This window comes from Onychostruthus taczanowskii, unplaced genomic scaffold (assembly GCF_017590055.1).
Source record: "Onychostruthus taczanowskii isolate IOZ18803 unplaced genomic scaffold, ASM1759005v1 scaffold20, whole genome shotgun sequence".
NCBI lineage: Eukaryota > Metazoa > Chordata > Aves > Passeriformes > Passeridae > Onychostruthus > Onychostruthus taczanowskii.
The window spans coordinates 2824833-2936434 of record NW_024499240.1 but is presented as its reverse complement, the minus strand read 5'-3'; the positions used below and the strand labels follow the sequence as shown (position 1 = coordinate 2936434).

The 111602-nt window shown below is 36.1% G+C and overlaps 1 protein-coding gene across 11 annotated transcripts; it reads left to right on the top strand.

Annotated features, from left to right (window-relative positions):
* The first annotated feature begins 63207 nt into the window (after positions 1–63207).
* LOC121335294 (sodium channel protein type 2 subunit alpha-like) lies at positions 63208–106265 on the top strand. 11 transcript variants are annotated; one of them, XM_041403252.1, is made up of 26 exons: positions 63208–63531; positions 65210–65328; positions 66528–66617; positions 67484–67612; positions 68069–68160; positions 69209–69445; positions 72934–72997; positions 74131–74272; positions 75073–75279; positions 76065–76355; positions 76993–77373; positions 78840–78972; positions 79801–80039; positions 81703–81876; positions 82713–83069; positions 84854–85300; positions 91733–91850; positions 93651–93805; positions 94961–95134; positions 98068–98190; positions 98448–98729; positions 99865–99918; positions 100704–100841; positions 103462–103566; positions 103969–104239; positions 104599–106265. In XM_041403252.1, exons 1-26 carry the CDS (start codon positions 63259–63261, stop codon positions 105780–105782), a joined length of 5979 nt encoding a protein of 1992 aa, XP_041259186.1. In that variant the 5' UTR covers positions 63208–63258; the 3' UTR covers positions 105783–106265. The 11 variants fall into 11 exon arrangements, with proteins under 11 accessions (XP_041259186.1, XP_041259197.1, XP_041259196.1 ...); XM_041403263.1 differs by lacking the exon at positions 68069–68160 and adding an exon at positions 68260–68351 and having other exon boundaries at positions 63253–63531; positions 76993–77340; XM_041403262.1 differs by lacking the exon at positions 68069–68160 and adding an exon at positions 68260–68351 and having other exon boundaries at positions 63259–63531; positions 76993–77201; positions 78842–78972; positions 99865–99922; positions 100708–100841.
* The last annotated feature ends 5337 nt before the right edge of the window (positions 106266–111602 follow it).

Below are 111602 nucleotides of genomic sequence, written 5' to 3'. Positions count from 1 at the left end.
CACACAGCAAAAAGTAATGTCATGTCAAGGTCATTGGAGTGTATATGTGAGAAATAAGTATTTCTGATTTATCTCTTATAACTCTGAGGTCTTAATGTATCATTAATTCAGATTTCCACATGTAAGATCTCTAAGTTTTAATAAAGAGTGGGAAAGGGCTAGAAGATGACATTAAGTTTCATGAAGGGCTTAGGGCAGCCATAAATGTGTGTATGGAATTAAGAATAGAAGAAACTAATTTTATCTTTCCTTATTAAGCATTTCTAATGGATTTTTCAGTCTAGTATGAATCAGTGTGATTAGATAGTATTAATAATATCTTATAGGGTCTTTTTTCTTTTCTTGCTGTTCTTTGATATCAGTTCATCTGCATACCAAGAATACTGTGTGAGTAGGTATTTCAAATATTGTCTCTTTTGTACCCTTTATCCTTTCTAATTGTCTTTCATGTTAGCAAAAAAAGTATTCTGAAAAGCTGATTTTGTTTATATTAGCCCTATTTAATGTAACCCTCTTGTAAGAGTTTCAGGATGAGATCTTGGACTTTGGCTTTTCCATCTGTTGCTTGGAATAAAACACCTTTCCAAACAGAGTAAAAATGATGATATAATAGTAAGTCTTTCATTGAAATCTTTCAAGGTGCACAATATGGCAATATGCACACATGATATGGTATTTCTATAATTTTATTAGTGTGTCTATCAATTACTGTCCAACGATTTGTTAGGTAATTACCCCATGGGTTCTGCCCCACTGGAGCCCTCCCCAGTCTTTTAGCCCTAGACTTCACTGTGCCTGTGATGTGTGATGCAAAGCATAATGTCTTGCTAGATTAAATGCAAGACTACACAGAATTTCAAGAATGTAATACTAAGGGTTTGTTAAACTATGGGAAGGGCAGGAAAAGTTATAACTATGTATTAACAGTCTACAAAGCTACAAATACTTGATAAATACATAAAAAGCTAAAAACCCTTAGATATCACAGCCACTACTTTTTTCTGGATAATAACTATCTACGTAGGTTTTTCAAACCCTGGCTCCTATAGATTTAAGATTTTTATTAAAAAGACAGGTTTTTGAGGCTTATTCCAGAGACAGGAAGCCAGAATCACATGGTGGTGGTAGCCCAGATCTTGCTGTGCCTCATACTTGGATTTTCAGCTGTTGTAGGAGCTGCATTTTCTCTCAATGGTAGCATTGCCCTCAGCATGGTAGCGGTGTTTTGTTCTGTGCACGTCGGCAGCATGTGTTACAGTGGCCAGGCTCTTCTCTACAGAAAAGAAGTTCTATTGTATGGTCAGCAGAAGGGGAGATGCATTTCTTTAAGCAGATAATCCCACTGTTAGATCATCGAGGGTAGATCCAGAGCAGTTGTATTTTCCTGGAAAGGACCCAGCCTAATCACTGCAGAAGTGTGGGGTGATTTGGGCTGTGCCTGACCCTGCCGTCATCTCACCCTGTGCTGGAGTTGCTGCTGCCCTTCCTAGCTCCCACTGGTGCAGTGGCTGGTGCCAGCCTTGCTGCTGGGCTTCTTGCAGCTCACCTCCCCTTGCAGAGCAGCCACCCCTCGGTTAACCAGCTAATATTTCTGCAATCCTCTGATACTGAGGGGGAAAATGTTTGTGCATAATGTTGCTGGCTGATAGGTGTGATTCCAATCCATGACTAATGGCAAAGCACAGTTGTTATTCCCACATTGCCATTAGGGATGAATATATTATTTTAACATGTTCTCCACCCACAGAAGTTTCTCAGTCTCTTCTAATTTGCATGGCATTTTACAAACAGCTTTTTAGGAAAATTGAGAGCATTGAGGAAAAAGAAGCTTGGTGCAAAAGGCTCATATTGTGTTGCCAGCCACACACAACAAAAATTGCAAGTTAGAAAGCGGTCTAGCTGTTAAGGAATTAAAAGTAAAGGTAAGCATCTATTTGAGGGACGCAGTGCATCCCATAATCATTATACATAACTGCCACTCTGTGAGCCAAGCAGTGTTCCAGCAGAAGGAAAGGGAAGTTCAGTATGTAGAGACAGAAACTGAGAAAATATTTAGAGGTTATTAAAACTAGCTAAAGAAAGTATTCTTTAAGTCTGCCTGGTGCGTTTGAGATTAAAGCCCAAATGTCATGATTTAGAGGGGCACCTAATCTCTTTTCCTTATTAATATTTTTCCTTTGAATTAAGATAACTTGAGAATTCACAGTAATTAAGACCTCCTTTATTAATGCCATTGTCAAATTTTCATATTCAAAGGGCTTGGAAGGTCTTGGACATTGCAACAGGAAGAGAGATTGAGTGAGCAAGAAGTAGAATACCTGGTAACTACTGGGTAAAAAACTGAGGAAAAAAATTGGAGTATTTGAGTTTTGCAGTCCCATTTGATTCCCAGACTAGATTTATGCCAACTCAATGTAGTTTGGAGCAGTCTTGGAGATAATCTAAAGTCTTTCAACTGTCCTCTAAATAGCAGCCTGCCAACAGAGAAGACAGAAAGTCCAGCAGTGCCCCTTGTGCTTCTGTTCTGAGGCTGGAAGCTGGAATAGAAGTGCCAGCTTTGTGTCTGCCAGAGGGACTTTGTATGAGTTCTGCAACCACAGGGAAGTTCTTGGCTGGGGAAACTGAGTTTGTTCCTGATCTCTATATGGCTAGAGCAACACAAAGGGATTCTGACACACTTGAGGGACTGAGATTTTCAGTCTCTTATGTATATTTGATGCATTTTGTGCTCTCTTATTTGGAAATAAATCCAGGCATGTACAGAAAGGAGCTGTTCAATGCTACTTTATTGCCAGAGCTCCAGCAGCTTTCTTAATACTGTGCAATATTTTATGAGTTACTGACAAATTCATGGGTGGGGTTGTCAGGCTGACCATATGGTTGGCTTTAGAGAAACCTCCCAGTTTATTTGCTGGGTCAGGTTTTGATTGATTAAGGCAGTATCAGTTAGTTGACCTTCAAGTTCAGTTATCTCAAAAACCACTATTTTCTGGAGCAGCCTCCAGGCTGGCAGTGACAAACACCCGAATTCAGCAATTCACCTGAAAAGTGTCACATGAACAGCTGTTCTAGGCCACTGTGGAGATTTCACTGCTCTCCCTAGTGAATATGGTAAGTGGGAAAATGTTGTGTTATACTCCAGAGAAATAAGACTTGGCTTCAGGTTTAGCTTGTTTTTCTTTATCCTGTTTCTGTGGTAGTACATAAGAGGACATAATTTATGCAGTGTGTCAAAACATAGTGGATTTATTTTGACTGTCTGATGTGATGCCTCTGTAGTTGCTCCAGCTTTAGCAGCATTAGTGCTCTGACTATCAATTTAGATTCCTAGTAGGAAAAGAGGATCAAAGACTTCTACACCACAGCTTTTCTTCTTGGTCCCTACCCTTTCTGGCACTCAGACTATAAGTGAAAATGGGAGTGGTGGAGAGCTTGAACTTGTTGTGTGGCTTGACTTCTATGCTCCCTCTTCTCTCCCCTCTGTTTTGTGAACACTTGAAGTCTACTGCAAGTTGTATTACTTTTCCCTATCCTATTGGACCCCAAAGAAGGGAGGACACCATTTGTATGGTAGCTATGAAGAATAATTTTTACATTATTTGAGGCCCCTGTGCTATCTGATATAAGTGGCCTGAGTGAAACTGTTCTCCAGCTGTCTGGGAAAAGCTTTATATTTCATTTTATGATTTTATGAGCAGCAACAGGTTTCCATCAGTTATGATGCTCTTCATGTCATCTGAGAAAATCTGCACATAGCCTAGGATTCTGTATAAGAATATTTTGAGCTCCATTGCTGATTTATTATAGGCAGGTACTTACTTGAATATCAAAAGGATGATAATGAAAATTAAAGGTATTATTACAAGATTAGGTGGAAATGGTCTTGGACAGCTGAGTCATATTTGAGATGGAAGGTGACTTGAGTTGGCTACAGTAGAGGCACTCTTGGAACCTACTAAAGCAGAAAACACTATTAATATGAGTGAACTATCACTTCCCTTTGGCAATTCAAAAACATCAGTAATGTGTATTGTGAAGTTAGATACTATGTGACTTGCCAAGTGTCACTTAGCACTCTTGGAAATACTGCTGATTTATTAATATATTGTCTGCTGCTGTTTGTATGATCAGTCATCTGCTCTCCTTGAATGTCTAACATCCCTCTGGGAATTAATGCTGTATTTCTACTCATGCTAATCAAAAGTTGCATCCCAAATACAAACTATTTCTGCTGTCAGGGGAACTATAGTGAACAAGAAACACTGAACATGATCTGTCTGTGAATCAGCTCCTACATGTCATCTCCTTTTTTTGCTTTTTCATCTTTATTTTCTCCCTCTTTAACAGTAATCATCACAAAGTAGTTCTTCAATCAATTATTATTTTAAAGGAAACAGGAAATAAATGTACATTTTTAAAGCAAGGACAAGAGGCACTTGTCTCTAATTCATCAGAAATTTTGACACTTTCTGGTTGGAACACTTCTATAAGCACACAGCACACTGCAATGATTTTGTCTATGGAGAATTCACTCCTAATGCCGTGCTTCTTCATGGTGCTACTTATTAAGTCCCAAGTACTGCCTTTTAGGCATTTCTTGCATAAGTTAGCATGTGCATTCTAAAATAGTGATCATTTCTCTACTGTTAATGTTCTTGCCTACAGTGCATTATAGATACCCTTACACAAACAATTTCAGTCACCCTCAGTTAGTTACTATTCAAAATACTGGTTTGGTTTCTACTGTGGTGTTGTCTTAGTGATAGTAACTTTTCTCTGCAAGGATTCATTAAGTTCTTTCAATATGTTCTATTTTATTCTGATCAAATATATAGTAGTAAAAATATAATTACTTTTAATATAAAAATAGTAAAATAATTAAATTACTGTGAAGTTTTTAAATGTCAGTTGTGCAGAAGCAGGTTCAGCATAACATGGATTATGTCTGTGGTTTCTCTTGCATTTTAAGATCAGTTCTTAAAGCATTATGGGCTCTTAAAGTAGACAGTACTTTTCTTTTAGCACTATCCAGTGTTTGGCATTAGCTCAGTAATAAATCTATCACTTATGTACCTTTAGAAGCACTTCTCTATTACAACACAGTCCTACCAGGTGTTTTGATGTTTGGAGTTATTTAGCCATACCAGTGGAATATTAGTTCCCTACATGAAGATGAAATTAAAAAACCAGTTAACAAAATTTACTATTTTTCCACCCTTATCACATATTTTTTTAGCTGTTGCTGGTAACTGCACAAAGCAAAAGTTCTATCTAAAGCTTCAGGGTAAATTGTCACACTGGCTAGAGACTGTCTTCAGATTCCAGTGTAAAATTTTGACCCACATATGACTCAGAAAATGATTTCAAACTGTAGCTAAGCAGTTGAATACATTTTTTAATTAAATGGATTCAATTCTTGTCAAGATTATTTTTAAGTACTTTTAAAGACTATTTTATTCTTTCTCTCCAATCTTCCTTAGTTGTCTTTTGGCCACCATGTGGGGCAAAAAAGTAAACTTGACAGACTTTTCGTTTATCCAGGACAGTTCTAGGATTTGCCTGTGCTCTGGATCTTTCCTGCTTTCCTTGACAAATGGTAGGTTTTGCACCTTTCTCAGTATTATTTTAGTCATTGGATATTGGGACTGCCTGTAAAGCATGTTGTGCATGAGGTGAGGAGGTGTCCAATGATCATCTTGTCCAACATTTTTAATACCACTTTCTATTTCAAGGGCTGATCTTAAAATAGTTCCAGCTTGTTCTGGAGATCCTCACAAGTCACAAGTAAGCAGCAAGTAATTGGCCTTTGAAGGTACAGTTGGTTTTGTATTTATGCCATACAGTCAGTATTTTCAGTTCAGTAGCAATGCAGTCAACTTTCTATCAGTGAATAAAGGTATAAGAGCTTCTCCTTTGTGAAACAAAACCTGTAATTTCCTTTGTAAGTTAGGAGCCTCCTGGATTCTGTATAGGGGTGTCATTAACTTTGAAAGATACAGAATTAGACCTTGTGTTATTTTTTTGTATTTTTTGGTCAGTAATACATTTGCAAAATAAATCTGAAAATGGTTTATGAATTTTGTGGAATAGGCTAAGAGAGTGAGGGGACTTCAGTGTCTTGCATCAGGACAGAGCTTGCTAAAATGATGAAATAGATTTGGTTTAGGAGAGAAAGGCTCATAAAGCTGAAAATCAAACCACACGTCTAGATCTCACAATAATTAGTAGTAAATTTAATAATGTGGTATGTATGTGATAGAGCTTTCTGGCTTGTACTTGATTTTGAATACATGGCTCATTCACCTATAAAACTACTTTTACATTTAAAAAGCAAGTGCATGATTATTTTATGTTGTCTCTCTGCCTTAGGGGAAGAGCCCTGAGCACTGCACAGAACCATGTTTGTACTGGAGCATGTGCAGCTGAGCTGGTTTTAGAAGTGTTTGACCAATGTTGCCCAAGGTTGGCTTGAATGTTAGCCATCAGGCCACTTGACAGACACTTGCAATGATTCATACTAAATACTTGCAAAACGATTGTTTGAAAAAGGCATACTGAAGGAAATGGCCGCTTGGTAAGTCCAAAACAATTGAGTTCAGAGAAAAAAGTTATCAGCTTTAACAAGAATCAGAAAGTAGAAACATTGCACTGTAGTGATAGAGATAATTATAAATGTTTAAACTGAATCATTATAAAGCAATGGAACATTGTTAACATTATGAAGCAAAAATAGTTCTGTGCGTAAGGCATTTTACAGCAGGGACCTTTGTAACAGAAGTCCTCCACTAACAGCGTACTGATTGAAACAATAGCTGTTACATAAAGAAATGGCATAAAATTATACCAAAAAAAGGTTTATGCCCCAAATAAATAAAATTCAGTTACAATATGTTTTAGACCATATACAACATATAAGCTTATGGAAAAAAACCAGTTAATTTATCTGATCTACGCAGCAGACGTAAAATAGAATGCATCAAAACATCATGCAGTTTTCTCATCTGGTTAATTTAGAAATCAGAGAGACATTCAAACTAAATTTTCAAGGGACCATGAGATCCTGACAAGAAGAGAAAGTAGTGGTTGTAATTGTTGCTTCTGTTGAATTTCTAAAAATAACTCATATCTTCTTGAGGTGCACTTTTTTAGATACAAGGCAAATTTCAGAAAAATTGGTGTATCAGAATATGTGTATTATACCCAAAAATGTACATGCTATATTGGAAATTTTCTGTCCTCCAATTTCTTTCTTGTTGAATAAATTCCTGTTCTTTTGTACTTAAACAATATTATATTAGAAGCTGAGTTTCATTTCTATGTAATTTTTATTCATAACAAAGAAAGCGTTCAAGGTTCTCTTACTGAACGCAAGAGAACTATAATTTTCTTTTTAAGTTTTTCATTTTCTTCTTTTTTTTCAGAGAGAGTCAAGATATAAAAATAGAAATGCATTTAATGGTGCAAAGTGCCCAGGGGCTTACAGCCTGCAATTTAATGTTTTATTCATAATTTTCCAAAATAATTGTAGTTATTTGTTGATCTTCATACAATTCTTTTCAATATTGCTTTGAATTTAAAATTAATGACGTGAGTTTTTTTTTTTTTTTTCTGGAGTTTCAAGATCAGTTTTCCAGTCACAAAACCAGATATCCATATGCAATTCACAGTGAGCACTTTTTTTAAAGTGCTCAACTACATGAATTATTTAATACTTTACTTCATGTGTTTTGTTTGCGAGGACTGCTTCTTTTCTGTAGACAGCAATAACCTTGATTTCCTTTTCATATGTATTAAGTCTAACGTAGTACTGGTTTTGTGAGCTACCTTAGGTGGAATGACAAAATAATTGTGAAGGTCATAAAGCAGAATCACACTTTGCAACTTAACCTGCTCTGCAGTACTTATAGTGTTCTTGGGGTTAACATTGAGTGATAACTTGTCAAGTACACTAAAACTAGGAATCCATTCCTTTATTATGGGAAAGATTGCATATGTACAATTTAAGACTATCCAGAATTAGTCTCCTTCTAGAGCTACAAGTGAATAAGGATTCAGAAAAAGACCTTCTGAATGATGATGCAAAAAATCATTCACACCACAGAAAGACTGGGATAAAAAGAACTTATGTAGCTCTAGTTAAAACATGTTATGCTTGGATGGGATCAGGTGATTGGGATATCAACTCTCCCTTTCCCTGCCTTTAAGTGTTTGGATAAACAGAATACATTGTTAGCAGTTAGCCCTGATTGACTTCAGAAATTCTAGCTGGTTTTTATTCATCTTCAGTGAACTATTCTTAATGTTGGAGGTGTTAAGAAGAGACCAGACCATGATGGTAATTTTCTGTGATGTCTTGTTTAAGACAAGGCATATTTTCTCCATGAGCACCACTCAACTGTAGTCAAAATAGCTTTGCAATTACTTTGAACAATCCTGTGTATCTTAATATTGACATGAAATTGGCTTATTTCCATCCCTATGAACTAATGTATCAATTTTTAACAACTATACAGACAACTTGTCAGAAATGTGCATGGGCACAATTTATCTGAAGGGCTAAAATTATCTGTATCAGTTTGGAGGTAAACTGCAATGGTAGAAAGAACTGTCGAGAGATAAGAAATTGATAGAATATTGTATATGAGATCTTACATTAAGTTAAAATGGGATTATTACTATTTATTATTATATAGGTGTTTAATTTTTTTCTCTTTCTCCTTTTCCCCTCTCCCACCTGTCCTTTTCCAAATGTGATAAATTTTGCATTGAGATGCTGAGGATGCTAAAGCTGATATGGCTCAGTGATTAACATTTCAGTGAATAAAGTGTGACTTTTTAAATTATTGTGTTTATTTTAGCTCTGTGCTAAGTGTATAATTCTCATATTTCCTCCATTCCTGAATGGAGAGAATTAAGACAGAAGAATAACCTTTTTTCTGTCTCAAGCAGTGAAGTGCATCCTGTGTTCTGGGGTTTCAGGTAAATATGTGGGTGTTAATCTTGTTTTGTCATACCCAGTTCCTGGCTCATAACTGGAAGTCAGAAGGTGATGTTAAAGATCTCCCCTAGCAGGAAAACAGATTATTAATTTAATAAACCTTCTGCATACAAATACTTAGTGCAAAACCAGTTATGAAGTCTAAGGTTAAGCTGAGCCATATAATTTACATTCAGTGTGGAAAGCAATCTAATCAATGACCTATTCTTTCCCTGAGACAGTGATCAGGGAACATATGAACACATAACTCTTTCCTGAATTAGATGCTAAGTCATAGAATGCATTTCAAAATACATTTAACAGATGAGTAATAGTGAACATATGGTAAAAAGAAAATACTCATAGCAAGAGTAAGTACTGAGAACAGAGATTGGCAGATAATTTGGAAATGGCACTCAAAACCAGCGTATATCTTAAAGCATCAGCAAGAGAACTAAATTGCATGTAAAATTAAAATTTTCTCAATTTTCCATGGAGAATCATAAAAAATATTGAAATCAGTGACACATTTTATTAAAGTGCAGCAAATGCCTCTTAAATTAAATTTTAGCATAGGAAAAATGTCATTGTGAGCTTTATATGTGAAATCTTACTCTTAACTAATTTCTGTCAGTGCTATAAAACATTCTAATAACAGATTCTTTGTGTTATCAGTGCAGCTTTCAAAATGGACAAAACACAGAATACCACATAATTTTTAAATTAATGCAAGATCTTTGTGTTGTCTTCTGCACAAATACTTCCCGAAAATTAAGCAATTATGTAAAATAAGATGGTTTGGGAGGATCTTGTAGGTGATGTATGTTTACATGATAGAGCAATGTCAGTTTCTGCTCTGCATTACCTTATTTTTTATAAAGTCCCAAATGTTGAGACAGATGTGTGAGGGCTGTTTCCTGTCCTGTGTTAAATTTGTACCATGACTATACTGAATACGTGTGCAATGGTTTTTTGCCACCTGATTTATAGGGGAGGGACAGAGCAGTAACTAGAAAATGTAAGAGAGAATTTGGTTGTCTTTCTACTCCGAAGAGAAACTTCTGCCCATATGAAATCATAGGTGCCAATGCAGCTTCTGTTTATATTCCTGGCAAAATCCTTAAATTCTTACATCTACAGCAGAGGTGCTTTTGATAACCAGAGGAGGTGCTTGAACTTTCTGGGTCTGCTCAGATTCCTAAAGCTTAGGGGTTTTTTACAGTTTTTTTCCAGACTTGCAAAGATTAACATTTTGGATGTTCAGGAATGAATTCAGAGTTTGTAGCCTAGCTGAAGATTAAAAAAGTTATCATTGGCTCATTTTTTGGCTTTTTCTCTCAGAGCCTGCTATTAGTGAAAACATAGTAACTCCATTGTCCCTGTAGTGTGAAATAAATGGAACGCTCCAAAAAGCATTAAAATAACACAATGACCTTAAGGATGTGTGCAGAAAGAAGGCTAACAGAGCACATTTATGTTTTGGGGGGTTTTGTTTGTTCTGGTTGGTTGGTTGGTGTGTGTTTGTTTGTTTTTTGGTTTTTTTTTTGGAGGGGTTTGTTTTGTTTGGTTTTAGGGTGGGTTTTTTTTGTTGGTTTTTTGTTGTTGTTTTTGTTTTCTTTTTTCTTTTTGCATTGAAAATATTTTAAAGAATTATTTTCTAGAGCCAGAACTAGAGATCATAAATTTTCATTGAAATTATTGTTTTCTAAAAGCAATTGAGCTGCAAGGGTAGAATGTCTACAAGATTTAATATTGAGGTAAAAGGATGATATTGTTCAGACTGTAATCCTTTATGTTCCTATAAGCACGGGTAGAAATTTGACATTATGTTGCCTTTGGGCTTCCCTATATTCTTTGACCTTCAAGCTTCTATTCTTTCTTTCTGGTGATAATTATATGTATGCAAGAGAAACTGATGTATTGATGAGAACAAACAGCCAACTTATATTTTTTGGTTGTTTTACCAGTAGTAAGGAAAAGAATTTTTAAAAGATCTATTCCTGTTATTAATTAATTGCTAAAAATGCTAATGGCAAAATGGCTTTAGGAAATGTTAAATACACATATCTTTAGTGGTTTACTGGAATACTTTCTTGCAGCCACAAGCTGCAACATCATCAGGTCCGGTGGGCATTTCCTCCTTCAACTTAGTGGGTAGAAGTCAAATTATCATGTACAATGGTCTGTAATAATCATAAAAATATGAAAGGAATAATAAACTCTGACTTAGCTGACCACTAGAATTTGAATTAGGCACTTTGGCAGAAGAGCTGAGATGGCTCTTGTGACCCTTCATTGCTGTAACACATCTGATCTGATATCATATTCAAATACATCATACATCCTTAGTCTATGCTGCTTTTCTTAAGATTTGTATTTTGTATTTGTCCTGAGAATGGGGAAAGAGGAAAAAATCCATGTGTTTTTTCTTGTAGTAAGAAAATTGCTTTGATATATCTTGTTAGATAGAAGCTATCAAATGGAATTATTGAGCAATGCGTACACACTCATTTGGCTGAAATCTCTATTGGAAATTAAAAGCAAAAGATCGGAAATTAACAGTGAAAAATATAGTATTCAAAGTAAAAAAAGCTATCAAGTTCTTTATTTGGTATTTAGTTAATCATTTTATGAATTAAAAATCATTATTATTACTTTTGAAATGCTGCCACCATAGCTATTAAAAATCAATGACTTCCTTGAGTTTTTGCAAGTTATCCTATATTAGCAGGATTTTATAAATTACTTGGTTAAAAAATGTATATACTTAATAAGAATTGTTTACTATACAGCAAAGTAGCAGTTATTTGCAAGATATTTAATATTTGTGTGTGCAGATTTGAGATGACTGATGCTGACATGAAAATGCTCGAGTCATCTTTCCAATCTGGCAAAAAGAGAATAGGTGTCAGGCAATGAATTGTCAGGGTCCTTCTCTTCATGGAGACTGTAATACAGAGGACACAATGAATACAGTTTGTAATTATCCATGCAGACAGACACAGATGGAGAAATTATACTTATTTTTAGTTGAATGGTAGGAAATAGACTTTGAGCAAAATGCTTGGAGTCCTTAAGCCTTCCCACACAGTATAGAGACGTATAGTACAAAGGCATTTTCCTTTCTATTAATTAGGGAGAGAGAAAGAAAGAGAAACAACAAAGGGAATAGAGGGGAAAAAATACAATCACAATGTATAAAATGCACATCACCAAATATAAGGGACTTGCTGATTGATATAACTGATGCAGAAGGGTTAGTCAGTCCTTTGTGGCTTTTGTGGGTGCTTCTGGCAAAGGGAAGAAATTACTACATCTATTATACAAATCCTATGATATCTATTCCAACTTAATTGTCGACAACATGTCAGTGCAAGTCTAATAATTCATTCAATACATACTATTGTATAGGTAGCTGTAAGCAGAGCTAAAGATAGGACAGGATTGCTGTTTTTGTAGCAAATCAGGATTATTTAAGGTGTTTTATCACAGGATATAGTATATTAAGAGAACAACAGTTGATTTAGGAAGAAGCAGGTGGTTGCTGACTCTCATTTTTAATTGCAGCTGAGGAGTGCTAGAACAAGGTGCATAAAATAGATGCTGTTACCCTTCCACTTTCATCGTTTTGGGTTCAGGCTGTGTCATCATCCATGCCACAGCATAAATTGAGTTATTGTAAGGCAGATAAATTACATGATCAGTGACCTGCACAAGATCAAAGTCGTGGTAGAGACTGATCAGGCCTAAAATCCTACCCAGGTCTCCTGTAAACTGTTCAGCAGTTAGTTGGCACTGACATAAACAGACTTTGTAGTTACTGAGGATTATCATTGGAATGGTGATCTTTTCATGCTAGACAACATATTTTTCTTTTTCCCTCAATGGAACATAACATCTGTAATATATCTGCAAATTTGTCACATTTTTGTTGGCGCTTTTTTTTGTTCTTCTTTAATTTCTTGGGTAATATAGCTATTTGTTGAAGCTTGTTGTGTCAGTGGGAACTTAGATGATTTATTAATAATTTTTATGGTACTTATATATTTTTCATAAATTATGAAATAATAAACCCATAAAATACAATTTCAGGAAAGGTTATTTTTAAAGAAAATATTATTTTCATTAGATTTTACCCAAAATGCTGAAAAATAAACCATTTTTGAAATCCTAAAAGATTTCAGACTAAATTAAAACAGTGTATAGAATAAACCTCTATATGTACTTTGGGTTTAATTTATCAAAAAACACCATAACTTTAAATGGAAATAGAGATCTCATTTATTTTTCTGGCAGATAACACACAAACTACTTATAATCTTAAGTAATGCATTACTGTATATAATGAATACAGACATGTGACTCTTGGGGATGGTCCCCTGCAGGGCTGGGAATTGGACTTGGGAATTGGGGGGTCTCTTCCAACTCAGCTTATTCTGTGATTCTGTGATATATGTGACACTGAGGTAACACATAGCTACTTACAGTCTGTGTCCCAACAGTTACTAAAACGTCAGTGGGCTAAACTGGAAAGGAAAGCACAGAGAAAGCCTGGTTAATAGTATTTAAAATGGCATCTTCCTGCACAGTGTAAGCAGTAGTTTTCATAGGCTTTAGGAGGTTGAATTTAACAGTAGAACTAGACCCTCATGTATGGAAAGGACAAAATAATCCTTTGGAGGATGTTAATATAATATGCAGAAGTAGTTCAACAGGTCTATTTGTCTTTTAAGTTCAGTAAATAGTCATAAAACTGTGGAATTTTGTTAACATACATTTTTTTCAGGGACACGTGTATAGATAATGTACAGTGATGTAGTTTCAGTGCAGTATAATGAAAGTTTGACAAGGTCAGGGGGTCTTAGGAATCCAGGCATGGGTGTGGTTTGAAGCCTGCTGAGTATGAGGCATCACATTGTCAGAATACCTACAGCTTTCACAGCAATCAAATCTAACCATTCTTTTTGTCCCTATTTCTCAAAAGAATTGACCCAAAATTTAAAAGCTCAGTTGTAAGTATTATCTTCTAGTTTTTTCTGTGAAAATATGAGGGTGGATTACTCTTCTCTTTAAAACCTAATTTAGCATCAATGCATTCCCCTGGCCACATGCTCTCTGTTCTTGCTCTGGTAAGCTTGCCTAGAAGCTGATCTGCATTGTAGCTAATCAAGATGCTTCACTTCACCTCGCCTTTGTCAGCATACAAAAGCTCATGTCAGGAAAGCTTTCAGAGGCAATCAATCCAGAAAAATAGATCAGCAAAAGGAAAACATGGTGAATAAATATTTCATTGCACTATGTAAACCTGTTGTTTTAAATAGCAAAACAAACAGCTTAGGCTGTTTTCTTTATATATTTTAATTATTCATTTATTTTGTATAGGCAATACTGATGTGTTCATATGCAAGTATAATTCCAGCAATTGGGATGATTTGTGCAGTATTCAAAAGCATTTAAGTTCCTTGACCCCTGTTATATTTTGGTAACTGCTTCCCAGAATGGAGTGATATGTCATCTCAAGGTACTAATGTACTCTCACTAGAGCATCCTTTTTTGTTAATGATTATTATGGCCATTGCAATTTGTCCCATCTTACTACATTTAGATGGGCCATGGGCTTGGCACCAGAGGTGATAGAATCTTGGCATCCTACATACTATGGATTTATGCTTGAAACAGTATTTCCCTGCCTTAGTCTATCAGGAATATAATCCTCAAATTGGGAATCAGTGGTGGACATGTACACATGCCCAATGGTGGGCAAACACATGTCTGATGTTTAGTGTAGAAGTTTGTATGGCCTATCATGGAAGATTATTGTGTGGGTCTGCAGCTAACAGGAACATATATTTTCCAAGAACTTTTCAGCGGTGCCCGGCAGAACAACGAGGAGCAATACCCGTAAACTAAAACACAAGAAATTCCACCTCAACATGTGGAAGAACTTTTTCACTTTGTGGGTGGCAAAGCACTGGAACAGGCTGCCCAGGGAGGACGTGGAGCCTCCCTCTCTGGAGACATTCAAAACCACCTGGACATCTTCCTGTATAACCTGTTTTAGGTGACCCTGCCTTGGCAGCAGGGGGTTGGAATGGATAATGTCCAGAGTTCCCTTCCAGCCTTGATGTTTCTGTGATTCTTGGAAAGCACCCAGTACATAAGAATGTATTTGTCCACTGGATTTAGTCATCCTGATTTTACCATATGAACAGTTGTAGTTTTTATCTTCTGCTGTTCTCATACTCTTCTCTATACTTCCAGTTGTAGCCCAGTGCATTGGCAATATAGAAAGTCTTGAATTAAAGGAGCTCAGACATCCCATCCAAGCTGTCATTCTTGTCCTGAAGGTTACCTTATTACATTATTCCCTGTTAAAGAAAAAAAAAATCTCTGGGAATTACTCCCTCTTCTGGACCTTCTAGGGCTTTACAGATTTTAGGTTAGAGTTCTATCTACTCTGCCATGCAGATTAATTTTAAATCACTTCATGAGGGGTTAAGGAACGTAAAGGAGTCTTATTGTCAGTGGATTTCAGTGATTTGGGCTTTAGTGATTTGCACTAATTAGAATCTATCTGAGTAAGCAGTAAAATGAAAATGTTTGTGAACTCCTAATTATTTACACATTTTCTCTGAGAACATGTCTAGCTTCGACATGACAAATTATTCTGCTGAAAATTTTCTTATGACACTGTCTGATCCAGTTAGAACCTCTTCAGAGGACATTAAAACATTTATCAATACTAGCAATACTGAGGGCAAAAAAAAAAAAAATGTAGAAACCTCAACCAGAAACTCATATCTGTGGTTAAATTATGGCATTTATGCTGGTCACCAAAGGGTTATCCATTCAAAATTTTCTACTTAGTGACCATGGGATAGCTAATCACCCTAAATCACAGGAATTTAAATTCTGTCAGGTGCGGAAAGTGTGCTGTCCCCAGCAGTGGGGAGTTATTGACTTAACTCTTAGATTCAGTTGCTGAGGTGTGGCAATCAATTTGAGACTTAGATGAAGTCCTTAGATAAAGAGGACTCTATGCTCTTTATCATTTGTCTACAGGCCACATTTCAGGTTGAGTCTCCAAATTTCAGAGGATATAATTGCCAAGAGTAGTTAAGAGTTTTCAAAACCCTTGCAGACACCTTTGTGCATCTTAAAATATCTAAACAGCTTTGCAGTGTTGTCTAAAGAAGCTCATGTGGCTGTAGATGAAGTTGAGGGCAGAACTGGGAATGGATCCAATATCATTCAAGGCCAAGTCCAGCACATCAGCACAAATCATCTTCCTCCTGAAATTTGCTTCAACTGTGCCACAATTCTGTGCTCAGTTCATTAATTTTGAAAAGCAGGTACTATATACTTTAGAGTGAGCTTAAGATTTAATATACTATTATTTATTGATGACATTGAAATCTTCATTAAAACCACTATATGGCCCTCAGTGTGCCCTTAAACTTACTTGAAACTAACATATTTTAATGATTTGGCATTGTTGTTCCCATTTTCTCCAGTGAGAGAGCAATTTCATGTTCAGTATGTCCACAGTATTAGTCAAGCATTCCACTGACAACACTTCGCAAACAGCACTGGTAAACAAAATAGTACAGGAGCAAGCACTTTTTCAGACAAGACAGTCTAGTGAAACCAGTAATAATTTTCAACAAGTGCACATTCTAAGGCAGACATACATAGAGGACATCCATGCTTTTTTAAAAAAAAAATCTGATCACATCCTGTTTTTACAAATGGTGCCAAGTGCTTTGCCTCCCATTTTCATGCTTTTAGAATTAATTAAAATGCCCCTGATAGTCCTTTCAGTATTTTAAACCTTCTAAAAAATCTTAAGTGTATGAAAGAGTATGGTTTACATTACTATAGTTTTCTCAGGAAAGCCTTCTGTTTAGAGAAAATTGATATGAGATACTGACTGTATACAGTCCATGTGTGATGAGTGTTGCTGAAACTGCATTTCATTTATTGTGGTAGTAGCAATCTCAGAGCTAGGTACAAAATGAAGAACTTCTGCTGTCAAGGTCAGGTGATAGCCCAGATTCTATTTTTATTAATTAGTCGTCTGAATGCCTAAAGACATTGTGTCCCTGCAGAATTAAAAATTCTGGACTGAGTTCTCCAGGGCAATGATTCAGTTCTGTTGCTCCAGGGAGAGAGAAAGTTTTACACTTGGGATCTTTCTCATTCTCAAAAGAAAACATGGTAATTCCACAGTATTGGAATTACCTTCTTAGAAAGCATTAATGAATACTTTAATTGGACTAATGAAATTGTGGAAGGAATCATATAACGTTTTGCAGAATAAGGCATTACAATATACCTGAGATTGGGAGAAAACTCTCATTTAGAAAAAGACATACATTGCAAAGGTATCAAATATGAGAAATTTGAGTAGGTTTGTAATGATCACCACAGCTTAATAGAGAGGACACATTCAAGTAGTGATGGCTTTATTTGATGTCACATCCTTTTGATACATAAATATTTTAATATATTTTACTAAGTCTATATAAGTTATGTGTTATGCTAGGTTATATATTTGGAAGTCTGAAGGAGTAGTACTGTAAAATTTTACATATATACCAGTTGAGGAGAGCTTAATAGCCTAAGTTGTGTGTGGAAGATTTTCTTCAGCATTAAAAGAAATTGTGATTTCATTGTTAATCTCAGATGGAATTCGATTAAGATTTATCATAAATGGGTATTCCCTGCTCTCATGTTCCTCAAGGTGTCTGTGTCACAGGAGATATTGCCTATTACCTGACAACTGCAGAGTTTTTTTTCTCCTCAGCTTCTGGCCTGATTAAGAGGGTGGTTTTATCACATATGATTTTGTAGTTAGGTAGAATTGGAAAGTTCCCTTGTGGAGAATGTGAACATTTGATTCTTCTTTCCTTCAAAACTCTCCCTTAAATTCCTTTTATTGCTTTTGTGGTATGGCTGAACAATAACATTGGTATGAAAGTGTGTGGGTTTCTTTAAACTAATATTTCTTTTCTCACCCTTCCTGTTTTCAGATATATTCAAAACCTGAGACCAAGACAAACCAGGATGTTTTTAGAGTAAAGTTTTAAATCAAAAGTAGGATGTTCTGGAATTTCAGTGCACTTCAAGGAATTGCAGAAGCATAGACTGGATAGTGCTGAATTAAAGTGTCAGCCCTATTGTCTTCTGATCAATAAGATCCCTTAAAGAAGGCAGAGACACTGACAAAAGAAGAAAAGTGAGTCACTTAGAGAGCAACATTGTAAATGCAGCAGTCATGATGGTTTGAGTGCAAAGCTGTGAGTAGAGCTGCAGTAAAAGAAATGGAGGCAAACACAGCCCCAAAATAAATAAAATGTCCAGAAGATGGTGGAGTTTCTTTTATTGACTGTGCTATATACTACACAAAATAGCAATAAATTATTTTTTCTGGGTGTACTAATTATGATATGAAACAGGAAGTAACTCTGAATGGTTTGATAGGTGTGAAACAAATGTTTAGTGAGCCAAAGGATAGTAATGATAGTAAATTACACTGCTGTTTTAATAGCCTGTCACCAATGGGATATACTAAGGCCAAAGGAAGTATTTGTGGGTGAATGCTTCATCTTTTTCTTTTTTAGGGAAGAGAATGTAGTTGGATGACTCCTGACTAAACTTGTCACTACTTAACTGTAAGCCCTTTCTATGTATCAATAACAAAACTCTTTGTCATTGACCTTTCTGTATATTTTTCATTTCATGATTTTGCAGGAGAAAGGGGTGGGAGGGAGTGACTGGAGAGAACAGAAATGCAAGGGGAGGATAACAGGAAAGGAGATGGTGTATTTAACAGATACTGAGAGAACAGATATATTTCCTGTTTTGCCACTAAATTCAAGTATGACTGGACTAGTAAGATAGTGTTGTGGGCTCTAATGTGCTGGAGTCTGTGTCTTGAGGATTATTTGTCTCTAGATGAAGAACATAACAGATGTAAATATATTAAATTTCTCATTTGTAAGTGGCTTAGACTAGCCACCTTTTTAATGGCTGCTCTTGTAAATTGAAATGAACCTCTTTTGGGTTCTGATCCAGCAAGGTTCTGAATTTCATTGTTCTCTTCAAGCAAGAGTCGGGTTCGACAGGTCCATGTTCAAAATCAGGGGTATGCTCAAATGAGTGATTGAATGACAGCCTCATTAGCAGTATTTCAAAGTGCATAAGAGCTTGAGTATTTAATGAGTCACATTTTGAATAGCTATATTTTTTAGAATTAAAGAATTTTATTCCATCTTGCATGTAAAAAAGAAAATAGACTCCTAATACTATGCAAATACACTTTATGATTCATATCTGCAACAATACCAGCAAGGAAAAAAAAACCTGTATAAAATGAAAGACACAATAATATATGTCAGATAAGATTTTAAAAGCTTTGCCAGTGAGGAAGAACTGAAAATCCTACACTTGAAACCTAATGATAGAATATTGCTCAAGCGTTGTAATTACTTTTGCAGCATATTTGTCAAGTTTTTACTAGAAAAACAAGGCTGCTATTCTTCCTAGAATCTGCATTACCTTGGTGGTTTTCACTGTTCTGCATATAGGATGTGCTGAATTTTAAGAGATCTGAATTTGGCTGAGGATGAGCAAGCAGCTGTAGCCTTCAAACATTCTTCTCGAGAATTCTACAGGAAGTCTGAGCAAAAGAGAATATCTGATTAATCACCCTGTCCCAAACCAGCCACAGGAAGTCATTGCCTCTGGTATGTCTGGGCTTGACAGATGTCTGTTGGATCATTGTGCATTACTGTTCGAACATCTCTGAAATTTCCAAGATACGGACGTAAGAAGCAGCATAAAATGTCAAAGTCACACTTCAAGATACAGAATAACTGAGAAAGTGACACGAGACAAGAGCCCTCAATACGTTAAAAATTTTCTTGAATATTTGACTTTTCCACATGTTAATATTTCAACCTGTGACAAACCAACAGCATGAGACACTGCTTGATGTTGGCTACACGGAACAGACTTGGAAAGCAAAGCACAACAGCAAAGATCCTTATCTGACTTTATGGGACACAAAACTCATTTTTAAAGAACTGGCTCTCTAGGCTATCTACATCTTGACAAATGATTAAAATGAACTAGCTGCTGGTTTCAGATACTCCTTCCCATGCTTTAATAAATTGCACAGTTGCTGTTCACAGCCTTTATGCAACCAAATATATTTTTCAAAGTGTAGAAAGAAGACTGGTCTTGATGTGCAGGATGGGTCTGACTTTTGTGATAATGAAGAGATAAGAGCAGTGGTGCCCGTAGCAGCTGAGCCAAGAGGGAGCCGGGCTGAGCCCAGCTGCACACAAGGGAGTGGTAGGAAAATGGCAACCCCAGCGCTTTTGTTCCCAGTGGTAAACACCTTTTGGGGGTGAAACACCCCTTTTTGTAAGGTTTTGCTGTTAATGTTGCTGTTGTTATTGTGCATGTCTTGTCCTTGCTTTGTGCTTTCAGTAAATTGTGACCCTGACCCATATTCTCTGCTTTACCAGAAGGGGTGAGAGAAGGGAAGTGGATTATTTGGAGTTTAATTTCTGTCTGATGCTAAAATCAGCATGAAATGTCAAGCACTACTAATAATTCACATGTTTAGTAGTCTTTCTGTCACATTGACCAGCAGGCTTAAAGTACGAGTTTGTTAAAAGGCCTAGTGAGCATGGATAATTTTTTCCTTAATGCATGTCCTTAGAGACATTTGATCCATTCTTTCCCACTCTCCCTTCTTAGACACTACATGGAATGGGTTAAGGCCAGATTAAGAATATGAATGAATTCTTTGCTTTTACTAAAAGCCCTACAGATTTTGCCATTATTTTTCTTTCCCTGCATCCCTTTTCTACTTGCACTGAATGTTGGTTTGGAAAGAAATTTTGTACTATGCTTGATCTATTTTGTGTAATGCATGAATTTATCAGATAGGATATAATTTTAAGTAAGAGAGTCCTGAGCAATGTTTATTCGGTGAGATTCCTAGAGGGATATTCTTGGGGCAAGAATAGGGCCAGAACTGTTCAAAGAGGGTATCAAAGGAAACAGTAAGAACTCAGACCCAGCACACTTTGCTGTTTGAACTTAGATAAATACTGAAACAGCTACAAGAAACAGACAGAAAGACTGCTGTTTTTCCTGGCTGAGTAGCAAATCTTCCCAGCAGAGGCAAAATATGACTAATGTAGCGGTGGCTTCTGACAAAAATGGTTGCAGCAGATCTGAAGTTCTGGCGATCCCTTTATTAACAAGGTGTTTGATGCCTTTGTTTAAAATTGGACATGCCAGAGAACCTACATAGCTCTAGCTGTGTGGTTTTTATTCTGAAAAAAATGTATGCACTGCCATACCATGGCAATGAAAGTCTTTATTTCCTGATGCTCACACATGTGTTTTTCCAAATCATATTCAAGTACCTGCATAGTAGAACTGAATGATTATAATAGAGAAGAGTAATTTAAATTCAGAGACTGAGATTGTATTGTAATGGCAAAAATCCCTTTGAAAGGATACCACTACTCCCCGGCCCTGTCAGGGGAACAATTTCTGAGAGAGGACAACTTGGTGGCTGAGTAAATGCCCATGCCAGTAAAAAGTTTATGTAGCTGCTGCTTTGTAATAAAAGTAACGAGCCCTATGTTGCTATTCTCTGTAAATATCAGATTACAGTCTGGTAAAGTCAATTTATAATTAAAATATAAATTATCAATACGTAATTTGCTGGTTTGTATTTAGTGTTTTTTTTCCTAAAGCTTTCTTATTAGCATTTTGCACTTAAAATAATTATCATAAAATTTAAAGTCTTTTTTGCAAGCTCAGGATTAATTCCTGTTCAAGCAAGGACTTACAAGAATAGTTTTGATGTTGTTCAGCTTTTTCAGTAAACATTATATATTTTTATCCAAACATCCTTTGTTTGTATTTTGTGTGCTTTTTTTTGTCAGTTCAACACAGAAATACCTATGTTTAAAGTGGTCAGCATTGAAGTGGTGGCTCTTGTTTTGAGAATCCTTTGGACTGACCCTCTGGTAAGATCATGGCTTGTTCATTATGGGCAAGTACTGTTTTATGAAAAAGACATTGAGTTGAGCATTTAAGATCTTAGTTAGCAATGTACACAAAGTCTTTTTTGTGGCAATCCTTCACCCAGGCACGTGATATTTCAAGCCTATAATTCAGAAAGATCATGGCTTGTTCATTATGGGCAAGTACTGTTTTATGAAAAAGACATTGAGTTGAGCATTTAAGATCTTAGCAATGTACACAAAGTCTTTTTAGTGGCAATCCTTCACCCAGGCATGTGATATTTCAAGCCTATAATTCAGTACTGAATCTTGATTAGCCCTGGATTCACATCTGGCTTTGTAGATGGGTCTGAGGCACCTATAATATTTAACTATATTTTTATGTCAGTCTGTATTAGGAATCAAAACAAGTTCAAGCAGAAGATCTCAAAAGAATGAGATAAGGTAATCCTCTGATCAGTTTTAATCATATTTTGACTTTAAAAAATCACTGGCATAATTTGTGATGCAGATACATACTCCCCATGTCCTAACAAACAAAAAAAAAAAAAAAAAAAAAAAAAAAACGGCCGAAGGGGGGGAATCAAAAAAAAAAAAAAAAAAAAAAAAAAAAAAAAAAAAAAAAAAAAAGCTGAAGGGGGAGAATCTTCATGTGAATACAGAAATGTAGGAAAAGAATGCTTCTGAGGTCTTGAGGATTTCCAGAAACAATTTGTAACAGAAAACCAAAATTTAGGGGACAAATATTGTAAATGTGTTCTTTTGAGAATTGGATCATGGCAAGAATGTTTGCTGGGAGGCTCTAAATCCCAGTGTTACTCATCAGTTTATGAATAATTACAGTATTTTAAAAGCCCAGCTGCTTTTTAAAGATATCTAAGGCCAGAAAATCAATTAGTGAATCAAGATAAGTAAGCATCATCAGCCTGGCACTTTGTTTGAACTTCAGTTTTTCTTTACCTATGTTTAGAGCAGAGACAGTAATCTCAAGTTCATACTCTTGATTTAGAAGTAGACATCACGTGTCTGTAAAACACAGAAAGAGCACTTCTGTCCAGGTTGTTTGACTGGAGGAAATGAATCCAAACAAACAGATTAGCATTACACTCCCATGGCAGTGAATGTAGTTAATGAATATGACAATAAGCTGAAGCACATCTAATCAAATTGAAATGAAATCATTATAACCAAATGATAGTGTATAACTCCAGATTTTAAATGGAATTACATCAAATATTAATTTAACATGAAACACAAAGGTAATTTCTCTTGGACCATGGTCAAAGATGAAAGTTTTCTGTTTTATTATTCACTTTCACAAGAAGAGTGTCAAAATTCAATCACCCTTTTGTTTTATTGATAGCCAGAATTCCATTAGACCTGGCCAGAGTAGAGGGAGGATGAAACATGCCAGCTTTTTATCTCTACGTTCATACTTCTTGCAAGCAAAAGCATAAAATGGGATTCTGCAAACCTCCTTGCTGTCAGGATTCTAGTATGCCTTTCTACAGTTTTAGCTGCTAATCTGTCTGTGTGATAGCTACAGTTACAAATTATTGTTTGCATGTTTTCCTGTCCTAGGTCAACTGCAGCGGTACATACAGAAATTTTTGCCCATCATTTGGCACGATTCTCTCGTGACAAATTCAGCATTTCATTGGGAAGAACAAGAATTAAAATCCTGATATAATCAGGTTCTTCAGGTAAAAATCTCCTTTGCAGCTCTGGTGCCTTTCTTCTGATGGCAGCACTGAAACAGTAATTTCTGATGTACCAGGAACAAGAATAGATATGTTAGTAATGCTGCTGAGGGTCAGTGTAGTCAAAGAATTTAGTGCCCTGATGCCATACATAGCACTATATACATTTACACTATAGCATAGTTTAGGATCAGCCAGTCTTCTCTGTGACATCAAGGCTTTACCTGATTGCTTGCATTGTCTTTAGATGGTTAAAATGTAACCAAAACAATTTTGCAGTTTGGACTCTGTAGAATGTTATACAGATTTATCAATATTATCTTTGCCTAAAATATGGAGATAGCAAGTCTCACCAAATGCCTTTATAAAATTTCCGTGTAAATGCCAGTTTTATATATATAAAGGTACATGAGGTCACAGGGCTGATCTTCATCATAAACCCCATCCCTTGATATCATAGAGGTTTTCTTTTCTCTCTCTTTTTTTTTTTTTGGTATGCTTCACAGTCTTCTTTGTAATTAGACGTTTCAGTTAGTAGGACAGTGCCACATGAAGTGGAACCTTCTGAAATACAGTACAGTTAATGGAGGCAAATATAAGGATCCAGTGGCCCAGAAGCACCTGCAGACAAAGTGTTTTAATGGATATATATCACATAGTAACATTGGATCAAGTTGAGATTCTTTTTTTTTTTTTTTTTTTCGGTAGTTTGTGTATTTGGTGGCCGTGTTGTGATAGAGAGTGAGCAGTAGAGCCATGCTGACATGCAAGAGGGGAATACTGGACCTGTGTTGGTACAGTCCTGCTCTGGCTCTGCAGCACTGACATCACACAATGGGCCAAAGGAAAGCCTTTTTTGTCTGCTCTACATCTCTTACCCCTTACTTAGTGTTAGATTTATTTTTACTTACACATTCATATTTACTAGATGCAGAAGAGTGATTGAATGATGATTTATTTAAGAACTGAAAATATTTTCTATATGTGATTTCTAGAAGAGCGTTTAAAGAATTTTCAGGCTTAAAACAAATTTAAATTTCTAATCTTCACATCACTGCACAATCAAATATATGAATACATAATTACTGAAACTTGGATATGCTTTTCTGTGTGTATCTATACAGTGTTACAAGAGAAGCATTAACTCAGTGGGTTGCTTCCACATGATTTGGACAGAGATACTTGAAAGTCAGATTTCTTTGTGTCTAGCAAGAACATTTATGTATGTTAAATACACAACATCTGTATAGAGCTTATCTAAAAGATTATGAATAGATAAAAACTGATATTTTTCATCTCTCATATAATCTCCAAATGAATAATCAAGAACAATGTGAAGCAAAGGGTAGTGGGTGAAATTCTTAAACATCTTAAGTCACTGGGAATTGTATTATTGATTTGAATGGAACCAATAATTTAACTTATACATTTAAGTTCCAACCTGTATGAAAGTGCCACAGGCAGGTCATTAATCATAACCATGTAGGGTTACACTAGTACAAAACTGTACATTGACTTCTGATATGAAAAATTATTGCTTTATTTGTACCTGTGGGAGGGTGTGGTAACTCACAAAAAAGCTAAATTAAAATGGGGCTTCTTATTCAGGATGGAAAACACATGGTGATTGCAGCAAGAAGTACTTCTTTTTTTGCCTTTTTTTGAGAAATACAGTTATGAGCCACAGCCTAAGCCTGACCGTAAAAACATTAGCTTATTTCTTCATGTGTCCTACAGCTCTTCTATCAGCAGCCATTACTTTAAGGTTAAGACACATACAATGCTAGATATGAAATTAATATGGATTATTTGAAACAAAAAGGTTATTTTAAATTGCCACTGTTCACAAATATGTTAAATCTTTAAAACTGAAAGTAATTCCTGCTGATAGCCAAAATAACACAAGGGAATATTAAATAACTTCTGAATCACAGGGTTCATCCTTCATTTTCCATTGCAAATTTCTGAGGTAAAAAATAGATGATTTTCAGTTTTATGGAAGAACTTTAAAATCTTTTATTGGATGCTAATAGTAATTAAACTATTTATTTAACTGCCAAGCTATAAAACTAGGACAATAATAATTACAAAAATAAATGCATAGAAAAGTAAGAGAGTATTCAGTTTTTCGAACTGAGTTTTCACTATGCTATTTTTCTAACGAGTTATCTATTACTGCTTTTAATATTAAACAGATTCTTAGAAAGTATGATGATCAGAATGATATAATTATCCAGGATAACAGACTGAACTTTGACAGATAAGGATACTTACATAGTATTGTAGATAGTATTTGTTTCCAAACTTGAAACAAGAAAAAATCTTGAATGCTTTGCAGGCTAAAAAATAAAAATATATCCTAGGGAAAATATTTCTCTCATTAAACAGTGATGGAGTAAGCGTGCTAGGATATAAAAAGAATTTATTCTCCACCAAATTGTGAGTATTTACAGCATTCTAAATTTCATTTATAACATTCAAATAAAATAATCTTCTTCACTGCAAAAGTACTCAAATATGCAAAATTTTGTCATATATCTTGGAAATTTTAGGTCAGTTTTGAGCTGTTGCCAAAAACATGGGGAGACTGTGTCAACTTATTGTAGGAAGGCAGAAAAAAAATAGTCTAGTGGAGCTATATGAAACCCTTTGAGGGGATATAAAGTAAAATATAGCCAAATAATACTGGTGACTTAGTCAGGAAAAATGCATTTATCTTATTCTGTCTGCAGATTCATCTACAATTTTCTTCACTCAACCTCTTCACATAGACACAGTTGTAAAAATAGCTTTCCGTCTGAAACACTGAAAAAGCTGACACAGCCAGAAGAACGAAACTTTCTCAGTGATTCTATGATTTTAGAAGGATATTATGTAAAATTTCCAATAGCAGTGGAAGAGAAGCAATCTTCATTCTGCCCCACTCCCTTCAGGCAGTAATAAGTGTTGTAATTGATTTTGTCCTTAGTTTACTAATGATCATTTGTGCTATGAAAAAAAAGAAGAAAATGGTGACAGAGATATTATACCCTTGTGCTTTCATTCATGAGTATAGATGCAGGACTCTGCTATTACTCAAGTACAAAATGCTGTAGCCATGAGCCAATAGAGGAAGATGCCTGAAGATAATTTCAGCCTGTGGCAGCAGGGTTTCACTGTGGCTAGACAGGTAATGAAATGTCACCAAGTAGGAATAGAAGAAGCAAAAAAGATATATTCAAGTACCCAAAACAACTATGACACAAAAGTTCTTTTCTGTGTATGTAATGTTGCTTCTCTCCAAAATGTTACTCCTCTTAAAAAATGGCCACAGGGGAAAAAATCGGGGAGAAAGCACCATTTTAATTTTGGTGCAGGTGACACAAAGATGTGTTTCTGCTCCAGTTGAGCTCCCTCTTTGGAATGCTGCTCAGGCAGCTGGTGTATCATGCCACTGCAGCCATGCTCATCCATCAAACTCAAGAAAAAGGCCTCTGAGATTTCAAAGTCTGGTTGCTTAGGTGCAGACCCGGCTTCATGGATTTGATACAGTTCTTAGGTAATGTTAGCTCCTACTCTGACACATCAGCACAATTACTTCAAAATAGACTTTATTTGAATGTTTTTATGGTTGGCCATAGAAGTTAAGCAAAGATACTGCAGTGTTATCATTCTGAACCATGGCATTGCCCTTCTAGGAGAATTAGGGTAATTCATATAACAGAGCATATAGAGGTTGCTTCAATCTTCATGCAGGAATTACATGATAGTTACACCATAAAAACGTTGCTTTTGTAGTTTTTCAATATTGTGTTACAAAATAGTCTCTTGTGAAATTGTCTTTCTGTGCTGTTACTTACTTGATGGTTTTCTGATTGCTATGTTCAACAAAAAAATAGGCATCAGCAAGATATGCAATTAAAATGACCACATAAAAGGGGATTACTTTAAAGGAGGATTAAGAGAGGGGGATTCTAAATCTAGCTAAATAAATAAGGACTACAAATGTAACCCCATGCATTCATTTATCTCATTGGCAGAAATAATGTAGCAGCCAGCTGAGTAATGCTGAAATGTTTTCTTATATTGTGCACTTTATTAGATGTATGCTAAAGAATTCAAGCTCTATCCAGTGTCTCCTTGTGCACTATGTTGGTGCAACTAGCCTGAAGAAAGGGTATTTGGGAAGTGAATCTATAAGATTTATTTTTAAAAAATCTGAGCATCTTTCTACCCTTCATTTACACGGATATACTGATTGAAATAGGACAGACTGTGAGTAATTTTGGTTACTAATTCAGATAATGCTCTACTAGCTTTAGACTTCTTTCTGTTCTGTCACATTATTTCACATCTGTGTATGGCCATGCCATCTCCTCTGCAATTCTGGACATACAGGTGGCCTCCCTACCACTCTACCTTGCCTGACTTATCTCCCCAAGGTTGTGGCAATATTAAAGGCAAGAATTCAAAAAGATACAATTACTTCTAACACAGAAAGAGACATAGAATAAATCAATCTGTGTAACGGTTTTTGATAGTGTGCTGCTATGTGGTAAATGGCTCAGTATTATCTCTTTAAGGTAACACTGGAAAAAGTGTAGCTACATTCTTACTGCCGTCTAAACCCTCATCTCTGTGTATCTGAATTCCCTCTCCTGCTGTTCAGAATTTCTGTCTATGTAAAACATGAAAGAGAAGTCACAGTGATTTGAGAGGTTTATTTGAATAGAACTGACCACCCATATCCAATCTGGAAACCGGGCTAGCCACAAAGATTGATTTCTTCCAAGCATGCTTCTGTCAGTAGAAGGCAGCCTGAAAAACACTACCCTGCTATTTGTGACGAGCTTGCAGAGCCTCATGCTCAGCTGAAGAAGCTTTGAAAAGCAAACTAGCTGTGCTATGTGTCAGAGGGAAGCACCTTTGAAAATTTTGACCCTAGTAGGGCAACTTTAATAGCAGAACTCAGAAGCCAAGTACTTAATGAAGTATTTTGATTCTCCTTTTGCTTCGTACTTTGATTCCTATAATATAAATTATAAGACAAAAGGATGAACTAAATTATATAACCAGCCCATCAATAAATGAGATACAGAAATCCAGCTACTGATATTGCTACCTGTGTTTTGCCTCTACTCTGGCAAACAGATTGACAAGGTCTTTAGTTAGCATTAAATTCAACTGGATAGTTTAAAAGACTCCATGACAGTTAATTAGCTCAGGATCCATTCCAAATTTATGCAAGCATGAAACAGTTGCACAGTGTCTAAGAATGAAGATTCCTGAAACAATAAAAGCAATTTAATCCTGACATTCAAAAAACATGGAATGGGTTTATTTCCAAAGACAATTTCCTTAATAGCCCAGTAGCTGAAAACCACTGTAGTCTGTGGAAATCCAATTTTCTTCCTTTTAATTGTACACAGCTGTAGCAACAGGTCTTATGGTCTTTCTTCTCTTTCCTTCCACGGCCAATAAACCAGAATATATTTAAAGTGATTAAGTGCCTTAAGTAATAACCAAGTCACTTGGCTGAAACCAGAACTGAAAGAAGATGGAACTGAAAATAGCACTTCTAGTTGTCTTTCTTTTTGTAAAGTTTCCTTTCCGAAGAGGGATCTCAGGCTGTTTCTTCTTGCACTCTATGTGTACAAATCTGAGTTATCTGAAAATTATCATATGCCTATTTTATGTGAATACTTAGATACCTATTGTCATGTAAACCCATGCTCAATATGTAAAAGAAGCTAGATAACATCACAAGGGCATTTCCAGTGGGTATTTTTAATACTGGAAATAACAGCATTTAACCATTATGGCTTTCTATATTATTTTCCCCTTTGAATTACATACAAACTTCAGGTATTTCCTACAGTTCTGTCCCATCTGGATGTTCTGGTGACTAATAACTCCTGCACTCAGACTCTGATCTTTCCATCTCTGAGGGCACTAATAACATCTAGACCCTCTGCACTTAGTTGCATGGAACTTTTAGATTCTTCATAGCTGACATTTACTTTTACCAAATCTGGCCAAGATTAGTCTTTCTGCTTAAAAAATCACTGTGAGGAGGGCAGGGAAGCAAAACCAGTAGTGAATAATTTTTCTTGATATCCTTAAGAAATAAGCCTTAAAACTATGGTGCTAGCACTATATGTTCATATTTCCATCTTTACATATGGTGATTGATTTGTGGACCTTGTTCTTTGTTCTTGGTGTCTTTGAAAACCTTTCACATTTTCATATTCTGGTGACAACAGGGATCTTTTGTCTTGACTTGCTCACAAGAAGCTGTGCATCCAACACTTAGGAAACACAAGCTGGAGAATTTCTTCCCCTTCCTTACTCTTCCTGTACCTTACAGCTTCTTCTGGGAAACCCTTGCTGCAGAGATCCTTCCTGTCTGATTACATCAGCATAAACTTCTTGGAAAGGTCAGAAGGGAGCAATCTTTCAGTTTAGTGGTGATTCATGAGGAGATACATATTTCCTCGGTGTATGGGGGCTGTGACCTAAATTTTGACATTTTAATTTTTTACTATTCATCTTTTTTACATGTAAAGCTCATCTAGTCAAGTAATTTCTAAACAATGTGGGTTCTGATGTTGGAATGAAAGGTGGGTTTTTTGTTCATTAAGTATTGTTTCTGCTCACATAGCAGTTATCAATAGTTTTTGTGATAAGTTCTTTCCAAAATTCTACCGGAGATTGACATTCTTCCATGATGCTCCTAAACATGGTTAACATGTCCTTCTTGTTTGGAAAGTCACCAGCATGAATATAATTTCTAATTTGGATGTGTGATGTGCTGAAGTAGTGGAAAGCTGTGTGTGTTTTGCAACACTCAAAAGTCTTAAAATAAGCCTTTAATATAGCCCTTTAAAATAACTCTTTAAGTATCAATTCAAACTAAAACCATATGCTAGTCTATATTTGTAACTGTTTTTCAAAATACCATATGCAGAGAGATAGTCTACTAAAAAATGTAACAACAAATATATCTGTGTTCTTAGTTACTGGGGTATTAGAAACAGTATTTTTGGTTTATGTCAGTTTAGCATTTATTCTTGCAATTACTTTTCTGTTTACATGTATTTTTTCCACAAAAGATACCAGTAAAGACAGTGAACTTTTTTTTTTTTTTTTTTTTTTTTTTTTTTTTTTTAATATTTTTTACCCTGTAAGTAGCCCATGAAGCTTTGGTGAGACAGCCAAATCTTGTACAGAATTTTTGTGAGCCCCTGGTTCAGAAGGTCAGTGTTGAAATTCTACTCCATTTTGCAAATGTATGGCTGTATGCTGCCATCTGTCTGTTCTGTGGCTGGGAGTTGATAGTGCACCATTAATGTTATGTACAAAATTGCAGCTATTTCTTGTGTTTCTGAAAAGCTGTTAAGACTTCTGGTTTATTATTTTATCCCATTTTAAACTAGTTATTTGGTCTGCTTTGGCTCTTCGTGGGAAAGCAAATTGCAAGGCTGAAAGGTTTGACATCTCTAAACAGGTCATTTTTTCTCTCCAAAAGGGTGTCATTTTTATAATTTTTATAGAAGGAAAGAAGAACTGAATTAGTGTTGTCTGTGATATCTGTCATACGTGTAGATATTCTTGTGTCACCAAATTCAACAAATTTGATAGCAAATTTGTGTACTGCCAAATTCAACATACTATGAAATGTTAATTCAAGCCAAAGCCAGTGAAGTACTTGTTATTAACTCATTTATTGTAAAAGTCTTGAGACTAAATTGGGACTGACTAGCAACCTACCAATTCTGTACATTAAAGACTATTAAAGATTGTAAAGCAAGAAAGAAATTGCATGTTGTAGTTTAAACCCAGCTGGAAACTAAGTACCATGCAGATGACTGCTCACTCCCCTCTGTGCCTGCCCCCCTTATGGGGAGGAGAATTGGGGGAAAAAAGCAAAATTTATGGGTTAGACAAGAACAGTTTACTAATGGGAAAAAATAATAACATGAATTATAATAATAACAACAATGAGAACAACAATAATATTACTTAATTGATATGAATTGATAATTATTAGTAATAGTTGTCATGAAAATGAGAGAGAGAGAAAGAAAATCAAAAAGAAAGAGGACATAGAAAGAGGACATCACCACCCACTGCCGGATGCCCAGCCCATCCCCGAGCAGCGATGGGCCCCTCCCAGCCAACTCCCCCGGTTTCTGTACTGAGTGAGCCCTCCCATGCTGTGGAATATCCCTTTGGCCTGCCCAGCTCAGCTGTCCTGGCCGTGCTCCCCCCAGCTGCTTGTGCAGCTTCTCACTGACAGAGCATGGGAAACTGAAAAGTCCTTGACTAAAGGTAAGCACCACTTAGCAACAACCAAAACAAATGTGTTCTGTGTTGTCAAAATTGCTTTCAGATTACATTGGAAGCACAGCATTGAACCAGCTACTATGAATAAAATTAAATCTATCCCAGCCAAAACCCAGACATGGCACAATATAGATAACTCCTTCAGATTAAAAGCGAAGTTATTTGTTATTGCAATAATCATAAAGAATAATAGTTTCATTTTCTAAAATAGGAAGGCAAACTTGGCAAACTGTGCATGTAGTTCTGTGTAGTCAGCCATTTCATGACAGTAAAACAAATCAAGAGAATGTACCTTTTGTAAAATGCTGTTTCGTAATTCTTTAAACTATAATTTTCCCAGATAAACAGCATTGTGCAGTTTACCCATATGCAAGAACACTTGTAAAATGGAGCAATTAATGGAGGGTCATCACTGACATCAAAGTGTAGGGAAATTAATTCTGTATCATTGTGTTCCTGTGAGGAATATGAAGGTAATAAAATCAACATTTGTTCTGAGTTGTTCTTTTTTTTTTTAGGGACATATGCTCTTAATAGTATTGCTAAACTTAATACACAAGCTGGTTTTTAATTAGAAAATTAAACGGAGTTTGTTTTTTTTTTTTTTAAATGAGAATTATCATTTAACATGAATGCTTTTCAGTGATGACTGGTTTTGTTTCAAAATAGTTCTATTTCCTGCAAATAACACAGCCAAGTTGTCAAAGCACCTTGATCATTACTGGCTTAGAAGAAGGTAATTTATTGAATATAGGACTAAATATAGTACGTTTGTTTTTGTTGTTGTTTAATATCCATTTTTTCTTTCCAATTAAATCATGTTCCTTATATTTCCAATATAGGCATTATGAAAAATTCACAACAGAAACCTGTAAACCCTGGGGAAATGTTATTCAAAACAGACTTAAATGGTGTAATTTCAAGTAATTTTTTTACAAACCGTATCTGTAGTGGTACTTACCCAGTAACTGTGTCTCAGTGTATTTTTTCATGAAAATCATGTGAAAGGTATTTCTTTCCTAGTTAGAGCTTGATTCAGAATGCAGTACCCCTAGCAATAATAGCTTAAGCAGTCGCTTGAGTGCCTTCAGTGTTTAAACAGCTGCACAGTCAATTTCACTCGGTATAAAAGTATCCATCATCAGCTAGTCCATTTTGGTTAAACAGACAGTGGATGTTACACAGCTAAATAGCTGGGAGGGTAAATCACATTATCAAAACATGACTCTAAATAATATGGCTCATCTGAAACTGTTTAATCCTATCTTTTGAGGCCATTGTAACAAAAATGATGATTATATTGTATTTGTCAAAGCCACTGAGAGTTGTACTACTTTCTGTGAAGATTGCATGCTTTTCCTTTGTTCAAGGTCGTATTTGGTAAATCCATAGGTAAAATTGCATTCTTTCTGCTCAGTAGATTCTGCATGTAGTACTGCTTAAAGTTACTGTAAAAGCTCAAGAACATGTGTAGCATAGGAGTCTGAATGAGAGCTTCTAGTGCTTGAAGGATTCCTGCTGCCATGATCTCAGTGAAGATTCTTACATCCTTTGCCTTGTCTTTATCTGTTCTTCATTTCTAGGTTGCCTTCTTCACAACTGCTGTCTAAGCACTCTTGCTCATGATGTGGTGGTAGTTGTCAATGCAGTGTTCTGCAGTTTAGGGATCACAGCCATACTAAGAGACCAATAGTGGACTTTTTTGGGTTTTTTCCTAGGATCAGAAACTCTGCTAGTAGATTTTCATCAGTGCTAGGAATTAAATCAGTAGGAGTTAAAAAGATGGAATGGAATGGAACAGAACGGAATGAGACAGACTTAATTTCATACCCATTTGGAGCTTCACATTTTCTGGGTTTTCTTTTTGATTACAAGTGAAAACCTTCCCAGCAGAATGAAATTTGAAAAATCTGATCCGATCTATTTTAAAGTCATCTTGAACTGTGTTCTCTAAAAGGCTCCCAATTACATGTTAGGGTTTTTTTCTTCTCATATCATCTGTTTCCTACCAAAAAAAAGTGTGTATTATTCTTTAATTTTCCTTCCAGTCTTTCTTCTAGTTTGTCCCTTCAAACTTGCTCTACAGAATTTTCCTTCTGCTTAAGTACTGCAACTTGTTCTTTCTTTCATGATGCAGTGAACTACTTATGCTCTATTGAAAGCATGATGAGTAAATGATACTGTTTAAGGTTCTTATAAATGTGTATAATTTTATCTGTGAAAATAATGCAATTTCACTGATCAGTACCAGGAACTCTCTAATTTGTGTGTGACAGAAGTCCACAGAAAATATCAAAGTGCTGTTTTGTTCAGAATGCTTGAATGCATCTTTCTGCAAAAGAAAAAAAAAAATAGAAAAAAGATCTGTTTTCAGCTAACTGTATTTCAGCAATCATAATCCTTTGATATTAATCTGGATGCTCAGGCTCTCCAGTAACAGAGAAATCCCCTCTGAGGATCTAACTGTCCTCATAACACAAATGCTCCATTTATTTTTGTCTGCAGCCCTTGCTAGAAAGAAAATTCCTGCTGGAGAGGGACAGCTAGGAAATAGTGTCTCATTAAGCTTCCACAAGACTTTCATCTTGCAGTTACTAGTGGAAAATGCAAACCAGCTCACAACTCTCCTCCACGCAAGCCTTTAAAAGTGTAATCCATTTATAAAACAGACTTGGTTGCTCCTGTTTTCTTTAATGTGAGAACTCTCTTTGTCTCATGACCTGTGAGTCTGCTTTCGGTCTATTTGTATGCTTCTCTCTGAAAGTGTGAGACCAGTTTAATCATAAATGAGTGTTCTTGTCAGGCTTTCTAGTTGCTGAGCACTCCTAAAAGCAAGGCAAGATGCTGTACAGATGAAAGTTTAGGTCTGTTATAGGAAGTACTGTTATGTGTTATATGTAGTACTTTGACCTGATAATATTGGATGGGCTGGAATAATTAGTGCAACAAACAAACAAAAATATCTCAGTTGTACTTTAACCTCACTGGAACCAGAATGGTTGTACCATTGATGTGAGTTATCTAGTGGTGTGATAAAAATGAAAGGTCATGTCAATATGGAATATGGTATAGCTGACAGGCTCTTAAAAGAAGATGAAGCTCACATTTGGTAGATGCTATTAGTAAAGCCTCACAGGCACCATTTAGCCAATCCCCTAATATATGGCTTCCTGTGCTACTGCCTGAACTGAGTGAAACTAAGTGAGAATTTTGAGTGTTCAGTGCTGGAGAGAGGAAAGGCATAAGCCAAGACAGGGGCTATCTCTTCCCTGCTTCATTCTCTCACATTCCCCCAAATTCAAATTTTATAGCAGTCCTTTCAGCTCACCTGACAAATTTCTGTTATTTTTATCTTTCATGTTTATATAGATAAGGCATGTAATCCACCTCTGCTGCTTGAAAATAGGATGCTACTCATCTCAGGGTAAGTAGGTCAAATTCATCTTTTTATGATCACTGACAGTGTCTTTATGGTTGTACTCCTGTCAGCTGTAATGCACACGTGGAAGCACTCAAGGTATCATTAAAGATAGATGGGATAATCACTGCAGCCTGCTGCTGCACTGACATGTGGTGCTCAGGTTTTAGCTTTTGTATTTTTCAGATTCTATGCTGCTTTAGTGTGTGGTTTTGGGCTTCATATTAGGGGTTAGTAAGCTCTCTTCACAGAATAGACAGACAAAACAATTCCTTCTCTAGCTGGGGACCCAAGGACAGCCGATCCAGATCTTGGGCCCAAGAGCATAAACACTGGTGGAGCAAAGAGAGAAAAACAAGAAGGATGGGACTTCATGGGCTGGAATTGGACAATTACCTCCAATATGCTAATGGAGCAGAACTTATAAAAGTGTGAGATCCCATGGCAGGTTGACCATTTTGGTTCATCTTGGGTGTAGCCCTGGCTGGGCTCTTGTGCTGCCCAAGGTGTATCCATTGAGGCCTCCTAATAAATACTTATTTTATTCTTTAACTTCATCTAGCCTCTGTTCTAGATCAGCCTTCACAAGGCATCAGTGCCACTGCCTTTTTAGTGCAGGTCAGTTTCCAGTGGGCACACAAAGCATCGTCACCATTTCTGTCTTTGCTCTCAAGTTTGAATGAGTAAGTATTGAGACTGAACTATCTGTCTGCCCCCTTATCCTGGAGACAAGGAAAGCTTGCTTTGCTCTAAATCCGAGTTTTCCATCTGCAGGAAAGTCAGTCCAATGCCTTGCAGGACAAAGAAGAGCTCTGTGGAAGTACATGAAGTAAATGTACTTCATAAAAGGACAGGAAGTAAATGAAGTACATTATAACTTGCTGGTTTTTTTGCCTCATATGTAACCTAAGTGTTTTGCACATTCTTCTTGAGGAAAAGGGAGAAAAATCCAACACCATGTGACAAATAATTTGTTTCATATTTATAGTAATAATAGTTGTAAGTTTCTTAGGCTACCAGTATTTTTGTCCTTTTTATGTAAATACTGTTTTACATATGTGGTTGTCTACCAGGTTTTAATAGTCATATTTTTTAACAAAGGTGTAACGAGGATAATGATGGAAACAAAATACACAGAAGGAAACAAAATATTGAGTGTCATCTATTACAAATTTTTGAGTCTCAGGTGTCAATTGCTGCTGGTCTCATCATAGATATATTTTCCTATTTTAAATACTCCTAAAGTACTCAGGGTTCTTTAAAACTTACTTATTTTTGGTGCTGAAAAAAGAGCCACAGCTAGATTTTTTTTTCCTATAGCAAGAGGAAAATTTATCAAGGAGTCTGGAAAAGGTGATGGTCTTTGTATTATAAATATTAGTATAGTAAATATTATTAGTAAATAAATAACATTTTTCTCTACCAAATATGTTTGTAAATAGTTCTAATTTTCACTGCTATTTGATTTGGGCCATTTAAATAACTGTATGCACCTTGATCTAATGAGAGTGGAATGTGGAAAAGAAATCAGGCTAAATAAATATTGAAACACAGAAAAGTAATTAACAGCACTCTGCTTTAAAAAAAAAGTGAGAAAAGGTAAAACAAGCATCTGAAAAAACTGTTACCCAGCTTAACACATCAGGACATTAATTTCCTTTCATTTGAAACATTTTTTAGCAGCAAGTGGCAGCTATTGAGATTAATAATCCTTAATCGAGTATTAGCTTGGATGAAAATAATTTTCCATTAAAAATTGGTAATTATATTCCTAAAATTCATCAGAGACAACCTGCATCTTTTGGAGATAATACAAAACAATCTCTGACACTAAATGTTATGATTAAAAATTAATGAACAGTTCAAGATCAAGTCATTGAACTTCATTCTTATGTAAAAAGATTTTAAAATACATTTACTATTCTATCCACATGTTTAAAGCTTTCTGTCCTGTTTATTATATCTGTGACTTAAGGCATGGAAATTAATGTAAATTTTTCATTTTCTTCTTAAATCAGTGATGTTTTTCTTTGAACTACTGCTCAGGAAATAGTCACAGAATTGTAGAATGGTTTGCATTGGAAGGGACCTTTAGGATCATACGGTTCAAATCCCCCCTGCCATGGGCAGGGACACTTCTCGCTAGACCAGGTGAGAGCCCCATCCAAGCTGGCCTTGAACACTGCCAGGGATGGGGCATTTTGTAACTTTTTCTCTCACTATAGTCTCCAGAGGGTTTTCTTCCTGCATAAAGCTTTTAGACAGGTCTTTGTTAAAATACGTTCTGCTGTTAGGTCAGGGTGCCCTCTGATGGAGACTGTGGGCACACAGTCCTGGTGATTCCAAGATGATTTAGTGGGTTTAGTAGACTTGGTTTATTTTGCAAAACAGCACAGTGGGCACCATAACTGCAGCAGGTAGACAAGTAACAAAATATTTAGAAAATAGAGACTTTCACTGAAGTAAACATTTTGTTTCTTCATAGTATGGTCCTTTGAAATTTTTTCTCTTTATGGAAGTTTTGCTTTTGATTTCAACAACAAATTTCTCTTTCATTTTCAAGTATAAATTGTGCAAGTACAATTACAACTGATGGAGACAAAAATTAGTCAACATATAGGGGAAAAGACAGTAAATATGAATAGCTAGTGTAAGACTTGGTTTAAACAAATGAATTTTGAAAAGCACCTAATCTGTGCCCACATTAATTTTCAATATTAATTTATTAGTATTTATTTAGGTTTTAAGTCAGAATACATATATGCATTTCATATATGTAAAGTATATCCAACTTCATCTGCATTACTGTGTGTGTTTTCGTGTTGGAAAATGAGATAAATGCTTACATTGATGTGGCTGTGAAATGGAGATTTCTACAAACCCATTTTATGAGTAGAAGTATTTTCTTAATTTCCTAGTAAAACTTATTTATTATTAAAAACATATTTATTTATTTTCTTTTTACTCTAAAAGTGATTATAAAATGGCAATTAAAATGTTAATAATATTTTTCATCTATCCACACTTTTCTGGTCTTTTATATTCCATCGTCTAAAATGTAACAGACGTCACAGGCATACACAGCAATGCAGAAGATTTTTCTAAATGCTTAATTTGTTCTTTCTGCAGTATTGAAAACAAACACCAAGCAATACAAAAGATGTTCTAAAATACCAATTTTCTTTAAAACTTCTTATAGTCAACAAGAAGTCATGAAGTTGAATTCAGCCTCCTCTAAACAAGGTGCATTTGTGGATGGAAATTCCATTAAAATAAGATAAACCCATGTGCAACTCTTGAGCAGGAAGTTGGAGCCCACTGTTGGTGGGCAGGTGAAAGAGTGAAAACAGTACATATTTTCCTTAATTCAAACCATTGTCTTGACGGAGTGTTTTCTGTGCATCCTCTGAGGCCACTGACACTGCAGCCGGTGAGACCTTTCAGATGCTGCTTCTACATTGCTTTGGAGTGGGTGTACTGTAAGAAATTTTGTAATTGGGAGTTTTGACTGCTGCTTATTTTTTCAATTTTTTGGTTTTTATAGTTAGATAATTTCATAGCCACACTTTAATTCATTACCAGATCTTAAAAGATCTTAAGACATCACTGATAATAGTCCTCTATTTCTTTAGTTCAAGCCAGTGGTAGATATACTATGGAAGGGCAGAGGAATCACACACAGCATCACATTACTTTCTGCAATTAATAAGCAGGTTGGTGAAACAGCAATTCAGAACACTGTGATTTTGGCTTCATGGCTAATTATTTACATACTGTGTATTTTGGGACATATATTGTCTGTGATAATATTGACTCATTTCATCGAGAAAAATCTTGCAAATGGCCTATCTTAAAATACAGAATACATGGGAAAGGAAAGTCAGGGGAAAATAGACAATATAATGCCAGAAAGAAACACCTAACTGGACAATGTTAGTAGTGAAGTACGATTGTACAATTTTTGTAGAAAAATGTAAAACTACTAATTAAGAGGAAGGAAAGATTAAAATAAATACATGTTAAAATTCCCAATGAAATTTTTTTTGCAGACTGTTGAGGAAGTTGCTGATCTTGGCGCACTGCAGAGACATCAGTGAAGCAGCCCTGAGACAGCAATATTTCATTACTGACAGAAAAAAGGATTGCTAGAGAAGAAAATAGGATAATTTTAATTTCCCATATATCCCATCCTTGTGAGGAGACCATGACATTAATACAAGCATTGTGACTTAAACATGGCTGAATGCCAAGCCAAGACTTTCTGAAACCAATTATTGACCATCTCCTTTTGCTGATCATGTTCATGAATAAAAGGTTAGCAATTATGTGGTATAATATTCTTCAGTGTGAAGTGTGGGCACTGGGTAAGTCTATTCTGTTCTTCTAGAGGAAAATCTATTCTAAGTAGCAAAGTAGAAAAGGAACTGAAGGACTAAACATGCCAAAAACTGGAGAAAAGATGGTAAGAAACGGCAGTGGTTTCCATCCTGTAAATACTTCCATATGGGTCATTTATATCAAGATAAGTATGAAACATTTTTCTTCTAATATCTTTATATTCAGCATGTTTGTATCCATGCTTTACTTCTCTCATGTAAAAGATTAATGAGATTATAAATAGTGTTATCACTGTTTTTCATCAGGTGGCAGTGCAGCTGTTAAGAAAAGTACTTGATTACAAAGCCATATCCACTTTGAACACTGAGTGGTGCTAGCATATTAAATATTGCAATTCACTCTTCTCCCTTGGAAACAGGTTGTACCAGCTGATAAACCCCATCACTTTTCAGTTATTAGATTGCAATTACAGTTATGGTCCTAGTAATAATGGTGGCATCAATTTTATTGTCATCATTATAGAATTGTGCATCACTAAAACTTTGTGAAACCAGAGACCAGATAAGTAAAGCAGCTGTAGTGTACTTATTGTCTGTGCAACTCTAGCATTGAGTAAGTGCAGCCAAGTAATGAATTGCAGTAGATGTTTTTATATAAACAGATGAAAACCAAGAGTGCTGTGTAGGGATGGTTTTGAATGACCTATTTCAATTTACATATTTAGTATTAATTTAGCATTCTGTGTTGTAAGAAAAACTCTTGGTTGTATAATGCATATTAGTTTTAAAAGCACTGTCATTATTTGCTGACTACATAATATTCATTCTACAGAATATCACAGGGCTGTCCCTAAGACAGATATGACTATTCCAGTAATATATACAGAAATATTACAAATTTCAACATAGACAAGGCATTCAGAAAGTAATTGTGCATCATCACTAAAATGTGAAGAAAAGAAAAAAAATTGGGAATAACTTAAAATAACATTGAAAAAGGAGAAAATTCCCCAGAAAGTAATTGTGCATCATCACTAAAATGTGAAGAAAAGAAAAAAAAAATTGGAATAACTTAACATTGAAAAAGGAGGAAATTCCGTTTATTTGGGTTGAGTTTTGAGATATGAGGAAAAATAAATTTTTCCTCTGCATGTTGTCTCTTTCAGATTAACATTAAATTTTAAATATATGCAGAAATCCAAAGGGTTTTATTTAGGTAGTCACCCAAATCAGGTGTCTCCTGTACTAAGTTACAGCTTCTTTAGGATATATGTTATCAAATAGTGTTACCATAACAATACTGCAGGGATTGAGTGCTGTTTTAATTTAATCCATTTAATTTAAACAGATGTAGTCAAGAAGCTGGTTTCTTGCAGCCAATCATGAATAATATGAATACTGTTTCAAGCAGGTTCCATGTGGCTGGATGCTGCTACCAAATCAGGTAACAGGGAAATGTCTTAAGTGCGCTATAGAAACTTGTGACCTGCTGCCTCTGCTAAAATAAAAGAAGAGGAGAATGCCTTCTTAGCATCTCCTCCTCCCTGTCATGGTATGCTAGTGCTGCATCAAGACAAGTGAGATTTGGGCAAGAAAACATGAGCACAGAAATCAGATCACATAAGAATATTTTCAAATATGCTTGTGAGTTTTGATAATTTATTCTTCTAATGGAGGTGAAGATTTATTTCTAAAGATTGGAAGAACAATTGGTGTTACAGAATTGGCATTCTGTTTTGACAGATATGGTATATATTGAATTTTCCTACTCTGTTGTCAAAACTATCTTTTGTTACCCTTCCCTGCTCTGTAAGCAGAGGGGAATTCAAGGTATTTCCAGTGACTTTAACGATTTTACCATGTGACCACAGACAAAACCTACAGCTGTGACCTATTTATACAGTCCTCAAGATGCACCAAAGCTTTATGAACATTGGGTCAAGGGAATCGATGCAGACGATGTGCCCAGGCCACAGCAGGAGGCCTTCAGGAATCGGAAGCACTGATTGTGAAAAGTGCTGGAAAGCAGTGGTAGGCTAGCATTTTAGCTGAGGGACTAAGCACTTTAACTTAGGTTTAGCTGTGGCTTCAGTTGCAGCTGCTGATATGTAAGGGGTTTAAATACACATTGTGAAAACGATGCTTTGTGGCTCTCATGCTTAGTGCTCTTCAGGTGCTGATTTCCCCCTAAAATCTGCACAGAATTATTGTCTGTTGTCCACATCCAGAAGCAAGGGGGACGTATTCTCTGAGACACTTCATTGAGTAATGTATCATATATAACACCCCTTCTCTCACTGAGCTGCAAACTAGCTTGCTTTTCATTGTGTGTTTCCAAGAGCGGTATTAGAGTTAGTCATCAGTAAAAAAACACACATAAATGTTGTAAAAGCTCGTAAGGCAAATTGTATTATGTTACTACTTTGAATTACAGCCAAGGACAACATGACTTCCTCTCGGAAACCCGTTTAGCATTGGACGTGAATGGATAGCGGAGGGAAGTGTGGCTGTGCGCTGACTGGAACCGACCCGCGCGCGCCACGGGCAGGGTGCCGGCAGAGGGAGCGGGCGGGAGGCGCGCGGGCAGGAACGGGGACGCGCCCGCCCCTCGCTCTGCATCGTCCCTGCCCTACCGCGCCCCGGCTCCCGGGGCTGCCGCCTCCGCCTGTCCCCGGTAGTGGTAGGACCCCCCTCTGACTCCCCCCTGAGCCTGGAGGTCGGGCCGGGCGGCCGCGAGATGGGCTCCCGGAGGAAAGGCGCTGTCCAGCCCTCACGGTTCTGCGTGGCCGGCAGCAGCATCCCGCCCGCGGCAGCTTCGCGGCGGCGCGCTCCCTGCGCGCTCCCGGCGCTGCCCGCGGGCTCCGCGAGGGGGCGCTGCGGCGGCGGCGGGGCCGGGCGGGGCCGGGCGGGGCTGCCCGCAGGCAGCGCGGAGCGGAGCGGGAGCGGAGCCCGGAGCGCACCTACCTGTGGCATGGGAGAGGTGAGTGCGGCCCTTCCGCCCCCGCCTTGGCGGGGTCTTGCCCGGACTTGGGTCTAAGCTGCCTGGGCTCTCCCTGGAGGTCGGCTGCATCACTTGACTAAAAGTAGGTAGGGTGTTCGGTCTAGTCTCTTGTCTTCGCTTTTCTCTTTGCCATCCCCGCTCGGAGCGAGCTTTCTCTCTTTTTCTTCTTTTTTTTTTTTTTTTTTTCCTTTCCTTTTCTTTTCTTATATTTAGTTATGTGTTTATTAACCTGGTGTTAGCATTTGGGGAGCTTTTTTACCGACAAGTTTCAGGTTCTCCTTTAGCTTGTTAAGTTCTCTCCTGTGCATCCACCAAGGCAAGAAAATTCGTCTCACATGAAGCTTGATATGAGGTCCCATTTGGTACCTCTGCGGTAACAAAGAAAACATATTTATCCTAATTTGCTCTGAAAGGTAGTTTGCTGCTTTGTAGGTGGAGCAGGGTGAGCTTTAGATAGAGGATTTTCCTCTGTCATCGTGTTCCCTTGGTTGCTAAGCAGTGGTGACCACATCTGTAAAAAGATGGAAGAAGCACAGAGGAGAGAGCAACAGGGAAGGCCAGGAAGAACAGCAGAATCTCCTCTCGGGCAGCCTCATCTGCTGGGTGTTCTTGTAGAGAATTAACACCAATGCATTAATCCTTCTTATGCACCTGTTTCCTTAACTCTAAACTTCTGTCATTTCAGCTTATGGTTCACATGCAGCAAATTTTGTTCAACCAAATTGGTTTGTCATGACTTTTATACAAAGAGAAGTAATTTATAAAAGTGCACTTTGTGCTTCTCATAAGTGGCACTGCTTCAGCCTCAAAAAAAAAAAAAAGTTGATAGGAAAACAAATGATGGGAACAATCCTTACACAAAACTGTAAGGAGATTTATGAAAAGGAAGCTTTTAGTCACAACAGTTAATTTCAGTACCCTTTCCCCCTCCTTTTGTAAAATCAGATTTTGCTGTTAAACCTGAGGACTCCAATGTATTTAATGTTTCTTTGCTCACCAAAATATCTCATAGTTTCTGGATTATAATAAAAAAAAACTTCTAATCTGAGTGGGATGCAAAAAGAAAAACTAAGTAGTGGAAGGGTAGATTTAATGTTATTTTTCCCAGTTGAACTTGCTGAGCTTGAGCAAATATGTGCATATGAGTTATTAACAACAAAATGAACTCCTACAAAGAACAAAAAAAAAACCAAAAAACCCAGCAATCGCTGAAAACCCCAAACCAAAACAAAACCACCCACAAACCCCCCCAAATTTGTGTAACTGTATGACATGTTTACGATTTATTGCATAGCACCGCAGCACCATTTAAGGTGAGAATTTTCATATGGAATGAAAGACAGTTCTGACACTGCCATTTTCATGTCAGTTGTATGTTTGTTTAAATGTTTTTCAGCTTTTAAGTGGACTGAAAATTTACTTTTATTAGAATCGGACCAGTTGCTGCGTTGTTGTCGTTGTCTGCCAAGCACTGCTGTTGTAGGCAAACAGGAGGAGTCCATCCTGGCTCTGATCTCCCTGGGAGAGACACAACGGCTGCTTGGCTGCTCCTGATGGAAAGGGTGTGTCAGGGTGGGGAGCCGAGCTCTGGGTGTGCATCACACACAGAGGTTCAGGATGGTCAGAGCTGTGTACAGGATGCTGCAAGATTTGCTAAGGGCCGTGTTGGCCATTAGCCAGTCCAAGGCTTTGATGTCACCCCCACTTCACCCCGGCTCCATCCCTGCCCTTTTTCTGTGTTGGGGATTTAAGAGGATAGTTTCATGTAGGCTCTTGGATATTTTTTTTCTTCTTTCTTATCTATATTTAAAAATACTGTGGCTTTTAACTGACCCTCTAAAGGTTTATTTAGCTACAGTTTATACGAGTGCAGACTTGATGAAAATACAATTTCTGTGTAAATCTTAGGCATTGATAATTTTATGTTATTCCTAAGAGACACAAAAGCAAACATTGCTCTTTCCATATTTAAAACATTATTTGGTGTTTGCAGATGAAATTCAACAGAGAGAAATGGAAGTGGGTAAAACAGGTTGTTGATTTTAAAACTGCATATATTAAAAGAAATACTAAGTGCATACAAATAGTATGAGACGTGAACAGTTTTCTGGGCTTTTAAACAGATGTTGTTAGCCTAAGGTTTTATTACCAGCAGTGCAATACTGATATTGACAGCTTTTACTTTCAATATTTTACGGTAAAACTTGTTTCTCTTATTTGAGGCAAGCATGAAACTTTGAGGTAATGTTGGAAAACACTTTGTTTTTCTTCATATAAATAAATTTAATTTATTGTTAATTCATACTCACTACTAATAAGTGGTGATAGCATGTAGAAGACATTCCATCTTATGCCAGTCCAAAGAAAAATACTGTACCTGGATCTAATCCTTCGAGAATGTGTCCTCATTTAACTATTTTATAGGGACGCTAAGTTAGGAGCCTTCTGCAACATATGCTTTGGGACTGCACAAGTGCATATAATCCAGAACACATGGAGACAGAACTGGTATAATTTAATCTTCAAAAATATTTTCCCTTCCTGTTGAAATAAATTGTAAACTCAGCCCAGGACAAGGATGTATTTATCAATAATAATCACAGATGTCATGCTCCATAGAGAGGGTTGAGTCATCCTCAGTAATGAGTGATTGCACTGGTTGAAGCAATTGTGTTCAAAGCACACTGTCTGCTACCAGGGAAGATTTTCCATTAATTGTCTTGTTCCTCTTGTGAAGGCTTCTGTCACCATTAACTAGTTGATGTCTAGACAGGAAACTAACTCTTTCTCAAATTTTTAAGTACAGGTTGCATTTTCCCCTGTGATGTAATAAGTTCAGTATATTTTTTTTGCTTAAAGTTGTGGAAGAAATCCATTCTAGAAGTTTAGTATCCAAGCAAAAGTTTAAAAGAAAAATTAAATGATCATGGATGCAGTTGTTGTGTGCTAAACAAAGCCCCTTCCCCCAACAGAAATTTGAATATATTTCCATATATGAAAAGATATATTTAATACAGTTATTTCCATAGAAGAAATTCTGTCATGTTTTCTGTGAGGACTGGGGTCTCTTTGAAAATCTCACCATGAAATTCAATTCAACAAGTTAAGTAAGGAAATTCAGTAGTAATGCTCCAGCAAGGCTCTTTTGTGCCCTTTTGTGATATATTTGTGATATATATTAAATTGGAGTCCCTTCTGTATCTAAAGTTTTAATTTATTCTTGGGTTCTTATTGTATTGATGAAACCAGTGATTTATAGATCTAGGCTGGGGCTTCTTTAGCTAGGAACTACAGCTTTCTCAGATGATGCATTGTCCAGTGCTGTCCTGTATGTTTGGACTTAAAATTCTTGTTTGAAGTTGCCATATCTGAGTGGGGCCTGAGTGGCCAGGAGATCTAGAGTGTCCCTCTGTGCCCTTGCTGTGTTACCTGGTGCTGCAGAGGTGCTGGAGCAATGTCCTCTGGCAGCTGTCCCCTGTGTGCATGCAGGGGTGGGCAGTGCTGGGGTCCCTCAGGTGCTGTGCCCAGGTGCTGCCAGCAGGCAGAGAGATGATGCCATTTATGCTGCACCCAAAGCACGACCTGGCAGGTCATCTCTAGTTTTTTTCTGTCTTGGGTGCTCCCAAGACCCCACCATGTTCTGGGATGAACAGACAACCCCTTTGCATTTCTCTCCCTGTTTGGCTGTTTGTCTGGACAGCTATGATTCACTGAAAACATTATCTTGGTATGAAAATGAGTAGATAATATGTGATGATATACTACAGTGGAAAAATAACCAAATACAAGCACAATCTTGACATTCACTTTGATTTAATCTTAAAGTGCATGTAACTTTATAATGTTTTTATAGATACTGCTTTACCTCGCAACAGTATCATTGATAAGGGGTTTCTTTGTGCCTTAAGTGTGAAATATGAAATCATACTGTGTTATTACATCTTCAGGATGCCTGAATATATATGTCTTGGAATGTTTACAACATCCCTGGGAAGTATTTTGCCCGACTATTTTTACTGTGTATAAAAAACTTATATACCAGGGGTTAGGCTGTTACAGATTGTATAAAGGCTGCATCTTTCCCTTCCTCCTGCCTTTGCTGTATTTCTTTTCTTTCCACAATTTCTTTAGTGACTCTTGACTGTTTCATGCCTGACCTCCCTTACTATAGCCGCTCTTTCCTTCTGATGTACCCCCCAGCTGCCTCCCCCCACTGCACTGATTTCCCTCCCAGATGAGACACAGTTCTTTTGTTCTCATGCTGCATGCTTAGAGGAAATGTTTGATATTTGATCAGACAGCATCCAGGAAGGACTTTTTGTTTCTAGTATCCAAATAATTAATGTGAATATGCTTCTTAACCATCTGGCTTGCTCAGCTAGCATGCAAATTCTTTATAATAATGAGAAATGTGCCTTCTGAGCAGCTGGCCAGCCAGTGAGATGTTTATTTTGAAGGTGTGCCACCTAGAAGGGACCTGTGCTTCTTTGCCCTTAATCCATCAGTGGCTGCCCATTGCTCAGCATTTGGATTGTTCTACAAGGGGTGTGTTTTTATGTGCTGGCTCAGCTTTTGTATCTCCACCCTGATTCTGTCTAGGCGCCCTTCTCTTAACAGCAAGGTTTACATTGAAGAGAAAACATCAAAGGAAATTAAATAAATCAATTATTTGAAAATATGCAGTACCTTCAGTGTTTTTAGGATGTGTAGCCAGGTTAACTGGTACAATAAGAGACAGAAGAAAGCATTTAGAATGTGTTTATGTACAATTTGTTTATAAAGTCTTTACTGGATTTATTCATCTAGTGCACAGGGTGTTTTAAGGTTTTGAGGTTTTCTCCTGCCTAGATGATGGAGGAAAGAGGGGGTCATTATCTGAGAGCTGAATTACTGGACAGTGTATTTCTAGTATTGGTTGTCTTTGATTACATACAGGCCAACCAGGACAGGTGGAAGGAGCAGGGGTCAAACAACTGGCACAGTGAGGTGTTACTTAATGAGGAAGATAATGTGTGAAGGCACTACTTAGGCAAACATGTCTATAGAAAGACCAGTGGAGACAAAGGAGCTTCATATTTGGAATCACCTCATATTAAGGGTAACATGAAGGTGACTGCTTTTCATATAAATCCATCAAGATCTGAGAAGTCTTAATGACAATTGAGACCTCAGGTTCAGCAGTCAGAGGGATCTCACCCAGGAATAGAGCCCCTTACTGGCTAGTACGTACCAATTTTCATGGTGTAGTTGGTTTTTTTCCTTCAATCTCAATCAAAAGACAGTTTCTTTTCTGTTACAGTATTTCTGCTTTGGGACTTGGACTCCAGCTTTTGTGTGGAACAGTGGTGGTACTGAGTTGTGTTGAGCTTATGTTGATCTCCTGGTCTGTCCTAGAGGATATAAGAGAGCAGCTTGCTGGACCTTTCCCTGCAGGCAGTCCTGTTAGGTAAAATAGCCTTGATCAACACAGCCTGGATCTCTTCCAGAGCCTCCACAAGAGATTTCCAGGCATGTAAATACATGACATAGTGGACTACTGTGTTAGATAATATTGAGTTCTGTGTTGCATACCACTTCTGTTAAGAAAAATATATTAATTAATTTACATTTGGATTCAGATCCTATTTTTTGGAAGCTTATTTTTCTGTTTGCAGGTTAATTGATGTATTTTTAAGGAGTTACTACATTTTTCCCATGTTAAAAAGATTATACAGGTCTTTTTATACACAGAGCTCTTGACTTACTTAATAATATGAACCTCAGTTTTGGTGGGAAAATGTACTTCAAAATTGTAGTGCCTTGCAGGGCTTTTAAAGATTTTATAATGAAGTAAAACCAGTAAGAATTTCAATTATAATTTTCTTTTACGATCTTAAGGATTTAAATCTTATGTCTTTCAAGTGATGTATCAATTATCAGTTCTTTTTGTTAGACAAAGACTGTCATAGGCAAGAAGAGGTTTAAAATGTTTTAGAGATAATATTTGATAATATTATGTAGAGGTTTCTGTGGTGTAATAAAGATTATCTTTTTAATTAGATTAAATAAATTGAATGAAAGAAGAGTCCATTTGTCTCAAGCACCTAATAGCCATGATCACCTAATTTGTCTGTCTTTCCTTCATTCTCCTTCCATCTGATCACTGGAGGCATATTTTATTTTCTTATCTTTGTCTTTTCACTGAATTCAATCAGAGTTCTCTCCTTTGTAGTGAAGATACTGCTTCATGAATGATGAAAAAGAATAAAATTACAGCCTTGAGAAAATAATAAATAAGGATGATCAAGTTTTTCTGTTAAAAAACTGTTCTCAGATTGAGGAAAATGTTCCTCCCATCTTTGGACAAATGTGTCAAGTGACAGTAGATTAGTACTTTGCAAGTAATTTAAGAGATGCAGATATGTTTATCAGCAAATCAACTAGCCACAAAATCCTTTTTCATGATTTTTGCATCATGGTGATTTGTGCTCACTGGTATCTTTTAGATGGAGATGGGTGTTTAATTGAAGTCTCTAGTAACTGTTTTTCCCAAAATGGTGTTTTAGTGCCGTTCTTCAGTTTCTTTCGCATTGTGAATTCTCTGGCTCTTTTTCTAAAAGTTGTGACATTATGTTTATGATGGGTATGTATTAACTTCTCATTTTAGAAAGTTGTGCATGAATTTGCAGATAGTCTTTTTTCAAAACTCATAGAGCTTTGTTTTTGGCTAAGCTAAAAAGAATTACTCTTCTGGAAATCTTAAGTGATGCAAAGAAATGAGGGGGAAGGAATGCAGGCAGTGACTAATAGGATATTCCCCTCTCCTGATGAATACTTGATTAAATTATTGATTCCTACTCTGTGACTGGGAAGGAAGAAGCACAGAAGGTTTTGAAGCTGAATGTCATTCCACAGTGCTGACGAAGTACAGTGGCTCTGGTGGTCTGGACTGAAACAGCTGTTTTCCTTTTGTCTGAAATAGAAAATGGCAGCATGATACGTAAAAAAAAAAAAAAAAAAAAAAAAAAAAAAAAAAAAAAAAATTGGTTTTTTGAAACCAACTGCTGCACTTTATATCCTGCACTTTTAATGACTGTTTTCTGTGAATGCCTTGCAGTTCTGTTTTATGTTGCACAACCACAACATAATTATTCGCTGCAGTTCAGGCAAAGACTCCCTTGTTATAGGGGACTGTGTACTATGGCACATGTATTAAGAAGTTGTGTGTCTACAGCGAGGAACAAGATTAGAGTTTGTTTTTGTTGGGTTTTATGGGTTTTTGGGGCAGGTGGGGGGACAGAGAATTTTTTCACTCTGTGACTCCTGTATGCTCATGAGTACTTCTAGTCGCTGTAGGTATATTTTCAAACATCTGCCTGGAGGTTGCCCATACTCATCTGGTGCTTTTTTTGTGCAAAGTAAATGATTCTCAAGTGTCATTTCTGAAGGGATTCCTAATGGCTCTAGATTTTATGAGGAACAAACGGATAACTATCAAGCCATCTTTGGATGTTTCCTCGGCTGATCTCGCAGTAGTAATTCAAGTGAGACTCTTACACGTGCTTTCCTGAGTTGGGAGGTGGAGGCTTTGCTGGCCAGAAGGGTGTTTAACTCTCTGTGCTGGGGACAGGGACAGGCCTGTCGTCAGGGGCACGCAGGGATATCTCACCCCCTCGGGTTGCTCAAAGCCCTGTCCAGCCTGATGTGCTGAACCACACCAAGGGTCCAGGTGGGTTTGTTCAGAAGGGTTATGGATCACCGGGTTCAAGGCAGGTGGTTCCAAGCCAGTAGATGGTTCTGTGACTTCAGAATAAATATTATTGGCAGACACATTTCTGTGCAGTTCTTTTTCTTCCACCAAGTGGCACGCCCTGATACGGCAGTGTGAACTTGGCAGCTGCTAATAAAATGATTGCAAGCAATTTGAATATTTCCCAATTACAAAACCTAGGTCAATAAAACTATCAACTTTGTCTCCTTATTCTTAATCACTGAATTTTTAAGCATGCTTCAGGAAAATATGGATATCTGGCATTCTAACCTGAGGTGAAAAAGAAATTTTTTTCAATTCTTTTTATGTTGTCAGTGACTAGAAGACTAGATTGAACCAGAACACTACATTTATCTTTGTCTAAAGATTATAATTAAAAAGGTTGTAGAAGTCTATCCTTTTCTTTCTGATCTTCAAGAATCTTTTATACTTAATTACTGAACATTACTTCTCATTGTACAAGCAGTGAAATCCTTTAAAATGGATTTCCAGTCAGGTAAATTGGTTGTAAAATGTATTTCCATGGCTAGATTTTAGTACTATTAATGGTAATACTTCATTAATAATTGTCAATATTTCAGTGTTTTTCAATAATCCAATGTAATACAATGTTTTACTGCTGCCTCTTATTCATTTTTCAGCTGGCAATTGGTATCAGCCAGTGCAGTCTTGATTGTGAAACTCTAAATTTAAATGCAGAGGGTAGAACATGTTCAGTGGGGGGAAAAAAGGGTAAAACATGTTCAGTGGGGAAAAACAATTACGAAATTAGATTAATATTTCAGAATTGTCTTTCCTTTTTCATTCAGCAGGTTTTGTTTTCTTTTGGAGGATACTGTAATATCTGTTTATTTGTTTATCATTTCCTCTGTGGGCACAAGAGTAGCAATAACTTGGGAGTTTTGTTTTATAATAGCTTAATCTAATCCAGTTCATTTTTCTTGTCTATAATTTTTGTTTACACAATCTAGAACAGGAATAATTTTCAAAAGCAAGTAAATATGGAAAGTAAATGAACGCATGAGATGTGTTTCCAGCTGTCCTTTAGTCTCCAGTGGGGAGGGTTTTGTATGAGAAAGTCTCCTGCTGTATTCTAGCCAGCTGGATGTAATGTCAGATACATTTGAATGCAAACCTGTCTCACAATATAAAGCCAAGAATGAAAGGGAATGAAGGAGGACAAATACTTCAGAAAATGTTAAGAGTTTTGGATTCAAGCCCCAGAAAAAACTACTGCCAAATTTGCCTTGAAATGCCTTTGTTCTGGCTTATGATCACATGAATGTCTGAAAATGACTGATAAAGACAGAGAATTACCACTGTTTATAGGAAAGACTCAGTGCTCTTAAGAAAAAATTTCCTTTTAAAAATAATTACACCCCTGAACAGAGCAGACAGTGTAGTAAATCCAGGGCTTACTTGTTTGTGAAAGAGGCCTGTGCTTATCAAACTAGTTTCACCCTGACACTTTCTGACACTTTAAATTCAAGTAACCTGTTTTCCGAGTTTCTTTCACAATCTTTTCCATTTGTTTTTCACTTGTGATAGGAAGCAATTCTGTATTAAACTAGTTCTGATTGTTAGAACACGGAGAAAAACCCAAGGAAATGCTCTCTAGCTATTTACTTCAGCCCCTGGCATAGTTGTGGATTTAGTTTGATTAACATTTGGCTTAAAATTATGATGATGAGGGTGCCTGGTTTGTGTGGGTTTTTTTGGGATGAACTTGGAACGAGGAAAAAGGCTATCAGTGCTTCCCCAAATTCTGTTATGTCCACTCTAAGTGCTGTACTCCTTGTATTACTATGTTCTGCAAGTTCCTACATTGCTGTTAACATGTACATATTTAGTGTATATATTTTCTGCTTCAGCTAGAGGAGTTTCTTTGACTCTCCAAAACTTTTTGATTTGTCTATACCCTCCTGACACCTTTGCTTGATGGGTATTCCTGTGGCTATTCCATAGCTACTGTCAAAGAGAAGATCTGCTCTTACATTATTTTTCATATTTTTAAAAAACAGTGTTTTTTGTAAACTCACGAAAATGCACAGTAAGTGAAATTTTAATATTAAGTGAATTTTCAATAATGTGAGTTTTTAATATTGATGTGCCATATAAATTGAATTGGTTAGGACAGAATATGTAGATGACAACTAACAAGGCACAAACTTGTAACATACTATGGGACACAAGTCACAGGAGGTAAGGACCAAAGCAGGCTTGTATGAGAAAATTCCTCTGTGACAAAGCCTTGACGTTGGACTTGCATTTAAAAGTTCTGGCCACAGGAATGAATATTTTGTAGTGGTGCTAGTGCCAGTGTTTATACTGCACCCAGTCACAGAATCACAGAATAGGTCAGGTTAGAAAGGACCACAGTGATCATCTGGTCCACCCTCCCTGCTCAAGCAGGGTCATCCCCTAGCACATGGCAATCTGTACAAAAACTTTGTAAATAATTGAATCTCCACTAAAACAAAAAAACAACCAACCAAAAAATGAACAAATGCAGTATTAAATGCCATCATGGTGTCAAGTGTTCTAGCGTATTCTTACTTTCCTTCTCATGCTCTCATGTTCATTGGGAAACAGATGGTGAACTTTGTCAATGAGGCTGATAGCCTGAAATTCTCTTGTGCCAGCACAGCATTGTGTTTCAGGCTGTTGAACTAAACAGAATAATTGGTATTGAACTCTCAGTTTTACAGGCTTATTCTGCTTCTGTGGCTTTTTAATGGATGTCATTAGTAAACAGTTTTTTTCTGATACATACAAAAATTCAGTAATATAGTGAAAGGAGCACAATCCTTTTTGAACCTAACAGGTGGACCTTTACAAGAACATCCTACCATACATCCCTGTGTTGATGTATGGTGATGCCATTTTCCACTTCTGGTGTGTTTGCAGGAAACCCTAGAATGGATGTGGGAATTTTGCCCCCACATTGCTATAAACTGAGCCAGGTTTTACCAATCATCCCAGCCTGTATCCATTTGCAGAACAGTAGCCGAGTCTTTCTAGGAAATCAGACCAGCACAGAAAGTAGACTCAGATTACACTAATGAGGCCATTAAATGAGATATAGGGAGCCTGTCTGGCCGGAAGGAGGAATGGAATGAGGTCTGGCTGTACTCCTTGCTTTATATCTTTTACATTCTGCTGCCCGTTTTCACATTCTGTGTGTTTACTTTGGTGGGAGAGCTGCTTTCTTCTTCCCCCTGCCCCCCCCATCCCGTTCTTTTTTCCTGTGTTCTCTTTATTTGCCAAAAGGACAAAAAAAGAAGACCTGACATAAGTGGTGTTTGCAGGCTAAATAGCTCATGACAAAGCACTAACAAAGCACATTGGCTTTCCAAAGTCTTCCAAATTGTATGTCTGCTCAGTTATGCTCTCTGACCATTTTTTAGAGGTCTTCATTTTCTTAGTGAAAAATCCAAGTGCAATGAAATGGCTGTTTTAAAATAGTTGTTAGAAACATTTAATAAAATTCCATCATGTTTATTAGGTCATAATATCAGTGTTACCTATAAGCAAATAAAGATTACTTCAGAATTTTAGCAGTTTTCAGTCAATGAAAAAAAAAATTATTTTATAGATAGATGTGTTCTTTTCTGCTGTGCTCTAAATTATAATGTTTTGAGCTTCCTGGTAGGTAAAAACCAGACCATGTACGTTTTAAAGATTCAAGAACATATTTTACTGTTTCAAATCTAGTCAAACAGGTTTCTCTTCTATAGTATGTTACTAATTATTGTCTTTTTAGCTTATTAATATTCAAGAGGACTTTTCTAATATAAAAAAAAATCTTCAGCTTATGAAGTTTTGATTTGGGGAAGCTTAAAAAGCTCATTCAGTGTAAGTTCCTGATTCACTTGTCTTGTTTGGGGGGAAATTTTCAGCAGCATTTTTTTGGGAGCTGTACCGGTTTTACATCAGTTATCACTGTTGCTTTGCAGTGGTGGCTTGTGTTAGTGGTGGCCCAGTACTGAAGCAGAACACAAAAAGCAGAACGAAGTTTTGATAACAGGCAAGCAATAACCTACAGCAATTATTGCAGAGCTCCACCTACAAGAATATGAGGTGGAAGGGGCTGGAGGCTGCAGATGGTGCTGAAGGCTGATAGACAAAAGTAAAAGGAGGCCTGGGCTCCTCCACGAGGAGCAGGTTGGAAGACCCACTGCAAGAATATGGGGTAGCAACCTCAAACACATCCCTTGAACATACTTGCACTTATTGTATATTATATCAGGTAACCTTCACCTCCTTTTAAGCTGGGTTTGGAGCTATCTTCCTTGAAAAGGTGCCTACCAAGCTATATTTTCCTCTGATATCTGCAGTCTTATTTTATGTAAGTTATTATGAATTTAACACCAAAACTTCTAGTAGAATTTTGCTTTTTTCCCCCCCTCTAGATGCAGTTGATACAAATTATTCATTTCTACTTCAGACACAACATACACATTCCTTCTGTGGAAAAACCAAACAGAATGTTTTCTTCTAACTTTCATGAAATTGGTCATAAATCAGACTAATGCTGCATTAGTCATCAAGTTTTTTCTGTTGGTACAGCCACAGGGATCTCAATACATTAACTTTAATCTGATAGAAGTAAGGCATCCAAGGTAATTTTAATTTTAAATAAATTTTACAGGGATGTTATCAGAATGATAACAAAACTCAACCATTTCGCCATCTGGTGTAAAACATTTATAACAAGGGGTTCACCTGCATAAGCTGGAATAAATCACTTGGTATCATGTACAAACTTGGAGTGATTGTCTTGGAGCATTCTGATAAATGTGGCTTGACAGATGACACTTGTAAGAGTCAGAGTAATGAAAAATCCCATTTACGTGGATGCATGCAGTTTCTTTACTGTGCAGAATGTTTATGTGCAATATAATTGCATTTAATTGATTTAGTACTCTATTAATAATTCATTAATACAAACTTATGAGACGTGAACAAGTTGTGCAGCACTTCTGATTTGCTGCTGAGGCAGTCTCTCTGGGGAGTAAATGAACTTTCAGGAGATAGATTTAATGGTTAAGCACTGGATTCCCTGGGAAAATTCTAGCACCTAGCTATAAAAGAATGAAAGCACTCTCAATTTCTTTCCTTGTTTCCAGAACTACAATTTTGGGACTCTGGTTGTTACATCCTAAGGAGTTCAAATAGCTAAAACAAGTTTAAGTGGTATACTCTGTTTTATAACTAACAGTTATTAGGTAATAAAGACTCTGTATGAAGAAAATAAACATCCTTTGTGGTAGTTGCCCTTCCTTCATGCTCTCTTTCAGCTGAGGAATGCAAGGAAAATAAACACTGCAGAAGTACCGTGATTGTTTGAAAATTTCTGTAGAGCGTATTGTTTCATAGCTCAGTCTCTAAGCAGCTACATCGTTATTATGTAGTATCTTTGAGATATTTTTTTTTCTGTTTATATTTTAAGAATCAAAACAAGGAGTTACATACACGCTTGTTTCAGTCCCCAGATAGAAGTAATACTTTTATGGTTGTATTTGCTCTGAATTTATACAGAAAAATTATCCAAACTTATAAATATGAAGTTAATACATTATGAAGTTAATAGTGCTATTAATCATAATGTAATTAACTTGATATTATCTTCTTTGGTCTCATGAAAAATTGTTTTGGTGCAAAGGCACTAAGCACACATTATCAGGGCTTTGTGATGAAAACTATGTAAAGCCTTACCTTGTTATAAATTTGTTAAATGATGTATAAATAACAGCAGAAAATTGAAGAAGGAATCTGGAGAAATGAGGAGGAAAAACCCCTGCACATTGATAATGGAATTGTTGCAAGACTGAACACCAGGATTTACAACAGCAAATCTGCCTCACAATATAACGTAACAACAAAAAATGCAAAAATAAGTTTCAGTGACTAGTATCATTAATGTGACTCACAGAAAAGGTTCACTGAACTCATTTCACCAGATGAAAATTCTGAGAGAAGAATTTTTACTATAAATACAGGAACGTAAGAAGCACTGATGGGCTACTGAAGTGAGTAACAGCCTTAGTGTAGGAGCAAATCTGATATGAACTTGTCGTATTAGGCAGAGAATTGGCTACATGACTTTTTTGGACCTAACTAGAAGCAGGGTCTTGGTGTTTTGAGCAGTGTTTCTTTGGTCTGGAAAAATGTTGCAGTAGTCATGCAGATAACAGAAATATCATTATAGGTGCATATCACCTCTGTGGCAATGTGTCATGTTTTTCACAGTTCTACCATGCCTTGCCAGTAGTAAAATCTCTTAGAGTTTTTTGTTTGCTGTGTATTGGCTCTCTTCCAAGGTGGCTGCTTGATACATGGGGATTGAATTGCTTGTTTGTGAGGACTGAATTTCCTAGATCTGCACCCAATTAATGCATTTTCTGTTATAAAGGAAAGGCAAACTGATCTGCCTCTAAGTGGTTCCAGAGTCTAAAAATGGGCTTATATTAGAGAATTCTTATTTTTTAGATCAGCTGTAGCATCCTGTATCTTTTAAGCATTTTTCATTCCTGCAATATGATTATTTTTGATGTCTTCTGTGTATTATCATAAGTTCATAAATTGAAGTCAGACACTAATTGAAAAGATATCGTTTAGAATACCTTTGGAAGTAGTACAGGCCATGTAAGGCAATTTTCATATAATGGGTAGAATCCATTAAACTGAACAGAAATTCATTGTGTCTTCCATAAGCATTTATTTGGGGTTTTAAATTTTTTTTCATGGACAAGCTATAGAGAATGAAATGACTTGTAGACAAAACAATGACATAGTAAAATATTTTCTTTAAAAATCGGCTGTCCTACTTAGTGCTATTGCATTAGCACAATCCTTTGTTGAGAAGTATCAGGGGTGAAATATAGCATAGGTTTAATCTATTCAGTCTCAAAGCAATAAATAATTCACAAACCTTTTAGTTGTTATTAATGTTTTGGAGCAGATGCTTTCTAGATTAAGCCACTGTCCTAAGAATTTTCTGGATTTGTCTTATAGCCTCCTGCTTATTTTCACAGAATTGTGAAATTGACATAGCAGTAATAAACCCAGCTTATTTTCTGTAGAAATTGAGGGCTGCATCACTGCTTAATGACAATATCTTAGTTAATAGAGTAAGTCTTAATTTATATAGTAGCATTAACTGTCCATGGAAAAAACACCTTATTTTTTTATATACAGAAATGCACAAAAAAAGAGCATAGAAAGAAAAAAACCTGTAAATCTGTTTATGACTCATCAGATTTGATCATTTGCCAAAATGAAATTAACATCTTCACTGAACATCTTTACCTGTCTTATTTTTTTAATGAAATTTCATACATGTGAGGCTTAGATGTTTTTTGAGGTATAGTAATTTCAGTAGTATGGGTTCTTTAGTACACTGAAAGCTTTATTCAAGTTACTCAAGTAACACTATGAAATGTACCATAGCAGAGAGAACAGTGGGAACAATATAAAAACAACTTAACTTTAAAAACAACTTCAAGTGGGAACAACTTAAAAAATTCATCATTATGTTGCAGGATATATAGTAGGAAGAGCAGATGTGTTATTTCTGCCTTTGAAAAATGTTAAGATAAAAATATTGTGTTTGGGAAGAACATTTTGTAATTAATGAGGCTTTGTTGCTGACTGGTTTGATTTTTGCTTGACCGTTATTTTTGCAAATATTAAAAGTAGTATACAGAAACAAATACATATATTTTTTATTTATTTATAGATATATGGAAACAATAAAAACTATACATTCATGCTTTTTTCATAGCTCAGTGGACTTCAGCTTCAAACCTCAAACTTAATATAAATGACCCTGATGCTTTTCTTTGTATATGTATTAAGAATATTTTCTAAAAGATCATTTAAAAGTTATTCTTGTTCACTCAACCATGCTCCATAAGAATATATTTATGTTAACATTCGTATCAGGTTGTTAACTGGCTCATTCCTGCCCAGGAGTTTCCTCCTAGTACTGTGCTGCTACAGAGTCTGTGGTATGTAGCAGTTTTCTGTAATCTTTCATTTTTCTGTCCTGCTTGATGGACAGAGTCTCCAGTCAGGCTTACATGCACAACGTTGCCATGAAAGAAGTCTGTTTATTAACAGTAAGCTCAGAAAATGGGGATTTATGTGTTTGGTTTTGTTTTTTACTGGTGGTGGGTTTTTAATGTTGAGCTTTGACAAGGACCTTTGTGGGATTTTTTGGATGGAATGGTAACAGTTTCTTCAGGATTCACGTTAAATATGGTTTTCTGGTTTGATTGTTATTACCTTAGTTTGTAATACAAATGCTGTCAAAATTGCAGGAAAGAGACACATTTAAGTCATTAAACCAATCCATCCTGCTTTATCTTTTTTTCCTTTTTTAAAATTAAATTTCTTTCTTGGATAAAATGATTTTCATGAGATGACAGTATAAGCAGCATCACTTTCTTCCACAATATTGCAACATTTATATATTTGCAGTACTTTAAAAAAGTCATGAAAAGGAAACAGTCACTGAACTGAAACTCAATAAGTATTTAATAGGTGTGGGGTTTTTTTCCAAGCATGGGCTGTGATTAGGCTGCTAGAATACGGCATTCACAGAAGAGATTTGTCATGTAGTAGAAAATAACTTTTTTTGTTTTGTGTTAACACTGAGAACTGTGCTGCAGACATTGGCTGAGGTGTCTCTAGAGAGAAATGCTGGAGTTCATGTCATCCCTACGGGCCCCACTTGAGCCTTGCTGAATAAACCAGCGGAATATGAACATGCAAGCGGAAAGATTGGCTTTTGTTCTGATAACAACTGCAGTAACTCAGAAAAACTGCCACAAGGCTGTAGTGGTATTTGGTAAAATGAACAGTCATGAACTTTTAGTTTTATGCATTGTAAACCTTTAAAGAGTAAATTTAGACAAAATGCATATATGGACATGACAGTCAGGGACATTTTCAAGTACATTTGGAAACAAGTAGTTTCTCTGGGCATCACATTCGTCACTTTCCAAGTTTGTATGCATAATGTTGGCTACAAAACTATTTTTGAAGTTTTGTTGAGTCTTTTTCAAGTAATGAGAACATCCCCTAAAAGACTAGTTGAATGTTATGGTATATTTTTGCATTCTCATCCAGTATCTCCCTTTTGTTTTGTTTGGTTGGTTTTTGTTGCTGACATGCTTGTTTCTGAAGATAATAATTGAAACACAAAGTTGCCTAAGTATTTTTTAGACTGCCAGGTGTACTTGTTCATACGCATGGTGGACTCATCAGTGGTGTGTAGCTGTGCTGAAAAGCTTGTCTTTTATTCAGCCTGTAAAGAGCTATAAAGAGCAACATTCCTGTGACAGGGCAGAACCATATGTACAGCTCCTGTTCTGTTTGGATATATAGAAGTTGGTCTAATAGTTGTAAATCTTGCTTTTTTGTCTCTTCAGATTCTAAAAGACTTTTTGCAACCATCTAACCATTTTAGATAATAACTGAGTGTGTGTGGACTACTTAAAATGGCATTAACTGTCTGCATCATTCATGAAATACAAATTTTATTACAAGTGCTGTCCTCAGAATCTGTTACAATATATGTAGTGCTGGTATATAAAAAGTCATTCCTATATGTTACAGACCTTTTTTTTTAGGAAAACGTACTTCTTAAGTTAATACTGCTACCACCTTGTTGTTGGAGAAAGAAAGCCCCTACTAGTATAAACTTTGCTTGACTTAAAAAAAAAAAAAAATACAGACTCAGCTGCTTGCACTAAGGAAATTATTTTTCTGAATTTTCAGCTTACAAAATAAGAAGCAGATAATACCTACCCCTCCATTTTATTAAAAAAAAACCCCAAACCCAGAGTTGTAAGCTAAATAAATGACCTAAAGGTACCAAGTAATATTTGTGTTACCTTACCTCTTAGGTGAAAATGAAGCTGAAGGAAAGAGATCCTGGTGTTCTTTGGAAGACCGATCTCACTCTCTTTTTGCTGGTGGAGGTTTCCTGGCTATTTAGAGCCATGTATATCATTCAGCTTCTGAAGGAAAAGTACCTCTTGAGACACAGCTGGTTCTCAGTCCGAGTGGTCCAACCTTCAGGTTCACTGGTGCTAAGGATTTGAGAATGATTTGCCCCAAAAGGCTGAACAACAATTAAATCCTGCACTTGAAAATGGTGGATTGCTTTAAGATGGAGCAGATGAGATTAGGCATTTTTAAATAAGGAAAGACTTGGCATTCTCAGGCTTTCTTTTCCAGAGGAAAAAAGTCTTTGTGTTTTCTTAAAGTGCTTAGCAGGTGACATGAAAAATTTCTGATTTCTATAATTATTTATTAGGAAATTTCTCACCTCTTTAGTAGTCAGTGTAAAGAGCCTCTCCTCTTTTTGTGCCTATTGTGGTCTGTGCCAAAGACATGGAACCTGTTGTGGCTCAGCTGAAAAAGCAGGGATTTGAAGCCTGTCCAACCTCAACTGACTAATTTTGAAGAGGTGGCTTGCATGATGGGTTGGTTGTCTGTTCATGGCAATGTAGTTCCTGCTGTAAAATTGTTAAAATAGAAAATTTCCTCAACTAGCATTAAGTTGACCTAAAAGTTGACATAGAAGAGGCAGCTACCTGGGGTTTACTGTGTGTTTGACTTTGGAGCTGTTGCACTTCATGAAAAAGTCTGCCATCAGTATTTTTCCTTCCCAGGGCATCCTCCCTGCACACACTGGGGTCAGGAGAACTGGCTCACTCTGTGGTTTTTGTGGTGGCAGGAGCCTTTAGCATTTGCCATCACCTAAATCTGCTTTAAGTTTTTTCCTGTTGGCAGCGAGGCCTGTGGTGACTCTGGGCAGTGGTGACAGTGTTTGGGGGCCGGGGGCCTGCCAGGCCAGCTCTGTGTGGAGAGCCCAGGGCAGCCTGGGCCCAGCTCAGGCGGGATGGCAATGCCTCGGGGAAAACGCGCCTGGAAAAGAGCAAAACGCCACAGGTCAGTGTGGGGAGCGCTCTGTGAGAGGCTGTGAGAAACAGCTCCAGGGTCAGGAGAACAGGAGTGGAAGGAGGGCTGCAGGTGCTGGAGCAGAAATTCCCTGGAAGCCTGTGGGACAGGCCGTGTTGAAGCAGGTGTTTCCCTGCAGTCCATGGAGGAGAGTGCCAGAGCAGATACCCAACCTGCACCCCCTGGAGAAAGGGAATATTCCTTGAGGGAGAGGCACTGCAAAGCCCACACTTGGAGCAATCTTATCCTGAGGCTTTACAGCCTGCCTGAGGGATGCATGCTGGAGCAAGGGAGGAACAGGTGGAAGGAGTGGCCAAGAACTGCAATGATTTCATGCCAGCCCCATTCCCCGCCTTCCCCATGTCTCTTGTCGGTGGAGGAGGTGTAGGACTTGAGGGTGAAACATTGAAGTTGAGACTGGAACAAAGAGGCAGAGGGAAAATTCTTCTAGGATTTATGTTTTTTACCTTCCAATTCTTTTTTAATTGGCAGTAAGTTATTTTTCCCAAAGTGAGTCTGTTTTGCGCATGACAGTAATTTGTAAATGATGTGCTTGTCTTTATTTTAATACCTGGGCTCTTTCACTTGATTCTCCCCTGTGCAGTTTCCTTTGTGGAACGTGAGTGGGAGAGCAGCCAGCCAAGGTCAACTCACCACAATGTTGTGTTCACAAGGGCTGCAACACTTGATGACTGTCAGCAAGTGGGACTGGATTCCATCTTGTGTCTGTTCAAAAAAATTGGTGTATTCTGAAGATACTGCACCCTTAGGTGTTAACTCACTGTAGAAAATATAACCTAGAAATAAATGATCAATTAATGAATTTAATGAATGTATTATTTTTAAGAATTTTGAAAATATCCTTGGTCTCAAAGAGAGTACTGTAATTTTGATGGTTCCGTGCTTTTTGTATAAATCTAAAACACTTCATCCATCATAGCTTCCTTAATTACCAGGACAGCACCATCAAAGTTACAATTGAAAATCAGGTAGATATGAATCAGAAAGCCTAAAAGGGAAAGACTGAACTTCAGGCTGGTTGCTTTCTGCCTGAGAATATGGCTTTATAGATACAATGTGTTTGTTTAGTACTTAATAGTATAATATAAACATTAGCTTGGCAGTCATAGTATAAGCCACCAGATGGAGCAATGTTGCTGTATTAATTGAGAGTAATAAAAATAGCATGTTTTTTCTTTCTGCTTTTGTAATATAAATACAAGGTTTTTTAAGGTGGTGTGTCAAAAATGTACAGATCTATATGGTAGAGGTTGTGACCATTGACTGCCATACTTAGCTGTGCTGAAACATTTTTTACTGTTTCACAATAAGGTAACTTAATGTTAGGCTAGGGAAAGTTAGAATATTTTTTATTTTTTTGTTGTGAGGTATTAATCTGAGTTGACAAAATGTAAAAAAATTTGATCTCTTTTGTCTTTTATAATTTTTTGTGTACTTCTTAACTTCTACCTCTTTGCCATGAGTAGCTAATTTTCTATTAAATATCTGACTGTTAATTGAAATATTTCTTGCTACAGGGCTTTATAAAAAGAAAAGAGGCAGATTCTGACTATGCCAAAAGCTTATATTTGAGGATTTTATTGGTGGTGTGACCTTCTTTCTTTTTCTTCTTTCTTTTTCTTCTTTCTTTTTCCTACATGCTCTCCTAGGATCTTCTTACACAAGAGCCCAAAAGCATTTAAAATTTGCAGAATGAAAAGATGGCACAGGCAATGCTGGTACCACCAGGACCTGACAGCTTCTTCTATTTCACTGAGGAATCTCTTGCAGCTATTGAGAAACGTATTGCTGATGAAAAATTTCATTGTCACCAAGACGAGCCTACGGATGATGCTGGTCATGAAGCAAATCACCCAGAGCCAAATAATGACTTAGAGGCAGGAAAGACACTGCCATTTGTTTATGGTGATATTCCTCCAGGAATGGTGTCTGAACCCCTGGAGGACCTGGACCCATATTACATCAATAAAAAAGTAAGTTTTTTGTATTAAGAATGTCATTAGAGCACTCCTGTTTTACTATAACCTGATAAATGCTCTGCTGGGAAGTTGGTCAGAAGCACTAGTTGAAAGTATTATGCAGTAGGTGCTATCATGTTAGTTATTTTGATTTCACTGTAAAGACAACTGTAACTCTTGCTGAAGTTGCCTTTTTTAAAAAAAAAAAAAGGGGAAAAAAAACCCCACTTGTCTTTTAATGTCTCATGTTATGATATCTTAGTTAATGGATTTTGCATTGAATGTCCTGTAATCTCTTCAGATCTGATTTAATGCTGAGCCATTTGAAAGCTTTCCATCTCTCTGGCTGCTCTCTGAGTTTTTGTAAAAAACATGATACCTGAGATATAGTTCATTTTAGACGTCTTTAGACAAAATGGTCGCTCAGTCATATGACAGAGCAATCACTGTCAAATATTCCTGAAAATATAATAAAAATATTTGTTTTACACAACTAAAAAAATGTAAAGAATAAACCAGTATTTGTGTTCTGGTATTGGGTAAATGTTATAGGCCCAATATAGACCTGAAGACAAAATCTAAATTGATATATACTGATTCAGTTTACTTTATAGATATACTGATAAAAAAAGGAAGAGAAGAGCAAGGTGTTTATTTTGGCAAGTACAGAGGAAGGAAAGTTATTTTTATAGATGCATGTGAAGTGAAATGATGTGAAGAAGGGAAACAAAACTGTTTACAGTAAAAAGGCAGTACAAAATAAGCAGCAAGTGGTTATTTTATTGTGTAATCAATAAAAGGCTTGTTGAATTAAAACCGTAGAACAGGTTTTTGAAATTAAGTACTGAATAATCAACAAAATAGTGTCTTGCAAGATAAGAATTTAACCAAAGAGCTGTATTATATCAGTAATAAGCAACCTAATTAAAGCAGGTTTTTTTCTAGTATAAAATGTTGAAGACTAATAATCATGCAGATTTTTTAGTTGTTTCAGTTTTTATTCTCTTAACTTCACAAACACTATTTGCAAATGACCTATTTCTTTTATAGTAAAATGTCATTGGAAAACAGAAATAGTCAGTGTTGTAGCCTGCTTTTTTTCCACATATGAGATTTTGGGAGAATAATCTTTAAATGTAGATTGAATTAAGATTTCATTAGATGATATTTTCATTGTGTCTCCTATTTTTAATTAAAAATGGTTACATTGATGGTGCTAGTGACAGCTGCACAAGCAATAAAGGCAGTAAAGCCAAGGATTTTAAAAGTCAAGGATGTCTAACCCCATAAGCAGTTTTAATGTGCTGAAATGGTTAAATAGTTCCTTGTGACGTCCCAAAAATGGTTACTTAGGTGCTTTGTTTTGCATTGCCAACTTTGTTCTGAAATGCAAGTAAAAGAGCTGCATTAAATGTAAATGTAAAAAGTTATGTTTTAATTATAGTTTTAATGTAATTACTTAATCCTAGAAAATCTGAAATGCAGATTTTTAAGAGGCAAAGAATGTGTGGTGTAGCATTTTCTTTGCTCATATGAAAATTTAGAATCTGTTATTTTCTTCCACAATTCTACTGAAAATAAATTTGGCTACTTAGATGTGTGTAAGCAGCCTGTATTATGTCAAGCTTGCCAAAATGTATCCTTCATTTCCTAACCCCGCTACCCCCATGCCCTTTTTGTGTGTTTTTTAAAGACATTTATAGTACTGGATAAAGCGAAGACAATCCACAGGTTCAGTGCCACACCTGCGTTGTACCTTTTATCTCCTTTCAATATCACTAGAAGACTAGCTATTAAAATTTTGGTTCATTCATATCCTTTTCAAGTGGTTTGTTAAAAATGGTTACTGATTAATATTACTAATGTTAACACTAGGAGTTGTGATTTAGTGTTTGAATGTATTCCTGCCTTTAATTCTTTCAACGACATTCTGAGCTAAGATTAGTCACTTAACCTGCTGAGTAAATTCAGAAGAAGAGAAGTCATTAGTAGGGTTCCCTAAGGTGCAGTATTGAACCCAACCCTGTCTAAAATCTTTATGGATCTGGATGAAGGGAGTGAGCATACCCTTGGTAAGTTTGTGGGTATCACCAAGTTGTGTGGGAGTGTCAATCTGCTGGAGGGCAGGAAGGTCCTGTGGAGGGACCTGGACAGGCTGGAGCCATGGGCCAGACCAAGAGCATGAGGTTCAACATGACCAAGTGCAGGGTCCTACAGATTGGCCACAACAGCCCCATGCAGTGCTGCAGGCTGGGGGCAGAGTGGCTGGAAAATGGCCCAGTGGGAAAGGGCTGGGGGGTGCTGGTAGACAGCAGCTGAACATGAGCCATTGCATGCCCAGGTGGCCAAGAAAGCTGGGGCAATCCTGGACTGTATTGGGAATAGTGTGGCCAACAAGGCCAGGACAATGGCTGTCCCCCTGTACTGGGCACTGGTGAGGTCACACCTTGGGTGCTGTGTCCAGTTCTGGGCATCTCAGTTCAGAAAGGACATTGAGGTGCTGGAACAGGTCCAGAGAGGGCCAGCAAAGCTGGTGAAAGGTCTAGAGAGTGAGTCCTGTGAGGAGCAGCTGAGGGAAGGAGGGTGTAGCCAGGTTGGGGGCAGCCTCTTCTCCCAGGTAACCAGTGAAAGGGCAAGAGGAAATGTCCTCAAACTGCACCTGGGGAAGTTCAGTTTGGACATCAGGAGGAATTTCTTCACAAAAATGTTGTCAGGCATTGGAATGGACTTCCCAGGGAAGTGGTAGAGTCAATATCCCTGGAGGAAATGGCTGGATGTGGCACATAGTGCCATGGTCTAGTTGACAAGTAAAGTGTCAAGAGTTGGATTTGGTGACCTCAGCAGTCTTTTCCAACCTAAATTATTCTTTGCATTATTTATGACATTGCTAGTGATAGTAAACTGATTTGTATTGTGTATGTTGTCAGTACTCTATGTCCTGGTCAATTCCTCATATTTTGTGTTATGCAAATTTGGCTTATAAAGGGGTATGTTCCTTAACCACAGTCCACATTGTTCAACAAGATCATTATGCTCACTATTTTGGCAAATTGTGTGTTTATGACATGGAGGAATCTTCCAGAATGGGCAAAGGATGTAGAGTAAGTATACTTAAATAGGCTAATAATTTTTAAAATGCTTTACAAATGAAAAGCAAATTAAGAGCTAGACCATGCAGTTTTACTTACTTGTGTAACGCCAGTATTCTCCTTTTTCCTGCTTGGGGTTTGATTGTAGCTGCAACCCAAAGCAGCACAGTCCTGCAAGCTCTGTGAAGGAAAGCTGTGACATTGTTAACCTTTTTCTCTGAACAAAATGCTGATAAATACATTTCCTCCAAATGTTCATACAAACAGTGTTTTCGTGTGTTTTCCTTCCTGAGCTGTTCTTTATCATTTAAAAAAAAAAAGAAAAAAAAAAAATAGGTCATTCCACGCAAAACTACTGGTTTTCAGTGTGGAAGATGCTTTCTATAGCCCCTTTGAAACACCTTTGTTTTGTGAAGCAAAAATCTAATTATGGGACACACCCACTCTTTAGAGAAAATACATCTGCTGAGGATTATTGTTTGTCATTCTTAAGTCTACCTGGTCAACCGTCAAGTACCTTCCATAAATACTAGGTTTTACCTAACCCATGGAATTGATTCCTGATGTGGCAACCATGTTCAAATGTTATTTGAACAAAAATTTATTTTCCCTGTTATTCAAGATTATCATTATTAGTTCTGAAATTTAAAAATCTTATGTGCTAGAAACTGCAAAAATATTTTTCAGACAAAATGAAAAAGTATAATCCTATTATCTCACAAAAGAATGGTGGAAAACCAGCCATACTTGATGTGAGTTTATAATTGCTGTTCAGTGCATGTACTAATTACTGGGTTTGAGTTATTTTCCTGTATTCTCATGATGTATCACTGAACAACACAGCAATCTTTAACTTTGGTTTGAATGTCTTCTCATAGGTACACTTTCACTGGAATTTATACTTTTGAATTTCTAGTAAAAGTCTTTGCAAGAGGCTTCTGTATAAATGCTTTTACGTGCCTTCGTGACCCCTGGAACTGGCTTGATTTTGTTGTCATTTCCTTTGCGTAAGTGTATAATATTTTTTAAAGTAAGATGAGAAATGTTTGAACCTGTAATAGTTTGTTTGGCTTATATTAGTTCATATGAAATTAATTGTAGCTGAATTGTGCTTGTGTTTTTCCATTAGAATATTTTACACTAATGTAGCACATAGCAAAATTAGTGTACTGTTCTACAATACAGACGATACCACTAACAATCAGTTTGAAATAGGATTTTAAAAACAAAATTTTTAAAATTCATTTTAAATTTGCAGTTAATGGTAAATCTTAAGGGTGAATTTCTTAGGGAAAACTTAATTGAGACAGGAAAATATGAATGCAAGTCTTTAAATTTAACTTACTCCTTAAAAAAAGCCAAAAAAAACCAAACCCCAAAACAAACAGGATTTCTGGATGCAGGTTCAGGTAAGTAGTATAAGCTCTGCCTCAATTCTGAATAACTGTGATTTAATCCTACAGGTATGTAACAGAATTTGTAAACCTAGGCAATGTTTCAGCTCTTCGAACTTTCAGAGTATTGAGAGCTTTGAAAACTATTTCTGTAATTCCAGGTAAGAAGTAACTGTGTAAAATAGTAGACACTCTACATCACCCCTGTTTAATTTTGTGTGTGCTGTCGTTGTGTTTGTGTGTGGAATCCCTCACTACAGATATGTGACAGAGTTTGTGGACCTGGGCAATGTCTCAGCGTTGAGAACATTCAGAGTTCTCCGAGCTTTGAAAACAATATCAGTCATTCCAGGTGAGAGCGAGGTTAAACACTGAGGCTGGCTGAAACTGCACAGAAGTTGAACTCATGTTTTTAACAGAAACATCCAGGTTTTTGTCTTAATTTCAATTTCATTTTCTTTTCTAATTCTGTAGAACAGTCAGCCTCAGAGTTTAATAGTCAATTGCATGAAGAACTCATTTGCATAGCTTGTATATTCCTTCATTTAATGGTGTCAAATTTTCTCTCCCACATTAAGAATCAAAATTAAGTCTTTCTAATGTGAATGTTACATATGCATATTTATGAAAGACATTTGGGATTGAAAATTTTAGAGTTTTGTAAAGGTTGAATTTCTGACAGATGAATGAGATAATGATGAGTAGCATGGGAATTGCATGATGTAGTTATTAGCTTATGATGCCTATCTTCACCAAACCCCACCTCTAACACGAGATGATGCATTAGAATGCAGACATTAAAATTACTACTGAAATAAAAATTGTGGTCACTCTTTGTTTGCTGTTATAGAACAAAATGTTGTGTATTGTAATATAATACTGGCAAAGGTTTGGAGCAAGAGGCATCAAAAAGAAAATAAAATAAACTATTTTCTTTAGATGTTGTGTACCTGTATAGAGAGCATGAATTGAAAGCTCTTGATTTGAAGAGCAGGTGCTTTGGAATGTATGGCATCCATTCCCTTTCATATTTTCAAATTATTTTTCAGGAATGATGAAAATTATTGGTAGCTTTTCCTTTGGAAAATGCTTTAAGACTGTTCTTTTGAAGCTGTGCATGGTATTTAGTAGTGTGTTGGAGACGTTTAGATTGCATCTTAGCTTAGTTAAATATTTAATATTATAATAAAAATCTGCCTCTCTTTGCAGGCTTGAAGACTATTGTAGGAGCCCTGATTCAGTCTGTGAAGAAGCTCTCAGACGTGATGATCCTGACTGTGTTTTGCCTGAGTGTATTTGCACTGATAGGACTGCAGCTGTTCATGGGCAACCTGAAGAATAAATGCCTGTTCTGGCCATCAAAAAATTCAACAGCCTTTGAAAAGCATATAGTTCCATACTTTAATGGTACAGAATTTGACTGGGCAGCATACATTAAGGAAGAAAGTAAGAAATACTGTTGTAACTTGCTAAAATTTTATTTGTATGTAAACCAACACACAATCACAAGATAACTGTTTTATACTGCAGACTAAAGATTAAAAAAAACAGTTAAATTGGATGGCAAAGAATAGGAATTTGTGTATATTGCATCCCAAACTCATGCTGACATGATTGCTCTTTCCATTAACTGCACTTAGAAATCTATGTAGAGGCTTAGGTTAGTTTTAGAATCATGGAATCATGTGGGTTGGACAGGATCTCCGCAGTCCAGGCCAACTGCTGCTCAGCTGCAGGTCCAGTTAGAACAGACTGCTCAATCCCTTGTTCCAGTCAAGTTTTTAGTATCTCTAAGGATTGAGATGCCACAGCTTCTTCTGGGCAGTGTGTGCCAGCATTTGACCAGTCTCACAGAAACTTTCTTGAATATCATTTCAGAATTTTCCATGCTCTAACTTTTATTAGTGGCCTCTTATCTTTTTGGAGTGTGCTTCTGAGATGAGTCAGGCTCCATCTTCATTACAGTCTTTCATACTGTGCTTGTAGGTAGAGTGAAGACCTTTGTGCATCCCTTCCCCCCTACCTGCTCTCTCCCTGGTCTTCTCAAGGCCTCACAAAACCAATTATTTTATTCTCTTCTTGTATCTTTAGGGTATGAAAAAAGATAGACAAGCACTAGATAAATACGAGAGCCTACTTAAGAGTTGCTTTTATTATTTGGTAGAGGTAACAAACCAGTTGCTTTCACTGATACATAACTCTCCGGACAGGCTGAGATTCTAGTAGTAGAAGATGGTATTCAGCTTTAGGATTTGTTGTTTGGGACTGAAAAGACATTTTTATCCAGATGTTTTCCAGCATCTGTTTTCCAAGTCTGTAGACTGAAGAGATAAAATTGTTGTTTGGGACTGAAAAGACATTTTTATCCAGATGTTTTCCAGCAGGCTTAAAGTCTGTAGACTGAAGAGATAAAGTCCAGGCTGGTTGAGAAACATGTAGATGCTTATGCTTTGTATTTCTGTCCTTTTAAGTGATAGCATCAATAACGTTATAGTACACAGTGAACTATGTAGTATAATAACTTCTCTAATTATCAAAAAATAGTTTTCCTGTGTGGGTTTATACTACAAATGGATTTACAGGTCATTGCTTAGTGATAAATTGTAAAAATAGTGTATGTAAGTAAAAACAAATTTATAGGATAATGGATGCTAGCTTTCTTCCTCAGTGACGCTCAGAAAAAGTAAAGGAAAATAGAATTGTTATAGGCTGAGTTTTGAGGAACCAGATTTTCTCCCATTTTTAACATTGGTCATTAAAGGTGTCTGCTTTTTTCTGCATTTTGGGGTTATCTTTCTGTAGTTCTGTATTGTTTAAGTTCTATGGCTATGTTTATATTTTATGTTTTCTGTGAAATCTCTCATTTTAGCTAGTTTATTTACCTGAGAAGGGATGGAGGGGAAATTGAGTGGTGATATTGCTTTTTGGGCAATTTCGGCTGTTTGAAGACGCTGCAAAACATTTGTGAATTCTCACTTCAGATACAGGTTATACACTACGTAGATTCTCTATTTCCAGTTTGCACTAGATGGCAATCTAAAAGAAAAAAAAAATTCCAGAATGTCAGTTGCTTTCTGTTTTCTCCTTGCTGGGCGTCTACAGAGTGCTGATGCAGGCAAGGCTGTTTGGTCTGGTTGGGTTTGTATTCCTCCTTTCTCATATATCTATTCTTAACCATTTGTATAATGCAGTGTCAGCTGTGCTTTATAAGTATTGGTTTTGAATGGTAGGTTCAAAACCATATTCATCACGATATTTAAATGTTTCCTCCTATATTCAAATATTATTAATCGTCCTATATTCATATATTATGGGCTGTTTCTGACTATTTAAATACCGTAGGTTTTTTACCCTATGAAAACCAAGACCTTTGTCAGCTTGAAAGGTGCATTGAGATCATCAGCTGAGAATGACAGCAGGTTGATTTAGTTGAGTGGTTTTCCACATTTCTGTCTCTTTTCCAGATCTCAGTGCCTGGCTATCGTCATGGTAAAAAGTATCTCCTTATACCTAGTCAGAACCTCTCTTGTTTGTAATTGTGCCCATTATCAATCATTCTTCTGCCATGCACAATTGAGAAGAACCTGTCTCTGTCCCCTTGATAACTTCCTTGTTGTTACTGGGTGCTTTCTACCAACTCCCCCCAAAGGCTTCCCTTTGCTGGGCTGAACACGCACAGGTTCCTCTCGGCGCATGGTGGATACTCCAGCCTCCTCATGACCTTGGTGACCCTGTGCTCCATTTTTTCCATGTCTGCTTGCACTGAGCTGCCAAACCTGGACACAATACTCTGGCTATGGTCTGATGAGTGCAGAGCTGAGTGGGGCTGTCATTTCCCTTGCCCTCTGAGCTGGCCTCGTGTTCCTGCAGCCCTGGAGGCTGTTAGCCTTCTTGGGTGTCAGAGCACACTGCTGACTCAGCCTCTCCTGGCTCTCTGTCCTGCAAAACCCCCAGTGCATTTTCTGCACAGCTGTTGTCAGCCAGTCACTTCCCAGCCTGTATCACTGCAAGGGGTTCTTACCTCCCAGTTACACAGCTGCATTTGTCTTTGCTGAATTTTGTGTCTTCTGTCAGCCTGTTTCTCCAGTTTGCCTCGGTCCCACTAAATGGGTCCACCTTCTATATCCTTCCCTAATTCATTATCAGCTTTCTAACTGTATTATTCTTCTTTTTTTCTTTTATTTTAAGGACAGCACAATTGTTAATCATTAATAACAATATGTATTACTCTTTTTCTGAAGGCTACCACCTTATAATTAAAAGGAAAATTCTGTAAAGTTGTTTATAGTACAGCAGCTGTTAGAACATTGTAATTGGAGCACCTGTCTTCTTTTTAATGCTGCCTTCATATTTTCCTGGGATGTGCTAGTTAATGTTGTTCTGACTGCAAAACTGCCAGAAAGCCTTTATAAATGTTCCATTTTAAAGGAGACAGACTTTGTCTGATTGCAATCTAATTACTGAATAAGAGGAGTTTTAAGTTTTGTATTTTATATCTCTTACCTATCCTGGAAGGCTATTCAGTGGGCAGTGACTCAAGAAAAGAATATGCAATTTATGTTCTAATCGTTGTCCTAGGATTTTATTTTTGCAATGTGTTTTTATTTTGTTGCCCAGAGAAGCTGTGGATGCCCCATCGCTGGGAGTGTTCAAGGCTGAGTTGCATGGGGCCCTGATCTGTTAAGTGGCATTCCTGCCTGTGACAGGTGTTTTGGAAAGAGATCTTTGAGGTCACTTCCAATCCGAGCAATTCTGTGATTCTGCCAGTATTTGAACCCACTGTTGGGAAAACATTAATGGGAGATTATGAACATTCAAAACCTGATGACTTGAACATAGGTTCATCCTCACAAAAAACCCCCCAAAAAACTCCTTTCATTTGTAAACATGTTACTTCTTTTTTTTTTTTTTTTTTTTTTTTTTTTTTTTTTAAGGTCATTTCTATCGCCCAGAAGGAGCAAAGGATTTTCTGCTTTGTGGCAATAGCTCAGATGCAGGGTAAGGTACACTGAAAATTACACACTATCTGTCTAAACAACATGTAAAAAATATCAATCTAAACTTTAAAAAGATAATTTAGTTACCTAATGTCACAGGTAATAATAATATGGTCACAGTTCCTAGTAGCTAGACACTTCAGTGAGTGAAAATGTTAAATGACAAAATACTTTGCTGGAAATTTGTTTTAAAAGCTCATACGTAACTAGAAAATTCCACTTAGCAGGTCGACCTTGTGATATCAGTGACTTAAGAACATTGTTTGCCATGGGTTTCCTGCCATTTCTCAACCCTAAAATAGCAATTATATAATAACCATATAATATAATTCTATATGCTTATGAATTATCAGTCCATCCCTTGGTTTTGGTTGGTAATAGCTTTAAAACACACAAACTATTTTTGTAAACACTTAACTTATATATGTAACTATGAGATAATTTTGTGTACGTGTATAAATGCACATCAAACAGGCAGACATACCTGAGGAGAAATCTTCATAGTGTTTGTTATAGAAGTTTTGGGGACAAGAGCCTCTTCTGTCCTAATTGAAACAGTGTGCTTACATTTGATATCAAGATTGCATCACCTACTCTCAAAACCAATATGGAAAAATTCATGAGATGGAAGTATCCCTGTGCTGGTTATTTGGTCTTGACAAATTGGTAGAATTTTTCAATTAGGCTCACAAACATGAAGAAGCCAAGAAATCTGGTATGCCAACCTCACTGACAGACAAAGTTCAGCATAAAATATGTGTGCTGACTATCTTTCACCTGCATGGAAGTATCCACCTATTGAAATCTCTGTGTTAAGTACATGTATTATTTTCATTGAAGAGATATTTGCAGAGGTAATATCAAACTGTTGATAATATACTTTATTTTGTTTAAAATTGTGAAAGGCGATAGAAGGAAACGCTGTCATTCCTTATTTGCTCGCTCTGGATTATTCTTTAAAGAGCAGACTTTTAATTTCCCCACTAGTCTTTGAATTGTTTTAAGCCATAAATAGCAGCACCCTCCACAGATGAAGCTTCATAAGAAGCTAAAGAAACAGTACTTTAAAAAGTTGTATGAAATTTGTGTATGGATTGTTTTGCCTCTTTTTATTTTTTTTTCCCCCTCTTCTAGTAAATGCCCAGAAGAGTTTATCTGTGTGAAAGCTGGGAAAAACCCCAACTATGGATATACTAGCTTTGACACATTCAGTTGGGCTTTCTTGTCACTGTTTCGACTGATGACACAGGACTATTGGGAAAATCTTTATCAGTTGGTGAGTATATTCTAAAAGCTGGTTAGTGTATTACTGGCCCCAAATCAATCATGGAAGGGCCATTCTTAGTTATATTACATACCATTGCTATTATTAGCCATTACAATTTATCAAAGGAAGCAAATTCACTTGCAAAACTAAGCAGACATGGACACTTGATACAGAATCTCATGATTTCTGAGGAGTCACATGAGGGGTTTTTTGGTCCTTAATTTAAGTTTTACAGTGTACGTTTCATTTGGTGCCTCATGATATTTTCAAAAATGTCAATATTGAGTTTAAATTGTAAAAAGAATTCATGATAGCAAAACCTGAACCTTAATTTCAGTACCCTGTATCTTTTATAACTTACAAATTAACTTTCTTACAGTAGCTTTTCATTATATGGTGTGTGCAGATGTGTTAATTGTAATAAATACTGTCTTCTAATTATCTAGTCAATTGTGCCATTTTTAATTGATTTGGTTATTTCAAAGGGAAAGCATGCTAATACATGGTAAGCATTCTATGCCTCCAGCCTGTGATATGTGACTTACATTAAGAACTCTGATCCCACATACTTCCCAAGATTATTAGGCATTGAAAGAGGTTTGTCACAAAGCAGCACGATCCTTAGGCATGTTTTCCAGATACAAGAATGCTCCCTTTATTTTGATTACTTTGTAATTCAGAAAACTTGTATGATTTTACTGCAGAAGGAACACCAACTAAGTTTTGCACTTTTCAGTCATTAATGCTTATGAACTGCAGGACTGATGCATTTCTTCACCAGCTGGTTAATTTCTCTTCTCCTCCTATAGACACTACGAGCTGTTGGCAAATCATACATGATATTTTTTGTTGTGGTGATTTTTCTGGGTTCCTTCTATTTGATTAACTTGATTTTGGCTGTGGTTGCCATGGCCTATGAAGAACAAAATCAAGCAACTATTGTTGAGGCAGAGCAGAGGGAGGCAGATTTTAAACTGAAGCTTGAACAACTGCGGAGGCAGCAAGAAGAAGCTCAGGTATTTTCCATCAAGAATCTGGGTCTTAGTGTGTTCCTTTGCATGCTATTTATTAAAACAAAACAAATAATTAAGTTTACATATTAAAAATCTGTTCTTTAACATACCTTGCAAATACTTTAGACTGCTTTTTCTATGCCACTTTATTGCTTTTATAATATATAATATCTAAAGTGTTAATTAATTTCTGAACTGAGAGCAAAAATAGCATCCAAATAAGAATAATATTTTTAAATAAATCTCTCTTATCTTGGGGTAGTAGCTAGTAAACTGTCATGATAATTTTCCAAATTCTCATCTTAGAAATAATTTTAATACTTTTCAAGCCTTGATTAGAGTGTAAAATATTTTAATCTATAAATTTTTTATTCATTCTTGCTACTTGTGCTGCTACTAGCAAATCAAAGACTGGAAGCAGCTTAAGGAAGCTACTTACAATAAAAGTTAGGATTAGTTTACTGAATTAATACAGACTGAAGTGTGACTCAGTTTAACTCTTTTGTTTGCTGTGGCACTCACTCTAATTAATAAATTTAATAATTTTCAAATATTTTCTAATGAACGTTGTGGCGGTAGATGATGCGGGCTGACTACATGACACGGATGCTAAGTAGAACTCCATTCAAATTCCATTTGTACTACCGAATTTCATTTGTAGCTTTGCACAAATCCGGCTACACTGTTTACTAGAAGTAATTTGATACAAATCTTAAGAACAAGGGCTATATCCTTCTTTTAAAATAGTGTGATTTATAAAGCATCTTGTTAAATAATTGCTGTGGCAGGCAATAGCAGCAGCTGCAACAGAGATGACTGAGTACAGCTGTGAAAGTGGGAATGCTGCACCCTCAGATAGTTCTTCAGATGCATCCAAGCTTAGCTCAAAAAGTGCCAAAGAAAGGAGAAATAGAAGGAAGAAAAGGAGGCAGAGAGAGCTCTCTGGAGAAGAGGATGACATCAAGGATGAAAAGCTTCCAAAATCTGAATCAGATGGCAGTATCAAAAGGAAAGGTTTCCGTCTTTCTTTTGATGGGAACAGACTAACTTACGGGAAGCCATTTACATCACCCCACCAGGTACTGTGAGTAATGCAATTATAATTTTTGGAATTGGTGATATTACTGTCATATACAACAAACTTCACTGCAACTTTGCAATGTAAGACAACAAAGGAAAAATAATGTAGCATTCTCTTAAATACCGACTTGCAGTTGGTATTATTTTCTTGAGTGTACCTTAAAAAAGTGTTTTGTTGTCTCTCATTTTATTATTTAGGACCTTAACATGTATAGCAGCATTGCATTTTCCTAGTTAATCTGAGATAGAAATGCCTTCTTAATTCGTAAAAGAAAAATTTAAGTATAATGTATGATTTTAGAAGATTAAAGGTATTGATATCTTTTAATGTAATGCATGATCTTTGTGGATCATTGGAGTTTATGTAAATCTTCGTTTTTCTCTTTAAAGCAGAGCATGAAACAACTGTGGCTGTATACATGTTACTTTTTTCTCTTCAGTCATTGTTTTAGGTACACTGTAAATTTACCCATTCAGTTGACTTTCATCTGTAATGCATCTTTGAGATCAGCCTGAGGCAGTGTATTAAAGATAACACTGGCAAATTCCTGGGGAATATAAATTATTGTTGTATACAGACATGCATTTTGGATACTTACAATCTTCAGACCGTCATTTTTTATGTTTCCTTTGCAGTCTTTGCTGAGTGTTCATGGCTCCCTGTTTTCTCCCAGGCCTAGTAGCAGAACAAGTCTTTTCAGTTTTAGAGGTGACAGAAGAGAGAGGGGATCAGAAAATGACTTTGCTGATGATGAGCACAGCATGTTTGAGGACAATTCGAGCAGAAGAGGTTCTGTGTTTCTGCCGCGCAGGCACGGAGAACGGCGCAGTAGTAACATCAGCCAGTCCAGTAGGTCATCCAGAAGGCTGACTGTCTTCCCAGTGAATGGGAAGATGCACAGCACTGTGGATTGCAATGGAGTGGTGTCCTTGGTGGATGGACCACCAGGTCTGTTGTCTCCTACTGGACAACTTCTGCCAGAGGTGATAATAGATAAACTAACGACTGATGGCAATGTAAGAAGTTTAAAATTACTCCAGGTTTCATGGCCTTTCTTTATTGCATGGACAATGTTTCAATGAAATTATTGCTTTGAAAATGGAGGAAGTTGTGAATGCTTTTGCAGATCTTACTGTAATGAAATGGTTTTGAAGTAATTCAGTCAAAAGTGAGAGGCTGAAGCATGAAAGACAACAAAGTAGTAAGTTTTTACATACCTGCAAAGAAAAGATATGTGTACGTCTGCTTAATGAATCAGATTAGTAATGTTCCATTGCTAAATCTGTTTTAGAGCGCACAATAGGATGTCCAACTCTAAGCTTCCTGTACATTATTAGATTATATAAATTCTTTTTTTGTTTATGGTTTTAGCCTCCTTTTAAGTGTGTTTTCTGATTCTCTGTCAGTAATATGCATGTGTTCATACATTTGGTATTGTGCAAATATAGCATAGTCATAAAGATTATGTTGATATTTTAAAAGTCCTGAAAGCATTTTTAACTCCTGAGTTTCAAAGACTATCTGAGTTGCTCACTGCCTAGGATCAGGGTATATTTAAAAAAAATCCAAAACAACAAAAAAACCCCCAAACCAATAAAACATTTTAATTCTGCTTGGTTTTTCCTTTTCCCTCAGTCTGCTTTGGGAATGGAGAAGCGACATCTGCATGTTTTTTCCTAAAAATGTTATTTTACTGAAACAGAAATTTCTTTATGGGTCATAGCACCTGAAAGTACATCAGCCAGCTTCCTTGCAGTTATCAGCCAGATGCCTTGCAGTTACAGTCTTCTTGCAGTTTATTATACGTTTATTGTCATGCATTTATTTAATGGACGAAAAAAAAGTCTGCCCATCCTTATGCATTCAAAAATTCTTCATAACTGAGATGTGCTCATTACTATAGTTATAACATAGCTTTCATTTTTAAAAATAAAATAATGTAAAACAAGTATTTTTGGGATCAATTAAGTCAGACTTATGCTGTTTCTTCACTTGAAATTCATAAAATAAATCAGAGTTGATAATGATTCAATTTAGAAAAAATAATTTAAATAAGCTTTGAATGGATATAGAGATTAAAATTGATCTTTAAAACTTTATTTTATGGAATAGTTGCTGCATAATCTCCTTAGCATTAATTGCTTGTTAGAAGTATCTTGTGAATAAACTAGTTTAGAATGGAAATATTGGTAGAGCAAGTATGGAACTGGGAATTGTTTTTACATAAGTTCTGCAAGTCTTGCTTTGTTTGCTTGGCTGTAGCCCCCTCCAAAATTGATTGGTGTCTAAAGTGGAGTAATGTTATTTGAGTATAATGCTGTAGAAGTATGGGAACTAAATATCCAAATGTTTTTCTTAATGTTTTAGAAGTATTAATTGTATTAGGGAGTATATAATGAAAATAGTAATTAAAAAAAACCACAGTATTTCTAAAATTGAATTTAGTTTACAAACTTTTTTTTCCTTTTATATTTTTTTATAGAGCACTACCACAGAAATAGGAATAAAAAACAGACGTACAAGTTCGTATCAAATACCAATGGAGTTGCTGGAGGACCCCGATTTAAGGGAAAGGGCCATGAGTCTAGCTGATGTTATCACAAATAGAATGGAAGGTGTGTTATAACTGTAGACACTTGAACTTTCTTGACATAGTCTAAGACTTGTTTGAAGGTATATATATCACAATATAAATACAGAAGAGAAAAAATATGTAGCTATTGCAAATACATAAACTGAATAACAGGAAAAAAAGCATGTACATAGTGAAAAAAGAAAGGAAGGAATCTGATAAGCAGGCTGATGTAAAAAACTCTTTGTAATTAAAATGGGTAATATGTATATGTTTTATGCTAGTAATTCAGCTTAGCAATGCAGTTATTGGAAGAAACGCCTTGTGATACATTTGCCACTGACCATACCATAAAAATATTAGAGACAATTCAACGCCAGGCTTTAGTTGATAAGGAGAAGAAAATTTGTACAAGGATGGCTTCAAACAGTGGAATGACTACTAGTGAAAATAATGAAAAAACTTGAATAATTTTCAAAACCTTTTTAAGGCTAAAATTAATGTTATTTTTTCCTGAAAATAAGTACTCAGACATTTAAGAGAACTTTGAAGTTGAAAGTTCTACTGAAAAAAAAGATCCATAATCTTAAGCATAGTTCGTATGGTTTTTGTGGTTTTTTAAACAAGATCGTATGTTATTAAAAATAAACAAGTTTTTACATTATTTGCTCAGAATAGTTGAGGTTTCTTTTAGTATTCTAAAACCTTTTGTGTCAGAAACACAAAAAATATTAATCCTGGAAATCTGAGGATGTTCCTCCAAGTATCCTTAGTGGTTCCAGGTATAAAGATTAAAACCTGAAAAAGCAGATAAAAAATTACCTTTACATTCTCCAAAACTTGTTCACTATAAAGTTCTCTTTTTCTCCAGAACTTGAAGGATCAAGACAAAAATGTCCACCTTGCTGGGATAAGTTTGCCCACACTTTCTTAATTTGGGAGTGTTGCGAGTCCTGGTTAAAAGTAAAGAGTGTAGTTGAATTAATTGTAATGGATCCATTTGTTGATCTGGCTGTCACTGTTTGCATAGTTTTGAACACACTATTTATGGCCATGGAACATTATCCAATGACTTCACATTTTGAGACTGTGCTTACAGTAGGAAATCTGGTAAGTCCTTCATTCTATGTAATTTTATACAGTTGGAACTCGGTTTCTCTTTGGAATAGAATTCCTTTTATAGTTTTTGTCTTCCTGTAAAATAAATGTTAAAGGTTTAATTGTACTAAAAATAGTCTGGATATACCACTTGGAATATGTTGTATATACGAGTATTTGAGAGATACTGTATCTTAGTTTGTCTAAGTTATTCAATGTTCAATGCTATTTTGGATTATTATTTTTCACTGCTATTTTTATATGTTGATTTTGTATTTCCTTGAAAATCATTTATTTGATTGGACCATAACAATTTGGAAGGCAAAGAATGTGTGACTTATTCTAAGAGTATCTGTTGATACGGCTGGGTTTTTTTCCTTAGTGGACACAGTCTGTGGGTATGGTTTGGTGAGGTAGCTTTATTTGGTTTATTAAAGCAATAATACAGGTATATTATACTTATTAACCTATGCTTATTCTAAGTGGTTATTCTGGTGAGTATGATCTAGAAAAATAATAAAACAATTTGGTTATTAGCGTATGTGATATTCTAATACATGTTGGTAACAGACTGAAGTACAGAGTTGAAGTATCAGCATTTAAACTGTATGCAGATGTTTTTATCCTATACAGATATATTTCACTGTTTTCTGCTTAACCTGGAATTAGAGATCATTATGTGTAGAAGATAAATATTTCATGCTGCTGTTTAAAATATATGCAGGGTGTCTTTGAGGAAAAGATAGGGAAGACAAATAGATGAGGATCAATAGCTGTTTCAGAGAGCTGTCTTGTGATTGTGTCTGTATGTTTTACCCAGGAAACTCCCATTCCTACCTTTCCTATGTAATGGAGTAGTTTAGTATGTGTGAATGTAAGTGTTCCTTCATGTCAAGAATTTGTGTGTGCTCCTAGTCAACCAGTATGCCATTATGACACTGGTATGGTTTCAGCAGTTGCTTTCTTCCTTTTTGGACTCTGTAGCTCTGCATTTTAGAGACTGTAAAATGATCCTGATATTTTGGAACTTTTTTCATGTTTCTTGTTAAAGATAGTAATTTATGTAGTTTTGTAGATACTGGTGATCATACATCTACAGTAAATACAATGAATATATTTCAGAGGTCTTGTTTGCCAGCTGCTTCAGAAGATATCAGAGGCATTCAGACTCAGAAAGAAGTTTTATTTAGGCAAGCCTTGGCACAATTGACCTTTTTTTTGGCCATTAGAGAAGATAAGCTTACTTGTGAGTTCTTCTAGAGACTTCATTAATAGTACATCACTCCAATTTATGACAAATTCGTGTTTTCCCACACACCTTTGTTAAAGCAACTTACGTTCTAACAAGAGCAAGTGTATTATCTTGCTGGGGAAAGTTCCTTTAATTCTATTTAATTAGATGGATGGTAGATAAAAGGAGCAAACTGGAGGCCTCTTAGGAGTAGCTTATTCTTCAGTAGACACTAAATGTATCTTTAACTGATGTTACATATTTATGCCACAGCTCATTTTGATATTGCTACTTGCCTTCTCTGTGGGGCTCAGCTTGTGATAATTTTACTTAGTGACATCCTGCTGTAAGAGGGATGTTACTTCTTACTTCAGCTGTTCCTTATCTGCAGGTTCAACTTCTTAATATTCATCCATAAAGTAACAGTAAAATCTTTTTCTTCAGGTTTTTACTGGAATTTTTGCAGCAGAAATGGTTCTCAAGATAATTGCCATGCATCCTTTTAATTATTTCCAAGTTGGCTGGAATATTTTTGATAGTTTTATAGTTACCCTTAGTTTGGTGGAGCTTTTTTTGTCAAACGTGGATGGATTATCTGTTCTCCGCTCATTCAGATTGGTAAATAATACATCTGCATTAATTAATGAATTATGTTTGTATTTCAACTCTATTCATATATATAAGACACCTTTTAGTATGCTTTTTAGTGAGTGACACAGGATGTATCTGCAGGCATGTTTTAAAAATTATTTATCATTGAACACTGTGTGCCATTTTACTGTTCAGAAACAAGTACTCTTTCAAGGGAAAGATCTGTAATTTTATTGTAATTGTTTAAACATTAATGAGTAAAGTTCAGTAAAATGCACAGTTTGTTTAGTGTATATTGAGAAGTAGAAAACTTTGTAGTCTTGTTGACTTCCATATTTAGAAATAGCAAGAAGTCTAGATGTGGTATTTTAAAATGTAGGAATTATAAAATTCGTGGGTTTAATAAATTTTTTGAAGATTGATTTTTATTTTCCCCTTACCAAAAAGAAAAATTCTTTATTTTATTAGAAAAATATTTTTATTTTAATTTGTTTCTACACGTAATGTCCAAGGTGTATGTGTTCAGAATCCACTGTCTGAACAAATACAGCCAGTGTGCTGTTTGTTTCATATGGAAAAGAATATATATGCTAAAAAAAACCCAAAAAAAAAAAAAATCCCAAAAGAACACCACCAAAACAAAAAACTCCATGGGAAGAAAAGAGCAAAGTCTAAAATGTAGTACGTTTTAATGAGATGTAATATTTATGTTTTATGAAATGCTATGGAAGTTATGGTTTTAAGAATCATATTGATGTTTCTTTTTGCTATTGCTGAGAGTCACTAGTTAGCAACACGCTGTCATCTCAATAGAATTTTTGTAACTACTGCAAATAATGCCTGTATTTTTTTTCTTTTTCCAGTTGCGAGTTTTCAAATTGGCAAAATCTTGGCCAACTCTAAATATGCTGATTAAGATTATTGGCAACTCAGTGGGGGCTCTGGGGAATCTGACCCTGGTGCTGGCCATCATCGTGTTCATTTTCGCTGTGGTTGGGATGCAGCTCTTTGGGAAGAGCTACAAGGAATGTGTCTGCAAGATCTCCAGTGACTGTGTGCTCCCTCGCTGGCACATGCACGACTTTTTCCACTCTTTCCTGATTGTATTCCGAGTGCTGTGTGGAGAATGGATAGAAACCATGTGGGACTGCATGGAGGTTGCTGGCCAAGCCATGTGCCTTATTGTTTTCATGATGGTCATGGTGATTGGAAACCTAGTGGTATGTAGCCAAAATAATTTTATAATTAATTTAGAATATGAAAGGTAAGAGAACCAGTAATTAATTATGAAAGTATTATTAAATGTGATTTTAAATATGATTTTGTTATTTGGATTTGTTATGAGTATGGGTTTTGAAATGGAATTTTCTGTTTATTAGATTTCTGATCCTATCTAGAGTCCTCAGCTTGGAGGATGACCCCCCCCAGGGGTGTGGAGTGTAGTTCAGAGGGTGTGGATGAGAGCATGCAGGTGTTCAGAGTGTTGTGGGCTACTCCTGCTTACCTAGCGAGGGAGAGAAGAGCAAGGGCACCCTCAATCTTGGACTTCCAGAGTGGAAGTTACCTATTTGCAGAAGAGAATATAGCAGAGCCTTTTCTCCCTAACCAATTTAGTCATTGCTTCAAATCACACACAGGCAGGTTGTTGGGCCTTTTTTTAAATCTTTTTCTGATCTCTCCTGTCTAAATAAGTGCTATTGCATTCTTAACACTCTGAAGTATATGCCATTTTGAGACCTGCTTGCTGCACCGCCAGCATTTTGCACAAGTGGAGTAAGGAAACTTGAATTAGAAGGAAAGTTGTTATGCAGAAAAAAACCTAGCTTCAATTACTTCAAGTTTTCTTTTGTTTCTTCACTTTTTTGCTTGCTATTTCATAAGGGCTTTCTACAGATACTTCTAACATGGCCTGTATTATATCTGCTTTTTTCTTTTTCAGAGGAAAGCATCCGATTAGCACTAGTTTGTATAAATTTTTCTTTTTAAATGTTTTATATTTTTTAGTTTGCCAGTATTTAAGACATTAATTGCTCTGCCTCTTGCTCCATTTTTCTCATTCCTCTGTTTTTAAACATCTCTGGTTTAAACAATTTTCAGTAGCAGAAGAGATTTTAAATTAGCCATCCTCTAAATATTCTTTAAGAATGAAATTTGTGAGAGGAATAAGGTAAGTATCTTTAAACCAAGCCAGTCCTGCTTCTAGTTGCACAGCCACTTGCTTTGGGATTTTCTATTAATCTATTGTCTTATAATGAAGAGAACTCTGGAGTTGTTTGATTAAACTCCATAAGTAGTTTTCTAAACCAGAAGATTGAACTTTGTGGAATGAAGTATCTGCCTATGTGAATATTTCCACAGTGTTTACTATATTCTGATTTTATTCCGTATCTCTAGGAAAACTTCTTAGATGAGCAGACATCCCTGCTGTATGTTCAGGGCTGTTTTATCCAGTTGTCACTCTGCATTCCTAAAACTTTTTTTTGTCTTACCTTCCAAGCGGATGGAAGAGCTGATTTGAAGATTTTAAGAGCTGGTACTCTGCTGCTTTAGCATTTGAGTTCCTGGTAGCCTCTGGGCTTTTGTAACTGATATATGTTCCATGTTTTGTCTTGCTGTGGGAAAAGGATAACTTGGGGATTAAAAGACAGTGTACATTCCTCATTTTTTAAGTTGCATACAAAAAAAATTATTTGTGTGAGTTTGGACCAGCATGTAGAAAATATGTTGTAAACCTGTTGAATCTGTTCAGACAGTACCAAAGAATCCTTAATTTCTGACCTTCTACAAACATAAGCAATGTAAAGCCACAAAATCTCCTGTGTTGAGGTATAGGGAAGGTATTTTATTTAATTGCATTTGCATTTTATTTACCGTATACTTTCAGAATCATTACTGTAGATGAAAACACAAGGCCTGTGTTCATAATGGGATAATAAGAAGCATGTGCATGAAAAATGGAAAAAATCTGCTCTGTTGTCTTTTTTTTTTTGTTTTTTTAAATTAGGTACTGAATCTTTTTCTGGCCTTGCTGCTGAGTTCATTTAGTTCAGACAACCTTGCTGCTACAGACGATGATAATGAAATGAACAACTTGCAGATTGCTGTTGCAAGAATTCAGAAGGGAATAGATTATGTGAAGAAAAAAGCAGGTGAATGTGTCCGAAGGTCTTGTTTGGGAAAACAAGCTGCTGTAAATCAAAGAACAGATCAGTTGAATGATGAGGGAAACCGTTGCATTTCCAACTGTACTGTCACTGAACCAATGATAGATACAAATGATGGCAAAAATGAAAATGGAATGGCCACTGTTATAGGTGGCAATGATTATACATCATTCATAAACAACCCAAGCATTACTGTTACAGTACCAATAGCTGTTGGAGAGTCTGATTTTGAACGTCTGAATACAGAAGAGTTTAGCAGTGACTCAGATTTGGATGAAAGCAAGGAGGTAAAATTTAAAAATTTCATATTTTAGATTAACAAATTATACTAACTGTATTGTTTCATAGTGTAATTCTTCCTGATTAGAAATGCAAAGAAATGCCATTGTAACCCAAGATTCTTGGGCTGTACAGGGAGTGAATAATCTGAAGTGGGAAAGTAGAGTTCGAGAGAGTAGGAAATCCTGGAAGAACTGTATAAATTTATGTGAACCCATTTATAAAGATGTTTCAAAAGCAAACTACCAAACTGTTAGTTGAATGGAGAAAATAGTATATATGTACAGAACAAGCAGTGTCAAAAGACTGGGGGTTTTTTATAATGTTTCTGTGAGCTAAATGTAAGTAAACTGCTATTTAAAAATATTAACGAAGATAATAATAAAAAATATTAATACTCTTAAAGGAAAATCAGCATTTCTTTTACTGAATAAGCTTAACAGAGGTGCTGACTCAGACTAATGAGAGCAGTAGCAACAGTTTTCATGTTCTGAAATCAAAATAATGGGGGGAAGCCAAGGGAGCAATGTTTGTATTGTAATGTGAATGTGTCAACTAAAAACTTAAGATAAAAAACAGAATTACTGAATGAAAAAATATTAATTTCTTACTTTTTTGGGGGAGTTTTAAACCAGTCATTTTTAACACAACTGCCTGATTTTAAACTGGGTCATCTCTTGGACTGTAGTCATTTGTCAGCAGCTTCAGTCTGAGAAGAAAAGCAAAATCATGGATTTCAGCAGGATTTTGAAAGACACTAAAAATTCAAATTGAAATCTGTGGCTCAAGCAGACTGTGTCTGCTATCACCACCTCTGGCACCTGAAGACACGAGGACATAAATAGAATGTCATCGCTTGTGCAGACAGCTGTATTCCAGTCTGGATTGCTTTGTCTGGATTGTTTTGGTTTTTTGGGTTGTTTGGGTTTTTTTGTTTGTTTGTTTTGGGTTTTTTTGGGGTGATTTTTTTTGTGTGTGGTTGGTTTTTGTGCATTCAGTTGATGAGTCTGAGAGATTTTTGATTGGTTGTGGGCTTTTTAGGTTTTCAGGTGTTTTGTTTTGAACTGGCAGTTAATTTGCCAGTATAACTTCCAAAGGTTAGAAGATAAGTTTGTTCCTGGAAGCATAGTGAAATTAAATTTAGAAAGGTGTAACAAAGTACTCTTCAGGTGTTTCTTTTGTTGCAGATTACAGTGTTCAGTAGTATTTTACTTATTTTTGTTATTTCAGTAGCTTGTTTCTTGATCCTTGATTTGTTCCATCTACTTTTTGGAGATTGTATTACTGCAGATGTTACATTGACCACTCAGTTGAGAAGACTGTAGATTGCTAAGAGGCTTTGTTAAAGCAAAGCAGACAGTATTATTAACCCATTTAAAATAGAAACTGCTGTATGCAATGAAGCTATAATGTTTGCTGAATAGCTACTACAACTTTTACATATTATTTATCTGACTGAAGGATACTGGATTTTTTAGTATTTTAATAAAACTTGGGTTTTGTGGGAGGAATATTTAGTGAATCTGGCTAATTTAACTTTAAATCTACCACTTGCCTGGAAATTAACCTTCAGTTGAAGACACTTATGTCTTCAGTATTTTATATTTTAGAACTGAGTGACAAAATCTGTGCCTTCTTACCTCTGATATTCAAGATGATGCATGAGCACTAGTCTTTTATGAGATGCTGTTACCTAGTATCAGTTTTGATTTGCTCAGATTTGGAAAACTGGCTGACAACTGGCAACCACGGGAGGTACATAAACTAAAAAAAACCACCCCCATTTCATGTACGCTTATTCATAGTGGGTAGGGAAATTGTCTTTCATCTTGTAGATTAGTTCAGCTCTTTCTTTTTTACTTCCCCTTTAAATGGAGCACTTTATGTTGGAGTTGTTACGTAGCTACATTATTTGATGAATCCTTGAGAAGCCATTGCTAAGAAGTGGATTTGTACCAGAAGACAAGTTGAGGAACTTAGAGGTTTATTGCTAAGCATGAGGTTTTGTTTTTCATTGCTGTGTCTGCTACAATCCATAATGCATCTTGAACTGTTTGAAATTTTTTTGAAAATCATTCAGTTAAATATTTAAAGATGCTGGGAAAAATTTCTTATGCAGAAGTTTCTGGTTTTAACGTGGTATGATTTACTTTTTGTTTTGCCTGCAGCTCTTTTCTGAAAGAAGGGACCTAGATGTATCCTAATTAGCATCTAGTGAAGACCAGTAATAACCTTGAAAATGAAATGCAAGGAGAAATGTATTTCTGTTGTTTTAAATGTCTGGATACTACTATGTAAAGGATACTTTAAGCTGAAATATTGTGGGTGCATCTGTATGTCTTTTTGTTTGGGCCTCTTTTTTTTTTTTTTGAAGGAGGAGAATTTAAGGGTGAAGGGATTTTTGGTGGTGGTTTAGTTTTTTGTTTGTGGGGTGTTCTTTATGTTCAGTCCCAAGTCCAGTATACATCTATGAACTTCAGATGTTCTGCTAATCTTGCCTCTTCCATTATATATTTGGTTGTGTCTAAAGCTCTAATCCACACCTAAAAATACTATGTTTTGTAAATGTGTGCCATATCTAGAAAACACATATTTTAAGTAAGTAGGAATCCACACTTCTGTTTCCAGTACTCAAACAACCCCAAGGGTACCATATTTTAATTTCATTGCGTGCCATTCTCTCACAGGAGTAAAATCAAGCTGGATCAGTCAAGACTGGTGCTTTTAAACCAGGCAGAGCAACGTGTCAGCATGTTTACACAGGTTACCTAAACAAATCATGCATATGATTATCATACATAATCACTTCTGAGATTGATTGGCCTGCATGCTACTCAGCTCCAGTATCTTTTTCCCCGTATGTTGCAATGTAGTGGGAACATGTGCAGCACTCTGTAAGCCGAGTCCCACAACTCACATCACAGCATGACTGAGGGCACCACCCATGCCTTCTTCTCTCCTTGTTACATCATTGGTATTTTCTGTACTTTTTCTGTGGCATAACATGCATGCTTTGTAAGTTTTATTATTGTTGACTGAATGATTAAGATCAGCACTTTTCAATATCAAAAGAGGTTAACAACCTATGATTTTATGCCAATGGAAAGGTTGTCCTCACTTGTTGTTTTCTGTTCATCTGTTGTACTATGTTTTTAGCTACCATGTAATTATGAACATTTTCTGATCACGTTCATTTGACCAATGCCTCTGTAATATTACATATATACAGTTACTTGTATGCTAAAATGTTTATATCTTTTGTATAAATTGGTTTGTGTTTGTTCACAACATTTCTGTAATTCACATTTCAGTTTTCTCATATAAGAGAAGCTAAATTATAGGATGAAAGATACACTCTTAGGAACAATCAAATGTATTTTTTATACATATGCATAGTTCCTTTGAAAATGGATGTAATGATTTAGTTATAGTCTAGTCATGAAGTTTATATATGTCTGCAAGGTTGGAATGTAGGGAATCATTTATGTAAGTTTTGTTCTTCAGCATAAATAATTGTTTCTTTGTGAACATAATCCAGTTGCCTTTTTTTTTATAAAGACAAACATAAAACATTAATCAAAAGTTCTGTGCAGGTGTCTAAATAAATCTGGATGGTTTAAAACTATATAAATAAGGATGTTCAAACAAGAGAGAAATAGGAAAACTTGGGATAAAGATCAAATTAAAACAACTTTTAAAAAGAAAAAATGGGAGCTACTGCACTCCCAAACCTCTAAATTCAGAAACTCTAGAACCATAAAACTTAAAAAGTTTAGTATTTAGATTAATTGTACTAAGCTATGCATTCTCTTCCCTATAGTTTGACAGTTCTGTTCTTTACCATTGAGATAATCCTTTTGCAAATACAGCTTTTATTTGTGTGGATTTGTTGTGGAATCATTATATTCCATCTATTCTTTTGCACTGTATTACATATTGGAAGTATTTAGGTCTCTTCTGTGTGCAAGGGGACGGTAAACTGTTCAGAAGGAATGGAAAAATATCTTTCTAGGGATTTTTTAAGCTATTTTTGAAAAGGCACTTCAGTAGGGAAGAGTGGAATGGTAATGTCCCATCCTAGTGGTCCCAGGTATTAGGGGCTGAGTCTTCTTTGATGGATATTGATTATGTGACACTGCTCCTAACTTGAGCTTCTGCTTACATGAGTTTGGACAAGCGTAGAGCAGCATGCAAGCGAGTAAACTTGGAGCTTCCAATCATTTGACTGAAAAATACACAAATCTTTTTCATTTGGATGTCACTTTGTCTAAGCCTTCCCTGCATAGTAAGGCAATGCTTTTTTCTAATATATACGGGTACCAATTTTTTTCTAAGTTAATCCATTCAATCCAGTGCTTAGTGTACATTCAATGTGGCCTTCTTACCTCTGTTTAGTAAACTGAACAGCAGCTAAGGGCCCTAGAAGTTGACGGATGAACATTTCTGTCTTTCCTGAAAGTTCTCTTCCTGGAGTGATTCCCCAGATCAGTTAGACTTCTGCAAAGACTTCTGTTGTAAATAGCAAAGAAACTAGCTTTCTAATTTTTAATTAGAGGGAGAAACTCTTCTATGCATACTTATTTTTATGATCACTTTTTTTGGTGATGTTGTTGTTTGATACCTGCATTTTAGTGAAAAATATGAGTCCCTCACATAAAAAAGAGAACCAATGTTTAATTAAATCTGTAACTCCTTAAGCAGTAGGATTATATTCTACATCATCTTTAGAAGAAAGAGGAAACCAGACTACCTGGTTTATATCAAAATAGTTCATGTAATCTCTAGTTTTATTTCTAGTGTAAAGAAAATTGCCTTTTGTAATTAAAAAGAAATTTTAAAAAGGTCTAACCTCTGATTCTTCTAACATGAATTATATGAAATACATAACTTCATGTTCTAAACATGTTGATTCTTTTCAGTCACTTTTGTGTTTGTGGTTGTTCATCTTTTATACTTTCATTTGAATTAATGTCATGTCCTAAGCTTACAGTTCAAATTACTTAGGGTACTTCACATTGCTTTAAATTTTTGTTAATAATATGACGCAAAACTTCTTTAGTCTTAAAAAGTATATATTTTTAAAATAATAATTTGACTTATTTAATTAAATGTTTTAGTTTTCTCACCACCACTGCAACATTTTGCAATATATATGCTATGTCATGGAATGATGAAAGCAGCATAATAATAGAATTGTGAAGGGCGTCTTGTGCTATCCCTGGGTTCAGTAGAAGTAACGATAGGAAAAGTTGTTTGCTGTGAATATTGCCATTTTGAAATTATGTTGCTAAAAAAGAAAAGACATCTTTATTGTAAACATTAGTAATATGGGGATTCTTTTCCAGATAATCAGTTTGTAAAGTAATAGCAAAGTAGGCAATATAACAAAACCATTTTTAATTTAAACTAATGCAGAATACTGGGTTACTTATTGTTATTATATTGTCTGTCTTCATCCACAAACATAAAAATTGTTTATTACCAAAAATAATCTTGTGCTTTCACAATTTACAATTGAGGTGTAAATACAACTTGATTGGATAGCAAATTGTCTGCATTTATCTCTTAAATATCTCGTATTCATAAAAATCTAACTAAATTAGTAAAAATGGTGTTGATTTGACAAAACCAAGGTTGTTTTATAAAGTGTGCTTACATCATTCCCTACAAACATTTACTTGTGTGACTTCATTACTGGTGTTTTATACTTCTTGATAATAGCATTAAAATGTCAGAGAATGCTGTGACCAAAACTACTCTGATTTAGTTTGGTACTCATACTTAACTTAAGTGTACAGGACACCACATCTGCCCTTAAAATCTCCACATCTCTGCAATACACAGGCAGATTACAAAATAATATATTAAGGCTTATTCTTGTATTGTAATGGGGCTGGGGGTTGTGTATATGTTTGTTTTTACATATGTTTGTTTTGGGGATCATTTTAATAATGTGACTTACATAATATTAATTATTTAAAAAATAAAAAAACAAACAAAAAACCCCCCAAAATTATCTCTGGGTGTTGACTGTACAGGTATGTGTACCAGAGTAATGGGTAGTTTCAGAATGCACAATGTACTACATATGTGCATTGGCAGAAAAGAATGCAAATGAATGCCAGTTGAAATGTATAAGAAAGTAATAGTAGAAAACAAAATAAATAGAATATGTATGAGCAAATCAACGTGGTAACAGTTAACTTTCTAGAAATTCTGAAATTCCATGAAAGATTCCATGCTGTGCAATCTCTAGATAGAAAGTGGACAATTTATGCACATTTCAACAGCATTGACTGCTATGTGTGGGTGTTTTTTTTGTATTTCTGGTGAAAAATATTGTTCTTATTACCAGCACATGGTGTTGCATGCTTAGTTAATTACACTTCTAAAACCAGAAATATTAATAAAGTAAAAATATAATTCAATTTTATTTTCAGAAGCTAGATTTTTCCAGCTCATCAGAAGGAAGTACAGTTAATTTAGCTGTCTTTGGAGAAGAAAAAAGTGAAACTGAACCAGAAAAAGCATCAGAAGTACAAGCATGCTTTACAGAAGGTATGGAAATAAAATTTGGACCTAGCAATTACGTTTTTTTTTTGTTTGCAGTAAACATTGCCAGTTCAACTTGCTACAGCAGTTCTGGATCCTAATTCATCAAGTCTTAGGGTATGATTAATTTTGCCTGTTGTAGACAGCAATACTGACATCTATGAAGTACTGTTTGTTAAAGCAAAGTTCAATATGTGTGTATGTAGTAATTTTTAATATTTTAAAATAACCACTAGGCACAAATCTACAAGCTTAATCTCAGCAGACAGTAATTCTGTTGCTTTAAATTGCTTTGTCAGTAGTGAAATCTGCAAGATCAAGCCCTCCACTAGGTTCACTTCACTGAGAAATTTAAAATGATATCATGTGATTGATCACTTCCTAGTGCTAGAAAGCAATTCAGCGGGTGGTTCAGGTCATCCACCATCATTCAGTGGAGAGTTTGACTCAAACAATCAACTGAATTTGTTGACATTGCACCATTGATGGGGGGAGAGGATGTATAAATATGCTGTGGTTTAAAACAGGTGGATGAGATCCTATGTATCTATTTAAGAAGTCATAACAGCATACTTGCATGTCCTTAAATGTTTTGATTTATTTTAATTGTGAATAGCTGCACCTTCTAGGGTACTGAAATTTACCATGTAGGAAAGAATTTCTGGTTTTTTTGGTTTTTTGTGACATTACGGATCTTAATTTCCTTTTAAATCATGGCTAAAATAATTCAGAACAAAATGTGGTCCGGGATTAACTCTCCTATCCTGTCCATGCTTTTTAGTTTAATGTTTTGCAGACATCTTTGATAGTAGGCTAGGACTTTTGTCCTTTGAAGTATTATTTTACTGGTCTTCATAAAACCAGAATTGTTTGTCACTGTGGGGCTGAATTGACTATATCAAGTTCTTAATTAAAAAAAAATCCAAGAAAAAATGTACCTTTCTCAAATAATTTGAAAATATAGTAAAATTCTTCCTTATCCTTGTGTTACGTGATACAAATTCATCCTTGGGCATAAGATTTATTTTTTCATAATACAAATGTTTTGAGTGGTTGAAGGTAAGATAGCACAGTGGTAGGAAAACCAGAATGCCTTTGGGATCCATTAAAGTCGTGTCAAATTGGTTTTGTTTCTATGTGATTAATAATTTTCAAAGCATTAAAGAGGCTACTCTTGGCTAGGCAGTTAGTGACAATGCCTTGAGGCATTGATAAAGTAGGGAGCTCTCCAATATGACGCAAATTTCTGTGGACAGTTGCCACAAATCCGTATCAGATTGGAAAAGCTCTCATTATCTCCTGTTAAAACATTTGTTTATGCAAAGAGTTATCCTTCATCAGTCCATGGAGCATCAGTTGTTCCTCAGCATAGTAAAAATAGTATTAATGTCTGATTTATTTGAACCTTTTCTAAAAGGCAACAGTTCTTTTAAAAGAGGAAGCTCTTGTATTCTTGAACAAGTTCATGTGAAAGTTGCTATGTATGCTCCTTGTTTCTACTCCCTGGCAATTTGCATATATTATTTAATTATCTGTATATAAATTTTTAAATGTGTTTGTAAGTGGAAATTAGCTCAGTTAGATGACTGTCCTTTACTACAAGCTTGATGTAGCATCAGAGTAGAGGAAAAGTTGCATGCACTGAAGTTTTCCCTACATCCAAAGTATAAAATTTAAAAGATAAGTAGCGTAAGTGGCATGAAGTAGCTTGAACTTCATGAAGCAGTAGCTAGCTAAGAATAATTTTATTTTTCAGGATAATGAAAATTCTACCTTATAACAGTTTCTTAATTTTTGTGGTATTAGGTTGTGTACAGAAGTTTAAATGCTGTAAAGGCAGCACGGAGAGCACAAAAGGAAGAATCTGGTGGAACCTTCGAAAAACGTGTTACAACATAGTAGAGCACAACTGGTTTGAATCATTCATTGTCTTCATGATTCTTCTCAGCAGTGGTGCTCTGGTAAGTAGAGCTTGCACCCAAAGAAATAGTACCTATAAAAATGTTTCATCTAAGTGTAGTATTATAATGTGTGTATTCATTATGAATAAAACACAAAGTTGTCTTTGAAGTTTGATCTTGGAAGTAAATTCCCAGAATATTTTGGGTATTACATTTAATTTACATTACATTAAAATTTTGATGAATGCTAGGTCATGTGTGTGTTTATGAATAGGATTACACAAAAGATCTTGTTTAAGAAATTATAAAAATCATGAAAATGGAAACGTGTGCATAAAGCAATTATTCTACTTCCAATAAAAGTTGTCCCCAAAAGCAGATACTGGATTCATCATGGTCTTCGTTAATTTCTTGCTACGGTTTTAGTTGCAGTATTTCTGGATTGTTACATAGGAATTCTTGAATTTCTTTATACTATTCTTAGTTACTTTAGTGCTTCACATATTTGGGTTCATATTGGTTGCTGATTGACATAGGATTTGCTATATATTGTCTTGGTCTCTGGTCCAGCACCTAAAGCACCACGTATTTCCCTTCCTTCTTCCCTGACCTTGGTGTTTGCAGGGTAGTTTCTCTCACTTTTTGCCTTCAGTGCTCATACTGCCATACAGTGCTTTGCCCTTTCTTAAACATGTTTTCCCAGAGGCACCATCAGCTTCGTGGTTGTGCTTGGCTGTTTCCTGTGTGGGATCAATGGTGGAGCTGGCACAAAGCAGTCTCGTGGTCTCTCCTCGCAGTGGCTGCATCTGCAGCCTCCCACTGCTAAAACCTTGCCATCAGCACCTAAAGCAAGACTTCACTAGAGATCATCAACATAATATCTGGTCTCTTGTTAATTGAAGTTGACATAATAATGAGAGTTCTGGCTTCTGACAGAACCTGGCTGAGCTTTTCAGGGTGAAAATTTACAATTCTCTGTTGACTATTATTGAAATTTCTAAAAATCTTTTGGGCAACCTCAGACTTTTTATTGTAATTCCATTTTCAGACAATAATAAAATCGAAAATGCAGATATAATGTCATTGTACTTTCTGTTATTTTGTTTTTTCAAGGTAAAACATCTAAAGTTGAAAGTGATTTTTCTTTGCTGTTTTCATTTAGTTCTGGCTTAAGGCTTTTCAATGTCTTACCTATATATAACCCATTCTTTACAGGCTTTTGAAGATATATATATTGAACAACGCAAGACTATAAAAGTCCTGCTGGACTATGCTGATAAAATCTTTACTTACGTCTTTATTCTGGAAATGGTGCTAAAATGGGTGGCCTATGGTTTTCAGACTTACTTCACTAATGCTTGGTGCTGGCTGGACTTCCTGATTGTCGATGTAGGTACTATGCTTTCCAAGTAGTCTGTTTCTGTTGTTTAGGCGGGTAGTTTTATGTAACTTCAGTCTGGTAGAGATAGATGCAGTGAATAATATAAATTTGGTTTAAAGGAATGGAAAATTACATACTGGTGAATAAGGTCCTGCTGCAGTTATCCAGTGTGTAACTAAATCTGCTTTTGTGCTGTCACTGACACCGTGTGTTCTGTGTTTTACTGTGCAGGGTCCCAGCTGGTGAGGGAGCACTATTTACAGATTTGACTTGAGTCTGCTGGATGTGGCAGCAGAGAGCAAGGGGGACACAGATACAAGAAAGGAAAGGGAAATTTAAGTGAGCACTTGGGGTAGGGCATTTGATCCTGGGCTTAATGGGGCACTGACAAAGAATTGTTTTTCAACAATAACATTAAAAGCTAGTGTTGACACTCTAAAGAAACTAAATTAGTGACATTGCATGATATGTTCATTTAAATGAGTTCTTTCTTTTTGCAAATATATTGGACTAGAAATTCAACAAGTGGACAAAAGAGAACTCTATTGATTGGGTGGTATCTGGAATCTAGGACCAAAATTTTGTCCCCTACCAGCAGAATTGAAACTTACCTAATGCTCTTCTTAAAGTAGGCTTTTTGGTGTTTGTTATTTGTCTTCCTCATTTAACTGTGCTTCTCTTTTCAGTGAATCCCCATTCTAGGCAAATGGACTCAGTGACATGAGAAAATATGTGATATGTTTTTTCTGGGATATGCAGTTTCCTGCTTTTTACTTTCATATCCTGTCCATTTCTTCTGTTCTGAACTACGGGTTAATACTTACACCAAGAATAAAGTCAACATATTCCCAAAACAGATGTACTGACCTGTAAGAAACTTAGCAAGTATAAAGGCCCTCCCCTAAGATTAAATTTTCCAAAACAAAAACCTTAGCACATGAAAGAAAAAAAGTTAGGACTGTCTTTGAGTAAGGCTGAATATATAATTTTTGTATATTTTCTTTCTTTGTGGATGCTGTAGCATTCTGATTTTTCTTTATTATAATTTAAGTGTTAAGTGAAAAATTATGACAATTTTATAATTAATAGGAAATCAGCAGCAGTCATCTAGATAGATCTGTCACCTTTGCATAAAATTGTTGATGCCGTGTTTTAGAGTCTTTTCATATTATGAATAATCAGACAGTATGTTTCCAGAAGTTTGTGATACATAAATTCTGAAGTTTTTTTCCATTAAAATGATCATTGGTAAAAAAGAAAGAAAATTAAACAGAAATAAATAAATCTATTAGTATTTAAGGAGTATTCAGATGTAATGTCTCTGTACAAGCCTGTGTTGGGAAATGTTGATCTTGAATTGAGTTTTAACATCAATTCTTCTGATGAGGCATACCATATATCCACATGGATAGGTATGGGCTCTTCATTTTTTCAGCAATTTCAGTGCTTCCATGTAGCCATCTTAATCTTTTGTTTAGAGTGTCTGCATTTTGTAGTCCTATAGCAGCATATTATATAATAACTCATGTTGTTATATAATATATATAACTTATATATATATATATATATATATATAATATGTTATAACCTCCCATCAGAGGTTTTCAGTTAGCTCTAACCTCAAGGTTTGATTAGACAGCTCAGGCTGATACTCTGTTTTGAATGAAGAATGCCTTACTTAGCAATGCATTTTCCAGTGTTTGACCTCCTATATTGTAAACCCACTCCTTCCCACCCTTAAAGTCGTGGTGGTCTGCTTAAGCTTTTTCAAACATTATTGCCAGACCTACTTGCTATTGTTTTCAGCCACTAACAAGGAATTTTAATTCTTTCTCTTCCTGCTGGTGTAGCATGCAGGTGCTGCCCTCAACTTCTTAAATAGATCTTTGTTTTCTCTTTCTGTCCTGTGCCTTTATCTTCTAGCTAAATGTTGAACAAATTTGCCATACCAGTATGAGTCAAGTTAAATTATCACTGTGAGACATTTTACAGAATCTTTTCAGGCAAACTGTTCTGTACCTAGCAGCCTCAACTCTCCAGCTGTTCCCTGTTTGGGAAAGAACTTATGGTATACAGACAGAAGTTCTTACCCATTGTGAAGTTTACAGTTATTTCAGAAACAGATAATTAGCCCTGAAACAAATAAAAATGCTCGTTTTGCTCAGCTTTCCTTGTGCAATTACAAATGGTATCACAGAGAAGAGAAGCAGTGGGATTGTATAGTATTTGGCAGCTTGCTTGAGCTACCCTTAGAGGAAAGAAATCTGCAGAAGACTTCCTTGTGCAAACACAACAGGAGATAGCCATCTGGAGTGGTAGGCTCAGTGAGGACACAAGTCATTGACTTTAGCTGGAAAACAGCAGGAATATCAATTTTTGAGCTGCTAATCCAGCTGTACTGATGGTGTCAAAAATTCTTGTGGATTAAACCCTTTCTTCCACAAAAGTAGGCACATTAGTTGTCCAAAATACAAACAATTTTAAAAATCCTAAGATTTTTTGAGCTTATGATAACAATGTGCTTTTGTGCAATTATACTCTTTGGTAGTTACAAGAGCAGAAAGTTGAAATGAAGCTGAGGTTGGGATTCTGTCTCATGTGTATCATTACAGGATGTTTTGTAATATTTCTCCTCCTTTTTTTGCAATACCCCTTTTGAATTTCTAATTTTCTAATGTTATATTTAGGATTTCTATATGTGGAAGCCAGTTTATAGGTGATATCACAGGCTGTCCAAACCACAATCAAACACATGGAGGGAGAGGAAATTACTTGCTAAAAAAAAAATTTTTTTTTAATTTATTTTCACTGAAAAATAAAGGACCTTCTGAAATTTTTTTCCCAATATCCAGATCAAAATTTTACCCCTCAAGGCATTTCTACTTTGAAGTTACTTAAAAAAGAAAAGTACTATCATTTTGTTTTGTTTTGTTTCCTCTAGGTCTCATTGGTTAGCTTAGTAGCTACTGCCCTTGGTTTCTCAGAATTTGGTGCAATTAAATCGCTCCGAACATTAAGAGCTTTGAGACCTCTAAGAGCTTTGTCACGCTTTGAAGGCATGAGGGTAAGGAAGAAAAAAGCAAGTAATGTGTAAAACAAATCCCTGAAAATATGCCAAATTATAAAAGCATGGAATAACACTAATTGAATGTCTGTTAGTAAGGCCAACAGTAGCATGTTTTGTTATATGACATGCATTACTACTTTTCTATTTGCCTTACTTCAGTGTAATGTAATGTTTTACATCAAATTGTCTTCTAAATTAATAAAATAATAACCCTTGTGTTGTTTTTAATTTTTTTTTCTGTGTATATTGACTAGGTGGTTGTGAATGCTCTTACTGGAGCAATCCCATCCATTATGAACGTACTTCTGGTTTGTCTTACATTCTGGCTAATTTTCAGCATTATGGGAGTAAATTTGTTTGCTGGCAAGTTCTATCACTGTGTTAACACCACAAATGATGAGATGCTCACACCAGAGCAAGTCAGTAATAAAAGTATGTGTGAAAATATGAACAGGACTACTGGAGATGTTCGGTGGAAAAATGTGAAAGTAAACTTTGATAATGTGGCAATTGGGTATCTTTCTCTGCTTCAAGTGGTAAGTGCATAAATTTTCCAGCTTTAGTTTTAGTTGTGGTATCATTTAATTCCATAATTTTCAATGTTATTTTAAAATAAATAAATGGATATGGATTTGACTTCATAATTTTATTCTGTGGAGCTAATTAATGTTGCTTATTGTAAAAATGTGATACATTCTCTGGCCATTTTGGAAGAGGAGGAATATCTAATATTTACCTGATGGATAAAAGGTTGCATGGCACCCAGCTGCTAGTACCTTTTCAAGTGCTATGGAAATACGGTATGTAGCAAATATCTGGTTAAAAACTGCAGCTAGGTCTCCTTTTCTTTTATTTTCCTTATCTGTTAAGGCATATTGGCTAATAGTTTTACCATGGTTGTCATAGATACATTCTAGGATTTATCTGATCTTCAAACAAGAAGAAAGTGTTAGATTTCTAGACATGAGCCTTTTTAGAGAGAGTATCTGTAAATTGCCAATAAGACAAACATATGTATTTATAATTGGGTTCATTTGACAAACTACTTCTGGGAAATTATTTGTACTTGTGAGCAATTAGTAATTATTCTGCCTTTAAAAAATTCCAACTGGTAGTTTTAGTAGTTAGTGTTGTGCTAGCAGGCTACCGTCTGTTTGCTTCAGGGGGTAATATTGCTAAATGGACATTTAATGTAAATGGAGCTCCTTGTTTCCAGTGGAGTGACCCACACCATCCCTGTGCAGGTGGACCAGCTGATCACGCAGGTTCCCTGTACCCTGACATCAGGGACTTGGCTTTACTGGGATGCCAAATAGCACAGTGCCTTTCCTGTTAAGGTAATGCTTTACAGATGGCAACCAGTACATCACATTTCCCTGGGAGATAAATTGCTGTCTCTCTGGTATGGTGATATTGATTTCAACTCATCTCACAGAGAGTATATATGAATTTCCATGAAGATTTGAATTTATTCAGTGTTTTTTTTTAAGAACTGGGGGGAAATATTCCTCAGTAATGAATTTCCTGTGAATGCTTCACTTGTGACGCACTAGACTTTTAATATTTTCTTTATTTTTATGAACAGAAATACATTGCAAAAGACACTGTTTTATTTTGAATGTTTTCAGAACTGGAGCTTTGATAGGAAATATTAACAAGTTTTGTTTTTAGGCAACATTTAAAGGATGGATGGAGATTATGTATGCTGCAGTTGATTCTACAAAAGTGAGTGCAATATAAAATCTAATATGTAAAAATAAAATTTACTGAGGGAAAGCGAATCCAAGATTGATATAAGGCTCCTTGAATGGTAGTTGAAATGAGCTAAAATATTAAAATCAAATGTAAAGCCCTGATGGATTTTCTACAATCTATGCCCACAAAGTACTTATAATTTTACTAGAAAAAAAAATTACAGCTGTAAGCTACATAAATTATTACTAATTTAATAATTCTTCTCTAAAAATCCAAACTAATGAGATACAGTTTTCTGTTAATTTATATCTGAGATTGTACAGATCAGGAAACAAGTTTTTTCTGTGTCCTCAAAAATAACCCAAATAGTCCAGAGACATCACTGCAAAAGTTAATTCGGAGCTGCAGACTCTGATGATCTCAAAAACCAAATTTGCCTATTTTTTTTTTTAATCTTGATATTTGTTTGTGCCACTCCTCAATCCAGCTCTTGATTTGCATTTAGTCTGTAGGAACTGAATTGCTTTTGAGATTTGCAGATTTTCATCAAATTAGTAGGACCTACATGAAATGTCAAATATCGTCAAAGAGACCAGACAAGAGGGAAGGAATGGCAAAGCCTGCAATGTGTGCAATTACAGAAACCTATATTAAATAGATTTTCAAGTTCAGATATGAGGCAAGTGTTGTGTATGCTTGAAAATAGTTGGGTTTACCCCCTGCCCATCTGGATGCAACTTCTCCTCCTGCTCGGGAATCTTTGATTTGTCTTAACTGTTATTTGTGATGCTTTGCTGTTTTCCTATGTTACATAGGCAGAACATCAGCCCAAATATGAAGACAACCTGTACATGTACATTTACTTTGTGGCCTTTATTGTCTTTGGATCATTTTTCACCCTAAACTTATTCATTGGTGTCATCATAGATAACTTCAACCAACAAAAAAAGAAGATAAGTACCACATGTTTAATTTTCACAGTGCTTCATAGTTATTTAGCATTCAGTAAATGTATGCAAGGATAAATAATAGTGTCTGAAATTTCTCATAGTAATAAAAAGAAAAAAGAAATCAGGTTTTAACATTTTTGTTTGTTCAAAATAATTAACAGTATTTTCTTTTTAACACATCTGAAGTAATTTAAAATTAGGCTTAGTGTTTGAGTGTTCTCCACATCCCTGTACAGCCCAATGATACGTTGTCCATCAGAAAGTTGTGTCTTTGTTTTTCTTAACTTTACAGTGTTCTGACTAAGCAATGTGAAAGTGCAGATGACTTAAGCAAATGAAGGCAGGAATGAAGAAAATATACAAAACTATAAATTTCAAAATTGGTAAGAAGATAACATACAGCAGCATTGGGAAGGCCTCCATTACAGAGACTAACACAGTGAATGCTGAAAATACTTCTCTGTATTGTAAGATTAGAGAGGGTAGGGACACTGTCTTGAGTTAGTGAATTTGCAAGAAGAAAATGAGTGTCATTTGAAAATGTGTAGGTTTTCTTTTCAACCTAAGCTGTTTCTATTATTTAAATGAACACAGGGTTGTGTCAAGAACTCTAGGGACATGTAAATAGATGAAAATATCGGCTGTGGTGGCAAATTAAATTGTACTTGCTATTTAAACCATAAATGGTGGCATCTTCATCCTTCAAAATATTTGCACCTTCCTTGGAGTGGACTTCAGGGGCATCCAGTACTTAGCAGGAAAGTGAATCCATTTCTCATCCTTTGAGAGCACGACTAAGATTACATACATGTTATTGGCATTTTTGGCAGCCAATATATAACTAGGTGACCGTACTCAGTAATGAGGTAATTATAAATTTTAGTAAGTTCACTTGGCAGACACTGTCTACTGGAATCATCATGACTCTGAAGGCAGATAAGGGTTCCTGCTAAATGGCTTTTTCTGGCGCTGTGATATGCACCCCTTGTACATTTGGAGCTCTTGCAAGTCACCGGGAAAGTGAAATACTGGACATACAATTAGACTGGGAAAAATTCTGTATATATTTTATTCTTCTGTTTCATATAGCAAATTAGCAAGCATTAGTTGTCTGTCTTTTGAATTTATCAGTGCATCTGTGTTGGTAGAAATGTGCAGATCACACAGTTCATGGCTACCCAGCAGTATTTTTTTACTTGTCTTTTTTTTTTTCATATCACTGACATTTGGGCATGTTGGGATATGAATGGGAAAAGACCTCATGTTGCAGTATACTTCTGTTTAACTACACAGTACTCTGTGTAGTTAAACTGTGCTTTTCTGTGGTTCCTGTGTGCATCCTACTTTCATTACATTAGTTCTGTAAGGGAGGCAGTGTTCTACTGTTGATTTCCTAACTGGTCGTTACGAGTTATCTTGCCTTGAGGCCTATATTCTCCCTAGGGACAGTGCACTGAGACAAGGATGTCTCGTTCTCTCATGATAGCCATTACATCAGTGAGACAGCAGAAGAAATCCCCATGCCGTTCCCACTTTCTTTACAGTGCTCTTCTTTTATTTATTTCCCACTGACTGAAATCTTCCAACAGTCACAGCACATTTCCAGCATAATTATCAAATCAACTTCTTGTTTTTCTTCCAAAACTCTTACTCTCCAAGAAGTTAATTTGACTTGAATATTAGATTTATGAGGAGAGTTTGTTAAAGATGGTCTCTTTTGACTTCTAAATCTTCATGTCAATATATAGACACAGCTGAAAGTTAAACACACCTTTCTTCAGACTTATCATTACTCTGTCTGTAAGATTGACACCACATTTGACAAATTCAGTGGGACAAAGTCACAGAATCACCCCTGACTCTGAAGTTCATTTCCCTATGCCACTGCTTTGATATCGTGCATACCTGGAATACAATTACAAACAAATGCATGAAAGGAATAAAACAAGTCACTTGGCAATATTAGTTGTATTTCTGATAAGTGTTTCCATGTGTGTATTACACCAGTCTAGAAATCCTTTTATTCAGACAAGAAATCCCAAAGTAAACCAGTGCTTTTGATGATATAGGTACAGTGTAGGGGGATGATCAAGCTTCATATACACTGCTCATATATCACCTGAACTGAGATACCTATACTCAAATGGTAAAATGCACATCCTGAAAAGTAAAAACAATAGTTTCTTTTTCTTTGTATGTTTTACCTGAAGGCATATATGCTCACAGTGTATCTTTGTATCTTTGAAACTTTTTTATTTCTGGTAGATGGATTTACAATGTGGAGTTCATTATGCTAGATTTATAAGTGTCTATGAAATGTGTATTTGCAAATTAGGTGTAGTTTTTAAAATTTATTTAATTGAATTAATCAGCTATGTATTTTTTCAAATAAGAAATAGACGGAAGTTTTGGGGATTTTCTTTGCTCCATAATTTCTTTCATTTTTCCTTCAAGATTCATCAGATATTTTAACAATCTTTGAAATAATTATTATGTTTTGGTTTCGGTAACAATGTATAAGGATGACTAAAGGGCTCATTCAAACCATGTTCTGCAATGCTGTGAATTAATGGATATGAAGGCTTGGCTGTAATCGGATTTGGGGTTTCTTTTATTAATTTACCTTGGAGGCCAAGACATTTTCATGACAGAAGAGCAAAAGAAATACTACAATGCAATGAAGAAGCTGGGATCCAAGAAACCACAAAAACCTATACCTCGACCAGTGGTAAGAATTACGCTGTTCTTATGTCATCTGTACTTGGAGAGAAATCCCAGCAGTACATCAATTAGAATAAAATTTCTCCTTTAACTGTAAAATGGTTTCGCCCTAATTAGAGTTACCCCTTCATTCTGCATTGAAATGTACATGTCTGTTCTGCAGGAAAAATCTCTCACATTTTTTATGCCTGAAGAAGCAGAGAATCAAAGAACATGAAGAAATATAGGCTTGTTGAGTTTTGAGAGAAAAACTTTGAACTGGCATATAAGTTACTGAATGATGGTTTTCTTAGACTTTTGAGCCTTTTGCTTGGTTGTATATTTTGGGAGAGGAAGAATGAAATGGGAGGGAGTAAACAGATGTTTATTACATAAAAATACTATAACCTTTTCTTTTTTCTTCCCTCAGAACAAATTGCAAGGTCTGGTGTTTGATATTGTAACACAGCAGCTATTTGACATCATCATTATGGTTCTAATCTGTCTTAACATGATCACAATGATGATAGAAACAGATGACCAGACTGAACTGATGCAAAATATTTTATATTGGATTAATTTGGTCTTTGTTGTCCTTTTCACTGGTGAATGTGTCTTCAAAATATTTTCACTCCGTTACTATTACTTCACCATTGGCTGGAATATTTTTGATTTTGTGGTTGTTATTCTTTCAATAATAGGTGAGAAATTCTTATGTTCAAAATTAAACATAGTTCTTTGTATATTTAATGCTTTATCTCTGTCAAGTCCTACAAATTAGAAGAGTTACTTTTAATTTCTCTTGATTATTTAGGAAACAAAATGCATACTTGAAAGGGCTAACTTTCTTAATAATTCTGTATCAGTTGTAATACTTCTAGGTTTGGGGTTATTTTCTAAAAGTGCTGGGGAAAATTCTAAAATTATCCGTAACAGATAAAATTAATCTCCAATTGTATTTGCCACTAATTCCACGACTAGTGCAGGGGAGGGTGTTTATACTTTCCTGTGGAAAATCTATCTGTGTTAAAAACTTACTCTCTTAATTTATTTTTCACAGGTATGTTTCTAGCTGAGGTGATTGAGAAATACTTTGTGTCACCGACTTTGTTCAGAGTTGTTCGACTTGCCAGAATCGGTCGAATCCTGCGCCTCATTAAAGGCGCTAAGGGAATCCGCACTCTGCTTTTTGCTTTGATGATGTCTCTTCCTGCTTTGTTCAACATTGGGCTGCTGCTCTTCCTGGTCATGTTCATCTATGCCATATTTGGCATGTCCAACTTTGCCTATGTCAAGAGGGAAGCTGGGATTGATGACATGTTCAACTTTGAAACGTTTGGCAACAGCATGATCTGCCTGTTCCAGATCACCACGTCCGCTGGCTGGGACGGTTTGCTCGCCCCAATTCTCAACAGTGGGGAGCCAGACTGTGACCCTAACAAGGCTCATCCAGGGAGCTCTGTGAAAGGTGACTGTGGCAACCCCTCTGTTGGGATTTTCTTCTTTGTCAGCTACATTATCATATCCTTTCTGGTAGTGGTGAACATGTACATTGCTGTGATTTTGGAGAACTTCAGTGTTGCTACTGAAGAAAGTGCTGAACCCTTGGGTGAGGATGACTTTGAGATGTTTTATGAGGTTTGGGAAAAATATGATCCTGGTGCAACACAATTCATAGAATGTAGCAAACTGTCTGATTTTGCAGCAGCACTTGAGCCTCCTCTTAATATACCAAAACCAAACACAGTTCATCTTATTGCAATGGATCTACCTGTAGTGAGCGGTGACAGAATTCACTGCCTTGACATCTTGTTTGCTTTCACAAAGCGTGTTTTGGGGGAAAGTGGGGAGATGGACGCCCTCAGAATACAGATGGAAGATCGGTTTATGGCATCCAATCCTTCCAAAGCTTCCTATGAACCAATTACAACCACACTGAAACGAAAACAGGAAGAAGTTTCTGCGACTATCATTCAGCGTGCTTACAGACGTCATCTTCTAAGACAGTCAGTGAAGAAGCTTTCATTTATGTATCAGAAAGATGGGGGTGATCAGCTTATCAAAAAGGATGTGATTGTTGGCAAGGTGAGTGAAAACTCATCTCCAGAGAAAATGGATATGTCTGCATCCACCATAGCTCCACCTTCTTATGATAGTGTAACAAAACCAGAAAAAGAAAAATATGAAGATGACAAATCAGAAAAAGAAGACAAAGGAAAAGACAGAAGAGGAAACAAAAAGTAAAAGGCACTTTTATCCATGATGAATGTTTGCAAGCTTGAAAATGTTTTTGTCAGTAGCACTTTTACTGGAGGATTATGCCAAAATTATAAGTTTTTACATATTTACCCACTACTGCAGTCAGTGCCTGTCCAAGACAATGATCCATCACTAGTAAACTCTTGGTGTGTAATAGGAAGACAAACTTGCAGAACAATAATTTTGATTATCAGCTGTTACTAATTGAGAGGAGACACAAAATTTCTGCTTGGAATATAGGAACCCTTAATGGGTCCTAGTAAGCCTGTATTTTTGTGGAGTAAGTGTATCCACTGTGTACATTTCATCTCTTATCTTTGTTCCATGTGTGTCAGTTCTTGTTAATGATTTCATTTGCTTTAATAACATACTGCTTTATTAATTCTGCTGTGCTGAGAAAAAAAAAATCTAAATACTCTTTATTTAGATAAACACTAAATGATGCTCTTCTGTGCAGAGAACACAAATGTCAGGAATACATAATTCTGGCAACATAATATGAACATAGTTCTCGTCAAGCCACTTCTAAATGCAAAAAACCAGGATTCCAGATTATCAAACCTCAGGGTGTAGATCGAAGAAACACCAAACTATAAAAAAACCAAGAGAGTCCAGATAAAGAATTTGTCCGTAAATCAAACAAGGGAATAATTCTCACAGAAAAGAGGTTGGTAGCTTAGTCTTTTAAGTTTAGTGTATTTATTTTTATTACCTTTTAGTAATTTTTAATTTATTGTACTCTCTGTTTCAGAGAAAGTGGTTTAAATAAATGATGCTGCATAGAACTCCTCTTTGGAAAATTGTGAAACTATTAAAAAATTTACTTTCAGAGTACAAGATAGCTAATAATTCCTGAAATAGTCAAACAATTGTTTTCACAGAAAAGCTACAAATGGCAAATTCTGCCTACAGGAAATTATAATTTTTATTTAAATGGTATGTTTTAACCCTGTAGTATCATGAGTAGTTTCCATAATTTATTCCTAAGTCTGTTGCTACACTTATTTCTCATAAGTGTATCCCACTTAGTAAATAATCAAATCTATAAGTTGATAGCAGAGTACTTTTGGGGACAAATACTACCTTAATATATACCTCAGATTTCATTTTCTCTACTTTGGAAGGATGGATCATAGAAACACGAATTATGTACATGAAACATGTGGTTTTGACACCCTCTTGGCAATTTAGTCAGGTTTCCACTGTAATGTAACCTTCCATAGAGAGCTGAGATGACCAAAAAGATGTAGTGAAATCAGCTTTGTCCTGCTGATGACTTTTTTTTTTTAGATGACTTTTTTGCATTCAGGCTGACACTATACATGTAAGTAAAATACCCTCTGTTATTTAATCAGTTGTTTTACACAGTGGTACCTTTTTGAACAAGGAGACAATGACCTGATTACCATATATGTGTCAAATATGTACCCTAGTAAATTAGCTTACAACATTTCAGTAGATATTATGATATATTCTGTGATACTTCAAATAATTGGAAGCTCTAACTGATGCATGCTTGCTGCTATTATCCTACAGCTGTTAAAAGTTTTACATGGGAAGAGATGTAAGTTGTAAAAAGAAAAACTGTTTGACAAGACCATCATTCCTCATACCAGTAAGCAATATTTTGCTGCTATTATAGATCTTATTTTGTGTGAGTGTTGTAATCAGCAAATATGCAGTACAGTAGTGGACTATACAGGACAAATAGATGGCTTAAAATATGGGGCTAGAAAAAAAATTATGTATTTATTGTTTTTATTTTTAAAATAGTTTTATTTGATACCATTTTTTACTCACTATAAGAAATTACACATTTTCCTGTTGTTATTAATATTTATTGCTGTCTGTCTTTGACACTTTACTGTTCAAAAACAATATACAATGTGTAATTGAAAATTTCTGCTAATTGCTTTGAACAGCTTTTAATAAGGAATAATTTTAAAACAAATGGACAGTACAAATTTTTTTTCTTATCCTTAGGTAGGTCTTTTTATGTGAAACAAGATAGAAGGCTTTTTTTTATGTTATAATCCTGTCTATTGATTTTCATGGATCTTAGTCATAGGAACATTGCTTTTTCCCCAGAGTTAATCTCACACTGTCTGCTTTGCTTATTGGTACACACTGCAGTAGAAACACTTTAGATATAATTTGTTATTCAAAAATCTTCCTTCATGAGGATGAATAGTGAACTTGTGCAAGGGACAGTGAAACACTTTGCATTTCTTACAAAAGAACTAGAATATTGATGGGCTCCTGCTTTTATGGAAATTATTGGCTCATAGTGTACTGATGAACTGCATGCAGGAAGTTGTTTTACCAAAAATAACTACATTGCTAACAACCCAAAAGAATAAAGATAACCTTTTTATGTAATTATTTTAGTCTTTGTCTTTTTTTGCATGCATTTTTTAAAGATTAACAAGTAATGGTTGGTAAAATTAAGGGGGAGCTGATTCAGCAGTGAGGTGATTTAGATGTGTGGATCGTGTGTTGCTTCATGACTTAGTTCAGTCTCAACTTGTCACCATCAAGATGAAATGAAATGCTGATGTTGTCCTGACCAGAGGGGTTTTTATAGAATTCAGAAAAAAAATGCATTTTAACTGTGTGTCTTTTTGCCAAATTTTTGAGCTGTCCAGGAAGAGCTCTAGTGGTATTCTCTGTTGGGCAAGTCCAATGTGGGATGGCTCCACAGCTGCTCCTTCATTCTGGGATAGGGGAGCCAGGATCAGTCACCAGAATAACCCCATGGGAGCACAACGGAGTTGCTTTAATTCCTTTCCCTCTGAAGAAATCCATGCTTGCCAGGAGGAGGGAGCAAGAGCTATTAGAGGTTTTAGGGGCTGTGTCACAGCGTCGTCAGGCAGCTGATGCCTTTACTGAGGCTCTCAGGCGTGGTCCCCGGCAAGGGGTTGCTACACACAGGTGGCAGAATGAGGGACATAGTGTGTTCATTGGACCTGGGGTGATTAATCCTTTTTTTTTTTTTTGTGTATGTGAGTGTTCTCATTTCTTTTGTGAAGAATAGCCACTGTACACTTGGGCCAGTATAACTAACAGGAAAAAGCCCTGAACTTTTATGTGCTTTTGAAGGATACCTGATTAAATTAATATGAATGGTTTTTTTCAGTCCAGAATAGCTAGTGTTTTAATGTGGCAGTTGCTAACAATAATTACATATTAATGCAATAATATAAATACTTAAAGAAATATTATACTTTATACTCTTAAATTGCTGTTCAAAAAATAAAGTTAAGTCAGTGCTGGACAGGTATGTAGTTAACTTGAAAATTCTATGTGGACTAAGCATAAATTATTTATGTAATAATTTTTCTACAAATTTGGTAGTGCACAGAAATATATAAGCTCATTTATAAAATCAGTTCACCCTATACAATTTCTATTATTTTAAAGTTATGACTATTGAACCAGTAATGCAGCTGGAGTCACTCCATTTTTAGTATCTTAAATGCAGTATCTCAGACCTTTACAAAAAACATAATATATTTTTGGATTCTGAGTGTATATATTTGAATAAATTTGGATACTTCTGTATTTCTTTGAAATTATTCCAGTATACCTTGAAGGTAAAAAACTTATGGAAGACACAGTTGACTTGCAGACTTCATCCTTTACCTGCAGGTATGAAATAAATCTGTGTTTTAGTTTTGATAAGACAGTGGTTTCAGGTAATGGGTCAGTCATATATCATTGTGCAAAACATTAAGCAAAATTCCTAGAGCAGTAGGACACTGCACTCTGATATTGTCCCAGCTCACAGAGAAGGAAAAATTAGTAAGAAAACTACCTTAAAGTTGCCTAAGAAATGAGCTCTCTCTTACTAACCCAGGAATGTCGGTGTATTTTACTTCCTGAAGGTGTCTTCAACATCCAGCTCCCCTTCCCCACCCTCCAAAAACACCTCAACTATTCACCAAACCTGTACGGGGACATAAAGGTGAAACAATTCTGGGATTTTTCAGATCCTGACCTGGCTCAACCTTGTAACTTCTAAGGACAAGATTAGTCCCGAATCCATCATAGGAAGTCACTTGTAAAAATGAAAAAGTGAGACGATAGTAGGGGGAATAGGTAGGATATTGCTGTCTCGCTTGTCTTCATAAAGAGGCCTTGATATGTTCGGGGGTAGTTGGAGTTTCAGGCAGGAATTAGAGTTGCTGGGGGCGGTGGGAGCATCTCCCGGCTGCTCCGGAGCGATGGGACGGAGGGCAGGAGCCGGGCGTGCCTGCCCAGCCGGCTCCGAGCCACGGGCGGCCCCTGCGAGCTCCGGCTGCGGGCTCAGGCACCGCGGGAGCCCGGCCCTGCCCGGAGTGCGCGGGGTTTGTGCTTCTTACAGCCTGAGAACGGTTCTGGTTGTGGGAAGGTAGGCTCACTGTCAGTGCTTCAGTGACTGAAACAGCAGCTTCTTGGATTTCACTCCTGTACCTGTAAGACATGTGGACCTATATCCAGACCTGATACCTCACGTCAGCTGAGAACTGCCATGCTCATCTGAGCTTACTAAACTGCAGCTGAATGGTTTTGATGCAGTGGGGAGTTCCTCAAATGGCTTTAGGTTTACTTCTCTTAATAGGTATTATTCATCTAATCCCAATCCTCATCCCTGAAACAGCTTTCTAGCTTTCTAAAAGAATCACTTATGAAAGAATCTGTGTCGTTTGCACAGCAGACAGTGAGATATATATATATATATATATATATATATATATAAAATATGTATAATGAAGTATTATTAAAAATGCAGGGGATTTTTTTGGACATAGAAAATCCTTACAATATTCATTCTATAGTATAGATTCAGAAATGCTTATCTAGCTCAGTAAGGCATTAGGAGAATTAATCTGAAATGTGCATTGTAGGAATGTTTAATGGCTCACAAACCTCTGCATTAGCAACATCTTTTTCACTGGGGGATGTTATAATTTCTTTCATTCTTAGAGCACAACTGGGTTTTGTCTATGTGATACAGCATGCAGGCTCTGTCACTCAGCATATTTATTTTTCTTCGCTGATCAGTGGGAGCTGTTGCACAGTGGAAAGAGACATATTCTAGTGCTTGCCTAAAAAAAAAAAAAAAAAGACACTGCAGTGTAACCCAAGCAAAGTAAACTGCGGCACATTCTCATCCCTCTGGAGAGGGAAAATTGCATGCTGAAGCACACATGAGGTCTGCTGCAAGAAAAGCTTTGATGAAAATAAGGAATGGCATTTCATAAACAATTTATAACAATCAAACCCTGCATTTCCAGGCATGCTCTGCGCTTCCATTTTCTACTGTCTTAAAAGCATGTTACTTTCTCTTTAACAGCAATCTTGATAATCATCTTTGTGGACTGTGACAGCTGATTAAAAAACAGCACAAAATATTTTTCAAACAATGTGTATCTGAAATGGAATGTAATAAGCTGTTTTCATTTCCAAAGTAGTAAGTATCTGTAACAGTCATGTTTAAAAGTGGTCAGAGAATTACACGCTATGTGCAATATTGCTTAATAAAAAAGTCATGCTTGCAGATACCATAGCAACCCATCATGTGGTACTTTTTGATTGCCAAGCTGTATAGTAGCTTTATGCTCATATTCTGCAGGCATACTTGCATTAAGATCTTTATGTAGTGTTTAGTGAAAATTGTAGCTGTATCCACAACATAAAGCAAACTGAACTATGCCAGCAGTGGGCTCAGGCAGGCAAAACGTTAAGGGTATTCTCTCCAATAATAAACATTGTGAATACCCTTTCTTTTGTCTTAACTTCTCTGTGGCCCTGATGGTTGTCAAA

Bases quoted from the DNA above. Each gene is read 5' to 3' on its own strand.
- LOC121335294 (XM_041403252.1), top strand. From the start codon at position 63,259: ATGGCACAGGCAATGCTGGTACCACCAGGACCTGACAGCTTCTTCTAT. The intron at 66,618-67,483 runs GTAAGTATACTT...GTCTTCTCATAG, and splicing joins GAATGGGCAAAGGATGTAGA to GTACACTTTCACTGGAATTT. The intron at 83,070-84,853 runs GTATGTAGCCAA...TTTTTAAATTAG, and splicing joins TGGTGATTGGAAACCTAGTG to GTACTGAATCTTTTTCTGGC.